Source organism: Bos indicus x Bos taurus, chromosome 1 (genome assembly GCF_003369695.1).
Source record: "Bos indicus x Bos taurus breed Angus x Brahman F1 hybrid chromosome 1, Bos_hybrid_MaternalHap_v2.0, whole genome shotgun sequence".
NCBI lineage: Eukaryota > Metazoa > Chordata > Mammalia > Artiodactyla > Bovidae > Bos > Bos indicus x Bos taurus.
In genome coordinates this window covers 142,523,836-142,665,183 of record NC_040076.1, presented here as the reverse complement: position 1 = coordinate 142,665,183, position 141,348 = coordinate 142,523,836, and the positions used below count along the sequence as shown (strand labels likewise).

Genomic DNA, 141,348 nt, shown 5'->3' with positions numbered 1-141,348 from the left:
GGAGAGGGCTGTGGCTGGGGGCTGAGGAGCATCCCCTATGAACAACTTACAGAACATGCTCAGGTGGGTTGAAGACTTTGTAGACATGAAACCGTAAGGGAAAAAGAGGCCCGAGGATTTTGTTTCCTCCTCTAAAGTAACCCAAGAGCCTGGGTTTACTGCCCCAGCCCCACTATGGCCATGTGGTGGGGGCTGCTGGGGCATCCGTGTGGGTGGGACCATCATGAAAGGGGCGTCTTGTGTCCACTTCGGGGTAAGAACCACATGACCTCTCCAGCCAACTTTAGAAGCTGAGCAGGGCTGTCCGAGTCCCTAAAAGAAAACTCTGTGACACCAAATTCGGACCCTGTGACCTGAGCAGGACGCCCCTGGTAAGATCAGAAAATCCCATCTGGGAGCTTTGGTGACAACGTGGACTCCCAATGCTCCCGTCAGTCCAGATCCTTGAGTGGCCAACTTGATATGATCTTGGGTGGCCCTGGCCTACAGCAGCTTCGAGTGGGGCTTCGTTTCCCAGCCAGAGATTAAGGCTGGATTGTGCTGGTGAAAGCTCCAAGTCCTAGCCACTAGACCCTGTGGCTCAGTGACAAGGGCCCTGGCCCTTCGGCTTTGCAGAAAAGAATTCCCACAAAGATGGAAAGTAGTGAAGCAAGTCAAGTATTAACATAAGAGGAAAAGGAGTACAGTGAGCATAGCGAGACACACCGGCAACTCAGGGAGAGAGTAGCTGAGTTGCACCCCCGTGGCGGTTTGAACTACTTTTATGGGGTATTCTTCCAGGTTTCCTTTGGCCAGTCATTTTTATTTCCCTGGTTCACAGTCCATATTTGGTGTATCTCAGGATCCTTCCACATGTGCATACACATCTCTTAGCAAAGATGGCATGTGGCTAGAGCATCTCTTGACATCACTCCCCTTTGACCTCCAAGGAGCCTCTCCGCACAGGAAGGGTTCCTGTTTTCAGGAATGAGAAGTATGTGGTCTGGGCAGGGCCCAGCCTCCTCCCTTAATTGTCCTGCTATTCTGGTCTTAAAGATTCCATCCACAGGAAATTGCTTTACCCTGGGGGCCCCAGGAGGGTAGGGGGGCTTTGGATGTCATCCACTTCCTTCCTCAAAAGGCAAGAGACCCGGCAGCTCCCAGGAGAGGCTGCCCTAGAGATACAGACAGATTCAGGACTTCCCTAGTGGTCCAGTGGTTATGAATCCAAGCTCCCACTGCAGGGGGCCCAGGTTCCAACCCAGGTCAGGCACCTAGGATCCTGCATGCAGCACGGTGCTGCCTAAAAAAAAAAAAAAAAGAAGAAGAAGAAGAAAGGCTCAGCATGTAAAGAATCTGCCTGCAATTCAGGAGACCCGGGTTTGATCCCTGGGTGGGGAAGACCCCCCTGGAGGAGGAAAGGGCAACCCGCTCCAGTATTCTTGCCTGAGAAATTCCATGGACAGAGGAGCCCCGTGGGCTACAGTCCACGGGGTCAGAAAGAGTCGGGCACAACTGAGCAACTAAACACAGATCCAGAGCCCCCAGAGTGGAGATGTCGACAGATGCTGAAGGACAACACAGGCTCCCCTGGGTTGCCAGTGGCCCTGAAATTCCCCCAACTCCACCTTACTGGAGTAAGTCCAGATCCCCGGGTCTCGGGGCCCCTTCCCGCCAGAGTAAGAGGCAGGGGTCTCCCCGGAGAAATGCCAGGAGAGCCCAGAGAGGTTGGGGACCATCCCTGAGGGTAGCCCGAGAGGCCCTGAGCCCCCAGACTCCTCTACTGATGGAACCAGGCCTCTTCTCAAGACCTCTGGCTGACGAGAAAGCTGGGCAGTGGCTGGCCTTAGCCCTCTGGTCCGTCTCTCCTGTTAGAGACCTGCAGGGTGACAGCACTGGCTTTGACAGGCTTTCAGGCTGTCAAAAGAAGGTCCCCGGAGGCCCCATGTCCCCTGGTCTGATTACACCACTCTGGTTAGTTTTCTCCTCTGCTAGAAACTGTTGGGGAGGGGAAATTTCCCCCTCTGCCCTTCTGGGGTTCTCATGGCTGGACCAACAGTAAAACTGACACTAGACAGATGAATAGGAGAAAAGGAAACTAATTTTAATTCATGTGCATGGAAGTCTCATATAGATGGAACCTAAGAAATGGGCAAAGCAGGCAGCTTTTATACTTCTAAGACCAAAAAAAAGGTAAATTAGTGAGGAATTGACAGGACAAACAACCTTGGGTTTGGGTGCCCTGTTAGTGAAGAATCTAAACAATTTGGGCTTTAGTCAATGAACGAAGTCATGAGGTCAATGAAAGTCTTCACAGGCCTCCCAGCCCCAGATAACTATCTCTGGTGAAAAGGGTAAACTTCTGCCCCCAGGTGCAGGAGTGCACCTTTCACAGGAAGAGAGGAGAGAAGAGTCAGAGTGTTCCTCTTCCATTGATTTTTTTTTTTGGCCACACCTTGAGGCTTGAAGGATCCTAGTTCCTCAACCAGGGATCGAACCCGGGCCCTCAGCAGTGAAAGCGCTGAGTCCTAACCCGTGGACCACCAGGAAAGTCCCAGAATGGGCATTTCTTAGGCAACTTTAATTCAAAATAATCAACATGCCATTGAGGCACATTTGGGGGTTGCCTGCTCTGAGCCCCCACAAAACACCCACTGGAACCTGTGCATAAGAGCTGCCTCCAGTGACGCTCCGGGTGGAATATGGTGTCCCTGCAGGCTCCCATCGCAGCCAACTCCAAGCTCCCAAACCCCCTCCTGGGGAAGAATCTTGCATCAAGTTCTCTGCATCCCTTTACCTCCAGCCCTAGCCCCAGGCTGGCCCAGCTTCCCGCTCGGGAGACCTGGCTCCCCCATGTTCCTTCAGCCAGGGGCCGGTTGGTGGTTATGATGACATTATGTGACCTCCACTTCTCAGGAGGCAGACAGTGATCTAAGGGACCCTGGAGAGGTCTTTGAGTAGCATTTGGTGTTCTCAGTCCTAGTTCCATCATAGAGAATCAGCCCAGCTATCAAAATAGATCCCCTTCATGGATCACTGCCTTGTGGAGAAGGAGCTTGCCTTGTGAAGCTATGAGCTATGCCGTGCAGGGTCACCCAAGACAGATAGGTCATAGTGCAGAGTTCTGACAAAACATGGTCCACCGGAAGAGCAAATGGCAAACCACTCCAGTATTCTTGCCCTGAGAACCCCATGAACAGTATGAAAAAAGGCAAAAAAGATACGACTCTGGAAGATGAGCCCCCAGGGTCAAAAGATTATGGTCAAAACTCTTCAAGCTAGGCTTCTGCAGTACATAAACCGAGAACTTCCAGATGGTTAGATAGCATCACTGACTTAATACACATGAATTTGAGCAAACTCTGGGAGACAGTAGAGGACAGAGGAGCCTGGTGTGTTACAGTCCATGGGGTTGCAAAGAATCAGACACAACTTAGCGACTCAGTAACATCAAAGCAGAGCTCCCATTCTGAAATAGAAAGCAGCCTAGGTTCAGAGTGAAAGCAAGCCTAAAGATGCCTCACACTTGGGCCAGCAAGGTACAATCAGGAGACAGAAACCACAGGGAGATTTTAATGGGAAGGTTTATCAGAGGAATTACAAAAGGGTATTGGAGTGACAGAGAATTGGATGTAACCGGTACAGAGAGCTACAGAACACAGGCGGAGCAGGTGCAGGGAGGAGCCCTAAGGCTGACATGGGGCTCCCAAGGGAGACCCCCACCGCTGGCCTTGCTGGAGCAGGCACGGCATGGCCCCGTGTGGCCGGCAGCCTGGGGCAGGCATGGACCTCGCTGCCTGGTGGAGACGTCTCGAAGGCCTCCCTAGTGGGGTTGTGGAGGCCTGCCCTCTGGGATGTCAGGAGGGGCCCTCCCCTGGAGCTCTCTGCCAAGCCATACCAGGGGTATGTGGGAGAAGTTGCTCAGGGGACATGCCAGGTCAGCCCTGTGCTGAGGCCCCAGGAGAGGGGATACTGTGCACTGTGGGGTCTGAACACTGAAACCGGAAGAGAAACCCTCCTCTAGTGTCCCTTGGAGGCCCTGTATTGAACAGGCTCCACGTGGCTCTGGCCGAAAAGCCCAGAGCAGGCAGAAAAGGGAGTGTCTGAAGCTGAGAGGCAATAGGCTACGAGCTGGCACAGCCCAGACCCCGGCGGAGTCTGACCCTACGGTCAGCCGTCCCACAAATGGCCGCCGCACGTGTCCCGCGGCCAGCTGAGCTAGGGGGCGTCTACAAGTCACCAGACTTAGTACATATAGTGCAGGACGAAGTTCACATACAAGACAGACACTTTGTTAGTATAAATTCCATGCAACACTTGGGATGTACCAAGAAATGATTCATCCTTTATCTGAAACTCAGATGTAGCCGGGCATCCTGTGTTCTTTTAATTGAAGCATGGTTGATTTACAATGTCACGATATCATGTCAGGTATGCAGCAGAGTGATTCAGTTAGCATTTTCCTTCAGATTCTTTTCCATTATAGGGTATTACCAAATATTGAATAGAAGTCCCTGTGCTGTACAGTAAATCCTTGTTGCTTATCTATTTTATTTAGAGTAGTCTGTTGATCCCATATTCCCAATTTACCCCTCTCCCACCCACATCTTCCTTTTGGTAACCATCAGTTTGTTTTCTCTGTCTGTGAAACTATTTCTTTTTCTTTGTAATGGCTATGCTGGGTCTTCATTGCTGCTCATGGGCTTTCTCTAGTTGCAGTGAGCGGGAGTTTCTCTAGGGTTGCAATACGTGGCCTTTTGCTGTGGCCCCGCAGTGGCTTCTCTTGCTGTGGGGCACGGGCTCTATGATGTGCAGGCTTCAGCAGTTACAGCACGTAGGTTCAGTAGTCGTAGCAGAAGCTTAGTGGCTCGGTGGCTTGCGGCATCTTCCCAGACCAGGGGTCAAACCTGTGTTCCCTGCATTGGCAGGCAGATTCTTAACCACCGGACCACCAGTCTATGTCTGTTTTGTAAATAAGTTCACTTGTACTGTTCTCTAGATTCCACAAAAAGGATGGCATATGATATTTGCCTTTGTCTATGTATGTCACTTAGTATGATCATCTCGAGGTCCGTCCATGTTGCTGCAAAGGAGAGTATTTCATTCTTTTTTATGGTTGAGTAGCATTCCACTGTATCAATATATAAATATATATACACTATATATATTCTGCATCTTCTTAAACTAATCATCTACTGATGGACACAGGTTGCGTCCATGTCTTGGCTGTTGTAGATAATGCTGCTATGAACACTGGGGTGCGTGTGTCTTTTTGAATTAGAGTTTTCATCTTTCCCGGATATATGGGCATCTGTGTTTTATCTGACACCTCGACCCCAGCACTTCCCTCAGGGACAGAGTTTGACAGACAGAGAAAAGTTCCCTTGAGGCATTTACTCCAGCATCTTCTGTTCACGAGAGCACCAGTCAAGCACAGGGCTGGCTTAAGTGGCTTAATCCCTGTTGCCCTCCCCCCTCTTCCCCAGGGGCTGGCCTGGGTTTCTTCCATCAAAGTATCTGTAATGACCCCTCCTTTGCTCACAAGCATTTCCTGGGACCCTTCTGCTGAGCTCCAGGCTGAGTCCTCTGGGCCAGCTGCGCTTTGGAGTTCAAAGCATTTGGAGCTAAAAATAATGACAATAGGACATACTACACATTACACAACCTCCATCAGGGCTGGGGGCGGGACCCCGACATCAACACACGAACACTTCTGCAGCCAAATCCATCCTGCTAAGGGGATAAATACCCCATAAATGGTATTACAGCTTGCTTCCAGCTGATTTATACAGTAATAGAGTGGTTCGTGAGATGCCAAGATAACTTGAGACAGTAAATTCTCTAGGACTTCTCACTCCCAAGGAAAATGTGATACAGTTTCAAGTTTACACCAGTTCAAGCGAAGCTCAAGGCCTGGACATGGACGTGTAATCAGTCATCTCCAGGCCCAGCAGCCATGGCTCTTGAGGAGGTCCAGACCCTTTGCATGGCTCTGGTCATCAGGCTGGAGGTGGGCATTGGTGGATGGTCATCTCAGGCCACGATGCAGCCCTGTAAAGATGGGGCCTCTCAGTATGTCTCCCCGAGAAACCCACTCAGAACTAAGCCATCTCTCTGTCTCAGTAATTGCCTGCTTGTTGATCAATGTCCTCGAAGTCAGTAATTGGCAGGTCACACCTCATGACCACACAGTCCCTGGCAGCCTCCCCAGCGTCCAACAGAGCCTTCACCACCTTCTCCCCTCCTTGTCCCCATCTATATTTAATTCAGTCCAGCAATTTCTCCATCCCTCAAGGAAGGCATAAGACCTGCTCCATTTCCCTGTCCAGCTTTTCTTCCGTGGCCCTGTCCCTGGACTTATACTTCTGGTAGATCAACTTTTGGGGTAAATAATAAAGGTTGGATCACCTTTTCCTCCTCTGGGCAGGCTTCCTCTCCAGGTAGGTTCCAAGTGTTGCATTAGAACAGAGTCCATCCGTGTGTCAAGGAGCTTGGCTGACCGTCCAACCACCAGTCGCTATGGAAATGGCAGTCTTGGGAGTGGACAATTCCAGAAGCCTGGTTTATGTCCACTTCAGGAAGCACTCACACCCCCTACCTCAAAAATGCATCTATATTCACTCTTTTTTTTTTTTTTTTGCCACAGCACTCAAATTGTGGGATCTTATCAATAGCTTCCTGACCAGGGATTGAACGCAGGTCCACAGCAGTCCATGTCTTATCCACTGGACCCCCACGGAAGTCTTGATATTCATTCTTCATGGAGTGTAAAACTCCTTTCATAAATTTGGGGAAAGTGAATGTCAGAAATATTACTTCTCAAAAGACTTTCAAGAAGGTATGGTGTGCAGGAATAAGGCAATATTTGTTTTCTCCCAGCCTGGCTTCTCTCAGTGAATTCATGCTGCTGATTGAAAAGGATTATCAAGCAGATGGAAAAACACTCACTGGGTCACCGGTACGTATTTGTTTGTGTAAGAGGGCGTGGGGACACATTTGTCATGCACACCTGTGGCTTTTTCCAGTCACAGCCAGTGCTTTCATTCTGAAACCCTGCTTGCTCCCTCCTCAACCATTCTAACGCCCTTCTAGAAATGGAGCACTGGGCCCAGCCGCCTTGTCAGATCTGAAGACTGGTACAGACAGGTTTTAACCTGAAACGATCTTAGCAAATCTATCCGTGTGATTTTCAGATGGTTCCTGAAAGGAAGTTCTTCTACCGCAGACATTCAGATTGTTTTTCACGGAGACACCTCCTAAATTTCCACAACCAACCTTCTGAATATTCATGCTCACCTTTAAAGATCAGTTCTTCCTGTGACATCCAAGCTGTTTCATGAGCAGCAAACCGCCATTTGGCATATGCTGGCATCCTCACTGCCAAACACACCGCTCACTCCTGTTAGCATCCCCACCCACCCACCCACCCCATCACCACCCACCCACCCCATCACCACCCACCCCACTCCCCCTACCCTGCCCCACCACCACCTTCCCGCCCACAGTGGCTTCCACTCCATGTTTCAGTACGTTTTGGTCATCACCGATACTGCAAAGCTTTGACAGCCTGTCCTGTGATCTCAAAAGTCATCTCATGGTGGGTCCCAACATCTCTGGCTTCCTCCTATCAGCAAAGAGACTTTCTACCACAGCAAGCAATGGGGTGTCTTTCTCTTTTTCTGCATGAACAGTGCAATTGAGCCCAAAGTCACAAAAGGGAAAATAAGCCTCAGTGACCAACAGAGATGCCTATGTCCTTGGGAGCACTGGAATACTACAGTCAAGTCAGGTCAGATTCTGCAGCAAAACAAGTCTTGGCACCAAGCTTAATGGGGAAAAAAAGTCTCAGTTTTAACTTTTTTCATTTTGGAATTGCAGGGACTGTGGGTCTGTCCTACCAGGGAATCAAGGAAAAGATAGAACCAGAGTCTTCAGTGAGCTCTCAGTCCAGCAAGAGAGAGCTGTCAGCCATCAGAGCACGGCTCGGCGGTGAAAGCAGTAGTATTCCACCATGTCGGGGAGGAACACCTCTCCCTCTGCCCTTCCAGGTTCTTCCAGCAGCTCTGAAAATTAAATTGACCTGGGACAGATTAACAGGAGAATGTCAAACAAAAGTTCAATAACATGAAAGAGGCCTGGGAAAATGAGCATCTCACCAAAATGGCCTTTTCACACTGTTCATGGGGTTCTCGAAGCAAGAATACTAAAGTGGTTTGCCATTCCCTTCCCCAGTGGACCATGTTCTGTCAGAACTCTGCACGATAACCCGTCCCTCTTGGATGGTCCTGCATGGCAAGGCTCCTAGCTTCCTTGAGTTACACAAAGCTGTGATACATGTGGTAATTTTGGTTAGCTTTCTGTGATTGCGGTTCTCCTTCTGGAGGCTGTGGGCTTTATAGTTCTTGGTTCCTGATGGGCAGAATGGCTGTGGGGAAAGCTGTGTCTTGCTCTGGTGGGCAAAGCCATGCTCAGTTCAGTCCAGTCAATCGTGTCCAACTCTTTGTGACCCCATGGACTGCAGCATGCCAGGCTTCCCTGTCCATCACTAACTTCCAGAGTTTACTAAAACTCATGGCCATCGAGTTGGAGATGCCATCCAACCATCTCATCCTCTGTCATCCCCTTCTCCTCCTGCCTTCAATCTTTCCCAGCATCAGGGTCTTTTCCAATGAGTCACTTCTTTCCATCAGGTGGCCAAAGTATTCAAGCTTCAGCTTCAGCATCAGTCCTTTCAATGAATATTTCCTAAAGGAAATCAGTTTCATCTCCTTGCAGTCCAAGGGACTATCAAGAGTCTTCTCCAACACCAGAGTTCAAAAGCATCAATTCTTTGGTGCTCAGCTTTCTTTATGGTCCAACTCTCACATCATGGCTACTGGAAAAACCATAGTTTTGACTAGACAGACTTTTGTCGGCAAAGTAATATCTCTGCTTTTTAATATGCTGTCTAGGTTGGTCATAGCTTTTCTTCCAAGGAGCAAGCATCTTTTAATTTCATGGCTGCAGTCACTATCTGCTGTGATTTTTGAGCCCAGGAAAACAAAGTCTCTCACTGTTTCCATTGTTTCCCCATCTATTTGCCATGAAGTGATGGGACCAGATGCCATGATCTTAATTTTTTTAATGCTGGGTTTTAAGCCAACTTTTTCACTCTCCTCTTTCACTTTCATCAAGAGGCTCTTCAGTTCCTCTTCGCTTTCTGCCATGAGGATGGTGTCATCTGCATATCTGAGATTATTGCTATTTCTACCAGCAATCTTGATTCCAGCTTGTGTTTCATCTAGCCCGGCATTTCTCATGACATACTCTGCATAGAAGTTAAATAAGCAGGGTGACAATATACAGCCTTGTCATACTCCTTTCCCAATTTGGAACCCGTCTGTTGTTCCATGTCCAGTTTTAACTGTTGCTTCTTGACCTGCATACAGATTTCTCAGGAGGCAGGTCAGGTGGTCTGGTATTCCCATCTCTTTCAGAATTTTCCACAGTTTGTTGTGATCCACACAGTCAAAACCTTTGGCACAGTCAATAAAGCAGGAGTAGATGCTTTTTCTGAAACTCTCATGCTTTTTCTATGATCTAATGGATGTTAGCAATTTGATCTCTGGTTCCACTGCCTTTTCCAAATCCAGCTTGAACATCTGGAAGTTCATGGTTCACATCCTGTTGAAGCCTGGCTTGGAGAATTTTGAGCATTATGTTGCTAGCATGTGAGATGAGTGTAATTGTGCAGAATGTGAACATTCTTTGGCATTGCCTTTCTTTGGAATTTGAATGAAAACTGACCTTTTCTAGTCCTGTGGCCACTGCTGAGTTTTCCAAATTTGCTGGCATATTGAGTGCAGCACTTTCACACCATCATCTTTCAGGATTTGAAATAGCTCAACTGGAATTCCATCACCTCCACTAGCTTTGTTTGTAGTGATGCTTTCTAAGGCCCACTTGACTTCGCATTCCAAAATGTCTGGCTCTAGGTGAGTGATCACACCATCTGGGTGGTTATCTGGGTCATGAAGTTCTTTTTTGTATAGCTCTTCTGTGTATTCTTGCCACCACTTCCTAATACCTTCTGCTTCTGTTAGGTCCATACTATTTCTGTCCTTTATTGTGCCCATCTTTGCATGAAATGTTCCCTTGGTATCTCTAATTTTCTTGAAGAGATCTCTAGTCTTTCCCATTCTATTGTTTTCCTTTATATCTTTGCATTGATCACTGAGGAAAGCTTTCTTATTTCTCCTTGCTATTCTTTGGAACTCTGCATTCAGATGGGTATATCTTTCCCTTTCTCCTTTGCCTTTCCCTTTTCTTCTTTTCTCAGCTATTTGTAAGGCCTCCTCAGATAACTATTTGCCTTTTTGCATTTCTTTTTCTGGGAATGGTCCTGATCACTGCCTCCTGTACAATGTTATGAACCTCAATCCATAGTACTTGAGGCACTCTATTAGATCTAATCCCTTGAATTTATTTATCACTTCCACTCTATAATCATAAGGGATTTGATTTAGGTTGTATCTGAATGGTCTAGTAGTTTTCCCTACTTTCTTCAGTTAAGTCTGAATTTTGCAATAAGGAGTTCATGATCTGAGCCACAGTCAGCACCCAGTCTTGTTTTTGCTGACTGTATAGAGCTTTTCCATCTTCAGCTGCAAAGAATATAATCAATCTGATTTCGGTATTGACCATCTGGTGATGTCCAAGTTTAGAGTTGTCTCTTGTGTTGTTGGAAGAGGGTGTTTGCTATGACCAGTGTGTTCTCTTGGCAAAACTCTGTTAGCCTTTGCCCTGCTTCATTTTGTACTCCAAGGCCAAATTTTCCTTGGAGTTACTCCAGGTATCTCTTGACTTCTACTTTTGCATTTCAGTCCCCTCTGATGAAAAGGACATCATTTTGGGTATTTGCTCTAGAAGGCCTTGTAGGTCCTCGTAGAATCTTTCAACTTCAGCTTCTTCAGCATTATTGGTTGGGGCATAGACTTGGATTACTGTGATACTGAATGGCTGGCCTTGGAAATGAAGAGAGATCATTCTGTCGTTTTTGATCAAACAGATCATTTTGCCCATTCCAATCCATTTTAGTTCACTGATTCCTAAAATCTTGATGTTCACTCTTGCCATCTCCTGTTTGATCACTTCCAATTTACCTTGATTCAGGACCTAACATTCCAGTTTCCTATGCAATATTGCTCTTTATATCATCAGACTTACTTCCATCACCAGTCACGTCCACAACTGGGCATTGTTTGTGCTCTGACTCCATCTCTTCATCCTTTCTGGAGTTATTCCTCCACTCTTCTCCAGTAGCATATTGCCCAATATGACCTACTGACCTGGGGAGTTCATCTTTCAGTGTCATTATCTTTTTGCCTTTTCATACTGTTCATGGGGTTCTCAAGGCAAGAATACTGAAGTGGTTTGCCATTCCCTTCTCCAATGGACCACGTTTTGACAGAACTTCCACCATGACCCGTCACCTGTCATCCTTCTGTGTCAGAGCACAGACAGAATGAAATCCACTATCATAGACAGCATCACTGACTCAATATACATGAGTTTGAGCAAACTCTGGGAGATAGTGAAGGAAAGGGAAATCTGGTGTGCTGCAGTTAGTTCATGCAGTCGCAAAGAGTTGGACAGGACTTAGTGACTGAACAACAACCCCACAATGGCTGAAGCCCTCACCTTAAACACCATCTTCAGCTAAAGACAAAAGAGGATTTCAGGGGTAGTGGTTTGGGGCTTCAAAGGGGCAGAAGGCAATTGACAGAGATGGAAAAGCAGATGTTTGGTGAACAAGTGTTTGTGGGCCCTGCAGTGGCAGTGGAACGCAGAGGGGACTCTGATCTGTAGATTTCCCTACCACTCTGGCCCATGTTCTTTGTAGATAGCTCTGGTGGTGGTTCTGTTCCAGGAACAGGCTCCTTATCTAAATTCTTTAGGCAGCTGAGGGAGAGGTAAAAAGACTTCCCAAGTCTTCTTTCTTAAAAAACCATCAGCCTAAATTAATCCTCAGGCCAGAAACACATCTTTGGGTGGCACATTTTACCTGTCACAGTGAGCATGAACTGTCAAGCTCGACGCAATGCTCCAAGGTAGGCATTACTGATCCCATGAACAAACAGAAACTCTTGAGTCCAAATAAGTTTATAATCAAGTGCTATAGGCTAAATACTCATGTCTCCCCACTCAATACATTTAAATTCTAACCCCCAAGAGGTGAGACTTTTGGGTCATGATCAGGCCATGATAGTAGAGTCCTGATATATGGAATTAATGCCCTAATAAAAGAGACCCCAGAGAGCTCTCCTTTCCACTATATGAGGACTGTGGGGAACCAGTATAGGCCATCTCAAAATATGCCTTAATGACATATTTTTTCTTAATATACATATTTATTAAAGTATAGTTGACTTACAATGTTTCAGGTGCACAGCAAGGTGATTCAGTTATACATACACACATAAATTATTTAATTATTTTCCAATATAGGTTATTACAAGATATTGACTATAGTTCCCTGTGCTATATAGTAAACCTTTGTTGCATATCTATTTTTTAATTGGAAATATAGCATTATACTAAGTCAAACAAGTTGAATCAAAATGTAATAAATTTTTTACTTGGGCAAAAATTGATAGCTTTTCTAAAACATACACATTACACATATTATTTATACATATGTATACAAAAGATTTTCTACCACACTTGATAAAGGCTTGAGAAAGAACATCAAAAAAAAAAAAAAAAAGATGGAGGAATTGGAAAACATAAACTAAATGAAGTGAGAGCACTGAGTATGAAATTTTAAAAGTGGAACAAACTAGATAAAATAAAAGATCCTCATATAGTCCAGTTGTTTTTAAACATGGCTGCTCATTAGAAACATATCTGGAGCTCTGGAGAAAAAAAAGCAACACCCAAGCATTTGTATTTTTCAAAAAATTCCGAGATAATTCTGATATGCATCTGGATTTTTAAAAGTGATTACAGGTTTTTCTATTAAACCATAGTTTTGGTGATATAGAGTTCTATTATTTTTATGTTGATCAGTCATGATACAATGGTATTAACTGAGTAATAGTCACATAATCACAATCGTAAAAGATGTTTATCAGTTTTCACAACAATAGCCAGACAAAAAATAAAAGATAATTACAATTGCAAGCCATAATGGGAACATGGTCAACCTAACAAGATAATTACATACAATTTCACGACCCAGATAATCACGATGGTGTGATCACTTGACCTAGAGCCAGACATCCTCAAATGTGAAGTCAAGTGGGCCTTAGAAAGCATCACTACGAACAAAGCTAGTGGAGGTGATGGAATTCCAGTTGAGCTATTCCAAATCCTGAAAGATGATGCTGTGAAAGTGCTGCACTCAATATGCCGGCAAATGTGGAAAACTCAGCAGTGGGCACAGGACTGGAAAAGGTCAGTTTTCATTCCAATCCCAAAGAAAGGCAATGCCAAAGAATGCTCAAACTACCACACAATTGCACTCATCTCACACGCTAGTAAAGTAATGCTCAAAATTCTCCAAGCCAGGCTTCAGCAATACATGAACCGTGAACTTCCAGATGTTCAAGCTGGGTTTAGAAAAGGCAGAGGAACCAGAGATCAAATTGCCAACATCTGCTGGATCATGGAAAAAGCAAGAGAGTTCCAGAAAAGCATCTATTTCTGCTTTATTGACTATGCCAAAGCCTTTGACTGTGTGGATCACAATAAACTGTGGAAAATCCTGCAAGAGATGGGAATACCAGGCCAACTGATCTGCCTCTTGAGAAATCTGTATGCAGGTCAGGAAGCAACAGTTAGAACTGGACATGGAACAACAGACTGGTTCCAAATAGGAAAAGGAGTTCGTCAAGGCTGTATATTGTCACCCTGTTTATTTAACTTATATGCAGAGTACATCATGAGAAATGCTGGACTGGAAGAAACACAAGCTGGAATCAAGATTGCTGGGAGAAATATCAATAACCTCAGATATGCAGATGACACCACCCTTACGGCAGAAAGTGAAGAGGAACTAAAAAGCCTCTTGATGAAAGTGAAAGTGGACAGTGAAAAAGTTGGCTTAAAGCTCAACATTCAGAAAACGAAGATCATGGCATCCGGTCCCACCACTTCATGGGAAATAGATGGAGAAACAGTGGAAATAGTGTCAGACTTTATTTTTCTGGGCTCCAAAATCACTACAGATGGTGACTGCAGCCATGAAATTAAAAGGCGCTTACTCCTTGGAAGGAAAGTTATGACCAACCTAGATAGCATATTCAAAAGCAGAGACATTACTTTGCCAACAAAGGTCCGTTTAGTCAAGGCTATGGTTTTTCCTGTGGTCATGTATGGATGTGAGAGTTGGACTGTGAAGAAGGCTGAGTGCCGAAGAATTGATGCTTTTGAACTGTGGTGTTGGAGAAGACTCTTGAGAGTCCCTTGGACTGCAAGGAGATCCAACCAGTCCATTCTGAAGATCGGCCCTGGGATTTCTTTGGAAGGAATGATGCTAAAGCTGAAACTCCAGTACTCTGGCCACCTCATGCGAAGAGTTGACTCATTGGAAAAGACTCTGATGCTGGGAGGGATTGGGGGCAAGAGGAGAAGGGGACGACAGAGGATGAGATGGCTGGATAGCATCACTGACTCAATGGATGTGAGTCTGGGTGAACTCCGGGAGTTGGTGATGGACAGGGAGGCCTGACGTGCTGCGATTCATGGGGTCGGAAAGAGTCGGACACGACTGAGTGACTGATCTGATCTGATCTGGGGGGTCAAACAGAGTGATGTGGCAAGTGAAGTGCATACATAAATCCACCCAGCCAGTCTGTCTTTTGGTTGGTGCATTTAACCCATTTACAGTTAAGGTAATTATTGATATGTATGATTCTATTATCATTTTAATTGGTTTGGGTTTATTTTCGGTAGGTCTTTTCCTTCTCTTGTGTTTCCTACCTAGAGAAGTTTCTTTAGCATTTGTTGTAAAGCTGGTTTGGTGGTGCTGAATTCTCTTAATGTTTGCTTGTCTGCAAATCTTCTGATTTCTCCATCAAATTTGAAGGAGAATCTTCCTGGGTAGAGAGTTCTTAGTTGTATATTCCTCCCTTTCATCACTTTAAATATATCATGCCATTCCCTTCTGGCTTGTAGAGTTTCTGTTGAGAAATCAGCTGATAGCCTGATGGGAGTTCCCTTTTATGTTGTTATTTTTCCCTTGTTGATTTTAATATTTTATCTTTGTCTTTAATTGTGATTAGTTTGATTATTATGTGTCTTGGTGTGTTCCTCCTTGGGTTTATCCTGCCTAGGACTCTCTGTGCTTCCTGGACTTGGGACTTATTTTCTTTCCCATGTTAGGTGAAGTTTTCAGCTATTATCTCTTTAAATATTTTCTCAGGTCCTTTCTCTCTTTTCTCCTTCTTCTGGGACCCGTACAATGTGAATGTTGGTGCATTTAATGTTGCCCCAGAGGTCTCTTATGCTGTCTTCATTTCTCTTCATTCTTTTTTATATATTCTGTTCCGCAGCAGTGATTTCTACCTGTCTGTCCTCCAGGTCATTCATCTGTTCTTCTGTCTTTATTATTCTGCAATTGACTCCTTCTAGTGTATTATTCATCTCTGTTCTTTAGTTCTTGCAGGTCTTTGGTAAATGTATCTTGCATCTTCTCCATTGTTTTCCCAAGATCCTGGATCATCTTCACTACCATTATTCTGAATTCTTTTTCTGGAAGGTTACCTATCTCCACTTCATTTAGTTGTTTTTCTGAGGTTTTATCTTGTCCCTTCTTCCATGACATAATTTTCTGCTTTTTCATTGTGATAAACTTTCTGTTAAAAAAAAGGGGGGGGGGTTGTTTTAGCCACTGTGGGACTGTGTTTCCTCTTGCTTCTTCTGTCTGCCCTCTGATGGATAAAGATAAGAGGCTTGTGCAAGCTTCCCAAGGACTGGCTGGGGGTAAAACTGGGTTTTGCTCTGGTGGACTGGGCCTTGCTCAGTAAAACTTTAATCCAATTATCTGCTGATGGATGGGGTTCACTCCCTCCTTGCTGGGGTCTATGATAGAGTTAATGGTGACCTCCAAGAGGGTTTATGCCAAGGGGGACCTTCTTGGCCTGCTGCTGCCAGTGTCCCTGTCCCTGTGGTGAGCCCCTGCCAACCCACACCACCACAGGAGACCCTCCAACACTAGCAGGTAGTTCTGGTTCAGTTGCCTGTGGGGTCACTGCTCCTTTTCTCTGGGTCTTCAGTTCAGTTCAGTCGCTCAGTCACGTCCAACTCTTTGAGATCCCATGGATGGCAGCACTCCAGGCTTCCCTGTCCTTCACCAACTCCCAAAGCTTGCTCAAACTCATGTCCATCAAGTCGGTGATGCCATCCAACCATCTCATCCTCTGTCTTCCCCTTCTCCTCCTGCCTTCAACCTTTCTGTGTCTTGGTGTGCACAAGATTTTGTTTGTGCCCTCCAAGACTGGAGTCTCTCTTTCCCCCAGTCCTGTAGAAGTCCTATAATCAAATTCCACTGGACTTCAAGGCCAGATTCCCAGGGGATTCCCAGTCTCTCTGTCAGATCCCCAGGCTGGAAAGCCTGACATGGGGTTCAGAACTTTCACAATAAAATGGGAATCCAAGTTCTTATTCTTGGAGCCAAAGAATGGAATCCACGAACCTGCAAATACTCACAGTAGCAAGCGAACAGGATTTATTAAGGAGGAGGAAAGTACAAAGTTCTCAGCATAGACACTGAGAGGGGGTAAACAGTCCCTTAGAAGGTGGGGATTACAGTAGTTTTTTTATCTTTACCAGTATTAGTCTGTACATTTTTGGTTGGCTCTGGCTCCTGTCCTTAAAATGCATCATTTTTAACCAATCAGTTTAAAGGTCAAGATGCTTAACATATTTATGGCTTCTCTTTATCCTTCAGTTCAGTTCAGTCGCTCAGTTGTGTCCGACTCTTTGCGACCCCATGAATTACAGCATGCCAGGCCTCCCTGTCCATCACCAAGTCCCGGAGTTCACCCAAACTCATGTGCATCGAGTCAGTGATGCCATCCAGCCATCTCATCCTCTGTCGTCCCCTTCTCCTCCTGCCCCCAATCCCTCCCAGCATCAAGGTCTTTCCCAATGAGTCAACTCTTCACATGAGGTGGCCAAAGTATTGGAGTTTCAGTCCCAGCATCAGTCCTTCCAATGAACACCCAGGACTAGTCTCCTTTAGGATGGACTGGTTGGATCTCATTGCTGTCCAAGGGACTTGCAAGAGTCTTCTCCAGCACCACAATTCAAAACCATCAATTCTTCAGTGCTCAGCTTTCTTCACAGTCTAACTCTTACATCCATACATGACCACTGGAAAAACCACAGCCTTGACTAAACGGACCTTTGTTGGCAAAGTAATGTCTCTGCTTTTGAATATGCTATCTAGGTTGGTCATAACTTTCCTTCCAAGGAATAAGCGTCTTTTAATTTCATGGCTTCAGTCACCATCAGAAGTGATTTTGGAGCCCAAAAAAATAGTCTGACACTGTTTCCACTGTTTCCCCATCTATTTCCCATGAAGTGATGGGATCAGATGCCATGATCTTAGTTTTCTGAATGTTGAGCTTTAAGCCAACTTTTTCATTCTCCTCTTTCACTTTAATCAAGAGTTTTTTTAGTTCCTTTTCACTTTCTGCCATAAGGGTGGTGTCATCTGCATATCTGAGGTTATTGATATTTCCCCCAGCAATCTTGATTCCAGCTTGTGCTTCTTCCAGCCCAGTGTTTCTCATGATGTACTCTGTATGTAAGTTAAATAAACAGGGTGACAATATACAGCCTTGACGAACTCCTTTTCCTATTTGGAACCAGTCTCTTGTTCATGCCCAGTTCTAACTGTTGCTTCCTGACCTGCATACAAACTTCTCAAGAGGCACATCAGTTGGTCTAGTATTCCCATCTCTTTCAGAATTTTCCACAGTTTATTGTGATCCACACAGTCAAAGGCTTTGGCATAGTCAGTAAAGCAGAAATAGACATTTTTCTGGAACTCTCTTGCTTTTTCGATGATTCAGCAGATGTTGGCAATTTGATCTCTGGTTCCTCTGCCTTTTCTAAACCCAGCTTGAACATCTGGAAGTTCATGGTTCACGTATTGCTGAAGCCTGGCTTGGAGAATTTTGAGCATTACTTTACTAGCGTGTGAGATGAGTGCAATTGTGTGGTAGTTTAAGCATTCTTTGGCATTGCCTTTCTTTGGGATTGGAATGAAAACTGACCTTTTCCAGTCCTGTGCCCACTGCTGAGTTTTCCACATTTGCCGGCATATTGAGTGCAGCACTTTCACACCATCATGTTTCAGGATTTGAAATAGCTCAACTGGAATTCCATCACCTCCACTAGCTTTGTTCATAGTGATGCTTTCTAAGGCCCACTTGACTTCACATTTGAGGATGTCTGGCTCTAGGTGAGTGATCACACCATCGTGATTATCTGGGTTGTGAAGATCTTTTTGTACAGTGTATTCTTGCCACCTCTACTTAATATCTTCTACTTCTGTTAGGTCCATACCCTTTCTGTCCTTTATCGAGCCCATCTTTGCATGAAATGTTCCCTTGGTATCTCTAATTTTCTTGAAGAGATCTCTAGTCTTTCCCATTCTGTTGTTTTCCTTTATTTCTTTGCACTGATCACTGAGGAAGGCTTTCTTATCTCTCCTTGCTATTCTCTGGAACTTGCATTCAAATGGGAATATCTTTCCTTTTCTTCTTTGCTTTTCGCTTCTCTTCTTTTCACAGCTCCTCAGACACCCATTTTGCTTTTTTTTATTTCTTTTCCATGGGGATGGTCTTGATCCCTGTCTCCTGTACAATGTCACGAACCTCTGTCCATAGTTCATCAGGCACTCTATCTATCAGATATCTATATCTTTATATAGATAGATATAGATATATAGATAGATAGATATATCACTCTATCAGATCTAGTCCTTTAAATCTATTTCTCACTTCCACTGTATAATCATAAGTAACTTGATTTAGGTCATACCTGAATGGTCTAGTGGTTTTCCCTACTTTCTTCAATTTAAGTCTGAATTTGGCAATAAGGAGTTCATGATCTGAGCCACAGTCAGCTCCCGGTGACTATATAGAACTTCTCCATCTTTGGCTGCAAAGAATATAATCAATCTGATTTCGGTGTTGACCATCTAGTGATGTCCATGTGTAGAGTTCTCTCTTGTGTTGTTGGAAGAGGGTGTTTGCTATGACCAGTGTGTTCTCTTGGCAAAACTCTATTAGCCTTTGCCCTGCTTCATTCCGTATTCCAAGGCCAAACTTGCCCATTACTCCAGGTGTTTCTTGACTTCCTACTTTTGCATTCCAGTGCCCTATAGTGAAAAGGACATCTTTTTTGGGTGTTAGTTCTAAAAGGTCATGTAGGTCTTCATAGAACCATTCAACTTCAGCTTCTTCAGCGTTACTGGTTGGGGCATAGGCTTGGATCACCATGATATTGAATGATTTGCCTTGGAAATGAACAGAGACCATTCTGTCGTTTTTGAGATTGCATCCAAGTACTGCATTTCGGACTCTTTTGTTGACCAAGATGGCTACTCCATTTCTTCTAAGGGATTTCTGCGCACAGTAGTAGATATAATGGTAATCTGAGTTAAATTCACCCATTCCAGTCCATTTTAGTTCGCTGATTCCTAGAATGTCGACGTTCACGCTTGCCATCTCCTATTTGACCACTTCCAATTTGCCTTGGTTCATGGACCTAACTTTCCAGGTTCCTATGCAATATTGCTCTTTACAGCATTGGACCTTGCTTCTATCACAAGTCACATTCACTAGTGATACAATCCATTGGGTATTGTTTTTGCTTTGGCTCCATCCCTTCATTCTTTCTGGAGTGACTTCTCCACTGATCTCCTGTAGCATATTGGGCACCTACCAACCTGGGGAGTTCCTCTTTCAGTATCCTATCATTTTGCCTTTTCGTACTGTTTGTGGGGTTCTCAAAGCAAGAATGCTGAAGTTGTTTGCCATTCCCTTCTCCAGTGGACCACATTCTGTTAGACCTCTCCACCATGACCCATCCATCTTGGGTGGCCCCACACGGCATGGCTTAGTTTCATTGAGTTAGACAAGGCTGTGGTCCATGTGATCAGACTGGCTAGTTTTCTGTGATTATGGTTTCAGTGTGTCTGCCCTCTGATGCCCTCTCACAACACCTACCGTCTTACTTGGACTTGGGGTATCTCTTCACAGCTACTCCAGCAAAGCGCACCCAATGCTCCTTACCTTGGACGAAGTTGCCCCTCCTGACCTTGAACATGGAATAGCTCCTCTTAGCTCTTCTGTGCCCACACAGCCACCACTCCCTGGACATGGGCTGCTCCTCTTGGCCATCACCCCTGACTTCAGACGTGGGGTAGCTCCTCTTGATCCTTAGATTACATCAACAGCCTTTTTCATGTCCCCTGGCCACTTTACAATGGACGAGATGTATGGACTTAAGATTAGTGATCACCACGTTATTTTTACCTCCAACATACAGAAGTTAATTACTGCTCTTCCCTGGATCTAAGGGGCTTCCCTCATAGCTCAGTTGGTAAAGAATCTGCCTACAATGCAGGTGACCAGGGTTCGATCCCTGGGTTGGGAAGATCCCCTGGAGAAGGGAATGGCAACCCACTCCAGTATTCTTGTCTGGAGAATTCCACGGAGAGAGAAGCCTGGTAGGTTACAGTTCATGTGGTTGCAGAATCAGACAGGACTAAGCAACTAACACTTTCACTCACTCAAGGTTACTTAAGAAACAACCAATACAAGAGACACACAGTCTCCCTGAAAGTAGGAAATAAGTCTCCCCTGTAAAAGGTGCAACCCTGCACCTGGAGGAAGAAGGATTCTTATCACCAAAGATGAGGAATTTGGGCACATGAAGCTTATATAAGCAAACCTTTCTACTTCTTTAACTGGGCACCCCAAACTTAAGTCTGTTAATTCCTCACAAAGTCATGGCTTGTCTAAAAAGAATAAAAGCTGCCTGCTTTGCCCACTTCTTGCTGTGGTTACTTGCTCAGTCATGTCTGACTCTTTTGCGACCCCATGGACTGCAGCCTGCCAGGCTCCTCTGTCCATGGAATTCTTCAGGCAAGAATACTGGAGTAGGTTGCCATTCCTTTCTCCAGGGGATCTTCCCATCCCAGGGATCAAACTCCAATCTCCTGCATTGCAAGCAGATTCTTTATCTTCTGAGTCACCAGGGAAGTCCTTGGCCCACTTCTTAGGTCCCATTTCTATGGGGCCTCCATGTGCATGAATTAGAGTTAAGTTTCTTCTTTTCCTGGTAATCTACCTTGAGTCAGTTTTACTATTAGTCCAGCCACCAGAACCCAAGAGGGTTGAGGGGTTATTTCACCTCCCCTAAAGTACAAATAGGATCAGAGCCCCTGCTATGACACCCACCAACCAAAAAAGCAGTGCTCAAACTGTATTCAGAGGGAGCCGAGTCCTCCTCGCACTTGCTTTGAGGGCTACACAAGCACCTGATTATCATTCTAACCTTCACTCTCAAATGTGCTCCACACCAAATTTTACCACAGTAGACACTGCCAAAGCATTTCTGCCAGGGTAAAACTCATTTTTGTGCAGGCTTCTTCCCAGGATAAAACTTGTTGCGTTCTCTCTTTACGAACTTCTGAGACTGCAGACCTGGGTGGACAAATAAACCAGATGTGCGTTTGCCCCAAATGCAAAACGATACCTGCAGGACACTCGCTGCAGGACTGTCAGTAGAGGCGAGACTGGTTCATCCTATGGGCCGATCAACAGGGGACTGGTTAGCCACACAACGGAGCTCTGGGGAGCCATGAAAGTAGTCAGGACTGCGACCACAGTCCTATGGAGCCATCTGTGGGATGGACCGTTAGGTGAAAAAGGGAACGAGGAGGAAACAGTGGGTAAAAAGGAGATGCCTCAAAAAAAAAAAAAAAACAGAATGAACTAGGAACACCGGAGGTGGGTAGATCTGGGGAAAAGGACCCGGCGTCCACGCAGATCTGTGACTCTGCTCGGCCCTCAGGTGGCCCCACTCCTCGCAGCGGCCCCTGCACTTTGGCTTCTTCGTGGTCTTCAGGATTTCTGTGCCGGGCATTGCTGGACGTCCCTAAACCTGTCCCAAGCCCGACACTCCTCACCCCCCTCGGTGTTGCGGGCCAGTAAGCCCGGCCCGAAGACCTGCGCTCCGCCTTCCCAGCGTCGGAGCCTCTCCAAACCCGCCGGGCTTTCCCGGGGCCAGGCCCAGGCGGCACACCTCCGGACCGGGGAGCCGGGGAGCTCCGACTCTGCTCCCCGAATACGAGGAAGCTGAAGAACGCGTCTTCCCGGAAGAACGGTTCGGTGGGGATCCCCCAGGGAAAGTGCGTGGAGGTGGGGGTCTCGCCCCGCTTAGAGCCCGCGGAACCCCCAACGCGGGACTGACGCGCTCAGGGCCCGGCCCCAGGGACTGCGTGGAAAAGCCCATCGGCCGCTGCCTCTTCTGCAGCCGCACTTTGAGTGCCTGGCTTCTCTGGGCACTGGGAAAAGCCGGTGGAGGGCGCCGGGCCCCAGCCCGGGGCGCGAGAAGCGCGGGAGCTGGCCCGGAGAACCTAACGAGAGCCGGGAGGTGGCGCTGGCGGGCGGCGCGCGGGCTTCGCGACCGCCAGGTCAGCGTCTCCCGCGCGCGCCAAGCCCCGCCCATGCGCAGACAGCGCCTCTCCTGATTGGGCAGTGCCGCCACGCCGGTGAGGCGGAACGAGCGTCGTCGCGTCCGGGTGACGTCTCCGGCGGGCGTCGGGCGGGGTCGTCGGCGTCGGCAGCAGTGTCGGCGGCGGCGGCGGCGGCGGGTGGGAAATGGCGGAGTATTTGGCCTCCATCTTCGGCACCGAGAAAGACAAGTAAGTGAGAACCGGCCGCAGGGGTTCCGGGCTGGAGAGGCGGGTGGCGCGCGGAGGAGCTCGGCGGCGGGCCCGGGCGGCGGCGGGAGGCCCGGCGGGGGGAGGGGCAGGCTGCCCTTCCGGCCTCGGAAGCCGCGCGCCGCCGCGTGCGCCCGGGCAGGCGGGCGATGGGCCGGGCAGACGCCGGGCTTCTGCTTGGGCAGAGCGGCCTCTCTTGCCGGGGGTTCCTCGGCGGCCCACCTACAGGCGACCCTTGCCCCCGGCTCTAGGAAGCCGACTCGAGTTGTGCTAAAGTTGTCAACGTTAAAGATTCTCCCAAGTTTGATCTTTTAATGTCGAGTCGGACAAGCTGTAGTATAGACTCGCTCGCGTTAAATCGTTAGATAACTGAGGTTCCTGTTAGGGTTTTAGATGCTTAACAAGCCTCTTGTGTGAGTTAAGCGATCATGGAACTGATCATAAAGACATTTGTTGTGAAACAGTATTTTGGAGATTACGAGTTAACTAACCGTGAAAGACAGTCTGCTTTTAAAATACTTTCAGGTGCAATTCCCATGTAAGAATAAGATGGGTGATTTTTTTAGGTTGCATATCTTCCGTAGTCAGTTGTTAGGTTGAGAGTAAAAACATAATTTTGGCTTTGCCAGGTGTTAATTTGGGAGGACAGTTCTTTGAAAACCTTAAGATTGAGCTGGATGTATTCTTCAAATAAATGGTTAGCATCTTGGTGTTCTTCAGAGCTGTACACGGTTTATGTGAATATGTTTTTAACAGTAAACTCATAAGTTTGCCATAGCCAATGTTTTGACTTTATCAAAAACTTTATGAAAAACTTTAAATTGTTTCTGTTTTCCAGGATGCAGTGTATCTTGTAAAATGTTTTCTTTTACACATTCTAGAATCTCCTGTGTTGTTTGGAAGAGAGGGTTATATTTTTTCCTAGCAAAACTCACAAGACAGTCATCAGTCATATTCACTCCAGAAACACTTACTGGGTGTCAGCTCAAGGCCAGTGTCTGGGGACTGAAAGATGGGTAAAATTTGGATCTTGTTCTCAAGGAGCAAGGGGGTGCTTGTCGTGCAAAGGATAACTGAATTAAAATGAACTGAAACGCATTAAGTGCTGAGGAAAAGAGGTGTGCCCTGAATGCTGTGGCCCCAGAGGCAGCAGCTTGGGAAACAAGATCTTGAATGGATCGGCCAGCTCTGCTGGACAAAGAGTCTTCTCAAGTTTGCTGAAGAGCATGCAGCGTCGATTTTACTTATGAGCTTATATCAGTGTGGGCCATGACTTATGTCTCCTGGAGTTTTTCTTTCCGTCATTCCTGTAAAAAGCTGCAGAAGGTGGTGTCCTCACTGTTACTCTGATGCTCTTACATTCCTGCCATAAACAACCCCATGTCCTCTGTTAGAGTTAGATTATCAAAGTCACAGCTGTAATTTAGGAAACTTGATTATTTAATCTAGGCTTCTCGTTTCAGGGAGATTTGTGGAGTTTTAATTTCCAGGAAACAGCTCAAAATTTTCAGCTGAAAAATGATTCCTGCTAACTTTTTTTTTATTATTTAATTTGAACTGAGCGTAAAATGTACACCTAGCAATTAAAAATATCTAGGTAATTACACATTTGAGGTTTTAGACATTTTCTAAATGTAAGAATGGATTAGCCTTTCTAATACCTTTTCTCAAATAGTACACCGCATCTTTTCTTTAACATCTTTTCATTTTATTGCCGTAGTCCAATGAGCCTACTAGACAAGTTTAGACTAATAGATTAAATTCAGTGATTAACTGGCCATTGTGAAATGGGAGTCATTTCTGATGGTACAGCAGCAAGGATTGTTTTAATTATATGGAATAGTTGGGTGTTAATGGTTGAAACAGAGGTTTTGTCCGTTCTCAGACAGTCTTAAACTATTTTCAAGTGACTTTCTGAAGATGTAACATGACATACTCGTGTATGTAGTGATCATTTTTCTCTCCTCATAAATTTAGACTTTTCCATTTTTATTGCTACCTGATAATAAATAAATGGCTGGTTGATTTCATGGGCCATCAAATTTTACTGAGGCCCTTTAATCTTAACTGTGACTGTGAAAGTCGCTCAGTCGTGTCCAAGAGTGGGTAGCCTTTCCCTTCTCCAGGTGATCTTCCCAGCCCAGGGATCGAACCCAGGTCTCCTGCGTTGGCAACTGTGAATGGCCCTTGCTAAAATAATTGAATCTACAGGGTAACTGTCCCACCTCTGCAAGTCTGAATGTTAATGGGACACATCTAGTAAGGTTGCGTAACTCATCACAGATCTGCTCAGCCACCGTGCACTGCTGTCATGCTGGCTTGATTGCTAGTTTTGATTTTATCTGCATCGTCCAAGTATTGGAGCATATTGAGAGACGACCTTGTGTAGTTCTTACAGGCAGAGTGGGCGCCCCAATAGCTTATTCTCAGTGTATTGTAACTGGGGAGGATTGTTTACTTCAGACCTCTTTTTGGAAGTATTCTGTTGGTCTGGTGTCTTGGGTGGGGGAACCTGGACTTTGTATTTATTTGGATGATAGTGACTGCGTGTGATGAGCACGTAGTATACTTGATCCTGGTTCTTGGAACAGTGCCAAGGTTGGCATTTTCCTCAGTTTACAGAGACCCGGCCAGGTGCGGGTGACTGGCCCAAACCCAAGCAACTAGTAGCAGAGTCAAGATCCTGACCCCTCACCAGACTGCTGATGTCCTCAAGAGAGGAGTTCATCATGGAAGGAAAAGGAGCAGCTAGGTTTTGAGTTAAATATAGTTTTAGACTGACTTACATTCAGTTTGAGAGAGAACAGTGGAGCAGAGAAGTATTGAATATAATTGAACCTTTGAACCACATGGAGGTTGGGGTGCCAGCCCTCTGCACAGTCAGTAATCCAATCCCAGTTTATGTAACCTCCAGTCAGCCCTTCATGTCTGCTGTTCTGAATCCTGTGATTCATCCAACCATGGGTCCTGTAGTCCTGCAGGATTTAATACCTGAAAAATCTGAATAGAAGTTGCTCAAGGATCAACCGTACTTGAAGGGAATTTGAATGAGGAGGAAATCAGGTTAGAATAGAGTGCCATGTTTGAAGAGGGGCAAATTGAAGCTAAATCAACCAGAGCTTGCCAGGGTACGGCAGTGGTAAAGAATCTGCCTGCATGCAGGAGACGAGAGGTTTGTTCCCTGGGTCAGGAAGCTCTTCTGGAGGAGGGCATGGCAGCCCTCTCCAGCATTCTTGCCTGGAGAATCCCATGGACAGGAGTGTGGTGGGCTACCATCCATGAGATCACAAAGAGGTGGACACAACTGATGAGATGGGCTGCTGCTAAGTCGCCTCAGTCGTGTCTAACTCTGTGCGACCCCATAGACTGCAGCCCACCAGGCTCCCCCATCCCTGGGATTCTCCAGGCAAGAACACTGGAGTGGGTTGCCAGTTCCTTCTCCAATGCATGAAAGTGAAAAGTGAAAGTGAAGTCGCTCTGTCGGGCCCGACTCTTAGTGACCCTCCATGGACTGCAGCCCACCAGGCTCCTCCGTCCATGGGATTTTCCAGGCAAGAGTACTGGAGTGGGGTGCCATTGCCTTCAAAGTACCTATTACCAAGAAAAACAATGTGCCTAGGTCTTTGCGAAGTAAAAGAAAAGTAGTGTGGTGGCATTTGTCGTGTTGATGACGTATTTCCATCTATTTGATGTCTTTCCAGCACAATAATCAGTTCTCGTTTTCCCTTACAGAGTCAACTGTTCATTTTATTTCAAAATTGGAGCATGTCGTCATGGAGACAGATGCTCTCGGTTGCACAATAAACCGACCTTTAGCCAGGTTTGTTTGTTTTTCCTTTTTTTTCTGTTTTCATGTAAATTATCAAGACTTCATGTACTTTACAGAAGCAGTTAGTAATTTCCATGTGTTAATAATAAGCAGGGTTTTTTTCCCCTCTAGTTTTATTTTTCTATTTGTGTTCATAAATGTGTTTTGTTTAAATGAGAGTGAGGCAGGTGAACCACCCCAGCAGAAGGCCTGAGAGCACCATTCCCTGTTTTTATCATTAGAGAAACTTGTTGGCTGTGACTGGGTTTCACTGCCTTACCACCCTCCCTGCCTCTAATTGACATGGGTCGGGAGGCGCAGCCAGGCCAGCGCTGACCTCGCCTCTTCTCCAGGCTGGTAGATGTAGAGGTGGGTGGGACCCCCTTGAAGGAGCCTGCCGTGCTCTGCCCCCAGGGGCTCTCCAGTTCTACTGGGCATGTCCCCTGAAGACCCCAGCCAAGGACACAGCCAGTTGTATCATGTTATAGAAACATGAAAAACGAAATTTAACCTTAGAATGTGGGCGCTTCCCTTCAGGTTAATGGCCAGTCTGTTCAGTTAATTGAGAGATGCCGGGTATTTGAGAGATTGGGCTTAGCTCTGTTGGAAGTTTAGTCAAAAATTGTGATTTTTGATAGTTTCTTTTCGGCTAATTGAAGAAAAGGCAGGGGTTTACACCCTTCAAGTGATCCGGTGAATTTAAGGGAGATGGCACCTCTGAGAGGAACAGAAGCCTTCTGCCCATGTTCACCTGAACATTTGGAATTTGAAAAAGATCTAGACTTGGGTCTTTCTTGAGCTCCTTCAGGTGGCCCATGAAGTCTAAATGTGCAGCCTTGGCACCGAAAGCCAGCCAGGTGGTGTAAGAAAAAGACAGTATTTTCTCATTTAATTGCTTTGAGCATGTCTCTTTTGAAATTCAGAATATTGGAGGATTTGCTTTACATTTTCTGTAATATTTTTTCTTTAAGTGCTTCCATTTGTGAACTAAGTCTCCCCCACTAGGCCAGTGGCCATGATTCCATAAAGTTTGGTGGGAGTCAGCTGTATGTGTTAACTTGAACATCTTGTTTGGATTCATTTGGTTGGTTTCAGGTAATCCTGACCTCCTCTGATTTTAATGGAACTGCATTACTCCCTTTAAGTGTCGTTTTATTAAATGGTCACTGCCAGATGAGCTGGCTGAGATCTGACAGGAATTTCCTGTTGGAGAGTTGGGTTCTGTATATCTGTCCATCAGACTTGTCACGCTCAGGTGGTTTTAGTTAAAAACCTAATGTGGTTGGCTTTGGGGAACAGCCCAGGCCTGAGATGGGCTATCAGTGACGTGAGGGAGAGGCCAGGCCAGAGGACGAGGCTGTGCTGTGTGGCTGGTGGTCATTCTCCCCATTGGGTTTCCCAGAGCAGACCTTTGACTGGGGGGCTCTCTCACAACCACTCCCCTTGAACACTCAGCTACAAGTGGAACAGGCCAGTTTTATAAAACCAGTTAAAAAACTGCTTTGGATACATGTTGAGACTGAATATTTATTTTTGTAAGTTATGCAATTTATTGGTTCAGCTTGTAAATCTCTAACATAATGTCAGTGTGGGTTTCTTTTTAAGCTTCTTACAGTGATGTGGACATTAAGATTCATGTAATGTGCTAGCCTACTAACTTAAACATGGTTTGTTTTTTCAGACAACTTGATTTTAAGAAGAACGGTACAATGTAAGGTTTCAAGTCTACCTGATCCAGTTTAAAGCACAAGGGCTAAAAGGATTTTTTTCCCTTAAAAGAAGGATCGGAAAAGAGCAAATGTTTTAAGCTATTGTATTATGTAAACAGAGATCCCACCAAGAAAACGTAAATGTGCTAGACGCCTCTGAGAGTTAGGAAACCCATTCGTGTGCCTGTTTCCTACGAGATCAAGAGAGCTTGATGGACTGCATATGCTTGAGTTACACATTTGGTTTTAAAAACAATTTCATATGGGGAATATGATTATAACATGAATTTTTTGACATTATAGTGTCTGCTAGCTTGAAGCATAAAAAATGTTAGTGTTCTATTGCATTAAAACACTTCAATAACATGGGCCTACTCAAAATAACAATTTCTTCTTGGTTGCTGGCTGACTTGACCTAAGTCACTTGATCTAAGTCACCGCTCAAACTCTGTTTTCATAATATGATGGTTTGGGTGTACTCTTCAGAAGACAAGTGTCTGATTTGCAGGAAGCAAACAAAACAGCAGGCGTTGAGCCATTTGCAAACAAGTTGTCTCTTTGCAATTGTCTAATATATGCACAGCAGCCAGTAGAATTCCCCTTTTTATTTTTTTTTCCCCGCAGACCATCTTGATTCAAAACATCTATCGTAATCCCCAAAACAGTGCACAGACGGCTGACGGCTCACACTGTAAGTCCCACAGTTGGAGAAGTTTTTTTAAGACAATGGTGTTAAAGAGCCCACTCTTAATTGAGACAAACCATGTTGGCTTCTGAGCTGCTGACATAGAGCTGTTGCAAACAGGACACGGTGCCGGAGGTCCTTGGCATTCACAGTAAGAACTTGATACTTGGCTGAGGTCAGCAGGCTGGCCGGGGAGGTCGCTGGCCAGGCCTCTCCCGCCCTGGATGTTTGTTAGCGAGAGGGGTCTGGCCCTGTGACAGCCGAACATCACCAGCCAGTTATTGGTCTTCCCAGTGGCTGAACCCCTGGCAATTATTAAGTTCTTTCTGTGAAATCAAAAACCTTAGGAATATGTAGGAATCAATAAGGTAAGTTGCCCAGTAAGTGTGGGTTTTATTTCACCATTACGATTTTTCCTCTAGGGAGTGGAGATTTCATGATATGTAATTATTGTATTTCTCTAGTCCGTTTATACAGGCACGCTTCTTTCTCAGTTGTTCATTAAGTTTCCTGTTACAAGAATGGTTTTGGTGGTAGCCTGCCGACTTGTCTGCATTCTTAACTGGATTGGAACTTTGAAATGGTGAATTCTTCTAGTCTGTGACAGAAATACAATACTAGCATATCATGGGATCTCTGTTACACTGAAGTGTTAGGGCGCTCCAGGACAGCCATCAGCTGAGAGAAAACATCACTGCTTCAAAAGAAAATAACTTGCTCTTTTTTCAGCACTGAGTCTTGACTGAAGCGATCGCCACAGGAAACCGGTTAAGTGTTTACATTTAATTTTCCATAATATAAAGTTGTTGCGTTTTGTATTTCAGACCATTGCCCTCTTGAACATTTACCGTAACCCTCAAAACTCTTCCCAGTCTGCTGACGGTTTGCGCTGTAAGTTCATACAAGTTCCTTCCCTGGTTCCCTGGGCTTGCGTGTCAGAGCTCAGTGTCGACTGCACCTGGTCTGCCGCTGTAGTGTCGAGGACCGCCTTCCACTGGAGGTGTCAGAGCCTGTGTCCCCCTGAGCCCGTGGAAACCTCTGCTGGAGGTTTAACTTCTGCCCACTTAGGGAGGAGCGAGAGCCTTAGAGAGGGGGCCCTTCCCAAGAGCACGGAGCTGCTGCTCCTCTGGGACCGTGGCCGTCATCCGGGAGGATGTGTGTCAGCTTAAATGTGGGCTTACGTTTTTCCCGCTTAAAGTGAAAGTCGCTCTAACTTTAAAAAAAATAGTTCTGAAATAATTTTTTCAGATATTATTTCTTACTAGAGTTTTTTTCCCTTAAACTCCATTTGGAGATCATGCTTTTCACTGTGAGAGCATTGTTCTGAACATGACCCCAGTAGGGCCCTCCCGGTTGCACTAAACCTTCAACATCAGTCCTGTGCGGACTCTTTTCATCAGATATTTTACATAGGTGTCTCTTGCATTGGGGAAATAAAGGATACGTGGCAGGGAATAGCTCTGGAGTGGGCATTCAGTGGACATCACTCCTTTATGTACCGGGGAGTGCTAAAGTCAAGTCACGGTTGTGGTATTGATGGGTAGTTTTTAGGGAACAGTAGAAATAATAAGTGTTGAACTCCAGAGTAAATGTAGTCATTTGAGGATAAGCTGAAACGAACATCCTGGACTTGTGTTAAAATCAGAGGGTCCAGACCAAAGCGTAGGTGCTTCGCATTCACCAGTTCATTTTAAAGCTGTTTAAAAAAAAGAACAGATCACAGAATAACACCACAAAGTACCTTTGGTGGCCACATGCCTGGATCAGACACACCCTTGGCCCAGAGCCCCTCAGTTTGTAGGGTGACCTGCGGTGGGTGCAGAAGTGCTGGCAGCCGCCACCTCCCTGAGCTGGGCCAGACTGGGAGCCTCCCGGTTCTGTGCCGTGGCGCGTGGCACCTGCGTCCAGGGGGACCGGGCTGGTGCGCTTTTCCTGCCAAGACACTAAATGTTTTTCGATGCTAATACTGACCTGAAAAGAGAATTTCTTTCCTTGAATCTGATGGTAGCAGGACTTGGTAGCCCTTGGTGTATTGTTTTTTTAAAGAAACAAGATCAATGGGTGAAAGAAAGTGTTCCTGTTTGGATGGTTAAGTCATTTTATGACAGCTCTACCCTGGGGTAGAAGTGAATGAGAAGTAGGGGACTGAGTAACGACAGTGGATCGCTCTTTGCCCTGTTTGTTTTCAGGGGGATGTGCATGCTTTATTGACAGAAGGATGTTGTATTAGTTCTCTGTGTGTATATTTGTGATTCACAGGACTCTTGTTTTGCACATGCTACAAAATAAAAGTTTAGCTGTACTAAATGCTACAGTTCTGGAGTCCAGATTGTAAGAATACAAATTAAATGCAATTCTGCTTCTACAGTTTAGCTACTAGATTCATCTCTACTGGCTCTTTTTTAATATAACCTTGTATCTGCAGAAAAATAAACTTTCTATGCTTGGATTAAACTTAAATATGAATCCCAGTTTAAGAATGTTTCTTTAAGAAAACTGGGTACTTGCAAGTTGTATTTAAAATATACTGAGTCGTGTTAATACTTTAGTTGAGTAGCTTTTTTAATCACTCACCTCTGCCTTTCAGGTCATTTTGATTGACTCAAAAATTTTTAACCAGAGTATAGGAGATAAAATATGCCCACTAGGAAGCATTTTAAAACGTGAACTTTATATAAGTTATTAAAATACAGTATTCTGTTTATGTAGTAACAGAGATATCAATCCCACGAATACAGCCAATAGTTTAATGGCCACCAAAATGTGATTCTCGGTATTGCTAAGACTTTGAGTGTGTGAATATTTTGTCTTCTCATTTTCCTAATGTGGAGAAGGATATTAATTTTAAACATTAAAATCTGCCCTTTGGAATGAGCTTCTCTTGACTGGCTTTTCTGTTGTTCAGACTTTGGTTTCTACTCAGGGAAGGGGATACACTCACTGTAACTTTTAAATCAAGACAAGCTGTCCGGAGTGGCGTCACCGCACGTGTTCACTGAGCGCTCTGTTGTAAAGTGAGCGGGGTTCCTGGAAGTTCAGAAACAACCATGATGCAGGGACACCCCCCCACCCCAAATGACTGGAAAGGGAACTTAAATCACTGCCAGAATCAAGATGGAAGCCAGTTTTTATCCTTAGAGGGAAAGTTTTCAGAGAGCTAGGGCGTTGTGGACAGAGCCCATGGCCACAGCCTGGGGCCCTTGTTGGGGCCCAGAGGAGGCCGCCAGTCCTGGAGGATTCCTTTGGAAGGTGGCTGTTAGCAACAGGCTGTCCCTGCCTCGAAGCTGCTGCCGGTCTGGCTGTTGGGAATATCAGCTTAATGACACTCCAGCTTTCTGCTTCCTCAAATTTAGATTCAGAGAGTGTCAGAGTTTGAATGGTAGAATGTAATGAGGATGGGATGTGAATTTGCTAAATCTGTCCACAGAATGGACAAGAGTTCACTTAGTGCATGTGAATTACGAAGAATAAAGATGAAAAGCTTTCTTCAACAAAAACCTGTAACTTTCCCTTTATGCAAAAGAGGGCACTCAGATTACTGTGATTGAACTTGGTCATTGTCCTTCTCAGTCTTCACTTTCCATCATTTGGGTTTTAATCGCATCAGAAAGAATTAATAACATTCTGTGTAGCTGATAATTGGTAAAAGAAGCTAGTAGGGAGCATAGATTTTAATCATCTCCCCTGCCTGATTGCCACCTTTCATTTTAACCCAAGAAAGGAAAGGGGGAAAGTCAGTGTGATTACTTGGCCTGTATCTTAAATCTAAAAAGGAAGAGAATTTTCAATTTGAAAATTTCTTTTGAGAGTCAACCTTTTCCTCATGCTTTCTGAAAATGTTGGCCCTTTGATGCTGTTGAAAACTTGTCTTGATTTTAATATTTTAATAGCCAGAACTGAGGTGGTCATAAGGGGCTTTTAAAATCTCACCACACTTCAAACTTTAGCAAGTGGCTGTGTGATGCACTGTCTTCAGTCTGCAGCAGAGTGCAGCTCTGTTTTCTCTCTAGATAAGCTGATGTGTTACATAGCAGTTGTGAGTTTAAGCGCAGAGCTCTGGCGGTCACAGTTCCCGGCTCTAACCAGCAAGCTCTCTGTTGTTCACAGGCGCTGTGAGCGATGTCGAGATGCAGGAACATTATGATGAGTTCTTTGAGGTGAGCTAGTGACTGAACCCTGTAGACCCGTTCACCCCCTGTATGGGGATTGGGACTTGACTCCATTAATAAGAATACATACTTATGAGTTCTGTTCTGTTCCTTTCTCATCTCTATTGTGATCCTCTAACCCCTGTTCTCCCCTTAGGAGGTTTTCACAGAAATGGAGGAGAAGTATGGGGAGGTGGAGGAGATGAACGTCTGTGACAACCTAGGAGACCACCTCGTGGGGAACGTGTATGTCAAGGTAGGACTGAGGCAGCAGTTGGGGCCGAGGAGTGAGGCGTGCCTGCCTCACCTTAGCGAGCAGCCCTGCTCAGACCAGGCTGGAGCCTTAATGCCCTGGCCAGCCCTCGTTGGCTGCGGCTCCAGTCCAGCAGCTGGCATGTGGGTCCTGGGAGGATGGGTGTCTTAGGCTGTTGGTTAGTGGTTGTGGGACTGTGGAAAAGAAACTGAATTATATGTTGGGTTTCTTTTTCCTTTTTTTTTTTAAACTTCTCTTGCCTGCGTAAATCACGACATTTGTGCTTTTAACCAGTTGAATTTGAAAACCAAGGCAGCATGCATGGCATGATCTTGGACTGTTGTAAAAATAAGTCATCGTTAATAAGGGATGGTCCAGTTTTTAAATTGCTCTCTCGCATTATGCCACCTGTGTGAGCACATGATACATATTTGAATCAATCATTGAAGATACTTGTTACTGAAGTGTGGGTGGTGAGCAGTTCTGCTTTGTCTTTTCAGTTTCGCCGTGAAGAAGATGCGGAAAAGGCTGTGATTGACTTGAACAACCGCTGGTTTAACGGCCAGCCGATCCATGCCGAGCTCTCCCCCGTGACCGACTTCAGAGAAGCCTGCTGCCGCCAGTACGAGATGGGGTAGGTGCAGGCCGGCCTGAGGGGGAGCGGGCGGGGGAGGAGGGGTTGTGTGCCCAGCGTGACCGTTCTGTTCTCCTGCAGGGAGTGCACGCGGGGCGGCTTCTGCAACTTCATGCACCTGAAGCCCATCTCCCGGGAGCTGCGACGGGAGCTGTATGGGCGCCGGCGCAAGAAGTGAGTACTGGGCAGGCTCAGCCCTGGGGCCTCCTCTTCAAAAAGCTCTGCTGGGAACGTAGTGACTACTCCTGGGCAGGCTCAGCCCCAGGGCCTCCTCTTCAGAAGGCTCCTCTGGGAACATAGGGAATACTCCTGGGCAGGCTTAGCCCCGGGGCCTCCTCTTCAAAAAGCTCTGTGGGAACGTAGTGAGTACTCCTGGGCAGGTTCAGCCCCGGGGCCTGCTCTTCAAAAAGCTCTGCTGGGAACGTAGTGACTACTCCGGGGCCTCCTCTTCAGAAGGCTCTGCTGGGAATGTAGTGCACACTGTAGGATATAAAAGGCACTCTGAGGGACATTCCACACATGTCTTCCTGCTTGTCAGGTAGAGATCAGACCTTGTTAACAGGGACTCATTGGCCGGGTGACCACTTAAAAGTAGATTTGTTTGCCCAGGATCTTATTCTGTCCCCTCCATGTCTGAACTTCTTTTTCCATTGGGGTTTCTTGTGTTTTCTTGGTTTGGGCAGGTCTTTGGTTGGGGGCGGCGGGGAGGGGGCACTGTCCTGTGAACCAGAGACAGTCAGGCACAGCCACATGACCGGTCCTGGTGCTTAATTGCAGGTGGGTGCTTTTCTCATAAGCAGAGAAAAGGCCAGGGTGTCAGTGTAACAGTCACTCTTCCAGCTCAGATTGTGTTCTGGCCCCCAGAGGGGTTCTCATCCCTCTCCTGTTAAACATGTGTTTGGAAATCCATCACTGATGATCATTTTATTGTCAGCAGAAAAGTATAGGAGAGAAAGAACCTTGTTCTCCCTTCCCCGCAGTGGGCTGGTGGGCCCATTGCTGAGCTGAGAACATCTGAGAGGCTTGGCTCAGGTGGGATGGTGTGTGTGCCCCTTCCATTCTGGGTTATGGCTCCCCTGGCCACGCAAGTTGGCTCCACAGAAGGGGAGAGGGTGTCATTCCTCTTTGGTCCCCAGTTGCGCATTTTTACCCCCAGGCGCTGTAATGTCTGAAATCAGGGCACGTGGTGCAGTGTCACCTGAGGCCCAGTCGGCAGCGTTTGTCCCTTTATCGGTGTCCCCAGTGCGCCGAGCTGCCGGGTTTAGGTGTCACTGCCCTGCTAGGTTGCGTGCTGTGGTTTGGGTGCCATGGTTTGTTTCTTGTCCTCTGTTGCAGGCATAGATCACGGTCCCGCTCCCGGGAGCGTCGCTCTCGGTCTCGAGACCGCGGTCGCGGCGGTGGCGGTGGCGGTGGCGGAGGACGGGAGCGCGACAGGAGGCGGTCGAGAGACCGGGAACGGTCTGGGCGATTCTGAGCCATGCCATTTTTACCGTATGTCTGCTAGAAAGTGTTGTAGTTGATTGACCAAACCAGTTCATAATGGGAATTTTTTTTAAAAAACAACAAAAAAAAACAAAGATGGGTTTCTGAATAAAATTTGTAGTGATACAGTGTTCTTGTGTGACTTATTTTTTGTGCACAGTCTTTAAGTCTCTTCCTTCACGTCATGAGTCCTTGAGGGGACTACACCAGTCACTCTGGGTATAAATGACAGATTTTTAAACTTAGGGAATGAAATAAAACACCTCCCAGTTACGGGGAAATTCTTAGGAGAAAAAGTCAGACCTGTTTCTTGTTACCTTCATGTTAACAAGTGGCCCAGCTCTTCTGAGGCTGTTAGTAGGCTGGGGTAGAAGCTGCGAACAGTGCTGGCTCTTAGAAGAGAGCCAGTCCTTGGAGAAGATGCAGTCTGTGGCCCTTGCAGGGGTCGGCTCTCATATCGTGAACTTCTAGTGTTGCTCCCAGAGCCACCTTGTGTCCCTGAGACTTGGGGGCCTGTGACACAGGTGCCTGCCCAGGCCCTTGCTTTCCTGTTTCACCCTGACAGTAGCAAGACCACCAGGGTAACCGGAGCGCAGCCCTGCCGTCACATCCGCCTCTGCAGAGCCTTCGTGTCTGGTGTCCCCTCCCCACACCTTCGTCATTGATGACGCGAGGCAGCGTAACTTGCTGCAACCATGGATTCGTTCCAAGTTCCTGCCATGGCCACACCTTGGCTAGGGGCACAGAGCTTTTAAGAGAAAGTCCTAACCCAAAGACCAACCAAAACATGGCTCTGGGTGGTCATCTCAGGGCAGCACACTGCGTCCCTGTGCTTGCCCATAGCAGTCCTCCAGACACCCACCTGCATGCCCCTCGGTGACAGGAGTTCAGGGGTGTCCCATCTGATCCCCTTAAACCCTGTTCATGGAAGGTCTGCCAGGAAACACACTACTTCAATCAGTTTGCTTCACGGACATCAATTTTTATTTGATTATAAAAAAGCAATTCTGTGGGTGATAGTTTTGTTCGTTTGTTGTCTTGAAATTACTGTATTTTTTTCACAACAGTAGAGGATTTTGGATAAATTAGTGGCACTTTGACTAGGTAAATCATCGTAATTTTCTTCTAAAAAATTAAACAGTACTTTAGATCTTCTTCCTGAGTTTGGTCAGAGTTGTAGAAATACTGCCACTCCATCTGAAAGAGGGAATGTGGTAGAGTTTAACTTGTATTAACTTTAAGTCTCCTTTTCTTGTGAAAGGAAATAAATGTAACCGAAAATTCCATCCACCGTGTCTTAAATGTCACTGAAGTGAGAAAGGACCTTACCAAGTAAAGGAAAGAGGCCTGCTGCCCGCCCTCCACACCCTAGTGCAGGTCACATGAGGGGCAGTCTGGGCCTGAAGCTGCCCCCATGTGTTGCTGCTGGTTTGGGCGTGTTCAGGACCCAGTCGAAAGAGATGCTCTGTAGAGAAGCCCAAAAGGAGGATGGGTCCCAGCTCCAAATTTAAAGAAAACAGCCATTTGAAATAACTGATTTATTAATAGCACATTAGATCTGATAGAGTGCCTGAAGAATGGACGGAGGTTTGTGACATTGTATAGAAGGCAGTGATCCAGACCATCTCCAAGAAGAAAAAATGTGAAGAGGCACAATGGTGGTCTGAGGAGGCTTTACAAATAGCTGAGAAAAGAAGAGAAGCTAAAGGCAAACAAGAAAAGGAAAGATACACCCATCTGAATGCAGAGTTCCAAAGAATAGCAAGGAGAGAGAAGAAAGCCTTCCTCAGTGATCAATGCAAAGAAATAGAGGAAAACAGAATAGAAAAGAGTAGAGATCTCTTCAAGAAAATTAGAGATACCAAGGAAATATTTCATGCAAAGATGGGGCACAATAAGACAGAAATGGTATGGACCTAACAGAAGCAGAAGATACTAAGAAGAGGTGGCAAGAATACACAGAAGAACTATGCAAAAAAGATCTTTATGACCCAGATAACCACGGTGGTATGATCACTCAGCTAGAGCCAGACATCCTGGAATGCGAAGTCAAGTGGGCCTTAGGAACCATCACTGCGAAAAAAGCTAGTGGGGGTGATGGAATTCCAGTTGAGCTATTTCAGTCCTAAAAGATGAAGGTGTTAAAGTGCTGCACTCAGTATGCCTGAAAATTTGGGAAACTTAGCAGTGGCCACAGGACTGGAAAAGGTCAGTTTTCATGCCAATCCTAAAGAAAGGCAATGCCAAAGAATGTTCAAACTACCATACAGTTGTACTCATCTCACGCTAGCAAAGTAATGCTCAAAATTCTCCAAGCTAGGTTTCAATAGTATGTAAACCATGAACTTCTAGATGTTCAAGCTGGATTTAGAAAAGGCAGAGGAACCAGAGATCAAATTGCCAACATCCAATGGATCATAGAAAAAGCAAGAGAGTTCCAGGAAAACATCTGCTTTATTGACTCAGCCAAAACCTTTGACTGTGGATCACAACAAATTGTGGAAAATTCTTCAAGAGATGGGAATACCAGACCATCTTACCTGCCTCCTGGGAAATCTGTATGCAGGTCAAGAAGCAGCAGTTAGAATGGGGCATGGAACAACAGACTGGTTCCAGATTGGGAAAGGAGTACGTCAAGGCTGTATATTGTCACCCTGCTTATTTAACTTCTATGCATAGTACATCATGCGAAATGCCAGGCTGGATGAAGCACAAGCTGGAATCAAGATTGCCGGGAGAAATATCAATAACCTCAGACAGGCAGATGACACCACCCTTATGGCAGAAAGTGAAGATGAACTGAAGAGCCTCTTGATGAAAGTGAAAGAGAGTGAAAAAATTGGCTTAAAACTCAACATTCAGAAAACTAAGATCATGGCATCCGGTCCCATCACTTCATGGCAAATAGATGGGGAAACAATGGAAACAGTGAGAGACTTTATTTTCTTGGGCTTGAAAATCACTGCACGTGGTGACTGTAGCCATGAAATTAAAAGACGCTCCTTGGAAGAAAAGCTATGACCAACCTAGACAGCATATTAAAAAGCAGAGACATTACTTTGCCAACAAAGGTCCATCTAGTCAAAGCAATGGTTTTTCCAGTAGTCATGTATGGATGTGAGAGTTGGACCATAAAGAAAGCTGAGCACCGAAGAATTGATGCTTTTGAACTGTGGTGTTGGAGAAGACTCTTGAGAGTCCCTTGGACTGCAAGGAGATGAAACTGATAAGGAAATCAGTCCTGAATATACATTGGAAGGACTGATGCTGAAGCTGAAGCTTGAATACATTGGCCATCTAATGGGAAGAACTGAGTCATTGGAAAAGACCCTGATGCTGGAAAAGATTGAAGGCAGAAGGAGAAGGGGACGACAGAGGATGAGATGGTTGGATGGATGTGAATTTGAGCAAGCTCCGGGAGTTGGTGATGGACAGGGAAGCCTGGTGTGCTGCAGTCCATGGGGTCACAAAGAGTTGGACATGACTGAGCGACTGAACTGAACTGCTCTGTTGATGAGAGAAAACTCACTTCCTTTGAATGAGACAGCACTGGGGAAAGGGTTGCTGGTGGGGTCCCTGCAGTACCACTTCCTTCTTTCTTAGTTCAGCTGTTCTTACCAAAAGGGGGTGAAACAGCAAATGCTTTCTCTTTTTAAAAAAGTCTATGCAAAACGCAGAAGACCGGTATTAGAAATGTGCTTCTGAAGCCTTTGTGATGCAAAGTCAGCGGGGTCTTGGCAGTCAGCGTCACGTGGGACTCAGTGTGGCTGACCCTGGTGAGGTTAACTCTGTGTCCAACAGTTCCCAAACTTGGGGTTTTTCACAGACCATGTAGATTTTCCTAAAGAAAGCAGGATTGTGATCAACATAGGATTCTCAATTTCTGTTTTTCTAAGTGGGACTTTTTAGATTACTCTCATTAAAGTCCACCCATCATTTCATGAAAGAACATTTCAAGTTTTTATCATAAAGATTTTTAAACATACTCAAAAGTAGAGAAATTGTGGCGAAGCCTGATACACTTAAAACTTGTGTATGTAACGTCCACATCCCTGACTTTTCCATGTTACCTTCTCAGCAAAGCACAGCCCTCCAGGAAGCTTGGCTCCATGAAGCACCCGCAGAGGTGCCCTACCTGCCTTGCCTTCCACCTCCCTGGGCCAGGGTGTGGCAGCTGCATCCATCAGGGTATCTCGGTGTGTGTGTGTGTACGTGCATGCGTGTGCACCCCTGCATGTGTGCCACAAGTGAGCAAGGTGGAATAAATGCGTTGTTGGCACCTGGCATTTCAGCATAGAATAGGCTTTACCCTGGAGAAAAGTATGGTCAACCAGAAGAGGTGGTTCAGAAGACCAGGCACTCCGAGAACTGGTAGATCCAGACAATCAAGTTGGGAAGAGACGGCTCTGTCCAGGTGCCCAAGGATTTAGACTTTCTGAGGGCTTTGGGCAGCATGAACTAGCTCTGGGGGCTGGATTCCTGTCCCTGCTAAGCCAAACACAGGCAACGCAGAGCATGTCCGGAAGAGAGGGCATCAGCTTCTTATCCCAGGTAATCCACATAACCTTTTAAGAAATAAGAGGAAACTGCTCGGAAACATAAGTAAATTGATAAGGTGCTCGCTCCCAGGCAAGTAGCAGCAGATACGGCCTTCCACCCACGACAATAAAGGTTGATGTAATGGCTGTGCTGACCCACAACAGACAGGTGCTGGTTATTTCTCCAGCAAAGATGGGCTTATTCGGGTTCTCCAGAGAAGGCAGCCTTGAGGAGCACCTGCAAGTCCCCACATGGCCAACAAGATGACGAAAGCCAGGCTCCAGCTGTATTTCGCCACCAGCTCCAGTCCCAACCCTAAAGGGTTTGTGTCACTTCAGGCCAATAACAAGCGGGCTGCAGCTTCTCCAGGCTTCATGCTGACAGAGGAAGGACACCTTCCCCCAAGACCCCCAGCATTTCAAAGCTCATTGACCCAAACTGGTGCTGCTTATTTTTCTAATCAGAAAATGAACAGTTTCCAAGTTCTTCACATGAAATGAGTATGATACTGATAAAACCTCACAGATGGAACACACACAGAAAACAATAGGGGAGTCTCAGTTCTAAATATAGATATAAAAGTCCTAAATAAAATACTGGCAAACAATCTAGCAGCAAATTAAACATGCTAAATTAAGTGGGATTTAGTCTAGGAATTAGGATGAATGATAACAAATATTTAATTTGTTCCAAGAGAAGTTTTCTTAGGAGACTCCCATTCACATTTGAGTTGTATCCCTTAGCCAGCTCAAACATTGTATTTTTCATGAGCTGCATGATGCCTACAGCACAATATTTTGGAAAGACTTATGAGGTTATGAGCCCCCAGTAGGTCCTGCCCAGTCAAGAAGAAGCTGCATGGGCCAAAGCCCAGCCCAGCCTCCTGGCCACGGAGTTCCTCCTCCCTCCTGGAGGAGATGGCCAGCTCAACATGTGGTCCTGGTCTTGTTTTATTATCTTAAAAACTCTACGTAGATATGAAGTAATTCAGACAGAGAAACACAAATAGATGACATCACTTATATGTGGAGTCTAAAAAAATGGTACAAATGAATGTATTTACAAAACAAATAGACTCAGAAAACAAACTTCTGGTTACCAAAATGGAAAAAGGTTGAAGGAGGGATAAATTGAGAGTTTGGAGTTTAGATATAAAATACTACATATAAAATAGATAACCATATGGCAGAAACCAAAACAGTATTGTAAAGCAATTATCTTCCAATTAAAATATATTGAAAGTTTTTAAATGCTGCTAAGAACAATCAGGAGAAGGCAATGGCACCCCACTCCAGCACTCTTGCCTGGAAAATCCCATGGACAGAGGAGCCTGGTAGGCTGCAGTCCATGAGGCCGCTATGAGTCGGACACGACTGAGCAACTTCACTTTGACTTTTCACTTTCATGCATTGGAGAAGGAAATGGCAACCCACTCCAGTATTCTTGCCTGGAGAATCCCACGGATGGGGGAGCCTGGTGGGCTGCCGTCTATGGGGTTGCACAGAGTTGGACACGACTGAAGTGACTTAGCAGCAGCAGCAACAACAAGAACAATCATGAAAAAAATAACCAACAAGGACCTACTGTACAGCACAGGGAACTATATTCAATATCAGTAATAACCTATGATGGAAAAGAATCTGGAAAAGTATATACATATACACACACATATAGGTGGAAGTAGTGACAGATTCCTCTTCTTGGGCTGTAAAACCACTGTGGACAGTGACTGCAGCCATGAAATCTGAAGACAATTGCTCTTGGCAGGAAAGCTATGACAAACGTAGACAGTGTGTTGAAAAGCAGAGATATTACTCTGACGGCAAAGGTCCATATAGTCAAGCCTATGGTCTTCTCATATGACACTGAAAGATGAACTCCCCGGGTCAGTAGGTGCCCAATATGCTACTGGAGAAGAGTGAAGAAATAACTCCAGAAAGAATGAAGAGATGGAGCCAAAGCGAAAACAACACCCAGGTATAGATGTGACTGGTGATGGAAGTAAAGTTTGATGCTATAAAGAAGAATATTCCATAGGAACCCGGAATGTTAGGTCCATCAATCAAGGTAAATTGGAAGTGGTCAAACAGGAGATGGTAAGAGTGAACATCAACATTTTAGGAGTCAGAGAACTAAACTGGACTGGAATGGGCAAATTTAATTCAGATGACCATTATATCTACTACTGTGGGCAAGAATCCCTTAGAAGAAATGGAGTAGCCCTCATAGTCAACAAGAGAGTCCGAAATGCAGTACTTGGCTGCAGTCTTAACAACAGAATGATCTCTGTTTGTTTCCAAGGCAAAGCATTCAATATCACAGAAATCTGAGTCTATGCCTCAACCACTAATGCCAAAGTAAGCTGAAGTTAAACGGTTCTATGAGGGCCTGCAAGAACTTCTAGAACCAACACCCAAAAAAGATATCCTTTTCATCACAGGGGACTGGAATGCAAAAGCAGGAAGTCAAGAGATATCTGGAGTAACAGGCAAATTTGGCCTTTGAGGGAAAAATGAAGCAGGGCAAAGGCTAACAGACTTTTGCCAAAGGAACACACTGGTCATAGCAAACATCCTTTTCCAACAACACAAGAGATGATTCTACACGTGGACATCACCAAATGGTCAATACCAAAATCAGATTAATTATATTCTTTGCAGTCAATGATGAAGAAGCTCTATACACTCAGCAGAAACAAGACCTGGAGCTGACTGTGGTTCAGATCATGAACACCTTATTGCCAAATTCAGACTTAAATTGAAGAAAGTAGGGAAAACCACTAGATGATTCAGGTGTGACCTAAATCAAATCCCTTACGATTATACAGTGGAAGTGAGAAATGGATTCAAGGGATTAGATCTGATAGACAGAGTGCCTGAAGAACTATGGATGGGGGTTCATGACGCTGTAAAAGAGGCAGTGATCAAGACCATCCCCAAGAAAAAGAAATGCGAAAAGCCAAAATGGTTGTCTGAGGAGGCTTTACAAATAATTGAGAAAAGAAGAGAAGCTAAAGGCAAAGGAGAAAAGGAAAGGTGTACCCATCTGAATGCAGAGTTCCAAAGAATAGCAAGGAGAGATAAGAAAGCCTTCCTCAGTGATCAATGCACAGATAGAAGAAAATAAAATGGGAAAGACTAGAAATCTTTAAGAAAATTAGAGATACCAAGAGAATATTTCATGCAAAGATGGGCACAATAAAGGACAGAAATGGTGTGGACCTAACAGAAGCAGAAGATACCAAGAAAGGGTGGCAAGAATACACAGAACTATACAAAAAATATCTTCATGACCCAAATAACCACGATTGTGTGATCACTCACCTAGAGCCAGACACCCTTGAGTCCGAAGTCAAGTGGACCTAAGGAAGCATTACTACAAACGAAGCTAATGGAGGTGATGGAATTTCAGCTGAGTTATTTCAAATCCTAAAAGATGATACTGTTAAAGTGCTGCACTCAATATGCCTGCAAATTTGGAAAACTCAGCAGTGGCCAAAGGACTGGAAAAAAATCAGTTTTCATTTCAATTCCAGGAAAAGTAATCCAAAGAATGTTCAAACTACCACACAATTTCACTCGTCTCACTTGCTAGCAAAGTAATGCTCAAAATTCTCCAAGCAAGGCTTCTACAGTACACGAACTGAGAACTTCCAGATGTTCAAGCTGGATTTAGAAAAGGCAGAGAAACCAGAGATCAAATTGCCAACATCCATTGGATCATTGAAAAAGCAAGAGAATTCCAGAAAAACATCTACTTCTGTTTCATTGACTATGTCAAAGTCCTTGACTGTGTGGATCACAATAAACTGTGGAAAATTCTTCAAGAGATGGGAATACCAGACCACCTGACCTGCCTCCTGAGAAATCTGTTTGCAGGTTTCTGGAAATCTGGACATGGAACAACAGACTGATTCCAAATCTGGAAAAGGAGTACGTCAAGGCTGTATATTGTCATCCTGCTTGTTTAACTTCTATGCATAGTACATCATGCAAAATGCCGGGCTGGATGAAGCACAAGCTGGAATCAAGATTGCCGGGAGAAATAGCAATAACCTCAGATAGGGAGATGACACCACCCTTGTGGCAGAAAGCAAAGAGGAAATAAAGAGCCTCTTGATGAAAGTGAAAGAGGAGAGTGAAAAAATTGGCTTAAAACTCAACATTGAAACATTGAAGATCATGGCATCTGGTCCCATCACTTCATGGCAAATAGATGGGGAAACAATGGAAACAGTGAGAGACTTTATTTTCTTGGGCTCGAAAACCACTGCAGATGGTGACTGCAGCCATGAAATTAAAAGACGCTTGCTCCTTGGAAGAAAAGCTATGACCAACCTAGACAGCATATTAAAAAGCAGACCCATTACTTTACCAACAAAGGTCCATCTAGTCAAAGCTATGTTTTTCCAGTAGTCACATATGCATGTAAGAGTTGGGACTATAAAGAAAGCTGAGCACCGAAGAATTGATGCTTTTGAACTGTGGTGTTGGAGAAGACTCTTGAGAGTCGCTTGGCCTGCAAGGAGATCAAACCAGTCCATCCTAAAGGAAATCAGACATGAATATTCATCGGAAGGACTGATGCTGAAGCTGAAACTCCAATCCTTTGGCCACCTGATGGAAAGAACTGATTCACTGGGAAAGACCCTGATGCTGGGAAAGATTGAAGGCAAAAGGAGAAGGGGACAACAGAGGATGAGATGGTTGGATGGCATCAGTGACTCGATGAACATGAGTTCAAGCAGTCCCTGGGATTGGTGATGGATAGGGAAACCTGGCATTCTGCAGTCCATGGGGTCGCAAAGAGTCAGACATGACTGAGCAACTGAACTGAACTGAACCGACAGTCTTCCCAGTAGTCATGTACACTTGTGAGAGCTGGATTATTAAGAAGGCAGAGCACCAAAGAATTGATGCCTTTGAAGTGGGGTGCTGGAGAAGACTCCTGAGAGTCCCTTGGACAGCAAGGAGATCAAACCATTCAATCTTAAGGGAAATCAACCCTGAATACTCATTGCAAGGACTGATGCTGAAGCCAAAGCTCCAGTATTCTGGTCACCTGATGCAAACTCATTGGTAAAGTCCCTAATGCTGAGAAAGATTGATGGCAGAAGGAGAAGAGGGCGTCAGAGGATGAGATTGCTGGATGGCATTACTGATGCAATGGACATGAACTTGGGCAAACTTCAGGAGATGGTGAAGGCCAAGGAGGCCTGGCGTGCTGCAGTCCATGGAGTAGCAAAGAGTCAGACGTGACTGGGCAACTGAAGAACAACATATATATACGCATCTATTTATCTATATAACTGAAGTACTTTGCTGTGTAACTAGGAACTTTCCAGTGGTCCAGTGGTTAAGAATCCTCCTGCCAATGCAGGGAACGTGGATTTGATCCCTGGTCCTGGAAGATCCCACACATGGCAGAGCAGCTTAGCCTGTGTGCCACAACCGCTGAGCCCTAGACTCTCCGACTCTAGAGCCAGAGAGCCTCAACAAGAGAAGCCACTGCAATGAGAAGCCTGTGCAGCGCAACCATAGGGTAGCCCTCGTGTGTCACAACTCAGAGAAAGCCCACGCAGCAACGAAGACCCAGTGCAGCCAAAAATAAATGAAATTTATAATAATAATAAAAACAGAACTAAAAAATAATCTACATAGGCTTCACCAAACATTACAGTTTTGCCTGTTCTTAAATGCTATATAAATGGAATCATTCTGTATCCCCTTGCCTTGCTTTGGCTCAGCTTGTCTGAGGCATTCGATGTGTTTTTGGACTCAGTGAACTTGAAATTTGCAGCTTGAGTGAATAGCATTGAAACACGTATATTATCATATGTGAAATAGATCGCCAGTCCAGGTTTGATGCATGAGACAGGGTGCTCAGGGCTGGTGCCCTGGGATGACCCTGAGAGATGGAATGGGAAAGGAGGTGGGAGGGGGGTTCAGGATGGGGAACACTGTGTTCAGGATGGCTGTGTTGGGTGGCAAAAACCACCACAATATTGTAAAGCAATTAGCCTCCAATTAAATAAAATTTTTTTTTAATGTGGTAAGAAAGGAACTGAGTAGTTCACATGTGTTTCTGGCACAACTGACCACCTGGAGGAACAGGAGGAGGAGGAGAGGTCAGTGGGGGCAAGTTCCCTGAAGCAGGTATGAGCTTGCACATGCATGGATCAGGACAGGCTGGCACCAGCCCATACTTGGAAACACGTGGCCCATTCCCCTCTCACCCTATGTGTCCGCTGAGAGCTGGCCGCCATGACTCCCACCGCTGTCTTCCCTCGGGACAGCTGGTGGGGCAGCCCTTGCCTGGATGGAGCCCTGCCAGTCACCAGTGCAGAGAGAGGGGAAGCCCTTGCTGGTTCTTCAACTCTAATCAAGGCAATGGATGAACTTCCACATTTCATGGGTCAAAGCAAGTCACATGGCTTCTCAGGACTGTGGTCAGGGGGCGCCAGAGGGAGGGCAGGGGGTCCTGGGATGCTGGGTGGACAGCAGCGCCCTCCAGAGTGCATTCAAGGCACAGCAGGCGGGAAAGAGGGCGACATCACACAGGGCCTCTTGAGCTTGGGTAGGTAGCACTGGAGCTCCTCTGAGTCGTGGGGAGGACAAAACGTTCTGACTTATATTTTTAAAGTGATGTCTCACTGCAGGCTGGAGAAGAGACTAAAGGGTGGACGGTGGGGATCAACATGGACGCTGCTGCTGTGGTCCAGACATAGTGGGTGGGGGCAGGCTGGAAGACAGTCTCAGGCCCTTTGTCTTCCAGCTCTTCCACTGGGACTGCAGTGACAGGTCCCCGGCATGTCCCGAAGGATGGATGAAGCTGGTGCCTTTTCACACTGGCCATTTGCATATCTCTGTGAAGCACCTGCCCAATTCTCTGCCCAGCTTAAAATCCGGTAGTTTATCTCTTTCCTGTGTATTTCTAGTAGTCCTTTACCCAGTGTGAGTCCTTTGTTGACATGTGTTGCAAACATCTATCGCAGTCTAGGTTTTCCTTTTCCCTCCCAATGGCATGTTTTGATGAACGCAACGTCCTCAAACGTAACTAGTCCTGTTCAGCAGTATTTCTTCTAAGGACAATGCTTTCTGGGTTCTGTTTAAGACATCTTTGCTCCTGAGCCCCCACTGATACTCTGGCTTTGCCATAAGCTTATTATCTTCCCTGGGCATTTAGGGCTAGAATTCTTTTCTGATCGCTTTGTGTGTAGGGTGTAAGGTTGGGTGTTTTTCTACATTGGAGAGCCCATGGCTCCAGCATCTTTCAGTGTGGAAATAGCCACAACCCTCCCCTGCCACACTGAGGGGGCCTCTGTAGATGAGGTGATCACACACATGGACGGGTGCATTTCCAGGGTCTCCTGTCCAGCCAGGGGAGGGGGACAGGAGAGCCAGTCCCCAGGGTTTGCCCCTCTTAAACTGACCAGTATCCTGCAGTCAGGAGATACAGACAAGTTACGGTCGTCCTCTGAGCAGACACGCCACTCTCCTTTCCTGAGAAAGAGGGGATTTGGGAGGAGAGGGGAGGGGCAGTGGGTGCTGCTGCTGAGCTAAAGGGTTGTCACTGCCCACCCCTGGATCCTCAGTGCTCTCTCCCGGCCCACTGCACAGAGGCCAGGGGGTCCAGAGTGGGCTGGAGGGGGAATGTCCCTCAAGACTACCCTCCCTCACGCACAGGCCATGTTCCCAATACTCCCTCCCCAACCTTCCTGTTGGATGGCTGACTCTGTCCCAAGAAAGTCTGAACAGGTAAGAACCGTGTGGTAATCAACTCAAGGGCTGCCCTGAGGTCAAGGCTGAAACCTCACTCCCCATCCATCGGTCTCCCCTGCAGCTCAGTGCTACTGTCCAGGGAGGCTCCCCAGCAGCTGGGCAGGAGACCAAATGAGTTTCAGCAGTCTGAAACTGCTGGAACAGAGAAATGTAACCCTCCTCCCACATCAAAGCCCTACGACAGGGCATGTCCAAAGCTGAATTCTCCTTCTCCTTTAAAGTTGTCTTCTTCAAAGACATTGAAGCTACAGGTCTCTTCCTCCCATGGCCTCTTACATACTGGAGGCTTATCAACCAAACAGTCCCGAGGCCACGAGGTGGCTGCCCTCTCTGCTCCTGTCACCGGTCCCAGGAGCTGCAGGACGGGCCTGGAAACACAGCCCTGCGAGTCCACGTGGCAGGCCCTGCCCAGGGACGTCAGAGCTGCGCCTGGCCCTGGTGGCAGGCTCCCGGAGGCCGAATGACTCATGCAGATGTAGAGCCTGGCTCTCAGGGGGACCTACCTACCTCAACACACCTTTGGACTTAGAGTGAGCTCACCCCCAAAACGGCACCCCCATCTGAAGGCAGACTTCAGTCTTTTGCTCAGAAGGTTCCTCCAGGTGAGCCTGCCTTTCTCAAAGCTGCTGCTTCCTCTGGGGAGCATGTTCAAACCTTACATAGCAGAGCTTTAAGCTCAGAAAATCCCCACCTGTACTACTGAACAAACATTCCAGCACCTGCCTCAAATCCCAGGTCTTCTTTTAAAAAAAAAAAAAAAACAAGTTGAATCAAATGAAATTGCTGGTTTTTGTTAGGCTAAAAATGGTGGATTCCCTGGTGGTCCAGTGGTTAAGAATCTGCCTGCCAATGCAGGGGACACAGGTTCAATCCCTGGGTCGGGGAAGATTCCAAAGGCCATGGAGAAACTAAGCCCATGAGCCACAACTACTGAGCCTGTGCTCTAGAGCCCATGCTCTGAAACAAGAGCAGCCACCGCGATGAGAAGCTGGCAAGCCGCAATGAAGAGGAGCCCCCACTCACTGCATTTAGAGAAAGCCCAAGTGCAGCAATGAAGACCAGTGCAGCCAAAAATAGATAAATTAATTATAGGTAAACTTTGATTTATATACTATTTGGCTTCACTGGGTCTTCACTGGGGCACACCAGATCTCTACTTGCAGCATATGAACTCTTCGTTACAGCATGTGGGATCCGGTTCCCTGACCACGGTTGGACCCCGGGGCCCCCTGCAGTGGGAGCATGGAGTCTTAGCCACTGGACCACAAGGGGTCAAACACCAGCTGCTTCATGGGGGTCAACCTCACACATCCCAACTGCCATTGCAAAACAGGCAAGGAAGTCGATGAAGAAAAGCAGAGATGCAGGCGTCTGACAGCCTGGCTGGAATTCTGGCTCTGCTCCCCCTTAGTTGCAGACCTTGGGCAAGTCACTGGCCTCCTCTCCTAGGATAGTTATGAAGATTCCATTAGTTACTGTAGGCCAAGTTCCTAGAACAGTGCCGGGCATGTGCTTAAGCTGGGTGAAGCTGTTGTTATTAGTGGAAACGGTATTAGTCATTGAAGGTAGGACATGGTGGTGTGGGGAAGGGAGAGCAGAGGAATAACCAGGAACCCTAATAGGCCTGCTTTACAAAGTGAGGACTTGACAGGTGCCGCAGGAAGTTACTGAGTACAGGCCGATACAGGCAAGGATCTAGAAGAGTGGACAGATGTGTATGCATAACTGACTCACTTTGCTGTACACCCGAAACTAACACAACATTGTAGATCAACTGTAATCCAATAAAACTTACATTCTGAAATTGACAAAACATCATGGGGAAAAGTAAAGTAGACTTAAATAAATAGACATCCCATGTTCATGGACCCCAAGACTTAATTTTTACCCCTGGCTGGGCCAAACTTTCCCACTTATTCTTCCAAACTGACCAATCAGATACATCGCTTCTCCTTACCTAGGACAGAGGAAGCAGTGGAGACGGGCTGGGGAAACTCCTCCACATGCTTACATGAGAGGAGAGGGAGATACCTGCCCCCAAGCCCACATGCAGCTATTAATGTCAACAGTTAAACCCACTCTGCCACTCCTTCTCTCCTCCATGGCAGCATGTTTCAGAAGACTTGATGTTGACTCCCTAAGTCCAGAAGAATAAAAGAATTAGGAATCAACTTAATCAAGGAAATGTAAGACTTGTACACTGAAAATTACCAAAAAATTGCAAAGAAACTAAAAAAAAACAAAAAACAAACAAACAACTAAATAAGTGGAAAGGTACCCTTTGTTCACAGATCTAGAAGGTTTAACATTGTTAAGATGGCAGTACTCCCCCAAACCAATCCACAGGTCCCAATCAGTCCCTCTCATCATCCTAATAACCTCTTTGCACGAATGGAAAAGCTGATCCTAAAATTCTATGGAATTTCAAGGAACCCTGGGCTTTCCTGGTGGCTCAGATGGTAAAGAATACACCTGCCATGCAGGAATCTGGGTTGGATCCCTGGGTTGGGAAGATCCCCTGGAGGAGGGCATGGCAACCCACTCCAGTATTATTTCCTGGAGAAGCCCCATGGACAGAGGAGCCTGGCAGGCTATAGTCCATGGAGTCAAAAAGAGTTGGACATGACTGAGAGACTAAGCACACAAAAGGAACCCCAAATAGCCAAGACAATCTCAAAAAAGAACAAAGTTGGAAGACTTGCACTTCCGGATTTCAAAATCTAGTACAAAGTTACAGTAATAAAAATGGTGTGGTTTTGGCATAAGGACAGATGTATGTGGTTGTTGTTCAGTCACTAAGTTGTGTATAACTCTGCAACCACGTGGACTGAAGCACACCATGCCTCCCTGTTCCTCACCATATCCTCACCAGGATAGATGTACAGATCAATGAAATAGAATTCAGTTCAGTTCAGTTCAGTCGCTCAGTCATGTCTGACTCTTTGCAAGCCCATGGACTGCAGCACATCAGGCTTTCCTGTCCATCATTAACTCCCAGAGCTTGCTCAAACTCATGTCCATCAAGTTGGTGATGCCATCCAAGCATTTCATCCTCTGTCGTCCCCTTCTCCCCCTGTCTTCAATCTTTCCCAGCATCAGGGTCTTTTCCAATGAGTCAGTTCTTCAAAACGAAATTACAGGTCCATAAGTAAACCCTAACATCTATGGTCAATTGCTTTATCAAGACCAGTCCATGGGGATAAAATGGTCTCTTTAACAAATGGTACTGGGACAACTGGTTATACACATGCAAAAGAATGAAGCTGGATTTTCACCTCACACCATAAACAAAAAAATTAACCCAAAGTAGGACTTCCCTGATGGCTCAGTGGTAAAGAATCTGCCTGCCAATGCAGGAGACACGGGTTTGATCACTGATCAGGAAGATCCCACAGGCCGCAGAGCAACCAAGCCCGGTTGACTGTGCTCTAAAGCCCGTGCTCCACAACAAGAGAAGCCGCCTCAGTGAGAAGCCCGCACAGTGCCACTAGAGAGAAGCCCCTGCTTGTGGCAACTAGAGAAAAGCCTGCGCAGCAACAAAGAACCAGCATATTTATAAATAAATAAATAATTTACAAATTAACTCAAGGTAGATAAAAATCTGAATACCGTAATTAAACCCATGAAAGTCATCAAAGACAACACAGTAGATCTTCATGACCTTGGATTAGGCAGTGGTTTCTTAGATATGACAACAGAAACACAAGGCACAAAAGAAGAAAAAGTAGGTAAACTGGAGTTCATCAAAACTGAACCCTTTCGTGCATCAAAAAACACTACCGATAAAATGAAAAGACGCCTCACAGAATGGGATAAAATATTTGCAAATTACATATCTGATAAAGGGTCCAGTATCCAGAATATAAAAAGAACTATTATAACTCAACCACAAAACATCAAGCAACCCAATTAAAAATGGGCAAACGATCTGAATAGACATTTTCCCAAAGAAGATATACAAATGACCAAGAAGCACATGAAAAATGCTTCACATCACTTGTCATCAGGCAAATGCAAATCAAAACCACAACCAGATACCACTTCACACCCCCTAGGATGGCTGTGATCAAAACAAGGAATGATGATAGGTGTTGGTAAGTGCATAAACAAATTGGAACCCTCCTACATGGCTGATGGGAATGTAATGTTGTGTAATGGGAGTGTAATGTAAGGTGCAGTTGTGTGGAAAACAGGCAGTTTCTCAAAGGTTAAACGTAGAGTTACCATATGACCAAGCAACTGTATTTTTAGCTGTCTGTCCAAGAGAAATGAAAACATATGTCCACATGAAAAAGTGTCCATGAGTATTCATAGCAACATTAATCATACTAACCCAAAAGTGGAAACAATACAAATGTCCATCAACTGACAACGGAATAAATAAAATATGAGACAGCCATACAACAGCATTTCATTGGACAATAAAAAGAAAAGTACTGATACGTACAACATGGATGTACCTTGAAAAAACGCTAAGTGAAGGAAGCCAGTCACAAGAGACCACATGCTAGCTGATTCCATTTATATGAAACATCCAGAATAGGCAAATCTAGAGAGACAGAAAGTAGATTAGAGTTTGCCAGGGGCTGGGGGGTATGGAAAGGGTATGGGAAGTTTGGTGTGGGAGTGATAGCTAAGGGGCTAGGGTTTCTATGGTGATTAGAACATTCTAAATTGACTGTGGTGATGGCTGAACTTTTCTGTGAATATACTAAAAGTCATTGAATTGTACACTTTAAATAGGTGAATTGTAGAGTATGTGAATTGTATCAATAAAACTGTTGGGATTCCCTGGTGGTCCAGTGGTGAAGACTCCAGGCTCCCAATGCAGGGGCCCTGGGTTCAACCCTGGCCAGGGAATTAGATCCCACATGCTGCAACTAAGATCTGGCACAGCCGAATCAATCAATTTAAAAAATAAAACTGTTGCAAATATAAAAAGTTGTCGGCATAAGAAAGAGCATTTTTTTTTTTTTTAAGCTGTGCTGTGTCTTCATTGCTACGTGCAGGGTTTCTCTAGTTGCAATGTGCAGGCTTCTCATTGCAGTGGGAAAGAGCATTTATTTTTATTGTTAAAATAGGTATGGTCTAAAGTTCATAAATCAAGAAAAGAAATACAGGATGTTGTCTATATAATGGCGATGAATACCATTTGAAAATGTGTAAGACTCTAAGAGATATACATACAGAGAGAAATGTAAAGCAAATGTAATACAAATTCAACATTTGGGAAATCTGAATGAAGGGCGTCTGGAAATTCTTTGCACTATTTTGCCACTTTCCTGAGACTCTAAAATTATGTTGAGGACTTCCCTGACGGTCAAGTTGTTAGGACTCGGCACTTACCCTGTTGAGGGCTCAGGTTCAATCTCTGGGTTGGGAACTAAGATCCTACAAGCCGTGCGGTGTGACCAAACAAAATAAAATGATATCCAAAAATTTTTTTTTAATTTTACCGCTTGCATTTTAAAACAACACAAACTTACTGTCTCTCACAATCCTGGGGGCCTCACTCCTTCTGAGGGCTCTGGCAGAGGGTCCCCCCGTCTCTTTCAGCTCCTGCTAGTTGCCCGTGTTCTTGTCTTGTGCCCAGATGACTCCAGCCTGTGCCTCTGTCTTCACGTGGCTGTCTCCCCTCCTTGGCTCTGTGGCCACAATTCCCTGTTATGAGGACATCAGTTTTATTGGATTTAGAACTTCCTTCTTTGTCGAGTACAACCTCATCTTGAGTTGATCACACCCTCAAAGACCCCATTTCCAGATGCCTCATACTCTCTTAGTAAAAGTTTAACATCTGGGAATCTGTGAGAATCTGGGAATTCTCACACTATTCTTGCCACTTTTGTGGTGATCTGAAATTATGCCAAGAGAAAATAATTTGAGCATAATAAAAAAACTCCCCACCAGAAACCCTCTCAAGTGCCCCAGGTCATCGAGGCTGAAGTCAGAACCCAGGTCCAGACCCAGCCACCCCTCCCACCCTCTGGGTGCTCCTGTTCCTTCTCTGGCAGCACTGACCTTCTCTGGATCCCCTGCTTCTGGCCTTTGCACTGACCTACTTCAGCCAGGGACATCCTTCCCTGGAACAAGGTGTGGTTCTTAAGCTCCCTGCTCAAGGGTCACCTGTCCAGAGAACCTGCTGACCACCTGATCTAGGGCTCCCATTCCTGTCTCTCTCCATTTATCTCTCTCACTTTGTCATTCTTCCTATCAGTCTCATTAGTGGAAGTTTCTTACAAAATGATGTCTGTCGAGCCTGCTCCCCTAGAACAGCAGCCGCTCAGGCGCAGAGGCCCTGTCTGCGCCCCACGCAGGCCTGGGTGCAGTGCGCGCACATGGCCGGACACTAAACAGTCGGATACTGGGCGCAGTAACTCCATCCTCTGCCCAAGCCTGGCGGCCCCGCCCCTGACTCAGTCACTACGGTGCAGGAGAAACTCAAGGGTCAGTGTTTCTCCACTCAGCTCAGGAACCTCAAGAGAAACACAGGCTCTTCAAAAATCGAGAGCAACCAGTTTGGAATACTATTGTTGGAGGTGGCCTTCCCAACGGCCAGGGCGATCCTGGCGGTCAGCCATTGGCTCCCGGAGCTGGGGACAGCCTGCCAGCAGCCCGGTTCACAACGCCTTTGTGGCTTATGCCGTGTCCACGAGCGCTCAGCTTCCTCCCCGATGGGAGCGGTCACCCGGCTCGGCACACAGCGGAGCGCTGTATGTGCCAGACGCTTGGACCATGAAGGGCAGGACAAACCCGCGGTGATGGATCCGAAGCCCAGGTGCAGAGGGCCTACTGTCTGCGCTCTGGGCCCCCAGCTTTCGGCCCCTTGGGGTCCCGCGACCAGAAAGAACCTTGTCGGGTGGTCGCGGGACTGGGGCCCGCGTGATACGTGCTCATCCTCAAGTCCTTGCTCTCTCCAGACCGCAGGCCTGTAACTCAACAAAAAGTATTTATTACATTCCCGCAGAGCAAGGAGTTACCCAAGTAAAACAGAATCGGGACACTGGGTACAGAGCCTTCGCGCCAGTTGGGGTCTCGGGGTAGAGAAGCAGGGGAAGGGAAGGCGTAGGCGGGGCGGGCGGGGGTCCCGGGAGCGAGGGGAAAGGAGGAGACACGGGCCACCGGCCCCTCGTGGCGTCTAACCAGAGTTCGGTGTGGGGCAGTGGGGGTGAGGCAGTTGGGGAGGGAGGGGGGCGGTGCGCTAGGGGCATGGCGAGGGGGCGGGTACGAGCGAGGTGTGGGTGGGGCCCTCGATCCGCAACTCGGGATTGGCCGGGTGCCGGCCCCCGCCCCCCTTCTCTCGGCCAATCGCCTTCCTCCCACTCTGGCCGCCGGGTGCAGGGTAGCCAACAGCCTTGGGGTTGCGTCTCCGCGTCGCAGCTTTCCCGGCCGCCGCTCGCCGCTCCCGGACGCGCCCACCCCTCCTCTCTCTTCGGGTCTCGGTCCAGGTGAGCACCTGTAGGACCGAGACTCGCCTCAACCCTAGGCGGAGGGATCTGGCTGGGTTCTCGGAAGGGGTCCCCGCCGCCCAACCGCGGGCCAGTGTTGCATCATCTGCATCTGCTCGCGGCGGAGCCGGGGCCGCGCCTGCGGCGTCCCAGACCCACTCCTAGCGCGAGTCCAGACTCTCCTGAAGCGGGGGTTTCCGCGCCCACGTGGCGTAGGGCCTCCGCTCCAGCTCCCGAGACTGAGCAGGGGTCAGCAGTGGGGACGAGCCGGGGAGCGTGGGGCCGAGACCTGGGGAGGGTACTTTCGGAAGGTGCGCTCTAATGGTGCGTGCCATCATTGATTTTTTGCTGCTTTTTGGATGAAAAATGGTCGTTTCGTAAATTGCTCTTTTCCGTCAATTCTATTAAGTGGGTTGTGTGTGTGTAAAATATTGATGTGGTTGCGCACGCCGCACGAGCCCTGGCTGCCCGCGGGCGGGGGTAGCGTGGCGAGGGAGCGCAGGGCCCCGCCCACGGCACAAACCAAGGGAATGGGGGAGGGTGCCATACTTTGAGCCCTAGACGGGGTGGGTGGCTGAGCTGGACAGTACGGAGGGGAAGTGGAGGAGGAGGAGGGGGGAGCGCAAAACGTAGCCTCCCAGGGGTTACTTGGGGGTGTTTATCCCACACGATATCCCCAAATGCCCCTCCGATAGTCTGGGTGACCCGCGGTCTCCAGGTTCACTGGAGAGGCTCGATTTTCCGCCTGGAAAGTCTCACTGGGAAACAGGAGTTTACTACTTTCCACGCCCTTGGCCCTGACTGGACCCCTGGACCGACTAGGGCGCGTATGCAGGGAGCGGGGGGTGGGGGGGGTGGGGTGAGGGTTCTGTCGAGGGTCGTGACCCCAGGAGGGTCTTGGGATTTGAGGTGCGGCAGGAGCCGGCAGGGCGGCGCTAAGTGAGCCCGCCTGCCCCGGACGCACATGCGTCGGCGCGCAGGGCGCTTTGCCTGCGTGGAACTGAGCCCACCTGGAGCCTAGCCAGGCTGGGCGGGACCTAGTTCGCGGGTTCGGGACCCAGTCGCCCAGCGAGCGTCGCACCGAGTGCCTGTGGGTTCTGTAGAGACTGTCTGCTCCAGTCTGAGTTCCCAGTAGCTCCTTACTTTTCCGGAGGTTGCTCGAGGCGAGGTAGGTCGCCACCTAGGAGGCGCGGGGCTGCCCGCGTCTGCGGGGTATTGTGGCCAGTTCCCGGGCCTGGGGCTGCCGGCCTGTGGGCCTCTGATGGGGGGAGAGGGCGCTTCTGCGTGATGGAAGAACCACATTCCCCCGCCGGCGGGCGCCCCGCGGAGCTAAAGCAGTGTCCCGCTTACCGCATGGGCTTTTTGATAAGGAGCAAGAATGACGTAGGATATCCTTGCAGCGTTTCATGAGGGAACCTAAACCCCTGAAAAAATATTTGCTGATCCTAGGGTTTGAAGGAACCACTGCTCCAGGTACGTTTCAGGCAGACGAGCTCGAAGGCTGATTTCTGCCCCGGAAAGCTGGGGGAGAATTTGAAAGGGCCTCGGGGATTTGAAATGGATGTGATTGCGAAGGGTGGGGGTCTCCGCCTCCCTAGGCTTCTGCCTGTGCATCTGGGGCGACCTGCTGGGCTCTGGTCTGCACCTGACCCCGCCCTGGGAGACGGAGCCAGCTGGGGCTACCTCTACTCTTGCTGGGTGCCTCTACTCTTGCTGATGGCAGCGGTACCCACAGGGCCTGCTCTGGAGGAGCGAGCCAGCCGGTCAGTTAGCCTCCACGTGTACTTCCAAGTGTGGGGCCCAGTTCTACCTGGACTACCCCACCTGTTCACAGCATAACTGCTTTCCTAAGCCTCCTGGGGAGCAGAGGCACAGGGTTGGGGGCTGGGGTCCCTCTAGCTTCCAGGAGGAGGGCGGGAGTGGAGATGCACTCAGAGATCACCTGGAGCCACATCCCTACCTTGAGCTCCTCTCAGGGACCTTCCAAATCCACAGGGCTCCAGATAGGTTGGGGAAGGGGAACTTTAGATTTATAAAAAAGTTGGGAATAGAACAGAGTTCTCACAACCCAACCCCCCCCCCGCCCCGCCCCCAACACAAACACATCAAGCACAGTTCCTCCTCTTATTACCATCTTAGGTTTTTTTTTGCAACCAATGAACATTACTCTTGATTTAAGTCCGTACTTACTCAGAGTGCCTTAGTTTCCCCTAGCACCCTTTTCTGTTCTGGGGTTCCCTTCTGGAGACCTCATTCCATTTAGTCTTCACTGCTCCTTATAGAGTCGGAGCCGTGATAAATTTTCAGTCGTCAGCCTGGTGAGTGATGGCTGTCCATTCCTGTTTCTTTCTTTCCTTTTTTTTTTGTCATCTGTTTTAAGTTTCCATGAATTTTAAAAATTTGATAAAATACATGTAATATGTTGTTTATTTTAACCATTCATAACTACAATTTGGTAGCAATACTTACATTCGCAGTGTTATGCAGCCATTACTATTGTCTGTACCCCAAACTTTTTCATGGTAACTCTACCTATTAAACAGTGACTCCTTTCCCCAGCTCCTGGAAACCTCTGTTCTCACTGTCTCTGATTTTGTCTGTTCTGAGTACCTCGTATAGGTGGAGTCATGCAATGTTTCTTCTTTGCCTGATTTACTTGACTTAGCAGAATGTTTCCTTTTTTTAGGGTAAAAATATATTTATTACTATCTTCATCTTCCTCTAATTATTTCCATCATTCAATGTAGTCTTTCTAACACAACATTGTTGAGATATCTTTGATGTATAAAAGTTGTGTGTATATTTAAGGTATACAACTTGATGTTTTAATTTACATATTCATTGTGAAAAGACACCACAGTCAACCTATAAGATAAATAACATTCATTACCTCTACATAGCTGCTGTGTGTGTGTGTGTGTGTGTGTGTGTGTGTGTGTTCATATGTTGAGAATTAAAACTTCATTCCATTTTTGTGACCAAATACAATTCCACTGTGTGGATAAGCCGCATTTTGTTATCCGTTCACCCACTGATTGACATTTGGTTTGTTTCCATGTTTTTGCTGTTGTGAATAGTGCTGTTATCAATGTGGTGGACAGATGCCTGTCTCCATGTTTTGGGGTAGGTGTGTAGGAGTGGGATAGCTGGGGCACACAGTAGCTGTACGTTTAACCTTTGGGGAAAGCGCCCAGTTGTTTTGCACAGCAGCTGTGCCTGCATAGGTATGCCTCTTCTTGTCCAGCTTCTTGAGTGAGAGGAGCCCCACACCCAGAGGAGGCCGGGTGAGCAGGAGTCTCCAGATGGGAGCTGTAAAGCAGGCTCTTCTGCAGGAATCTGGAAATAGGCTGAACTGACAGCTTCTCCTCCCCTTCCCTTTGGCAGGTCCCACCATGCCTTTTGAGACATCCCCCGCAGACACCCTCTGCAGGTCTGCAGGGTGCCCCCACCTCTCAGGGGCACACTTGGGGAGAGGGAGCCTGGAGAAGGAGCCTCCAGAGGACAAGGAAGCCAAGGAGCTGCTGTGGATCCGTCCCGACGCCCCAAGCAGGTGTTCCTGGCAACTCGGCAGGCCGGTCGCCGACTCCCCACATTGCCACGCTGCCCTGTGAGTCCCGCTAATGATCTTAAGATGGTCCATCTGTTACCCTGTCGGGGAGGGTCTGTTTTCTGGAAGCCAGATGGTCATGTGGACCTGGGGTATGACCTCCCGCCCCCTGCTCCATCCTTTGCAATCACTCTAGGTGCATGGTGAGTTGAGATGGGAGGTATTTCAAAGCTGAGTCCCCCAGGGCTCAGAGAGGCCACGGCTTGTTTGTGCTGTAGCCTGGCACCTAGGTGGGGCTTCTCAGGTGATAAAGAATCCACTTGCAATGCTAAGGATGTCTCTGGGCTTCCCTGATGGCTCAGTGGTTAAAAAAAAAACAAAAAACTGCCTGCCAGTGCAGGAGACTCGGGTTCGACCCCTGGGTTAGGAAGATCCCCTGGAGGAGGAAATGGCAACCCACTCCAGTATTCTTGCCTGGGAAATTCCATGAGCAGAGGAGCCTGGCAGGCTACAGTCCATGGGATTGCAAGGAGTCGGACACGGCTGAGTGGCTGAGTATGCACACATGCTAGCCCTTAGGTGGGTGCCCTCCCTGCCAGCCCAGGACTGCGCATTCTTGTAATTAGAACCATGTCTGCCTTCTCTACTTAACTCCAGGTCATGAAATATTTTTCTATAGTGGGGTTTTTGTGGTTGGACTGAGACTGTTGGATGAACAAGCCATGATTTTAAGCGCTCTCAGGCATTCACTGTCTGCAGTGATCTCAGTTTGAAGAACTGTGGTGGAAAATAGAGTTCATATAGTGCATGCGTCTTTATCAGGCACCTCCTGTGTCTGTGCCCTGTTCTAGGTACAGGAGATAATCAGTGGGAAAGACAAAAAGACAAAAATCCCTGACCTACCGTGAAACTGAAATCAAGTCCACTACATCTTAGGATTATCTTTATTTCCCTGGTGTAACCTCCCAACAGTAGAACATAAGTGTCATAAGAATGTACCTTTTAGGTGCTTGATTCTTACTTCTTATACACTGCTATGCCGACGCCGATGCTTACTGATTTTAGATTCAGAACTGGGGATGTGCAGGGGGTGTGCTCCAAAGTGGGGTCAATGGACAGAAATGACATTTACAAACCCAGAAACTCCCGACATTAAACACATCTCAATGCTGGGAGCTCAGGAGGCCAAGATGGCTACTGGCCAGACGTCACGAGCCCTCACTGCCAAAGCAAACCAGGGCAGGGGGTGAAGGGCCTGTGTGAGAGTGGGGTTGGGGAGGCCCGGACTCCTGACGGCTCCATGAGCGTCTCACCTGGGCCTGGACACCGTTGTACCCAGGCTGTAACCTGGCACCACACCTGTGCTCCACGCGGTGGCCTGACCCTCCTCCAGCGCCCTGGCAGGCTTGCTGTCCCCCCCAAACCGCTTGACACAGCTCAGGTTCACTGTTTGTGAGGAGCTGGGCTCAGGCCCGAGGCACTAGGGCTCACCTACTGTGGGACTCTAGACCTGGGTCCCTGAAGGAGACAGCCTGGGGGTCCCAGCGGGGAGACCAGAAGGGTGATGAGATGGTGGCGTGGCCACGTGACTCGGGGAGACTTCAGAGGTGGTACCTGGATTGGCAGGAGATGCTAGGCATGTGGGTATCTGGGGAAGGGGATTCCAGATGGTTCCCAGGTGGGGTGGACTTAGAGGAACAGAGCGGGAGCACCGGGCCGGGGGAAGAGCTGCGGAGGGAAAGGGGAAAGCAGGCCCCTCCGTGGTGAGGGGTTTCAGGTTTGTTCCAGGGTGCTGTGGGCTCTCCCAAAGGAAAAAGGGAAAGCAACTGAGATGAGGTGTTAAAAGTCTACCCCCAGGCTCCTGCCCTGGTCACCTCAGGCCAACTTCTCCCGTGACTTTCTGGCCCCAGGGCCTTGTACTGAGTCGGGAACCCTGAGTTCTCCGCTTGCCCATTAGCCCCTGCTGGGGGCAGGGGTGGGGGTGGGGTTACAGGCAGGCCAGGCCTCCCTCTCCTTCTAGTCCATAAGCCTCTGCTAGGGGTGGATGACTCAGCCACCCCTCCTGCCCTCCCCAGGTGTTTAGTTCTCCTGCCTTGGCTTTGATTAGTTAATGAGTCAACCCCAGGGTTGCCCCTAGGACTTGGTCTCCCTCCAAGGCTGGGGTCAGGAGCCCTTTGTCCCTGCCCAGGCTCTCTCCCCTCACTCTGATGCCCACACCTCTATTGGCTGAGCCTGCTTCCGGGGCGGCCCAGGGCATCTGTTTTAGCTCCTCACCACCTTGGAAGGTGCAAGGGTTCCAGATGGGCCATGTCGCCGCCTGTCTGGGCTAGGGGCGGAAGGCAGCATTCCTGGGGAGCTGGCTCACCACCTTGGGGGTGGGTGAAGAATCCACATTTATAACAGGCTCTTGCTGTGGGGGCCGGGGTGCCTTCAGCTGTGGGAGCCATGGTACAGGAGAGATCCAGAGCGTAGGTAGCCTTTGTGTTTCTTCGGCTCAGTTTTGCATATTCCAGCAAGAATTGGTGGAACCTCCTTGGCGTGGATGGGGCAAGAGTGTGGGATCGGAATCTCTCCTCGAGGGTGAAGGTGGAGGGTGCGTTGTGGGGGCCACTTGGGAGACACAGGTTCAAGGTGTGTACACAGCTGAGCAGCTGCTGGGCTGTCCTACACCCCCTGTCAACTGTCACCAGCTTCTCAGCTGGAAGAACTGCTGCGGGGGGTGGTCACTCAACTTGAATGGGGACCGTTGACCCATGAGAAGCGAATCCGACTCTGAGCCTGGAAGCCCACCTGGGAGTCGTCTGACCCTGGCCCCAAGCACAGGGGTGACCAGCCTTTGTTCTTTGGCCTGCGAGTCGAGCTTCCCACACCTGTGACAGACACCTGAGTGACGCCTGGGTGGGCTCTGAAGCCACTGTCCTTGTCTGGTGGCCAGACCCTCTGAGGGGTCCCTGCCCTCAGGTCCCTACCAGTTTTTTCATCAAAGAGAAGGAAAGGAGGTATTCCAGGAGGCAGGGGCCATGAGAGGAGATGAATATCAAAAACCCTAAAAAGACTGGGGCTTCCCCAGTGGTCCAGTGTGAGACCCCCACTCCCGGTACAGGCACACAGGTTCCAGCCCTGGTTGAAGAACTAAGATCCCACATACCATGTGGTGCAGCCAGAAAAATGAACACAGAACCCCGAGAAAGATAGACCAGGACATGCTGTTGTTTTGAGAAGTGAAAGTGTTAGTTACTCAGTCGTGTCACCCTCTGCGACCCCTTGGACTGCAGCCTGCCAGGCTCCTCTGTCCATTGAATTCTCCAGGCAAGGATACTGGAGTGGGTTGCCATTCCCTCCTCCAGGGGATCTTCCTGACCCAGTGATCCAACCCGGGTCTCCCACTTGGCAGACAGATTTAACACTCAAAAGAAGTTGCAGAAGTAGCACAGAGAGATCGTGGGGACATCACCCAGCTGCCCACTGACACCGTCTGTTACCACCGTGCGTTTGCAAACCCTGGAGACACCGGTGCAGCTGTTACTAAATCACATTCGTTTTCATGGGTTTTGAGGTGCACTTGCCCGTGTGTGTGTGTGTGTGTGTGTGTGTGTGTGTGTGCGTGTGCCTTTTACCAAGCGTGGATTTGTATAATCGCCATCCTGATGCTTGTGAAAGCCAATTCTTTGATTTATTTAAAAGAGTGTGCTGGGCTGCCAAAGCCGGTTTTGTTTTTTTCTGAGTAATCACGGACTCCTCCTCTGTTTAAGGGTAAAATCTCCAAAAATCTTGCCGGATATCCTGAAGAAAATCGGGGATACCCCGATGGTGAGGATCAACAAGATCGGGAGGAACTTTGGCCTCAAGTGTGAGCTCTGTGAGTGCCGGCTTCCTCGCCCTATGCGAGTCTTGTGGGCCTGGGGGGGCGGATGTCCCTCCACATCGGGTAAAGTCAGAAGCATACACGACAGGGAGGGGCGCTGGGGGGTGACCGAGGCCGCTCCGGAGTCGTCGGTGTCAGAGAGCCGAGACCTGAGTGTGGACAGCAGCGTGTCCAGGCAGACATCGGGGGTGGTACCCAAGCGGGGACTGCGGGTGATGTAACCTTGCAGCTGCAGGAGGAGGGGGCCGGAGCCCAGGAGCAGAGCGGGACCCTTCTGTCCTGGACCATCCCAGGGAGGAGCAGACACGCCTTGGCTTGGACGGGCTGACGGGACAGTGGGGGCGACTATTGTGAGGAGGGTCTCAGCCATCAGCCAGGCAGGAAGTGACTCCCTGGGGGCTTAGACAGACACTTGTCATTCATGAGACGCAGTGGGAATTTGGGTGCTGTGTTTGCCTGGGCCCCCTACACAAGGGGATCGCCCTTGAGTCTCTTCCAAGTCCTGTGGGGAGGGGGCATCTTTGCAGGAGGCTATCTCCAGGAACACGGGAGGGTGAGGGGCTTTCTTCACCTCCACTCTTCTGGGCATGGAGCCCAGGTAGACATCAGCCTTGACCCAGAGGAAGTGGCAGGTGCAGAGGTCCTGGTTGGGGGGCAAGGGGACCAGGCCCAGTGCTGGAGCAGAGAGCCGGGGAGGGGAGAGTGTGGGGGTCTAGGGGCTTGGTGCCTCCTAGAGGGACTGAGGCCCTGTGGTCGATTCACCCCAGAGGCATCATCATTAGAGCCTTCCTGCCCCCACCCCTCCCCGGGCAGTGAAGAGTTTTCTCCAGAGCAGTGAGCAGAACACACCACTGGGTGGGGGAGGGGTTCGCTGCCGGGGCTGTGCCATAGTGGGCTCCATGCTCTCACGTCAGATAATAGAAGCCATTACCTAGTACCCTGTAGGCATGGGCCTGCTGCTGCTGCTGCTAAGTCACTTCAGTCGTGTCCGACTCTGTGCGACCCCATAGACGCAGCCCACCAGGCTTCCCTGTCCCTGGGATTCTCCAGGCAAGAACACTGGAGTGGGTTGCCATTTCCTTCTCCAGTGCATGAAAGTGATAAGTGAAAGTGAAGTCACTGAGTCATGTCCGACTTTTCACAACCCCATGGATTGCAGCCTGCCAGGCTTCTCTGTCCATGGGATTTTCTAGGCAAGAGTACTGGCTTGCTGCACCTCAACTCGGCAAGAGCCCTTGAAACACTTTAGTGTGTCCATTTTACAGGTGGAAAAACCGAGGCTCAGATTGGTTATGTGGCTTACCCACGGCTGATCAGCTGGAATCCCTGCCTTCGTGCCAGCCTTTCCATGGGCTCGTTAGAATTTTCTAACTAATTCAAGTGTGTGGCCGGCAAGAGTCCAGGGCGCAGGCCTCCTCAGCGGTCAGACACTTGAGAGCCCCCTTCACTGTCCCAGCAGGGCCTCTGTGAGTCCCGGGAGAGAAAACCTGTCTCTGGTTGTGGGATTTCAGAAGCCAGCACAGACCAGGATGGAACGCAAACTATGGGCCCTCCAGGCTGGCCAGGGCCCTGCCAATCACATTTGGAGCCACATCGCTCCCTTTTACTGACACGGCATAGTTTTAAGAGGTGGGAGGGAGTGCCCCTATGGAAAGACAAGCAGAGGCTTGGGCACAGCAAGGGCGATCCTGCCTGCAGGATGGGGAGGATGGCCAGGAGGCCCAGGGGATTGGGGTGTGGAGGGTCTGCTGGTTGTGGTCTGGCCGTGTGATGGGGGGGCTGTTACTTCAGGATATGAGGTCATTTGGCAGGGCCACTGGGCCCGATTTAAGCCTGGGGCTCCAGTCACCACCCACCCCCAGCACATGCCCAGCATGTCTCTTTGGGCCTGTGCTGCCTCATGGGGGTGGCTCTGCTCCGTCCATCCAGTGGGGGCCCCCTTGGCTCCTCTGTCTCATTCACCTGGAGTCGTCGCATGGTGCATGGCAGGTAGGATGGACAGGTGAGAGAAGCCACAGTGGGCATGCACCTTCGTCCAGGTCAGGTGTGGGAGGCACAGTGGAAAGTGACGATTTTCAGAACCCCTGAAGCCTGCCGCTGCATCCCAGCGTATCGGGTGATGGGAAGGGACAGCAGGCATCAGTTAGGGCTCAGGGCCTCTTCCTCTCGTGATGCCTCTCTGGCTCCCAGTGGCCAAGTGCGAGTTCTTCAACGCGGGCGGGAGCGTGAAGGACCGTATCAGCCTGCGGATGATTGAAGATGCCGAGCGTGAGGGGACCATAAAGCCTGGGGACACGATCATTGAGCCGACGTCGGGGAACACAGGTGGGCGCTGCCTCCTCCTCCAGGCCCGCGGTGGGGGTGGGAGCGGCAGTGCCCCCCCGGCTGCATTCAGGGTCACTCTCCCCTCCGGTGCAGCAGCCCCTGGGTCCACAGTGAGCCCCACAGTGTCTGCTGCTGTTGCTTTTGAAATATTTACGTGCTCATTTGGCTGTGCTGGGTCTTAATTGTGGCATGTGGGTCTTACTTGCGGCATGTGGGATCTAGTTTCCTGAACGGAAATCAAACCCAGGCACCCTGCGTTGGGAGCTTGGAGTCTTAGCCACTGTTATTATCACCTCCCCGGCTCCCAGTGTGAGCTGGAGGAATTGGGGTTCACGACATGCACCCCCTTTTCTCCCCTCATTCGAGGGCAGAAGGGGGTGACGGAGGGCCTTTTTCCAGTGCTCTCTCCCCTGGGCCTCTGGGGCTGGCGGTGGGGCCTGGAGGGTGCCATGGCCCCTCTCACCCCATGTCCTGTCCCCAGGGATTGGGCTGGCCCTGGCTGCCGCTGTGAAGGGCTATCGCTGCATCATCGTGATGCCGGAGAAGATGAGCACAGAGAAGGTAGGCAGGTGGGCGGGGGATGGGGCGGCTCCCGGGCCTCTGTCCCCGCGCTGCAGGCCTGGCAGGGAGTTGAAGGCTGCCACGTGCCTCTGCAGGTGGATGTCTTGCGGGCACTGGGGGCTGAGATTGTGAGGACGCCCACCAACGCCAGATTTGACTCCCCCGAGTCGCACGTAGGGGTCGCCTGGAGGCTAAGGAATGAGATCCCCAATTCTCACATCCTGGACCAGGTGAGGTCAGGGCTGAGGGGTGAACACGCTCCCAGAGGTTTGGACCGAGTGGGGCCTTCCCTGGGGGATCTCTGTTGGGGGCTTGCGGGTGGTGTTGCCTCTGCAGGAGGAGGGGCGGAGTGCAGAGTGACCGATGTGCTGGCATGCAGTTGCTGCCCTCTCCCGGCCCAGTGTGTGGCTGATGGGGTCGGCAAGCCTTTGGCTCTGCTGCTCGTGTGCCCACTTCAAGGGCTCAGCTCAGCACGCTGGGTTGGAATGTCCCTTGCAGAGGACCCTGGGAGCTCTCTAAGACATAAAATGCATGCATGCAGACCTTTTAACTGGATGCTCTTCTTTGTCATTCATTCCACGTCTGGGTTAATTCAGAAATCTCATCTTCTGGAGAGCTGGTTTTGATGCTTGGTGTCTGTTGAGCCACAGGAGCCCCTCTGACTTGCACTGAGTCATTTGCCTGGCACCCTGTGGCTGCTGCCAGTTCTGTGTGTTGACCTCATCATGGCTCCTTTGCTCTTTCCTGGCAGTACCGCAACGCCAGCAACCCCCTCGCTCACTATGACATCACGGCCGAGGAGATCCTGCAGCAGTGTGACGGTGGGTACCTCTAACTCTGCTGTCCATCTTGACTGGGAGTGTACACTTACCCACTCCTTGATAAACTCCTATTCATGCTTCAAAACCCAGTTCAAATATCCCTTCTCTGTGAAATGCTACCCTGAATATTTCCCAGGAGCATTTTCCGCCCTCCGTTCTGCCCTCTTGGACTCTGCCCATGCCTCGCCTGCAACACCCAACTTATCATATCTGTTTACCTAGTAGTCTTTTCCTCCAAACTTGTAGGCGCTCCTAAGTGCAGGGAATAAGCATGTCCCAGGCTGGTGCTGGGCTCACAGTGGGGGCTTCACATTGCTGAACGGCACTGACCCCAAACGCCAGTGTGGGCACTGAATTCAGCGTTCGGGTTTTCTCATGTGCAGACCTGGGGTGGTGGCTTGCAGCTTGGCTTCTTGGAAGCTCTCTGCACATTTGGTGCCAAACCACACGGGGGTTGCGATATTCTCTAAGGGCTGTTTCCTGAGAGAGTCCTGGGAGTGGCTGCCAGGGGCTTGGCACCTTTGGCTTCCTGTTTGGAGCCTGGTGTTGGCTTAAGTGCCCTCATTCTGTGCCCAGGAGCCAGGCAGCATGGTCCAGGCATTTGCTCACCCAGGTTTTACATGTGAGAATCCTCTCATTTGGCAAAAACAGTGCATCTGCCTCAGCATGGGTGCCTGCGCTGACTTGCCTGCTGGGTGCCTGAGCTGGCCACCAGGTGCCGAGAGAGCCCAGACAATGTCAGAGCTGAGCTGAGTGGTTAATTCTAGTTCCTTTGGTAGTTCAGTTCACTTACCCACGTCATCTGAAACCAGACAGCCCCCTGTGCCCCACCTCCTGCAGGAAGGTCCCCTGTTCACAGATTCACAACTCTCATGGGGGTTTTATGACTGGCTGCCATTTAGATTAAATGGGGCTTCCTGGGTCCCCATTACGGTGAATGCTTCTTCAAGGTGGAGGATGTGATGAAAGGTTTCAGCATGAGAACAGTTCTGCTTTTGCCCTTTGGATGACCTGCCTTTGTCGTGTATGAGAGCATTCTTGATTCCTATGAAGAGTTGGTGGGGCATGGCCGCTCCTTCCTGGGGATGTCCTCCCTGACACACTTCTCCATCCCTAGGGAGGCTGGACATGCTGGTGGCGTCAGCGGGCACGGGTGGGACCATCACAGGCGTGGCCAGGAAGCTGAAGGAGAAGTGCCCTGGGTGCAAGGTGAGGGACTGCGAGGGGCATGGGCACCACCCCGCCCTGCCCTGCCCGGAGATGGGGGCCTGAACGCAGGTATGTTTCCCACCTGTGGCCTGAACTACAGCCAGAGGCTTAGCCATCAGTCTGCTTGGCCTTGGGCGCCCAGAGCGCCTGTGCTTTAGAGCTGAAAGTTCTAGCTCCCGACACTTCTGCCCCGACAGCCTTGCATCTTGTAGGGTGTGTGGACCTGCCCTGCCAGGTGATAAAGGACAGCAGTGCATGACCCGGGTGCCTAGATGGATTGGGATGGGAGAGTCCAGCTGGGGGGCCTCCCAGGATCGTCCCAGAGCTGTAAGCGCTCAGGCCCTGGGCTCTGAGATCTGGGGGGGGGGAACTTGGGCCTGGGGAGGGGCTCAGAAAGACCCCACTGGTGGTACCCGCGTATCCTCTCTTGCTGCCTGTTTCTCTGATGTCCAGGAGAGGTCATCCCAGCGCTGCCCCTCGCCCCAGGCTCCCACTGTCCACTGGCATCTCTCCAGGGCTGTCCTAGGTGCCCTGCACGGGAGGAGCTTGCCGGAAATCCACTTCCCCCAGCCTCCCACTGCCCCACCCCGAGTGCCCCGAGCTGGACATTTAACATGTGATCTCCCAGCACCTGGGCCTGGGCTTCTGGGTTTTGAGTCTTGAGGCCTGGGAGCGGGGCTGCACCCTGATGCCAGCCGGGCGTGTCCAGGTGAGACTGGAGCCCTAAGGACGCCCACTCCACAGATTGTTGGCGTGGATCCCGAAGGCTCCATCCTCGCAGAGCCTGAGGAGCTGAACCAGACGGAGCAGACGGCCTATGAGGTGGAAGGGATCGGCTATGACTTCATCCCCACGGTGCTGGACCGCACGGTAGGCGGGGCAGCAGTGGCAGGGCCAGCCTCAGCCTTGTCCAGCAGGGCACGGGTGACCGGCCCAGCAGGAGCAGAGAAATGAGTTCCGAGCTGTGTAGCTGGTGGTAGACGAGGTGCTGTCCCAGGGGTCCTCACGTGGTGACTCACGGTACTGTGGTCAGTGAGCTCCTGCCACGGACACAGAGGCCATGGGTAGGGGTGTGGCACGTCCTGTCTGTGTACAAACCTTCCTGCAGAGCGAGGGAGCTGGGCGGCTGGGGCAGGTGAGCAGGCCAAGGAGGGAGATGTGAGGACCACAGAGAAGGCTGCTTTTAAGGACCATAAAGGAAGCTTCAGGCAGAGAGACCTAGGCTACAGTGTGGCCACGCTGCAGGGCTGGCAGGCAGTTTAGGCGCCATGGGCACACTGTGGACCCTTGGGCAGGGGGAGTGGGGACGATCTAGGTCTGCAGAGTGAGTGTTGGATCCCAGCAGAGGCTGGGCTGCATCCCCGGAGGTCATGGCCACCTGGACCACCGTCGTCTGCGAGATTGCAAACTGGGCCGTGGGCCCCACGCCCACCCCCACCCCCCCACCTGACTGCTGAGTGCTGGGCGCTGCCCGGGCTGACTGTGTCCTTGGCTTCCCGCAGGTGGTGGACAAGTGGTTCAAGAGCAACGATGAGGAGGCCTTTGCCTTCGCCCGCATGCTGATCGCTCAGGAGGGGCTGTTGTGTGGTGAGTGGATGCCGCACTCTGCCCTGCCAGCTTTCGTCCAGCATGTGAGGGACACCCTCGCTCTGGCCGCCCGGCCACCTGCCCCGGGGCTCTGAGTTCCGTGGGAGGCTTTGGTGGTGCAGTGCTGAGCAGATGGGAGACGGAGCAGGGTGTGGACGGATAGTGAAAAGTGGGGTCCCCCAGTACCCCACACCCAGCTCATCCACCAAGGATCTCTCCAGAGCAGGTGTGGGCGTGCCCACACTTGGGTGCACATGCAGCCCCCCGCCCCCCTGGTGTGTCTGACCCCTCCTGCCCTCTCGGCAGGTGGCAGCTCTGGCAGTGCCATGTCCGTGGCCGTGAAGGCCGCCCAGGAGCTGCAGGAAGGCCAGCGCTGTGTGGTGATCCTGCCGGACTCGGTGCGGAATTACATGTGAGGCCTCCGTCCTCCCCGTCCTCCAGTGCCTGCGCTGTCTCTGCTCCCGGCCATTCCCCCAGATCCTACAGCAGGGCCCAGGGAGCCTGGGGTCTGCGGCCCCGTTCCGCGTCCCTGGAGTTCACGCGTTCTCGGCCGGCTTGTCCCCAGCTTGGGTCTCCCAGATGCCTTTGGAAGTCTGTGCACGTTCATCGTGGCAGCACTTGGGGGCCTGGCGGGACTCCCCAGGGAAGGGACCCCGTGTGTCCCCTCACTCCTTTGAGCTCTCAGGGCCTCCTGTTCAGCCATGGAGGGTGAGGACGAGGACGTGGCCACCCTGAGAGCAGCTCCCCACCCCCGCCCACTGGATCCTTTGCTCACTCACAGTCTGGCCCTGAACTGGGGGGACCCAGGCTGGGGTCAGTGGCCCCCGAGGCCCCTTCGAGTCCAGTGGTTCTGAGTGTCTGTGCACCTGGAGCTCTCTGGCTCCTCTGGGCTCATGGCCCTGCCTGGGGTCACTGGCCGAAAGAGCCAAGGTTGGAGTGTGGGCCGGAGGTCACAGGGGGCTAATGCCCTCCTCCATGGATGCGTGTACCCTCTGGTGTCCTCCCTGACCCAAGAGTGACCCAAGAGTTACACACCTCGAGTGAGCTCAGCTTCCCCCAGGGGGGCCATTCCGTAACCGGGACTCCAGCTGCGGGTGAGTCACCTCTGGGCGTCCACTGCCAAGTTGCCCTGAGCCTGGCTACCCACCCACACTACACAGTGCATGAGAATGGCCATCTCCCCATGTGCTTGGCTGGCCTGCTGTGTGGGCACGCACGTGTGCCTATGTGTGCGTGAGAGAGGGTGGAGTGAGTGAGTGATTGTGTCCTCAGCATGGACGTCTGGGCTAGGGGCTGGGGGGCCTCGGCCCCCACTTTTTTGGCCCTCATCTGCCTTTTGGGGCAGGTCCCTGGCAGCCCCTGAAGCCTGGCCTGGTGTCCTCTGACCCCTGGTGGGACAGGCTCCCCCTGCCAGAAGCCCTGAGGGGCTGTGACTACACGAGATTCGGGACAGAACTGTTACTGACCGGGGTCTTGGACCCTTTGATCAGTAGAAATGGATCCGAGGCCAAACAGGAAGTTCAGGCAGGGCTTTACCGGGACTTGTGCTGCAGCAGTGGGAGCAAAAACAAATATTAATAACGGGTTCCCTGGCTTGTTCCCTGAGCGTGGGGGGTGGTGAGCTGGGTCCTTACATGGGGTGGGTCCAGGGGTCGGGCCAGAGGGTGGTCTGCCCACCGCTGGGTGGTGGTGTGTGCAGGGGGCATGAGCAAGACCCTGCCTCTGCTCCTGACACCTCGGAAGCGGTGCTCGGGTTTGGGTCCTTTAGCATCTTATCCACAGTTTGTCGCATCCGCATGTGGTTACTTCTAGTCCCTTCTCGTTTCCTGGTATCTGTTGCTGGAGGAGATGTTTGTCCAGGTGCAGGCATTGCAGCGAAGGGTCCCGAGTCCCAGGGTCCCAGCCCATCACAGAACCTTCTGCTATGCTCTGGGCATATTCAGTTCTGGTTGGCCAGATACCCATACTGACCACCATTCCCTAGGAGGTCTTTCTGGCATCCAGCCCTCAGATCTCTTCGTGGAGTCTCCAGCCAGCCCCTTGGGGTCCCTGCTGGACTGTGGGGTCTGGGGAAGGTGGGGTCTGGGCTTACTCTGAGGCCCTCTGCCCTCTTTGGGGACAGGGGTGGTGTTGAGACCCTCCGCCCAGCCCTGTGGCTTCTGATGCTGTAGGTCCAAGTTCCTGAGCGACAAGTGGATGCTGCAGAAGGGCTTCATGAAGGAGGAGGAGATCTCGGTGAAGAGGCCATGGTGAGGACACCTCTGGGCAGAGACCACATGTGCGGGGCTCAGGACTCACGTGCCAGGTCCCCAGCGGCACATGTGCAGTCCCTCACCTGGCTGGACGCCCCCCGCGGGCTCCCTGTTCTCACTCGTCTCTCGGTTCACGGACTCCCTGGCCTGCCCTCTTCCCTCAGGTGGTGGCACCTCCAGGTTCAGGAGCTGAGCCTCTCGGCCCCGCTGACCGTGCTGCCCACTGTCACCTGTGAGCACACCATCGAGATCCTCCGGGAGAAGGGCTTCGACCAGGCGCCCGTGGTGGACGAGTCGGGGTCAGTCTCAGCCTCCGTCCAGTGCTCTGCCCTACCGGCCCTGCCTGTGTGCCCCTCTGCTCCGTGCCTGCACTGCTGGGCAGGGTGGCCCAGCCGACCCCACAGCTGGCCAGCTGACCTCGGTCACTTTTCATCCAGATGCTCAGAGCGTTGGACGGCTGGTCCCTGAGCCCTGGCCGGGGTGGGGCCTGGTCGTATTAACCCTTCCCACCCCCCGCACCCAGTGTGTGCACAGGAGCACGTGCCTCCCTGGAAGACCATGGCAGACGTGCGGTGGTGACGGGCCTCCATCAGGACTATTCCAGGTCTAGCACCAAAAGGCCCACATCCCAGGACCCTGGCCAGTTGGTGACCCTTGACACTTGTCAGAATGGAAATGCCCAAAGGACTCACCCACTGGTTTGCTCTCTGCCCCCACCGGACAGTCAGCTCCCAGGGTGGGGCGTCGGGTCACTGCTGTGCCACACAGAGACCCCGGGCAGACAGTGTTAGTGTGTTAGACGCTCAGCGTGTCCAGCTCTTTGCATCCCCATGGACTGCAGCCCGCCAGGCTTCTCTGTCCATGGGATTCTCCAGGCAAGAACACTGGAGTGGGTTGTCATTTCCTTCTCCAGGGGATCTTCCTGACCCAAGGATCGAACCCGGGTCTCTCACATTGCAGGCGGATTCTTTATCCTCTGAGCCACCAGGCCAGATAGTGGTTGATTCCAAGAGGAGTTTGGGTTTGGCCGTGAGGGCGGCTGTGCTGAATTCTGCCATATGGTAGGAGAGGCGCCAGTGCTGACCACTGCCCTGTGTCCACTTCCCCAGGGTGATCCTAGGGATGGTGACCCTGGGGAACATGCTGTCGTCCCTGCTCGCAGGGAAGGTTCAGCCATCGGACCAGGTTTGCAAAGTCATCTACAAGCAGTTCAAACAGGTACGTGCCCCACATGACCCAAGCAGGCAGTGCCGAGACCAGCTCTGTTCTGGAAGGCGGGGTGGGGAGTCCCTCTCTCTAGGGTGCCGGGTCCCTAATGCTCAGCTCATCAGATCCATAAATCGGAGGCTTTGCCCTGGCTTCACAAAGTGAGAAGCCCCGGGTGGGGAGAGGCCAGCATCGGCGAGGTCTCACCCACGTTTCACCGACACCCGAAGGCTTCCTCACCCCTCCCCTCTCGGCCCGCTGGTGTGCACCCTGTCCCACAGACGGTGCACGCTCCCCAGGCTCGTGTGTGCACACAGCCCCACCGAGTGTGCCCTTCCCGGGCTCGTGTGCACACGCAGCCCCAATGTGTGTGCCCTTGTCTGGCTGCTTTGACACAGTAGTGTTTCAGGGTCCCTCCGAGGTGTGCGTGCACACTGTCCACCCTTCCGTGCCTGAGTCCAGTTCCGTTGTGTCTCTGGCCTTTCCTGTGGATTCTTTGGTGTGTGTATGGCCCTCCCATCCCTCAGGGAAGAGCCGAGCCTCTAAGTCCCCCTCCCTTAGTGTCCCAGGCTGGCCTGCAGCCACACCCTTCCTCCAGGGGGTAGCTGAGTCCTGGTCCCTTGGGCTTGAGTGCCACCCAGATCCTCGGGGGTCTCAATGCCTTGCCACTGAGGTGCTGGGGGGTGCAGGCAGACTCAGGAGGTCCTTCAGTGTGGCCCCACGCATCCCCGTCCCTGTCCAGAGAATGTCCCAAGAAGAATGCAGCACTGTGGAAACCCAGGCGGGTTCCATCTCCTGGGCACACCTTCCCTGCCCAGGGCTGCCCCTTCTCACCGCCACCACCTCGGCGGGCTGGCTTCTGTCACTGAGCAGCATGAAGAGGTCCCCGTGGAGCTCTGGCTCTCCCAGAGGGGAGGAGGAATCCTGACCCCTATGGTCTGACTACGTCCAGCATCTGACCTCATGAAGACAAACACTGGGGAAGTTGCTCCTGCAGCCCAGCACGGCTGTGTTGGGTACCCCTCAGCATGCACGCGCACCCACGGGCAGGTGGGCCCGACCCTCCTCACACAGCTGAAGGCACTGCTGATGTATTTCCTCCCGCCCTGGAGCTCGCATCTTCTCCCAGGGAGCCTGCCTCCATTACTGGAGTTGAACTAGAAAGCATACCCAGTGGGGTTTCCCCGGGGCTCACTGCTTTGGAGATCACCCTGGGGGTTGAGAAATGGACCCTAAGTGTGCCTCCTTCTTTCTCTTGGAAGCTCTCACCATGTGTCTGTCGAGCAGATGGAACGGAGGGCCCCATGCTCCCTTGCCCTCCCTGTGCCCTGCAGTACTATGTCTTGTCCTCACGTGGGATTCGTTCCAATGGATGTGAATACTGCGTTGTTCATAACCGAAGGGCCTAGTTCACCGAGGGTCCAGTCGTTGAGTTCTGCAGTTATGTTGCTCAGTTGCTCAGTCATGTCCGACTCTGCGACGCCATGGACTGCAGCACACCAGGCTCCCTGTCCATCACCAGCTCCCGGAGCTTGCTCAGACTCACGTCCATCGATGCCATCCAGCCGTCTCATCCTGTCGTCCCCTTCGCCTCCTGCCTTCAGTCTTTCCCAGGGGTCTTTTCTGATGAGTCAGTTCTTCGCATCAGGTGGCCAAAGTATTAGAGCTTCAGTTTCAGCATCAGTGCTTCCAATGAATATTCAGGCTTGATTTTCTCTAGGATTGACTGGTTTGATCTGGATTGGTGGGTTTGATCTCCTTGTTGTCCAAGGGACTCTCAAGGGTATCCTCCAGCACCACAGTTCGAAAGCATCAATTCTTCCAGTTCTCTCAGGTGTTCTTTTATGAGTGTCGAGTCCCATTCAGTCTCTTGGGTCAGCAGGAGGCTCCAGAAAAGCCCCTTGGGGATGCCAGCCTCTCTGCCGCTCCTTTCCTTGGGCTCCGGCCAGCGAGCACTGACTACAGCTTCTCTTCCAGATCTATCTGACGGACCCGCTGGGCAAGCTCTCGCACATCCTGGAGATGGACCACTTCGCCCTGGTGGTCCACGAGCAGATCCAGTGTAAGCTGGGTCCCCTGGGGCCTGGGGGAGGGGTGCCGGAGCAGGAGCTCTGTGGGATGCTGGCTGCCCAGCCCCCGACCCCTGAGCTTTCCTGCTTTGAGCTCCAGGGCATCTGGGAGCCAGAGGTACTGATCCCCGGCCTTGGATGCAGATCCCAGAGGGACCCCGCTGTGGGCCAGGCCTGGGTGCTGGCTACCAGTGAGCTAGGGCGCTTTATAATCCAGGCCTCCTTGCTGCGTCTCCAGAGGCCAGTGGTGTCCTTCAGGTTCTAGGCTACAACAAGGTTGTAGAAATCCCAAGAATTGGTGGTGGGCTCCAAGGCCCCCACCCACTTTCCCGCTGAGGGTTGGTCCAGGAGCCTGGGCGCCAACTCTAACCCCTCTCCCGTCCTTGGCTCCACAGCACGGGACCTGGCCTTGTCGGGAGAGGTGGGGGGGCCGGCAGGTATGTACGCCCTGCCCACCCCTGGAGCTCGGAAGTGGCGCTGCAGTCAGTACCGCAGCCTCCGAGTGCAGGGGAGGGCGTCCAGCCCTGGACCCTGAGCCCGGCTGGGGGGGCCCTCCTCTGTGTTGACCATATTCTCATGTTTGAACACCCGCACACCCTGACCAGGGATCCAGCTTCAGGGTCTGTGAGTAGTTTCCGTGGATGCAGCCCTACCTGGAAGCACTGCCATAGATGCTTTTGTGCTGTGTTGGCAGAGCTGAGTGGCCGCAACAGACACCCAACAGCCCTTTACAGGAACTTGAAAGACCTGGTGTTGGACGGTGTCTCCAGGGGGCCTGAGGCCACCCCGACTGCCCTCCCCTGAGGGCTCAGTGCTCCTCCAAAGCTGCCCCTTTGCCTAAAGCCCCCAGTCTCTTCTGGGTCCCTGTGCTTTTTTCTGAGATGCTCCAAGCTGGCACCTCCATGCCTCCCCACCCCCACCCTGTCGACCTCTGCCCTCAAGGTTGTCAGGGACAGACGGAGGTGGGAGCTGGTGGAATGGGATGCACCCTGGTCATTTCCCACCCACTGCTCAGCTCTGCCCCACCCTCCGTGGGCTTCTCCACAGCTGTCAGTCAGCATTCTCCCGAGAAAGAACTAGCAGGACATGTGCATATAGAGATTCCCTGTAAGGTATAATCGGCTTACAGGCTGGCATGCCCCAAGAAGACCTGCAGGGCGAGCGGGCAGGCCTGAGACCCCATATCCAATGTTCCCAAATCCAAAGGCAGGACTCTTTCCTCTTGCTCGTGGAGGGTCAGCTCTTCTGTTCTATTTGGGGCCTTCAACTGGTTGGACAAGGCCCACCCACACTGGGCAGGGCGATCTGTTTTACTAGGTCCATCCAGTCAAGAGTTGTTCACATCCAAAGACACCCGGAATGACGTTCGACCCAGCGTAGGGGCACTCCATGGCCCAGTTGGGTTGAAATGTCGAATTAACCATCTCAGCCACCCTTTCTACCCTTGGGCTGCAGGGCAGGGGGCCCGAGTTCATTCTAAACCTAAGAGAAAGGCATGGGTTTGAGCACAGAATTGTAAGCCAGAGATGCGAGCTGGTGGTGGTGGGTGTGAGTGGGACTGGGATTTCAGGCCAAGACTCAGACCTTGGGCACCAGCTGCTCCAATGACTTTGACCCTCGGGCATCTCCCCATGGGTGTGGCTCAGAGGGGTCAGGCCCTGCTCTCTGCAGCCTCACCTGTGTGGATACTCTTGGGAGAAGAGGGCACTTGTGGTCAGACACACAGGTGCCCGTGGACATGGGGCAGCCTCAGGGCTGGCCCACCTGCCCGTGCCTGGGGATGAGCTCAGTGGCCTCAGCTCTGCGATGGGCAGAGGCCCCTCTGAACCTTTGGCCTTGTCCCTCCTCAGACCGCTGCCACGGGGAGTCCAGTAAGAGGCAGATGGTGTTCGGGGTCGTCACTGCCATCGACTTGCTGAACTTCGTGGCCACCCGGGAGCGGAACCAGAGGACGAAACCAGAAAGTGCTTTGAAGCTGGGAGGCGCGGGGGCTGAGGCCCAGCTCTGACTTCTCACTGCGAGGCTGCTTGGTTTTTCTCTTTTGCTTTTGTAAATACCAAGCAAACGGGTGATTTTTAGCCTCCTGGTGCTTGGTGTCACTCTGTCCAGACCAGTAGCAAGACTGCTTATAGCTTAGCCCGGGGCCGGCAGAGATCTTGTCGTTTCCTCGTCTTTAACACTTGTCTCCCTAAATGAATCTATTTATGGTTTATTCCATTAGACGTGTTTTTCTTTAACTTTCTTTTAAAATGTTTCAGCAAGCAAATCTATCAAAAGAGAACCCAGCCAGGCAGATAGACCCCTGAATGACCAGGGTAGGGAGACTGAAGGCGGAGGCGAGAGGGCCTCGCCAAGGAGTCCAGAGCAGGGAGCAGCAGAATGGGGCCCAGGAAGTGTGGGTCCGGGCAACAGTCCACTTGGAGCTGGGCCAGTTGGAGTGGCTGGAGTGCTTGGGGTTTTTTAATTGAGGTGAAATTCCCGTAACCTAAAATGATTGATTTTTAGATGTGTAATTCAGTAGTGTTTACCAGAGGTTGTCCAGCCACCACCTCTGTCAAATTCCAAAACCTTTCATCCGCCTCTCAAACTGTCACTCCTGTCTCCCCACTTCGCCTGGCAGTTACCACTCTGCTTTCTGTCCATGGATTTACCTGCTCTGGATATTTCATATAAAGAGAATCATACTGTGACCTCTCATGTCTGGCTTATTTTATTTTACATTATGTTTTGGGGGTTCATTCACACTGTAGCGGGAATCAGTACTTCATTCCTTTTTGTGCGTTGGTCAGTCCTATCCGACTCTTTGTGACCCCAGGGGCTGTAACCCGCCAGCCTCCTCTGTCCATGGGATTCTGCAGGCAAGAATACTGGGGTGGGTTGCCATTTCCTTCTCCAGAGGATCTTCCTGACCTTGGCATTGAACCTGGGTCTCCTGCATTGCAGGCAGACTCTTTACCATCTGAGCCACCAGGGAAAATTTCTTTTGTGTGGCTGAATGGTATTCCTGACATGGATAGACCAGTTGGTGGGTATTTGAGTTGCTTCCAGTCTCGGGCTATTGTGACTAGCAGTGCGATGAACGTCCGTGGATAGGTTATTTGAACACCTCCTTTCAGTTCTTTTGGTTGGTTGTATGCCCAGGACTGGAATTGCTGGGCGTGTGATCATTGTATGTTTCAGCTTTTTTTTTTTGAGGGACCACCAGATTGTGTTCCGCAGCCACACCGTTTTACATCCCACCAGCAGCGCAAAAAGACTCCAGTTGCTCCATGTCTTTGCCAACACTTTTATTTTCTGGCTTATATATATATCTATCTATTTGGCTGCACCAGGTCTCAGTTGCGGCATGTGGGATCTTTTCATTGTGGCATGCACGATCTCCAGCCTGTGGGATCCAGTTCCCCAACCAGGGATCAAACCCATGCCCCCTGTATGGGGAACATGGAATTCCAGCCACGGGACTACCAGGGAAGTCCCTGGCTTTTGGTTTTTACAGCCATGGTAGTGAGTGTGATGTGTATGTTAGTCGCCCAGTCGTGTCCAACTCTTTGCGACACTATGGACTGTAGCCATAGTCTACAGAGGACTCTATAGGCTCCTCGGTCTGTGGAATTCTCCAGGCAAGAATCCTGGAGTGGGTTGCCATTCCCTGCTCGTGGTAACTCACCCTGGTTTTGATTTGCATTTCCTTAATGACTAACAGCGGAGAAGGCAATGGCACCCACTCCAGTACTCTTGCCTGGAAAATCCCATGGACAGAGGAGCCTGGTGGGCTGCAGTCCATGCGATCGCTAAGAGTCAGACACGACTGAGTGGCTTCACTTTCACTTTTCACTTTCATGCATTGGAGAAGGAAATGGCAACCCACTCCAGTGTTCTTGTCTGGAAAACCCCAGGGATGGGGGAGCCTGGTGGGCTACCATCTATGGGGTCGTGAAGAGTCGGACACGACTGAAGTGACTTAGCATAGAATAGCATAGCAATGACTAACAGATGTTGAGCATCTTTTCACGTGCTTTTTTGGTCATTTGTGTATCGTCTTTGGAGGAGTGTCTGTTCAAGTCCCTTGTCCACTTCCAAGTTGGGTTGTCTTCTGTTCGGTTGTAAAAGTTCTTCACCTGTTCTGTATACCAGGCCCTTCTCAGACCTGTGATTTGCAAACACTGCCTCCCATTCTACGATGTGTCTTTTCCCCTTTCTTGATAGTGACCTTTGGTGCACAACAGGATTTTCTTGTTCTGTTTGTTTTTGGTTTATTTGGCCTCCCCCTGCGGCATGCGGGATTTCAGTTCCCTGACCAGGGATTGAACCCATGACCCCTGCATTGGAAGCCTGGAGTCTTAACCACTGGACTCCCAGGGAAGTTCCAACAGTGTTTTGTGATGAAGTCCGATTTATCTTTTTGGCTTTGGTATTATATCTGAGAACCCGCTGCCAAATCTGAGGTCGTATTTTCTTCTAAGAGTTTACCACTGTAGCTTGTACCTTTAGTTCGTTGGTCCACCTTGAATTAATTGTTGTACCTCGAGGGAGTCTGGGATCCAGCTTCCTTCTTTTGTGTGGCTTTTCTTTTGGTGAAGAAACACTCTTCCTCACTGAGGGCACAGCCTGGTGGGTGATGCCATTGTCCCTCAGGAGCTTTGTGGTGGGGGCTCACAGGTGCCCCGCTCCCCGCCCCACGCCAGCTGCCTCGCTTCCTCCCCGCATCCTGGGGGGCTGCCTCTTGGATCAGCATGGTTTCTGGGAAAGGCTTCCTGTTGTGGACATGGCTTTGCTCCTCATGGAGGATCCCGGGTACAGCGGGGTGTGCCTTGTGGGAATGGCTGGTCCCTTGGTCGTCAACTACTCGTCTCCAAGACTAGAGGACCAGGTGTCCTGCGGCCTGGGGTCCCCTGGAGCCACAAGAAGGTCACACCACCATTCTCCCCAAGGCTGTTCGGGCCCAGAGACAAGCCGGCAGGTGGAGGTTTTCCCAACCAGGCCCTGGGACCACACACAGCTGGCTGGAAATGAATTCCAACCTTGGGGGTGGCTCATGGATGATTTGACTGAGAACAGCAAAATATTTTTAAAAAGTGTTTTTCAACAGAACGGGTAGGACAAATAATGTGCCCCAGAGATGCAAGGTCCCAATCCTGGAACCCGAGGATGTTCCCAGGTGGAAGTGTTTGCAGATGCGAAGTGATTGAGGCTCGAGGTGCATGACAATCCCAGATCACCCAGACAGGCCTAAACGCCCTCACATATGGAGAAACAAGGGTCCAGCTACGGGAGAAGCAAGGGGAGGTCTGAGACATGGACAGGAGGAGGACGCGGCCACATGCCAAGGAACACCGCCAGGGACCTGGGAAGCTGGGAGAGGCAGGAGGCCCCACCCCCAGTGTCTTTCCAGGGAGCACAGCCCTGTGACATCCTGACTGCTGGCTTCCTGGCTTCGGGGGGATGACAGTCCGTTGCTTTATGTCCCCATCAGTGACCCTTCGTTTCAGCAGTCCCAAGACGAGTGCAGGTTCCTGTCAGTGGAATCATCAGATGATACTCTTGTGTTTCACTTCTTTCTCTCAGCACAATATTCTGCTGATTTTTAAGATTTATTTATGTATTTGGCTGCGTTAAGTCTTCGTTATGGCATGTAGGATCTAGGTTCCATCATGCAGGATTATTCATTGCCGCACTCAGACTCTCTACTTGCGGCGTGCAGGCTCAGCAGCTGTGGACCTAGCTGCTTAATTGCCACTAAGTTGTGGACTTAGTAGCCCAGACTTAGTTGCTTCTCAGCATGAGAGCTTGTTAGCTCTCCCACCAGGGATCAAACCTGTGTCCCCTTCATTGCAAGGCATGTTCTTAACCACTGGACCCTCAAGAAAGTCCCTTTTTTAACAAATCAGTTCAGTTCAGTCGCTCAGTCGTATCTGACTCTTTGCAGCCCCATGGACTGCAGCATGCCAGGCCTCCCTGTCCGTCACCAACTCCCAGAGTTTATTCAAACTTATGTCCATCGAGTCAGTGATGCCATCCATCTCATCCTCTGTCGTCCCCTTCTCCTCCCGCCTTCAGTCTTTCCCAGCATCAGGGTCTTTTCCAAGAAGTCAGTTCTTCACATCAGGTGGCCAAAGTATTGGAGCTTCAGCTTCAGCTTCAGCATCAGTCCTTCCAATGTATATTCAGGACTGATTTCCTTTAGGACTGACTGGTTTGATATTCTTGCAGTCCAAGGGACTCTCAAGAGTCTTCTCCAGCACCACAGTTCAAAAGCATCAATTCTTTGGTGCTCAGCTTTCTTTATAGTCCAACTCTCACATCCATACATGACTACTGGAAAAACCATAACCTTAACTAGATGGACCTTTGTTGGCAAAGTAATATCTCTGCTTTTTAATATGCTGTCTAGGTTGGTCATAACTTTCCTTCCAAGGAGTAAGCGTCTTTTAATTTCATGGCTATAGTCACATCTGCAGTGATTTTGGAGCCTCCCAAAATAAAGTCTCTCACTGTTTCATTGTTCCCCTATCTATTTGCCATGAAGTGATGGGACCAGATGCCATGATCTTCTTTTTCTGAATGTTGAGTTTTTTTAAAAATAGTTAAAAAAAAATTTTTTTTTTTGGCTGTACCAGGCCTTAGTCAAAGCATGTGGGATCTAGTTTCCTGACCAGGGATTGAACCCGGGCACCCTGCATTGGGAGTGGGGAGTCTTAGCCACTGGACCACCAGGAAGGTCCCCAATATTCTGCTGATTTTAATAAAATATATCAGACATACAAAAAGGTGGAAAGAATACCTACCCCACTGAAGAGAGAAACCCTCACAGAGGGAGTTGGAGCCTGCCTGTGTCCTCTCATGGCACACGTGTGTGTCCCTAGAGCGTCACGTGTATCTTGGTACAGCCATCCTTCCCCGCTCAGCTCTGCACTTCCGAGATCGGCTGTGTGGACAGGGGCTGCACCGGCTCATCCGCATCCCTGTTGTTTTCCATCAGGCGGCTTTGCGCGCCCGCAATGATGGACTTTTGTCTCCAGTACTTCGTTGTGACCCTTGGTGCTGCCACAAACTTTAAAAAAAAACAAATGTATTTATTTTTGGCTGTGCTGGGTCTTCGCTGCTGTCAGGGTTCCTCTCTAGTTGTGGTGTGCAGGCCTCTCACTGTGCCGGCTCCTCCTGGTGCAGAGCACAGCCTCTAGGCCTCTAGGTCACGGGCTTCAGCAGTTTGCGGCTCCTGGGCTCTAGGGCTCACGCTCAGTAGTCGCAACATGTGGACTGAGTTGCTCCATGGCATGTGGGATCTTCCCGGATCAGGATCAAATTCGTGTCTCCCACGTTGGCAGGCGGATTCTTTACCACCTGAGCCTCCAGGGAAGCCCAGACACGAACATTTCTGAACACAGAGGCTGATCCTTACAGATCACTGTTGTGAACTGGCCACTGTTCTCGGCATTTCATCTGTATTCATTCAGTTTAGGTCTCGTGACTTAACCTCTGTGCTTCTACGAGACAGAAAGAAACTCACCCCTCTGTTGTGTGAGCCGCTGGTACTCTGGGTGTGGGCTGCTCACAGGGGTACTTAGGCAGGAAGAGGGGGCAGCTCTGGAGGAAGGGGGCCAAGGCTGGGGTGGGGACAGCAGGTTCCTTCTCGAGGCTGGGGGGAGGGTCTGTCCCAGGCTGTCCTAGCTTCTGGAGGTCTGCTGGCAATTCTTGAGGTTTCTTGGGGTGTAGAAGCATCACTTTGACCTCTGCCTCCATCTTCACAGTGTCCTCTCTATGTGTCTCTTTCCATGTCACCGTATTTTATAAGGAGCCAGGTCATTGTGTTAGGGCTAATCCAATGACCTCATCTTAATTAACTGCATCTAGAACAGCCTTCGGAGAAGGCAATGGCACCCCATTCCAGTACTCTTGCCTGGAAAATCCCATGGACGGAGGAGCCTGGTAGGCCGCAGTCCATGGGGTCGCTAAGGGTCGGACACGACTGAGCGACTTCACTTTCACTTTTCACTTTCATGCATTGGAGAAGGAAATGGCAACCCACTCCAGTGTTCTTGCCTGGAGAATCCCAGGGACGGGGGAGCCTGGTGGGCTGCTGCCTATGGGGTCACACAGAGTTGGACACGACTGAAGCGACTTAGCAGCAGCAGCAGAACAACCTTATTCCAGATAAGGTTACATTCCGAGGTGCTGGGTTAGGACTTCAGTGTGGATTTGGAGGGGACTCAGTCAGCCCCTGACACAGCCTCCCAGTGTTGGGACAGCTCCACCCTGACGAGCACTGCATCCTACAGAAAGCAGAGTCAGGACCCAGTTCAGGCTGGGTTGGAATTCTGACTGCAGGGTCCTTGGGCAGGTTGCCCTGATTTCCAGTCTACAAGGAGATGAGATCAACACTCCAGGTATGGAATCAAGTCAAATGCGATCAGGCCCACCCACTGTCTGGTAAGTCTCAGCATGGTATTAGCACCACCTCTCTCTCTTGACCGTCTTCCCTGTCTCCCCCTCCTCTGGGCTCTGCCTCATGGGACACGGCTCCGTGCTCACATGCACTTATTTCCCAGGACTTGCACACTCTTGAGACTTACATCAACCTGTTGGTGTGTGATGGGGCTGAATCCAGACTCTTCTGGGAGCAGTTCCAGAAGCTAGTTATTTGAGAACAGATTTTTAAAACTCAGTTGAGAGCCTGATCCTCCCTGTATCTATTCCTGAGACTATCTATTTCCCTCTTCCACCCATTATTGACAAATGGGACCCCAGGAACCCAGAAGGTCTCCAACCAATCAGCATGGATTAAGTTCTTTAGAAAGCATGCTTTGACATGATTACTAAGAGCAATCATTTGTGTGGAGTGTCACCTCCTACCACTGTTCCTCTGAGTGAAGGGACTCCTCAGGGGTGAAGAGCTGGCTGATGAGAGAGCTCTGTGGCTGACTGTTTGCTAGCACTGGGGAAATAGTTAAGTTTCTTTCTGCAGGACTTCTCAGAGCCTTTAGTATGCTAATGAGCATCAAGACTCTCTGTGAAAGTGAAAAAGTTAGTTGCTCATTTATGTCCAACTCTATCCATGGACAGAGGAGCCTGGCAGGCTACAATCCATGGGATTCTCCAGGCAAGAATACTGGAGTGGGTTGCATTCCCTTCTCCAGGGGATCTTTCCGACCCAGGGATCAAACCCAGGTCTCCCACATTGTAGGCAGATTCTTTACTGTCTGAGCCACAAGGAAGCTGGTTCAAGACTCTGTATCAGTTATAATTCAGTTCTCCTGCAAGTGATAGAAACCCCAGATGACAATGGTTCCATTCAAGTTAGAGTTTATTTCTCTCTCACTGAATCACAGTGCAGAGGCCAGCAGTTCCATCATCAGCCGAAACCGAACACCTTTCTAACTTGCCGCTCTTGCCTTCTCAACACAGGCTTCTACCTCGTAATCCCAGAGGGCTGCTGATGCACCAGCCATTATGTGTAGGTTCCAGTGAGCAGGGAGAAGGGGATAAAGAAGGGTGCCCTTTTCCCTTTGTCACACTTCCACTTGGGGCCTATTGGTTGATCCATCTGCCAACACAACAGTGCAACTTTGGGGGAATTTGAAAAAGGCAATTCCTCTACAGACACAGGACACACAGCTTGACAAGGCCACACTGCCTTTGTGCAAACTGGAAAAATGGTGAATTAGCCCATCACTATCCTTTCTCAAGGCAGACCTGGGACACAGCCTGGTGCTGGAGACCTTCTAGGTTAAGCAGAGGGTATGTTCTCTAGGCCCACCATCTCTGCTCCAAACTCTCACACTGGGCACAGCTGGCATTAGTCAGCACGGGAGGCTGCCCTGCCCCCTGACCTGAATATGGGAACACGGCCAATCTTAGCTGCAAGGGAGGCTGGGAAGTGCAATCTTTATTCAGTGGCCACAGGCTCAGCTTAAAATAGGGGTGTTGTTCCAAAGAAGTCCTAAGGAAGAAAAAAGTAGGGTGCTGGTTTGAGTCTCTGCCACACCCTCACCCAAGGAACCCTTTAAAATGAAACCCCAAATGACAGACAGCTGGCTCAGGACACTGGGGTCCCAAAGGGCAAGCTGGTGGAGTACCTTGGGTCCAAATTCATGGTTGTTCCACACAGCTGATGGACCTTCCCTGCTGGGGCGGTGGACATGGGTTATGCTTGGCGGTACCCAGCAGGAAGGGGTCTTCCTGGGCTGTGGTTGCCTCATCTCATGACTCACATCCTGGGGGAATCCAAGCCCACCTCCCAACCTCTAGACCAGAGCAGCAGTCACTCCCCCATCAACCCAGGCAGCTGGGATGCAGGCCCCAAGACACTTGGAGGAAGAGACCAGGACCAGGGCCTGGGCCACCAGGAGGGAGGGGGATGTGGAGCTTCTCCACAGGGTCTGGCTGGCAGGCAGAGGACAGTGCTGCCCCACCCGCTGGTGGCAGCAGCATGGCTGCCTCCCCATCCCCGGTGTGACCAGCTGTGGGTGGGGGGCCAGTCTGAGCCTGCCTCCAGCTTCCTGTCTGTCAGTCAGGCCCCCAGGTGGTCCCCCTTCTGAACAAGGCCCGGGCTGTGTGGGTCACGGCAGGAGCCCTGAGGTGGCGCGTCCCCTCCACCACCACTACCAAGGATGGCTGGGTTTCCATCCTGCCCACGTTCTGCGTCACAGCTGAGTGCAAGGTGAGTTCCAGGAGAACGCACACTTCCTGGAGCCAAGCCAGTCAGAGAAGGAAGCAGCTGTCCTCCATGTCAGTCTGGGAGGGGCTGGGAGGACTCCTGCCCCTATTAACACAGAAATACCATCTTCAGCAGAAATACCTTCGCAAATATTCATCGGAAGGACTGATGCTGAAGCTGAAGTGCCAGTACTTGGGCCACCTGATGCAAAGAGCCAACCCATTGGAAGAGACCCTGATGGGAAAGATTGAAGGCAGGAAGAAAAGGGGATGACAGAGGATGAGATGGTTGGATGCCATCATCAATTCAGTGGACATGAGTTTGAGCAAACTCTGGGACATAGTGATGGACAGGGAAGCCTGGTGTGCTGCTGTCCATGGCGTCGCAAGGAGTCGGACATGACTGAGCAACTGAACAACTGTCTGCGTACTTCATTCATTAGAATACTGGTGTGGCACACGCCTCCACATGGACGCAGAGGCATGCAGGCTAACATGGTTTATCCTCCAAATTGGTCAGCATCAACAGAAGAAGAAGCAGTGAGGGGTGCTGGGCATCCTTGCCCCCTTCCCGGGAAGTGGGCCTGTGCCAGCTCCAGACCGGGGGAAACCAAACTTGGACAATCCTGGGGAAGGTGGCCTGACAGCAAGGGCCTTAAGATGCTCCCTCCCTCCCTCCCTCACCAGGTAGCACTGAGCTCCCACCAGGGATCAGGTACTGGGGCTTCCTTGCTCGGGGGAGGAGTCATACAGGAAATAAACACCTGGAGAGGGCTAGAGACCAACAGAGGACAGATAAAAAGTACAGTGTGTACCCACGGATGAGAATTCAGACTTGAACATCCTGACACGCGGATGAACCTACAGGACGTGATGCCGAGGGAAGTAAGCTGGTCATAGAAGGATAAACATCGAATGGTCCCACTCACAGAGGCCCCTGGAGGAGTCAGCTTCCCAGAGACAGGAAGTGAGAATGGTGGGGGCCAGGGGCAGAGTCGGGGTGATGGGAAATGAAATAAACTGTGCACTCATGGTAAATGTTATGATATATGTACTTTACCACAATTTCACAAAGAAAGGAAAATCAAGGAAAGGGTTGAAGAGCCCCAGGGGCAGAATGGCCACATATCCCAACAGACAGGCGGGACTGCCCAGCAGGTGGCAAGGGAAGAGCCCAGCAGGCCGAAGGCACAGCCGGTGCAAAGGCCCTGGGGTGGGAGAAGCTCTCCGAGTCAGGGGAGGGGCCAGGGGACCAGGTTCAGAGCTGAGTCCGAGGGTGGTCCCTCCGTGGAGGTGCCCAGCACAGTGTCTCCTGCAGGAGCATACTTGCCCAGCTCTGTGTAGCACACCCAGCCTCCATCACCATGCTGTCCAGATGGCCGGGGTGGAAGTCCCCTGCCCATCTGCCGCCTCCGTCAGATCACCAGCATCTCAGGCAGGGCAGGGCCTCCTGCGGCCTCAGCAAAGGCAGTGTTTGGCCGGGTGCGCTCTTAACAGGCTGGGGGTGAGTTACCTAGTCTGGAGGGAGAGGGGGCGGGAGGCAGAGCCACCTTGTGGCATGTCCCTCGTGGCACGTCCCTCGTGGCCTAGTCAGGCTCAAGACGGCACCGCAGGGTCAAAGGTAAGCTTCACACCCTGGATGAGGCAGGTGTCTGCTGGAGGAGCGAGGTCCCTGGCAAGACAGGTCATGGGCACCTCAGCCCTTTCGGTGCTTTTCTGGGGCCCAACACCAACATGGGGGAAGGCTAGTGGCTGGATCCAGAACCAGCATTAAAATTAATGTGACTCACTCTTCTCCTGGGTCCATGGTGCCTGCGACGGTGGAGGAGAGGAGGCCCCGTGAGGGCACAGCACGGCGGAGCACAGGGGGAGGCCACTCAGGGGGTCCCCCCGGCAGCACCAGGCAATGGGGGTGTCCATCTGCTCACACTGCCCACGTGCAGCAGCGACCCTGCCTCAGGGTGCAGCTCCCAGCGTCTGCAGTGTCACCCGCCCATGTGTGCTGGGAGGCGGATGCTGTGCCTGGAACCACTGCAGGTGGCCTGGGCTTCCTTACACATGGTGGCTGGGACCCAAGGGCGCATGTCCTGAGAGGCAGATTTCCAGGACGACGAAGACCACGTTTGTTCTGACCTCGGACCCCAGCGACACAACCGTTGCCTCCTGTCCTGACGTCAAGACGGCACCAGACCTCACCCGGTTCCCAGAGAGGGCGACCTGCTTGGAGGACGAAGTTCTAGAAGAGCATCAGGACCTGGAAATACCATTGTGTCCACTGGGAAACTCACCCGCTGAGACCCCCCAGCGGGTGCAAAGAGCCAGGATCTAACGGCTTTCAGTCACTCGACAGTAAGGGGGAGATCATCAGATAGCCCCTTCAACACTGAATAAAAATGATTTCTAGCACAGTTTTTCCCCTTCTCGATTCTCACATTTAATTCCTGGCCTCTGGTGCAAAGAGCTCGCTGTGCGTGCCGCCCACCACCCTCAATTTGGACAAGGCCCCACCTCATCTGAGACTGGCTGGTCCTCGGGACCTACTCACTCCTAATGCCCTCCCTCCTGGGCATCCTTCCTGGGTGTGTGCCTTTGGAAAGGCACAATCCTTGAAAAATAGCGTTTTCTACATTCCTCATTTACCTAAATGGGATGGTGAAATGGGTCTGGTTCTACTTCCTTTTTCTCCACTCAAACTGATCTTAAAATCTTGTTTTCAGTACATGTTTTGAGGCTCACTTCCATTTTGGATGTAGAAGCCATGAGAACACTACTCACAGCCTATCAACAAGGAAAAGTGGAGGATCTACAAGATCTTTAACTATTCTTGAACTCAGAGAGCTGAGGCTGCGAGGCGACCAGGTGACTGAATTCTGAAGAGGGACAAGCCCCTCCAAGTCAGGTGGGGGTAGGGCACAGACTCAGGAGGGGGCAGATACAAAGGAGGTAGCCCGGCCTTTGAGGACCACCCCCCGCATCATCTCACAGGCGTGCAGGATGGGACTGGAGAGACCCCTCAACCCCCAGGGTGAGCCGGCATGAAACCCCACCCACCACCCCCACCCTTCCCTCCTTTGAAGCAAAAACCTTAATTTAATGGGGGAGGAAACTGGCCCCCCACCCCAGGCAACCTGGGTGAAGACTGCTGCTTCTGGGTAGAAGTGTGTAACCTTTCGGCTCCAGGCCCCCACCCCGATACACGACAGGGGCTGCGGCAGACGCATGAGAGACCAGACCGCTGGCTAGGCTGACCCTGGAGGCCCAGGACACAGGACTTGCTCAAGATCAGAACATCTTCCTCCACCCAGGGTCAGGGGACGAGAGCAGAGACACTGCCCACCCCAGGGTGGGGACAGGTGCACTGGGCCAACTGAAAGCTGGAAGCGGGGCAGGAACACGGAGGGAGACCTTCTGGCAGGAGGAATCTGAAGGCCATGAAAGCCACTAAACCCCACACCCAGCTTGCCAGCTCAGCAGACGGACTCAGCCCCACACTGCGGGCCAACTGGACGGTGCGTCCACTTCCGGGGCCCAGGACTCTTGGCTTTGGTCTCTGTTGTTCTATAGAAAGCATCCGGCATTTGGTCAGGAGTCAGGAGATACAGTGAAGAGAAAACCACCCATCCTCAGAACCAGACCTGAGAGTATCTGCCTGCCACCCATTCTCCATCAACTGCACGGCTGCTCCACTCGGCAGGGACCCCAGGGTGCTTCTGTGACTCTCGCTGCCACAGATAGCACCCACGTGCATCGCCGTAGGTCCCGTGTGACCCTGTAGGAGCCTTCTGGTGAAGCCTGTAGGACCACAGAGTCCAGCTTCATCTCCTTGGGGACCGCTAGGTTCCATGACAACCGCCCCAGCAATGCTCCCACCCGCAGCAACCAGCAGTAGGGCCACCCACTAACAGCAGGGCCAGATAAACTGCCATCTCACGGGTCTCCAAGCATGTGTCTCTGATGAGGCCGAGGCCCAGAACATCTTCATGCACTTGTTGGCCGCGTGGCTTTTCTTTTCAGGGAGCTATTAAGATCCTCTGCCATTTTCTCCTGATTTCCAACAATTCTCCCTTAACCCTAAATGTGAATTCCTTGCCAGCTTTAGCATTAAAAAAGAGAGAGAGGGAGAAGGCTTCCTCCCCGATGGTCGCCTGTTCATAGTCAAGGCTCTCCTCCTGATGTGGCTGCATCTCCCAGGGCCTCCACCGATGACTCACACGTGTCTCATAGGTCTTCTTCACCCTGAGTAGCTATGATCAGGAGAAGGCAATGGCACCCCACTCCAGTACTCTTGCCTGGAAAATCCCATGGGAGGAGCTTGTTAGGCTACAGTCCATGGGGTCGCTAAGAGTCGGACACGACTGAGTGGCTTCACTTTCACTTTTCACTTTCATGCACTGGAGAAGGAAATGGCAACCCACTCCAGTGTTCTTGCGTGGAGAATCCCAGGGACGGCAGAGCCTGGTGGGCTGCTGTCTGCGGGGTTGCACAGAGTTGGACACGACTGAAGTGACTTAGCAGCAGCAGCTATGATCAGCTCCCACGTTACCTTCTGCTGGCTTCACACCCCCACTCCAGGACCCCTGCATCTGGCTTGGCCCTGGCCCCAGGGCCGTGACGCTGCTCTGATCAAAGCCGCCCTGGTTCCCATCCAGTGTCCTCCACACTCAGCTCCTCCTCTAAACTTTCCCCTCTGGCTTCACTTCCTGCAACATTTCCTCCAGCTCTATGGCTGTCCTCCTGCCAACAGAACTCTCTGGCTGGAAAACTCAGGTCCACACTCACAGAGCATACACTACTGAGGGCTTCACCTCTCATCTCTGACACGGACTGATCGTGGTGTTAATATTGGAAGGAAACTGAGTGAACGTGAAGCAAAATATGTTTAAAATATACCCGATTTTTTTCTACCAATCATTTTCTAAAGATGTGTAAGCAACTAAAGCCACTAATTTCATTAAAATGTTCCTTTTCAGAAATACTGCAATCAAAGAATTCCTGCTTTATCCCTATATATTAAACCCATCATTGGCTTTTACAGATTGCATTTTTTAAAAAATGTCTCTTTTCTCCTCCATTTATTTAATTTTTTGGCTTCACCTGGTGTGGCCTGTGCGATTTTGGTTCCCTGACCAGGGATGGAGTCTGGACCCCGGGCAGTGAAAGCACTGAATCCTAACCACCGGACCCCCAGGGGTTCCGCCCAGGGCCCAGTTCTGGGTTGTTTCAACAGAGACATAAAAAGTGGGAGCACTTGTATGAGACAATGCCTCAATACCATTTGTATGTAAATTTTTCACCAAATCATTTAGTTAAGAAACACTAACTAGTTATTTTTAGACCAATTAGAGATGAGACAGACCTGGGCCCTGCTTTGCTGAGGCCGGCCCTGGGCCTGGGGGTCAGTGTGATGCTCAGAGTGGTCACTGGAGGCTGGCCGTAGGTTGAGACGCCTGTCCCCTAAGCCGGCATTCATTGTCATTAAGCAACAGCTCTACTGTTTAACGAATTTTAGTTTAAAAATGGTACAGAGATCTTAGGTCTTAGTGAAAATAAGAGGGTCTGTCCGTAAAATGGCAAAAATAATTTGTGCAAAGAATTTCTTCTTAGAGGGTATAGAGCACAGCATGTGGGCTAAACATAATGTACATTATTTAGGACATCTGCATAATGCAACAGAATGCAAAACACTGAATATTTGGCCCAAGTACAGTTATTTTCAGGATTTGCCAGGTCATTGCTTTTTAAAAATGTTGTTTATTTTTGGCCATGCTGGGTCTTTGTTGCTGCGCTCGGGCTTTCTCTAGTAACAGCTGTGGTGCACAGGTTTCTCATTATAGTGGGTCCTGTTGCAGCATGGGCCCTGGGCACACGGGCTTAGCTGCTCCTCGCTATGCGCAATCTTCCTGAACCAGGGATCCATCCCAGATCCCCTGCATTGGCAGCCGGATCCTTAACCACTGGACCACTGGGGCAACCCCCAGATTGTTATTTACTCATTTTTCTTTTTAGAGAATATTATTAGTCAAGTATTACTTTGAGCTACACTAAATCTTGTAAACCAACTTCTTCTTGATATGAAGAAAGCACTTAGGGGCTGAAGGCTGGGCCAAGGTCTCACTGGGTAAAATTTCACGCCCACCCTCTCGCCTCTGACCTGAAGGAGTTGGAGACAGAACAGGGTGACTGTCTTCTGCCAAACCCATGAGAAGCGTGTCTTAAAACAACACACTTCACCACGGTCATTCCTCACTCCAGCCAAGTCCACAATTTTACATGCACTTAAAAACAATACTTTAGTCTGCAGACTTAAGCCTCTACGTACAAACATTAGCCTCTACGTATAAACAGTTTGGCAGCTAAAACTCTCTGACAGTGGTTTAATGGACTCTTCAGCGCAACTGGAAATTTTCTGGCAGGAAATTTCACATTATGAACTACAAAAGGTAATACCTTACTGATGAATTATTTTCTTCTCATTACTATCAGAATAACTAGATTTACGGTGAACTACAATAAAAAACAAACTGAAGCTTTCCATTTTTTTTTTTCCTGGAAAACCAGTGACTACCTCAAGAAACTTAGAAAACATTCTTGAAGATGCAAATGGGCCTGAGTGCTCCAGGGTGGTGCAATCCTGATTTTTTAGAATCTGTGGGGGTCACGACAAACCCCAAGTGTCACCAGCAAACATGTCAACATCTGAATGTTGAATGTCCTTAAAATGGAAAAGCATCTGTGGTGACATGAGTTTTAGAAAATAAAACGTCCATGAAGCATGTTTCTGTTTTTAATTTTTTTGCTTTGATAAATCAGTTGCTTCACAAAAATCCCTTTCAAAGACAACAATCCAAGAAAACATTGTTACAGCATTCACATTTAAAGATTGTCAGTTCACAGACCAGACAGAACTAAATTAGGGGAGGGTGGCGGGGTTTTTTTTCTGTCCCTAACTACCAGAGGCGGGCCGTTCTCACTTTCCCGGGATGTCTGAGCTTGTCTAAAAGAAAAGGTGCTCCCCCACTTTATCGCCCCAGTCAGAGTCAGGTCAGGTCGTGGGCAGGTTATGTGGAGAAGACTCTGGGACTCGGGCCATGGTGGCTCCAGCATCAGGGCCCTGTGGTCTTTGAGCGAGCTGGGGCTGTGGCCCACCATACATTGCACGCTGGACAAACACTTACACTGTTTTATTTCTGGAATCAAAACACGAAAGCTGCATTACTGCAGCAGCTGGAGTGTGGCTGGACATGGCCCAGCCATCTGCTACCCACTCAAGAGCTGAACAGCAGGTAACTTGACATGTTCAACCTGGGTTGCAAGACACAGTCAAAACCATCCTTCAGGGAAAAGAATTTAACAAGAGCAAATTCCTTTAAGATGAGAGCTCAGCAGGGTTGTGCTCTCACAGATGCTCTTAAAATCCCAGGGGCTGGAAAATGGGTCTTTATTAGGTGCCAGCTAACTACCAATGCCCCAGACAGTGGCTTATGAACCAAAACAGTCTGCCTGTTGGGTTAAGATCCCATTAGTTACTCATGGGAAGAGCTTGAAATGCCCCCTCTCGAATGATCTTTATCCTAGTCCTCTGAATGTAGCGACCAGGATGCAGACTCCAGCTGCAGGGAGCAGGGACTGCGACCCCAGGCACCGACTGCCAGACCCCAACATGGCCCTGATGTGGCCCCATGTCCACGCTGCTGCAGCCTGTGCAGCCCGAGCCCTGTACCCTGGCTCCAGGGAACAGGATTTCTGCTTGGGGAAACTGACCAGGAGTGACCACCAACCTGAACCTGAGGTCAGAGGGACAGAGGGAGGCGAGGGAGGGAGAAGCTGGCTGGCCAGCTTCCACAGGGTCTAGTCTTAAATCCTAACTTTGTTGGACTTAAAACAATTTTTCAAACTGCTGTAGTTTAAAAGATGTGACTTAAAATATATAAAATTGTTTAAAAGGAACACAATAGCTGCTTAAAAATGTTATTCTCTCCCCCAAAAGAGAGTCAAGTTTTTCTTTTAAATCTCCTGAAATATTTTAAAAGAAATTCCTCTGTATTTCTTGCTTCCTTCTAAGTTATCCAGGAAGTACTCTCCTATGACTAACTTTAATTATTAATAATTTGGGAAGAAAAAGTCAGTTCCAGAAAAAAAATCTGCACTTGCTCAGAGCACTTCTGGATAGCCTTGGTCCACAGCCAACTACTGTCGCTGCTTTTCAGGAGCTGATGACCATTAGACTGTCCTTCAGGGCTTCCGGTGTCCCACTGATGGTGACGCAGAGACGTCTTCTGTGAAACCAGGTCCTGCTTCCTCTCTGAGAAAAAGCCTCACTTGAAAGTAAACTGGCAGATGCAAATCCAAACCCAGAGAAACAAACCCAGTCTGCTCTGTGGTCCATCTGGTCACCAGGAGCCGAAGTCCCACTGTTATCCAGATGTGATGTGATCAAGTCAGAGGAAGAACCACCGACCGAGTGATGACGAGCCGCCGGCACCCCACCCCCAGGCCCTGCCGGTTCCTGTCCATCCTGCAGTAGACATGCACTAATCGTGTAACAAAGCCAAGGGTCTGCTCTTTGCCTGCTCTGAGCCAACAGGATGGACACTTTATAGTAGTTTATGACACACGTTCTATGCATAACATACGCTGACCGAAAGCTCCTAAGACAACGCCCAGCTAACACGGCACATCACCACTCAACCGTGGTCAGACTTAAATCAGACGGAAACAGTCAGCAAAAGCTTTTAACTGACCACCGGCTACCACTTAACTTAGCTAAGCCCTACTTAGCAAATACCTTGAGACGCACGTTTAGATAAAGTGTAAATTGCAATCTGAGCAACATATTGACTAAAATTTGAAGATATCAAAATTTCATTAAATAGATGTTTCTTTTATAGTAGAAAATGTGAATTAATACCCTGGGAGAGCAGAGAACCAGAATACTAGCTAACTGGGGGCAGGTTCATCAAATTTGGCCAATTCAGAACATTCCAAATTGAGACAGTCAATAAGTGTGTACTGTTTCTCTTTTAGAATTTACCCTTGACATAGTCATAATCCAATTCATACGGAATTTATAAAAATAGCTTTTTATCCAATAATTCCAGCAAGGTAAAAATAGGAGTTTCTTTTCATATATAGCAAATGACACAGGCTCACGGAACATGAGAACGGAACCACATCTGAGTCGCCAAACATCCACCACAGGTCACACGCGGTTTATTGTGCTGTCACCCGCCTCGCACGGGCGGTCTCCAGGTGCAGAGGCTTCTTCCTAATCCCGGGGCTGACAAGTGAACCAGCCCCCTGAGGCCTGCCTTACCCACAGAACAAAATTAAAACTGCGTAATCGCTCAGAAAATGGAAGCACTAGTCCTTAACCTAATCAGGGGCTCGTGGGGGGGCGGAGGTGTTTGTCATTCATCACATTTTTAGCGTTAAACCTTTAAAGAATTTCCTTAAAAACTCACGCACACACGCACACACACACACGTGCACACACACGCACACACACCTGGAAAGAAGTCGCTGCACCGGCAAAGACGCCCTGGAAGCTTACTATGAAATACAAAAGTGCACTCTTCTATGCCTACATATAAAACATATTAGAAATAAAACTGTGTAAAATGTTTGCTGTGCAAACTATAAAAAGGGGCGCCGGCGGCCGGGCCCTACTGCAGGGAGTCGCTGTTCTCCAGGACCAGCCCGCCCAGGTGGCCGGGCGCCAGCGCCGCCCCGCCGTCCCCCGTGCTGTCCACGGAGTCGTCCTCGCTCTGCTCGGCCATCATCACCTGCTGCACCGCCAGCGTGGCCCCGTCCGATGACAGGGACTGCAGGCTGTCCACGTTCATGCTCACGGGCGCGGTGATGGTCACGACGGCCCCTGTGGCACAAAGCGGCGTCACCGTGCCATCGGGGTTCAGCCCGCTGGGCTGCGCAGCCTGGCTTCCCCTGGCTGTGTTTCTGGGACCATCCACAGGGATTTAAGGAATGTCTCTACTAGGATCGTCCCAGACCCTGCAAAGCTAAGCTCTCTGTTTAGAGAGGGTCTGAGGGTCAGGATGGTAAAGGGGACAGACGCCTGGGGTGGAAAGCAAGCGTCACACAGAGGAGAAGGGACCCAGGACACAGGGGAGAGGCCTCAGAGGACAGGCAGGGGTGGGGGGACTGAGGTCAGAGGACGGCAGGCCAGTCTGCGAGGGAAAGTGGACACCCGAGACACATGCTCCTGTGCTCCAGCCCAACAGCGGGGAGTGGGAACCACCAGGTACCCGTGAGCGGGACGCGGACTAGAGATGCTAGGCCGTGAAGGCTCTGCGCCAGGAAATCGCACAGCTGGATGAAGCCTGGGGGGACACAGGGTGAAATACCAGGCAGTGGGCGCATGACACACACACACACCCTGCACTGAAGCAGGAGGGGCAGAGAGAGACAGGAGCGGCCTTGGGCGTCTGGCCGCGCACTCCGCTCTCCTGGGCACACCTGCACTGCTGACGGGCACCTGGACCAGCACTGTCCCCACGGTCAGACGCAGCAAGACTGCTGCTTGCCCCTGGTTTACCGCCTCACCCGCACCTGCAGGACAGGGTCGCCCAGCCCGGTGCCCACCTTCAGACACAGTCAGCTCACTGGCAGCTGGCTGTGCCGCTCCCGAGGCAATGGAGTCAGGCCAAAACCTCTGGACGGGTCTGTTCTGAGCAGTCTTTTTCTTTGTTTTTGGAGTTTCTGAGCAACTAGAATCCAACATCGGCTGTAGGATTCGTCTTCTTGCGTTGATGAACCTGCGTGAAGGAAATACTCATGTCAAAATGGCCTTTCCAAGGCCCTGTGGCCTCAATGACAGGCCAGGTGCTTCACAAACCACATGAATGTGACCACGTATTCCCTGCTGTAAGAAGTGCTTAAGAGTAACGCCAAGCATCTCATCTAAACTTCCAGAGAGTAGGGCTGTTTTTAGAGTAATTCACTTGAATAAAGACAGACTGCCCCACAGCGTCTTTTCTCCACTCTGACTTATCCACCTCTGTGAACTGGGTATTCACGATGACACAGAGGATGCTGTTCAAACTGTGGATGTGACATGCCCTTCTCTAAGGAAGTGGCAGGGTAGAGCAGCAGAACCAGGCACCCTGCAGCCTCCGACCCGAGGCCCGCAGGCGGTGCATCTCTGAGCGCCCACCCAGTTAGGCCCTGAGTGTGGACAGATGTCCGGCTCTGAGGCTGTCTAATTGTGAAATACTAAGATTCAAAAAATCTCCAATTGCCCAAGGACATATTCTAATAATAGATATGAACAGGCTGACACTACAGAGCTCCGTTCAGAGACTGTCGCTGGTCCCTGCGGCTGAGTGTGAGCCGGACTGAAGGGTCACAACAGCCCCTCAGCACACCACAGACCCCAGCATGACCTGGGAGAGGAGCCTGCTGCCATCTCTACGTCTGTCCGTCCTTCTCCGTCAAAGCTTCTACAAGGCACAGGCGTGAGCTAATGATGGGTGTGTCCAAATTCACTCCAAAATACAATTTTTGCAAATATAAAAGGAAAGTCATAAAAGGTAAAAAATAGCCACTAGAAGACTTTAGAAATTTTAGAATTTATAAAAGACATGTATCAAATTGTTATTAATTTTAAAATGAAAAGCTGAGGTCAAACCTTCTAGAAAAGACAATTCTGTTAATAGCACAGAGGAGCAAGTTAGGAACAGCAGGGGCCCACAGGTGAAGAGGCTGACAAGCCGCCAACCATCAGCACATCCAGAGACATCGCTCTGTCCTCTGTCCGTCACCCATCCGTCAGTCACTGAACCAAAACACAGTTTCTAAATGGGATGCCATGAAGACAGTGGAGACTATGACAGAGAAAGACTCAAAACTCACAGCAACGAAACACTCAAAGCCTTTCAACTCTTGTTAACGCTCTGTTTAAAAGATCCAACAGGAAATAATCCAACACCATGGCTTATAGTTGCCACTTAAGTCAAAAATAATAGCTCAAAGGCAAGATAGGAGAAGTACTTAATACAGTGCCAAAGCATACCTCCCGCATGTATAACTGCGCAAAATGGAACATTTTTATTGTTTACACTGGAATCTACCTGATCTTCAAATTTAAATTTTAACAGTTAAAATGAAAATACAGCAATGTTAATAAGTGGTAGAAGCTGTGTCTTCTTTTACGCATGCCAATGCTATTAAGCTGAAATCATTTCCTACGTCTGACTGATGAGTAAAATAGTAAAAAAAGAGGCCAACGACTAAAAGCGCAATGCAAGTGCACGTTCAGAGCCCACCACCACTTAGTGACGTCAGCGCCTCTAATTTAAGGGGAAGCGGTCAGGATCCAAGTGTCCACAGTGACGCGTGACGCCAGAGCCACAACAGGGTGCTTCCTGTAGAAAGTACACGTTTCCTTCTCAGGACCCCTTAGGCCTGCTGGGACAGGGCCACTGTGGCCAGCCAGCTCGGGGGCTGCCTCCCCACATCACTGCTGAACAAAGGATACAGGGTCTCAAAAGCGGGGGGTGGGGGCTACCAGTGATCAGGTGAACTCACCTCGGCTGTTCATGGCCCATGGAAACTCGTCCACAAAACATCATGGTTTAAGGGGGGTGGGGGGAGGCCCTGGAGAAACGCGTTTCTAATTGAGCGAATACATCATAGTGAAAAGTCCTTGGGCATCGGTCACAAAACTTAGGTGAAAGTGTGTGCGATTTATGCTTAAGTGTCCTGCCGCCAATCCCAGACTCTGATAACAGAGGAATGCTTGTGTAATTCACCCAGACTGTACTATTCACTGGTGTCAGGATTTCCAGGTGTGCTGTTGACAGCAGAGTCTCAGAAAGTGGGCGCGTCTTACCAGTTGTTAACTTGGAGTAGTGTCAAGTTTGTCTGAGCAGCAATCTGTTTTTTCTCATCTTCTGTCGGGTATGGATGCTGAAAATAAAAAGGAGTGTCACCGTGAACTTTAGTTTTTAAAAAGGAATTCAAGACCATCCTGGTGAAACAGAAGCACACAAATAATTGTTAGTAAAAACTGGTATGAACAGTGCTTTTAGCTAAAACTTAACTTTAGTCTTATATTTGTTTCCAGAAATGCCTAAAACAGAATGAAGCCTTTTTCCCAGCTGCCCAAGAACACAGGGGCTGCACAGCTGGTAGAAGCCCAGGCAGAGCTGTCGTCCAGACGGGAGTCTGGCTCAAAGGCCGCGGGGAAGGTAAGAGATGAAGGTAAGAGCACTGGAAGTGGAGGGACTCCGGGGGCTCTGCCAGGTGCTGTTCTAAGCCCCCGATACAACCTACGGTTCTTCTATCAGCTTCACAGCTGTCATTTCAGAACCATAAACTGTATCCATTTAAAGCAGATAAATGGCTGTGTTTTGACCCACAGCACAACAGATAATGTGCTCACCTGTGTACATCCTACATAGGAATCCACTGATTCTGCACACTCACAGACGAGGAACCCAAGCAGGGCAGGGCACACCCTCCCCATCCTGGGCTGGTGGAACAGGAGGCGGCAGAAGAGGCCCGGACAGATTGCCCCAGGCCATCACGTCCAGGTGACACGTTCTGTCACGGGAACTGTGAGCATGAAGTGGACCGGGATAAACTGCAGTCACCTAACAGCGTCTGCTAGGCTAACGAGCGCTGTCGGCAGAGAGCTCAGCTCGGGGCTGGGGAAGGGGTGTCTGCTATTTCCTCTTTCTTTCATGGATGACTGAGATACGTCACTTAGAAAAAACAGAATTAAACCAGAAGTAAATACAGACACACCTAGGAAATACTGCAGGTTCAGTTCCACACTACCTCATTAAATCGAGCATTGCAATACAGTGGGCCACAAATTGTTCTGCTTCCAAAAATGTATATAAGTTGTGTTTACACTATACTGTAGTCCAGTAAGTGTGTAATAAGCATTTTTGTCCAAAAAAAAGTACACACCTTAATTAGAAGAAACTTTATTGCTAAAAATCACTAACCATCATCTGATTCGTCAGCGAGTCATGATCTTTTCACAACTGCTAAGTCACTTCAGTCATGTCCGACTCTGTGCGACCCCATAGACATCAGCCCACCAGGCTCCCTTGTCCCTGGGATTCTCCAGGCAAGAACACTGGAGTGGGTTGCCATTTCCTTCTCCAATGCATGAAAGTGAAAAAGTGAAAGTGAAGTCGCTCAGTTGTGTCCGACTCTTAGCGACCCCATGGACTGCAGCCTACCAGGCTCCTCCATCCATGGGATTTTCCAGGCAAGAGTATTGGAGTGGGGTGCCATTGCCTTTTCACAACAGTCACATCAAAAATGATTGAGCACAGACCATCATAACAAATATAATAATGATGAAAGAGTTTGAAGTAAATATTGCGAGAATGACCAAAACATGATCCAGAGACACAGAGTGACCACATGCTGTCAGGAACAGCACCAACAGATCTGATTCACACTGAGCTGCCACAAACCTTCAACTCGCAAAAATCATGACATCTGAGAAGTGTGATATGCTTGTATCAAAATTCACAGAAGCACCAAAGGAAGGTAATTTCTATCTACAGGAATAACATGTCCAGAGGTGACTATTGCCCGCATGGGGGACCACAGAGACACCTACTCTAAAACCTACATGCACTCAAGTCCCTCATTTTCCACCAACCAGGACCTCAGAGAGTGGACGGCGCCAACAAAGAAGGAGGTGGGAGTGTGTTTCAGTTCTTAAGTGAGCATCCTGTGTTGGAAAAGTAACTGTGTATCCTGGGGACAACAGAACAGCAGCAGATTCATCTCAGCAGCGCTCCATGCCTCACACTGACTGATAGTAACTCACTTTCATTCCACAGGAGCACACACGGAGCCAACTGAGAGCTTCTGGGAACAGAAATATCATTCTTGTCCTCTAAAAAGCTCATAAAATAAAAAGGTGACAGGAAGCAAGTACACAAACCAGGAAAAAAAAAAGTAACAACTTCTGCCTAGAGTGTGAGGAAAAACCACAAAGGGAGGATAATATTTACAGGCAATGAGGGAAAGAAGACATAGAAAATGTTTACACGGGAAAAAAATTGGCGTTTTAAAATGAACCTATGAGCAAGGTCTATTTTAGAAATGATTAATACATTAAAGGAAACAATAGGAAAAAACCCAATTCCATTCTGTGTGTAATAGTCCAATCACTACATTACAGACGTACTCACCAGCTCTAATAACCACAGTGTATTAGAAACACGTTCGATCTGCTTTCTCACCAGGTACCTAAGCTTCTGGTGCTTTGGGCCCTCATTCACCGTGTTAACTAGCTGCACAACCTTCCATCAAATCTATGGGTCCTGATTCACACACCACCTCATTCCCCATTATTATAATGAACATCACTGTGACACTCAGCCATGAAATCTCCATTTCCTTCAGACTCTTTCTAAGACCAACTTCCCCATGAGGCTGTACTGCAGCAAACAGCAGTGTTCTCCTTCCACACGAGTGCGTGAGCTGCGCCCTCCCACCGGGGCCCAGGGCGCAGAGCCTGACCCAGGCAGAGGAAAGAGGCTTAGCAGGGACCAGGGCCAAGCCCCAGGGGGACACAAGGCGACAATCCGGCGCTGGCCTTGGGGCTCTCAGTCAAGGGAGGACAAAGAAGACACCGAGGAACAACCTTGGCCTTAGCCCAGGCGGCGGGCACCTCTGGGGGGTGAGGCGGACTGTAGAGACCTGAGGGCACCAAGGCGCACTGGGCAGAGGCAAGGAGGCGGGGGCAGTGAGGATGCGGCTGCAGGGGTGATGACTGTCGTGATGCCGAGGGGCAGGTCTGGGCCCACCGGCTCAGCTCAGGAGCAGCCCCGGGCAGGACCGTGGAAGGAAAACCTCGTGGACGGAAATGCCTGGTGGAGAGGGGCTTCCTGCCAGCCTTCCTGGCCTCCCGCCCCTCTGGATGCCAGAGGCAGCCTCCGCATCTGCCCACAAGCCCCTCTGCCCCATTCCTCCACCTGGACAGGCTGTAACTTAGTGGGTGAGCACTTTCCTACCCCCACCCCCTTCCACCTACCCCCACCCCCAAAGGTCAGCCTGTCCTTCCCGACCCAGCAGCTAGACCACTGTCATCCCTGAAAACTACTCGGGGTCACCCCCTCTCCTGAGTCAGGGGTGTGAGGACTGCAGCTTGGGTGGGTCATGAGCGAGTCTTCCTGTGAAATCAACAGACCAAGCTCTGCTTCACAGTCAATAGCCCATCTGCCAATCACTCTGCCCACAAGCTCAACTCCCCACCTCCCTTTCAAATCCAACATACATAAAGTGTTGAAAGTGTTAATTGCTCAGTCGTGTCTGACTCTTTGTGACCCCCATGGACTGTAACTCTGCCCATGGAATTCTCCAGTCAGGAATACTGGAGTGGGTTGCCATTTTCTTCTCCAGCGGATCTTCCTAATCCAGGGATCGAACCTGGGTCTCCCACATTGCAGGCATTCTTTACAGTCTGAGCCACCAGGGAAGCCCATAACATACATAAAACATAACTATTTTGCAAGGTTTTGCCTGAGAGCACCATTTCTCTGCCCGCTTCTCTAATCAGCCTCCCCTCCCCCAGGTACGTTCCCCAGGCAGTTCTCTCAGGTTCAGGCACTGTTAATGTCGGCTGAACTCAGGGATTCCCTCTCACTAGTGGTATCCCTGGTTGATTTCCGTTTCCTGAAGCCTTTCCTCCAATTCTGGGTAGTCCCACTTCTGTCTCATGGTCTATGCACTATGGGCAGTCAGTAAAACACCGATTCTTACAACCTGGCCTACCAGCCCATGTAAGTCAATGTTTCCTAGACAATAAGCAGAAAGAAAGCATCTCGAAGCTGTGCTAACGGGGCAGTCACGTCTGTTCTCACCCCAATGTGCTGAAAGAGCCAGGACCGCATCACGTTGGTGGCGTGCTTTGGCAGGACCCCCCTCTTGTTCTTAGATGAGCCGTCATCTTGATGCAAGATGCTGAGATCTTGGTTTAACTGTAACTGAAGCTTTTAAACAATTAAAAATAACGTTAGACAGCATAGTTAATCCCAGCACACCCCACCAGGGCCCCCGTCAACTCTATTTACTCTTCTGTGAGAAACCCCACGGGGCTTATTTCTCTGCTCCTAGCCCTGATGCCCTGGAAGTGGCAGACACCTGGGACATGGCAGGGAGGGGACAAGGGCGGGGGAGGGCCTGTGGGGCTGGCCAGGACTAGGGCAGAGGGGGTTCGCTCGTCAGCCATGCTGCATGTTAGAAGGGGCTCCACTGACCCAACCCACACTCTGCACGTCTGCTCTGTAAACCAGAGGAAAATTCATATTCTCCCTTAATTGACAGCACGAATGAACCTCTACAAAACAAATAAGCACGTGATTTAAGAGTGCGCTTCCTCTAATTCTTCGCTATGATGCTAGGAAATGCTCTGCAAGCCAGCTCTATGTTCAGAGCCGCTGTAAATGGAAAGCTTCAGGGAAAGCAGGCTCGTGGCGGGGCGGTGGAGGAAGGGCTCTAGGGGCCTAGCCCCACCCTCCCCACTGCTGGGCCTGGGCAGCCACTCGTGTCGTGGGCCCGTGGGCCCAGCAGACCCCTTGCCCAGGCCTTCTCATAACTGCTTCTGAGTTAGGAAAACGTTGACATGCCTAGGGCTGGGCCTCAAAGTGGCCAATAAGGATGTAGAAGACATCCGTGCAGGCCAAAGAGAACTAATGTAAACAATGGTCTGAAATAAGTACTGATAACAGAAACACTGCTTCTGATGTAAACCCAGCAAAGTGGAGGGCGGGGGGGGGGGGGTGGCGGGAAACAACTGCGTGTGTGTCTAGAATAGAAAGGAGACTGGCCTTATTTCACCACAAAGGCACAGAGAGGGCGGGAGGACTTCAAGGTGGGCACACCACAGCATTTTAGCACCGTCACTACTGCAAGCCCAGCCCCACACCCTTAGCTAGAAGCCTGCAGTCTGCCGTGAACCTCCAGGGGTCTGGGGAGGATGCGTCTACACAGCCTCCAATCTCCAGCAGTGGAGACAGCTGCACAGCCCACGTGGTGGGGAGGGGTCCTGGGCGACCTTTTCCTCCTTAGGCTTCTCTGAACTTTGCAACAATAAGGCAGATGAAAAGTGAAAAAGACAGGCAACATGGACATTCAGATTAACTGGGAAGTACCTGAGGAAGCAGGTCTGGGACAGTGACCTTCACGCAGAGGGCAGAGCTTGAGCCCAGCTCCACCTGTGCCCCCACACTGGGAACACGCGCCCCACCCACCCCCTGCACTGTGAACACGCACTCACCCGCACCCCGCCCAGCCCTTTCCACGCACCTGGGAGTTCTGGATCCGGATGGTGCCAGGCGACAATGCCTGTGTCACCACTTGGCCTTGGGGAGTGACAACTGTGACAGGCTGATAGACTGTACCCCCTGGAAAGGACAAGAGAAGTTAAATCACCCCAAGCCTCAACAGTGAACACCATGCCTCAACGTACTCATGGAAGAATAAAGTCGTAGCTTACGGGCTTTGAAAATCATTTCAGACGGTCACCAGCACCTTGCTAGCGGACCTGTCACTTCCAGGGTGGGGCGGAGGGCAGCCAGGGCTCCTCATGAGACAGTGTGGGGGGTGGCTGGGGGAGGTGGGGAGTCCGTGAGCCCCTTCCTTGGCTTGCCTCTATTTCCTGGCACGTCTTAAAGGACTCAAGCAAAGGTCCGAGATCACATTTCTTTTTACTCTAGTTGTTTCTTTCATCCAGTGTGCTTTCATCTTCCTGGGGAGGTTTCCTTTTGTGCGATTATGTGGGGGGTTCAGCATCAATTTCACTCCCTCCTTCAGCGCGCTTGCCCTTTTCATGATGGTTCTGATATGCAACGTCTACTAAAAACCATCACAGGAAGGAGGACAGAGTCTACAGTTCCTTGGTGTATCAAGAACAGGTAATCCCAACATTAAGACTGCATTTTCACTCCTTGTCATCAATTAATAATACGACTTACGGAATTCCAGCTGAGATATTTCCTAAAAGATAAATCCTAAAAGATGATGCCATGAAAGTGTTGCACTCAATATGCCAGCAAATTTGGAAAACTCAGCAACTTAAGATTTTCCAGGTGCTGCTAGGAGGACAACTGAAAACTGTGCTATTTAAAAATTTCAGGTGGTTTTGCTATGTATTTTCAACTTCTACATAAAACCTTTCCTTCCCATATTTTTTGACAGGGAAACACAGTTTGCATAATATATTTGTTACTGAGAATTAACAAGAACCAGACATTCAAAGAGATAGAGATGCTGGTGGTCCTGTACTGGGAACTGGCATTAATTAGAAACCTTGGTTATGTGCTACTTCATTCTAATATGAAGGACTTTTTTCTGCAAAAGCTCAAGGAAAGTGTCTCTTTCTCTATCATCGTACCTGCCACTGTTGCCATGGTGACATTCCCCTGCTGCAAAGCGGATGCTGGCACCACGATTCCTTGGGGGCTAAGAGTGCCTGTGATGGCACTTTGAATCTGCTGCAAGTCAGAAACACACAGTGAAGAGGTTATCAGAAATCAGAAAACCCATGGTTAACACTTCACAGCAAGTGGCATAAAGGCATCATTAATAAGGGAAAGATGCTCGAGCAAAGAGCATCATCAGATGACAAGTCTTCACAAGGCAAGTGCTACATCCGTATCTGGAAACCAAGAGATGCAAAACTGACTGTTAAATATGATGATCAATACTGAGACAGGACTTTCAATTTAGCTTCCAAAGATTATCTTTCACCTCATCAGCATACTAAATACATCCTATGGCCCTGGAGATATAATTAGGAAGACAAAAATTACCTGATCTCATGACACACCTTTTCCATTCAACTTAGCTCAGAGTTTTCCAAGAATCAAAGCCTCCTGGACAAGATGAACTATTCAGAAGACGATGCCACAGGCTGGGGCTGTGGCAGGGGGTGGAGGGTGGGGGCGCACCCTGGGGCAGCAGAGTCTGTACCTGCCCTTCCCACTGCGCAGAACACATCAGAGCCCCCAGGGTTCAGGTGTGTGGGGTGCTGGGTCTGCACCTGGCCGACTGCAAGAGCCATGCAAATATCTGTAACACCACACTGGAGGATCTACTCATCTGAAGTCAGATCCAAATGGGCTAATTTATCCATTTTCTGTGATGGCTTCCCTGGGAGTTGACAGAGGACAGGCTCTTTGCACCTGGCTTCCAGCACTGGTTTGGCACAGAGAAGGCACCCAGACATTTGAGGGGTTGAACAGCCTATGTGGATATCCTTCAGAGATAATTCCTCTGTGTGCCATCGCATCGATTTGAACATAAAAGCTCTGGTCAGTCTACATCAAGTTTGCTACATAAATATAAAGCCATCTAAGTCAGTCATCTAAGCTCCCACATCAGGAACATAGAAAAAGAGGAGCCAAATGAGACCAAAGCAAGCAGAAGGAAGGAAACAATAAAGATGAAAACAGAAACAATGAAATTGAAAATAGAAAAACAGACAAAGCAGAGATAAGAGCTGGTTCTTTGCAAAGATCAATACACTGACAAATCCCTAGTAAGACTGACAGAAAAAAAAAGAGAGAGACAGAAAAAACAAATTACCAATATTGGGAATGAAACAGGGCCTAAAAAGACCCTAAAGACATCAAAAGATGAAAAAGGAATACTACTGTAAACAACTCAACACACATAAATTTGACATCTGCAAAGTGCAAAGTGCAGCATGAAACAGATAATCTGAATAGCCCTATAACTAATGAAACTGAATTAGTAATTTTAAAACTCCCCAAAAAGAAATCTCCAGGTCTAGGTAGTGTCACTGGAGAATTCTGTCAAGCATTTAAAGAAGAATTAACACCAGTTCTACATCTCTTCCAGAAAACAGAAGAGGAGGGAATACTCTCCAATTCATTTGATACCAAAGTTAGCCAGACTGTACCAAAAAAGATAACTAAAACTAAGATCATGGCTTCCTGTCCCATCACTTAATGGCAAATAGAAGGGGGAAAAATGGAAGCAGTGACAGACTTTTCCTGGGCTCCAAAATCACTGCAGATGGTGACCACAGCCACAAAATTAAAAGACACTTGCTCTGTCTAGTCAAAGCTATGGTTTTTCCAGTAGTCATGTATGGATGTGAGAGTTGGACCATAAAGAAACCTGAACACTGAAGAATTGAAGCTTTTGAACTGTGGTGTTGGAGAGGACTCTTGAGAGTCCCTTGGACGGCAAGGAGATCAAACCAGTCAATCTTAAAGGAAATCAACGCTGAACACTCACTGGAAGGTCTGATACTAAAGCTGAAGCTTCAACACTTTGGCCACCTGATGGGAAGAGTCAACTAACTAGAAAGGACCCTGATGTTGGGAAATACTGAGGGTAGGAGGAGAAGGGGGCGACAGAGGCTGGGGTGGTTGGATGGCATCATCGATTCAATGGACATGAGTCTGAGCAAACCCCAGGAGATAGTGAAGAACAGGGAAGCCTGGAATACTGCAGTCCATGGGGTTGAAAAGAGTCAGACACGACTTAACAATTGAACAACAACAATTATAAAATTTATAAGGAAAGGCAAAGGAACTAGAATACCAAAAATAATTTTGAGAAAGAATAAACTAGGAGAAATCGACCTACCCAGTTTTGAGACACATATAGCAGCAGGAATCAAGACTAGACAGTCTAGATACACACAACAGAGAACACAGAAATGGGCCCTACTAATATACCCGACTAAGTTTTGACAATAATGCACAGGTAATTCCATGGAGTAAGTACAGCCTTTTCAACAAATGGCGCTGGAGTGAATGGACAAACATCGGCATAAAAACAGACCTCAAAATGGGTCACAGGTTTAAATGTAAAATATAAAATTTTTAGTAAAAAAAAAGTAAGAGAAAAAAATCTTTGGAATCTAGGGTTAGACAAAGAGTTTTTAGACTTGGCACTGAAAGTGTGACTCATAAAAGGAGATTCAATAAATAGGACTTTATCAAAATTTAAAAGGCTTGCTCTGCAAAAGACCCTATTAAAAGGATGCAAGATAAGCTACAGACTTGGAGAAAATATTGGCAAACAATATATCTAATGAAGGACTTGGATCTAGAACGTTCAAAGGTGAACAATTTTTAAAAAATCCAGTTGGAAAATAGGCAAAAGACGTGAGTAGACATTCTACCAAAGAGGATACACAGATGGAAATCAGCATATGAAAAGATGGCTGTTGTCTCCCTGATGGTTAATGCGAAAGACAACCACAATGAAATGTTAGCACACCCTTTCAGTGGCTAAATACAACAGTGCCTCAACGTGGATGAACTCTAGAGGACATTATGGTAAGTAAAATACACAGAAGGAAACACGCGTCATGACTGCCCCCACACAAGGCACCTAGATCATTCAAGTTCCTGGAGACATAAAGCAGGATGGAGGGGCCAGGGGCTGCAGGCGGGGAGGGCGAGGGGTCAGCTTCATGGGGACGGGGCTTCAGGCTGGGCAGGGACGGCGAGGAGTCAGTTTCACGGGGACGGGGCTTCAGGCTGGGAGGGGACGGGGCTTCAGGCTGGGAGGGGAGGGTGAGGGGTCAGTTTCACGGGGACGGGGCTTCAGGCTGGGAAGATGGCACGTTCTGGAGATGATGGTGAGGATGGCTGCAGAACCCTGTGAGGCTGCTTAACGCCCGAGCTGTGCACTCTAAAATGGTCAAGGTGGTCAATTCTGTGTTGTGTGCTTTACCACAATTTAATACATTCATTTACAAAAAGAGAAACAAAGAAATGACTGGTGCTCCACCTTGGGCTCTGGGGTAGGACGCAGTCAGGCCCACTTGGTTCACGGCGTGGAGCCCAGGCGGGAGGTCTCTCTGGCCTGAGGGGCCGTGTGTGTTCCCAGCACAGGCCATGTTTGGAGACCTGGGGGCTCCTCAGAGCAGGACAGCCAAGTACAGCCCCCACCCACCCCGATCCTGACAGGGCTAGTGGCCTTGGATACGCTTCACCCCTGCCAACACCGCAGTGCCCCAACAGGCGTGCAGCCCTGACGTAAATACCTGGGACTGGACGGGGGAGTATGGGCTGCCGGGTTCCCCACTCAGGAGAGTCTCGCTGTTCATCTTCGTTTTTAGACAAGCAATATAGCGACTGCAGAAATCTTTGCAGAGTTCATTAACCTTTTCCAGCTCAAGAAGATGAATACGCAGAACCTGGATGGCTTTTACCATCTAGAGGCAAGAAAATCGAAACTTTCAGACAAGAACCAGGGAGCACGAGGGTAAGCGGCCATCATCACCACACAAGTCTCCTGTACAGACACGGCCGCCTGGGCTGCCAGGACCAGGAAGAGGAAGACATCAGAGCTGCCCCGCGGCTTGGTGTCAGGCTCAGCGTGGTGGGGGAGACAGCAGGCGCAGGCTGGGAGCTGCCGGGCTCAACCTCGGTCCCCTTGGTGACTCACCCTCAGTCTGCTCCTGTTCCTTCATCTGTAAACGAGGAGGAACCTGTGCCCACCTCCCAGGCGCTTCTTAATTTTGAAGAAGTTCAACTTACCAACTCTGCTTGCAATGGATTCTGCTTTTGGTGTCAAGTCTAAGAACTCTCTGCCTGGCCCTAGATTAGCCCCAGATCCTAAAGATTCTCTCTTACAGTTTTCCTAAAAAAATCTTCAGTATTATACAAAGGCACTAAATTTGGGAGTAATTCACCTCCCAGTAGTACATAACGTGGACACTAGTGATGAAGCAGTACCACAAACACCACTTCCTGTGAACCCACAACCTAAAACTCAGCTCCATCCCCGTGACCTTGGTGGCAGCGGTTCAGGCATCTCCGAGGAACGAGCCAGCCAGCCAGCTGATGCCAAGAGTGACCATGTGCCAGCCCTGCTGGACCTGTGTGGGGCATCCAGCAGGAGGGCCCCGGTCCCTGCCAGCCTGGCCCACACTGGCACTCCTGCTCCCTCCTCACTGATGGCAGCACATGGAGGGCCAGAGGCAGGGAGCGCACATGGCCTTCATCCCCAGAGGGCGGGTGCTGTTGGTTCCAAGATGAGGACTCAGACTCAAAGTCAGACACCTCATCTAGAAAATCTATCTAGCTGTAAGGGTGAATACATACTGAGAAGTTAAAAACAACACCTAAGACCAGTGCAGTTTATCCAGCGAAGTTTTCCAAAAGCCCTTCCCTGCTGATGAGGGCCTTCGGGCTGTGGTCTGAGAGCTGGCTGACTCCAGGGAGGATCTAGTGGAGGAACACGTCCCAGACACAGGCTGCCAGAGCTGCCAGCGCTGGAGGGCACCGCTCCCCTGGGGCACCGCAGAGATGTCACCCCAAGGAACTCTCCGCGGCCTTCAGAAAGCACAGAGAACCCAGAGCTTGGGAGCACTGCACCTGGGAGGAAGGCGCCCTCATGAGCCAGGCTGGCTCGGACAGAAAGGCCAAGGAGGCCATGAGGGGCGCCAGAGGCTCTGTTAAGCCGGCCCCTGCTCTGTGCTCATGCCCTGGCCCGCTCAGCCCCAGGTCTTCACACAGTCTCACCCACCACCAGTGCTGGCCTCCAGAGCAAAGCCAGGCTCCACAATGAGGGAAGAGCTGAGAGCTGAAGCTGGGCTCAGACACACTGCCTGGGAAGCAAGGCAGGGGGCATGACGATCCCAGAGGACCTTCCCAAACACTCGGGAGGGACTGAACTCCTGGCCCACTCAAGTCACAGGCTCAAGCCATCTGGCTGCATTACTACAGAAGGGGTCACCGGAGAATGCTCAAGACCTGGCTGATCTCAAGAAATAGAAAATTCCCCTCTTCAGCAAAACCAAAAACAATCCAAAGTTCTAATTAGAAATGTACATTTTATTGAACAGGTTAAATTTAGAAGAAATAAAAATGAAAACCGCAAATTTCACTTACTAAATTGTCAGTTTCTGGATCTTCACAGAAGAAGGGCTTTCCCTCCTTCTCCTGCTTCCTCACAAAGTTCTCAATGTCCACATCGAAACTGGCAGAAGTCGTGCCTTCTGAGCCCTGTGTAGACTGTTCACATTTTTCAAACAACAAAGCTAATAATGGAAACAGTGGATGCCTGGGGGAAAAATGTTAAAATATGTGTTCTACATTATCATGAAAACACTTTAGTATGTATATACGCACTGTTTTATATAAGAGCTCTGCTGAGATATAACTCACATGCCACACAATTCACCCACTTACAGTTTATAACTCAGTGGATTTTCATATATTCACAGAGTTGTGCAACCACCACCATAGGCAATTTTATAATATGTTCACCCCCGCAAGGAAACCCTGTAGCTGTTTGTAGTCACTCTCCCTTCTCCACCAAACCCCAGCCCCAGGTCAGCACTAATCCGCTGTCTTACAGATTTGCCAGTTCTAGACACTTTATACAAATGGAGTCATATATTATGCAACCTTCAGTGTCTGACTTCTTTCACTTAGCATGATGTTCTCAAGGCTTGTCAGTGTTGGAATATTATCGGTCAGTACCTCGTTGTTTTTTCTGGCCACATAATATTCCACTGTATGGTTAACACCAGTTGCTAACTCCAGAGTTTACATTAGATCTATATTCCATTTTGAGTAGATTTTTGTGTCGGATGTGAGCTTAGGGCAAGAGTCTTCTCTCTGCTCGTCGCGTCCAGCTGCTCCAGCGCCATTTGTTGGAGAGTCTACCTCTCCTCCACTGAGAAAATCAAGTAGACAAATTCTTCCAACTTCATTCTTCTTTCTCAAAATTGTTTCAGCAGGTCTAGTTCTTTGACTTCCATATAAAATTTACAATCAACATGTCTATATGTATAAATACATCTTGCTAAGATTTTCATTGGAACTGCTGCAGAGCTAAAGATCAATTTTAGGACATCTTTACTATGTTGAATCTTCCAATCCATGAACACGGCATGCCCTTTTATTAAGGATTTCTCTGATTGCTTGCATGGGCGTTTACAGTTTTCAGCACAAAGTTTCTGCATGTGTTTTGTCAGATTTACACCAAAAATTTTTTGGAGCTCTCGTAACGGTATTATCTTTTAAACTTCAGTTTTCAATTGTACACTATTGGTATAAAAATAGGACTGGTTTCTATGTGTTGCTGTTGCAACCTGTGACCTTATTAAACTCAATTGTTTCATTCTGGAAGTTCTTTGGTAAATTTGGGGATTTTTTTTTTGGGGGGGGGGATTTTCTATACATAGACAATCACGTCATTTGTGCATAAAGCCAATTTAATTTCTGCCTTTCTAACTGGATATGTCTTTTCTTTGTCTTGCCTCACTGAACTGGCTAAACTTCTGTCACAGAGATGAACAGGAGTCAGGGTGGACACCTCTGCCTTGTCCCCAGACTTGGGGAAAACATTCCATCTTCCACCATTAAGTATGATGTGAGCTATAGGTTTTTTTGTAGTTTCCCTACATCAGGTTAAGAAAGCTCCCCTCTGTGACTGCTGCACTGATGGGTTTTAGTTATAACTGGCTGTTGACTTCCATCAAATGCTTCTGGGCATCACTTGATACGATCATGTCATATGGCTCACTGGTTGATCTCTGAATGATGAACCAGTCTTGCTTCCTGGGATAAACTCCACCTGGTCACTAATATTCTTCTCTTTCCATGCTGCTTGATTTTGTTAATATTTTACTAATGATTTTTATGCCAAAGTTCATGAAGCATACTGACTGGTCTTCACTTTTCTTTTTCTGTATTGTCTTTGTCTGGCTTTGGTAGCAGAGTTGATTCTCCATTCATAAGGTGAGCTCAGAAGCACCCCGTCTTCTGTTTACTGGGAGAAACTGGGTAGATTTGCTGTTTTTCCTTCTTTGTGGCAGAAATCTCTAGTACAACCAGCTGGGCTTAAAGACTGCTTTTTGTAAGGTTGACTAAAATGTAGACTTATATTCCAAAACTTTTTTTTAAAAAGTATATTAGCAATAACATGGTAACCTGAGAAAACTTTCACCCCAGCATTATTACATTCCAGCCCACTGCTCTGCCCATCCAACAGCTCACTTTCGGTTTAACAGGCCTCCATCCTCATCACTCCTCTGAATGAACACCCACACACTTCACATCTCACCGCTACCTATAAATGGCCTGCTTGTCTGCATCCATCGGCGTCTGGGACCCCACTGGGGGAGGGCTCACTCCTTCCACATCTGGTTCAGAGCAGTTGGGGTCTTGCTCCGTTTTTAACTCTGTGACTACCTGCATCTGTGAGAGGAGGGAGAGTATTTTTGTTACTAAAAACAAAGGAACTTGCTGCTAAGTATTCTATTCTCAAAGCAGTGGAATGGCAAACTGCCAGGTGGTTATATAACTGGCAGCAGTAGGTAAGCAATATCACCAGCAAAGCTCCTTCGAATGTACTAATAATATGCTTTTAAATGGCTAAAAAAAAATAAAAGGTCAGATTTCCAAACCATTTATAAATTGAGAGGACTGATGTGTGAAACACTTATTATTTTCAAAACCTCTGAAGGGAACCAGTGCACATGAGATCTGACCCGTCCACCTCTCCTTGCTGTAACATCCTCACAGTGGGTAATGCTGTGGGTGGAGAAGGATAAACAAACAGTCCACGCTCTCTTATCTTGTCACAAAAACAACTCAAGCCCAAGACACTCCATATGTGTGACAGGGCTGGAATTCTCCCTTACCAGGCCTTAAACTCAGGAATACACAAGGTATAAAACTTTAAGGAAAGTCACTGCATCTAGAAAGCAAAGACTAGCTGTGTTTAAAGAAACAGTTTTAAACATAAGAGGAAGTCTTAAAGCTATTATCATTGAAATTGCTTTGGCTGGCTGTGCTATTTGGAACTTAGATGAAGAATATTTAAATCCCTAAACATAAAAGAAATCAATTTACAAATAAAACAAAATCACTCCATTAACTTCTCTTATCCCAGAGCAGATCGGTGCCCTGGCTTCTTCAGGGCAGGGGTGTCTGGGATCTACCTGCCCCGCCCCCAGCTGCTACCCCTTGCCCCTCAAGGAGGTAGACTCTTGGTGGAGCCTGGGTGGGGGGCTCATCCTCAGTCGATAGAAGAACCTGAGTCCTGCCAGGAGGGCAGCCTGGCGCTCGGGGCCACAGCCCTGCAGCCTGGCTTGGGCTTTGTTCTCGTCTCTCCGACAGAACAGAGCCAGCAGGTCACTCCATGATGCCTCTGGATGAAACGGCATACTTGGGAATAGTTTCTCTCTTAAAAAATAAACCAAAACCGAAAGCAACTGACTAAAAAAGCCCAATCAAACACAGTATTTCTGGAGAGAAGTCTGACAGGATTATTTTTTAAAAAGCTTAAGATTTATTTCAGGATTTTTAAAAATGATTCTGAAAAAAGAGCAATCTAACTGCTCGCCCTCAGAGGGCTGTCTAAGTATTCGTGGTCGGTCTATATTGTAGAAAATCAAATGCTTACTGGAAGGAACACTCACAACGGTTTTCCACATCCTGGGAGGTGCGGAGCTATTACAAGCACGGGCCCAGCCCTCCCTGGACTCACTGCCTCAGGGCGGGGGTCAGCTGCAGGGCAGCAGAGGTGAGAACACGTGAGGGTCCAGGGTCCCCAGGGCACAGAGCCCCAAGAAGCCGCCACAGGGACACCATTAGATGTGCCTCTGAGAAACAAGATCGCTTGGAAACAGCAGAGGACTTCTGGTGAAGACAGCAGCCTGAAACAGAATTCCCTACCTCTGAGAAGTAAAAACACTTAATTTAAAAAGTCAACAAAGTTGCTGCAACGGGCAACATCCCAAGAATGGCACAAAACTGTCCGTCAAGGAAAGACCTAACTTGGAAAGGGAGGGGCACAGCCTCCAAATCTCACCACATGGGGAGTGACAGGTGGGTGAGGTGCCCCAGGCTTGGGTGCTCCCTAAACCCTCAAGCAGGGAGCCGGGTATCGTGACTGCCTCCTGCAGGGATAGGAAAAGTACAGACAGAACCCGTGTGTCATCAGACGAGTCCCCTCCACCGCCCACGTCCGGGGACAGAAATCAAGCAGGTGGTCCAGCTCCACTCGGACCAGCAAGCGGGCAACACAGGAGTCTGCGATCCTCACCACAACCAGCTTTTCTGTAAAACCGACACTTACTAACATTAAAAAGGTAAATTCCCAAGAAACTCTGATTTAGGGGACTCACAATTACTGAATCTTGGTGTTATTTAGGAAACAACTTGAACAATTCTACAGCTAATCCTTCAGGGCACCAAGATGAATAAATGCATCGAGCGTTTAACATTGAACCTGCCCGCAGGGAGACGTGTGTGAACACACAGGCACTGCTGGTGCTCCAGCGCCAGGTCGGTGGGCTGCTCAGGGTGTGGGGCAGGGTGCAGCACTCACTTGTTGCCCATCTGGATAGCTGTCTATGCTCAGTGTCTGTGTCGCCATCATGGTGAATGAATTCCTTATAAAACATCAGATCGTCTTGAGTCAAACGCAAATGGTGTCTGGGAAAACAAAAGCAGAGAAGCATCAGCCACTAAGTCAGAGTGTTGCTGTCCCCTTACTCCATAGCGCCCATATACCTTTTAAAATACGTTATTTCCACACGGAAAGTAAAAACCGCCCTTCACTATGGTCTAAGACAAACACTACGCAGCACTCCGCACCTGCCTGGTATCACACCTTAGCACCTGCCTGGCAGGCTGCGTCAGCTCGTTGGCAGGCATTTGGGTCTCTTCCTCACTCACCGAGCAACAGCTAGTAAAGTCTACACGTGCAGGACACTGTCCTGGGCCCTGGGGCTTTCCCAGGACCACAAACAGGAGGGACACCAGGCAGCACACGGAGACTTGGGCAGGGTAACATGACAGAGGGCGAGCGTACAGCTGGCGGGTCCCCGGGCCGTGTGACACAGCCTGCCAGGAGGCCAGTCTTAGGCAGGTAAAACACAGGAGAGCTTGGAGGGGCGGCGCCAGGCACCGGCTCACATCCACATGCAGTGCAGAGGTGGACACTGTCATCCACCTGTCAGTGCACACTCAGGTAAAGGAGATGAGGGAACCAGGTGGGGACAGAGGATGACGGGGGCAGGGGCAGCTGCCCATGCCACCCACAGGTAGTAGGACAGTGGTGCTGTGTGCAGAGGGACAGCAGGGCGGGGGGGTGTGGCAGTGCGCCGTGGGGCACAGAGCAGGTCACACTGGCTCACGGTCCAGGTGAACACGGTGGTCTTCCTGGGGGGCAGGAAGTCCTGGGAAGGTGAGCAGGAGGGCACAGGCTTCAGCTCAGGACAGGCCCTCTGATGGTGTGCAGGGCAGACTGAATGACTGTGGTGCCAAGGAGGGCGGGGGTGTATGCACAAGAGCCTCGGGAGCACAGGCTGTGCAGAGGGTCTGGCTGGGTGTGGGAAGGGTCAGGACAGTTGACGGTTCTCACCTGAGCAACCGGCCAAGCAGAGCCGCATGTCCCGAGGTGGAGCCGACCGTGGGGAGCAGGTTCTATGACCTGGGGGGAGAGAGCAAGAGACAAGACATTGCAAGCTTGAGACACTTCTCAACATCCACAGGGGAACCTGAACAAGTGAGGCTGGGCCACAGGGACAAGCCCGGTAGCCATCATGGCGTGGCCAGCACATGCAGAGGTCGGACGTGTCCTCTAGGAGGGCCCAGGTCCTACCCCAGGCCTGCACACAAGGCCTTACTTAGACACAGGGTCTTCACAGATGTCATCGTGTTAGGGGTCTCGAGAGGGGTGTTCTGAAAATGGGGGAGTGGAGAGGCTCTAAGGGGCAGCCAGGTGAACCCCTGTGAATTGGAGGCAGAGACTGGGGTGACTGCGACAAGCCAAGGACTCCTGGAGCCAGCCGGTCCTCAGGGGATGGAGCCGGGAGGGGCCTGAGCCACTCACTGACTGGTGTCCCCCTGACACAGCTTCTGGGCAGGTCTGCCATGCTCCCTACAGCAGACCCGGACGAAACACAGCAGAGGCCCCAGAGAGTTCCAGGCAGACTACCGAGGCCACAGCCACGTCGGTCTCGGCGGGAAGCCAATTCTCCAAGGTCTCTTTCAATGACCCACCAGCGGGGTGGAACACACTGCAGCCAAGCCCACTGCTGCCTGATCCAGGTCGTGGGGGTCACGCTTCCACTCTTTCAACTTTGGGGGCTTTCAGAATGCCCGCAATGAATACCAGGGACAAGTCAAAATTTTATCAACAGAATATATAGATGTGTAGTCCTTCTCACTACCAAATCTGGTTAAACCTTCAATATGGGACCTAATTGGGTACAACTGTTCTAAAAGAGAATTTTGAAATTTGTGTCAAGAGTTTTGAAAATACGTGCACTGTCTACAATGGAAGAAACTGGAAGAAGTGGGGGGTGGGGGTGGGCGAAGCAACTCCATGTGACCAACATTTCATTGAGTAAAGATGGGGAAAGACACAGATGTATAGAACAGTCTTTTGGACTCTGTGGGAGAAGGCGAGGGTGGGATGATCTGAGAGAATAGCATTGAAACATGTATATTATCATATGTGAAACAGATCGCCAGTCCAGGTTCGATTCATGAGCCAGGGTGCTCAGGGTTAGTACACTGGGATGACCCAGAGGGATGGGATGCGGAGGGAAGTGGGAGGGGGGTTCAGGATGGAGAACACATGTACACCCATGGCTGATTCATGTCAATGTATGGCAAAAACCACCACAACATTGTAAAGTAATTAGCCTCCAATTAAAAAAAAAAAAATAGGGGTAAAGAGTGCCAAGGTGACCGACACTGCCACAGGACACCCAGAAAGCCAGGAAGACCAGCCAGCAGGTGGCGCTGTCCACGCGAAAGGGCAGTCCAGGTCCAGGCCAGCCCGCGGCACTGAGGCGGCAGCAGCAGAACGATCCTCCACCTGGGCAGTAACACTGACTGGCACCTGCGGGCGGGCAGCGGAATTCACAGGGTTCACGCCAGCAGAGCTGCTTGGGCATGGGAGGAAGGGCCTGCTCTGGTCAAGGCCTCTGCCAAGCTGCTCAGCTACAGGCCCTCCCAGATCACAGATAGGCCCTCCCCTATTGCACAGAAAAGTAAGTTACTATTATGTTCAAACTCAAACAACAGTGTCTTCACTTCTTTTTGGAAAATATCATACTCCATTTATAGTTACTTAAAAATATTGGCTATATTCCCTGTGCTGTGCAAGATATCCTTGAATCTTACTTTATTTAAAAAAAATATTCATCTATTGCTTATTTGGCTGTGCCAGGCCTCAGTTGCAGGATTCGGGATCTTTAGTAGTGGCACACGAACTCTTAGTTGCAGCACGTGGGATCTTGTTCCCAGGCCAGGGATTAAACCTGGGCTCCCTGCATCAGGAGAGCAGAGTCTTAGCGAAGACAGGGAAGTCCCTATCTTGCCCATTTTACACCTAGCAGTTTGTGTCTCTTAATCCCCTACCTCTGTTTGCCTTTCCCCTCTCCCTGCTGGTAACTACTAGTTTGATCTCTGTATCTGTGAATCTGCTTCTCTTTTGTTATAGTCACTAGTTTATTTCTTAGATTCCACATATAAGGGAACCATGCAGTATTTGCCTCTTATTTCACTAAGCATAATATCCCCCATGTCCACCCATATTGTCTCAAAAGGCAAGTTTTCAATCTTTATGGCTGAGTAATATTCCATTGTATACATGTACCACTTCTTTACCTACTCATCTGCTGAAGGATGCTTAGACTGCTTCCACATCTTCGCTACTGTAAATAGTGCTGCTATGAACATCTGAATCGGTGTTTTCGTTTTCTTCAGATACATGCCCAGGAGTGGGATCGCTGGATCACACGGTAGCTCTATTTCAGTTTTCTAAGGAACCTCCATACTGCTCTCCACTGTGGCTGCACCAATCTATATTCCTACCAATAGTGCCCACAGGTCCCCTTTCTTCCGAGTGTCCTCACTACTTACTGTCATGTGAGGCTCCAACTCATTTGAAAAGGCCCTGATGCTGGGAAAGATTGAGGGCAGGAGGAGAAGGGGATGACAGAGGATGAGATGGTTGGATGGCATCACCGACTCAATGGACATGGGTTTGGGTGGACTCCGGGAGTTGGTGATGGACAGGGAGGCCTGGCGTGCTGCGGTTCATGGAGTCGCAAAGAGTCGGACACGACTGAGCGACTGAACTGAACTGAACTGAGGCTCCAACATACAAGTTGGAGAACCACCAGCCCAACAGACATACAACACCCTGGTGTTCAAGGGCAATATGACATGGGCTTTGTTTATTTTATTCTACAAGTTCCATCCAGTTAAAAAAGGACACGTTAATGAAAACTGTCACTTTGATACCTTTTCAAGAGTCCAGCCAGACTAATACAAATGAAGAAAATGCAACTTTCCAAACTTCATGTACAGAAATCTTAAAACTAATTTAAAAAATACAAAATTTAAAACAATACATCCTTTTTCAGCTGGCAATTATTAAATCTAAAAGAGTGGTGCGTTACTTTGCTAGCAAAGATGAAGTGAAACCTGCTGCTCTGAAGGAGTCCCAGGTCCCACTAACAGCAATTTGTCAGAAAGCAATTTGACCATATGTATTTGAAGGGCATGCTCAATCACTAACTCATGACCGACTCTTTGTGACCCAATGGACTGTAGCCCACTAGGCTCTTCTGTCCATGAAATTTCCCAGTAAGACTACTGGATGGGCTGCATGGGTTGCCATTTCCTTCTCCAGGGGATCTTCCAGAACCAGGGATTGAACCCATGTCTCCTGTACTGGCAGGCAGATTCTTTACCACTGAGCCACCAGGGAAGCCCCAACCACATGTATGCATACTAAATCACTTTAGTCATGTCCGACTGTTTGCAACACTATAGACTGTAGCCCGCTATGGTCACCTATCAAAAAAAGTTACAATCTTCTCAAAGTCAGCTAAGAAGACAGCATTAGTGTTGTGACCTTGAAGGCAGACAAAAATATGAAATGTGAGCCAAATCTGACAGGCATTTTAACATTTCTGAGCATTCTAGTCCAGGACAACTGACAAATCAGGGAAGAACCAGAGGTAGACAGCCTGGCCGAGTCCCAACAGGTGGACAAGACCTTCCTGCTCGGAGCAGATGGGAAGGTCTGAGCTGGCTCAATCCACAGGGACTGGAAGAAGAGGTGCAGCATGTGGGTCAAAGGAGGCCCTGGCTTGGCAGCACCCCAGCTCCCCACATTCCAGCCCACATGATAACCCCCAGATGACAACCCCGACACACCTGAGATGACCTCCCTATTGCCTCAGTGGTGTCTCTAAGCCCTCAGGGAGATTTAGATTTTGATATTATTGTGTTTAGCTTCACAGAATAATCTGTGTATTTGCCACTTAAGTTGTTGGCAGTATTTAAGAAAACTTGGCAACTTTATCTTAGACATCAGCTTTGGTTCCAATTTAAAAGGTGTACTGAGTTCCTGAGTTTACACATTTCTTTTTTAGGGAAAAGGTATGAGAAAGTTACTAAGATTGCAAACATTTCTTCCCTTATGCAAGTTTACTGACTGCCAGGGACGATTCTAGGTCCCAAGGGTACAGCAGTAAACAAAATCAAGTTCCCCATCCCATGGAAGCCACTTCCTGGCAGAAGGCTTGGGAAGTGTGGTAACTTGAGACTTGCCACATGTGTGATTTTGGGTGACTACATCTACTAGAGAAAGTTTGATTTAGTCAGATAGTTAAGATGCTTAAAATGAAAAAGGTCTCTACTAAAAACTAGGTTTTCAAGCTGCATAAGGAGATTAAAGTTGTATATGCGCGCATGGTACATGTGAAAATGGTACATGCAGTCTGACCATCTTGATTTGACCAAAGGCTGTCTTGTAGGTGAAAGATCAAAACTGACTAAACTGATAAGAGAATAATAAAAATTGTACATAAAAGCATAGAGAAAAAAACAGGCCTGTAGCCTCAATAAACACTGATTTTATTTTTTTATTTTTAAAAATAATTTTGTTTATTGGCTGTGACGTGTCTTCACTGCTGTGCAGGCTTTTCTCTAGTTGGAGCGAGTGGGGGCTACTCTCCAGCTGCGGTGTGCAGGCTTCGTGTTGCGGTGGCTCCTCCTGTTGCAGAGCATGGGCTCTGCAGTGCTTGGGCTTCAGCAGCTGCCATCCTAGAGCACAGGCCCAGCAGCTGCAGCACACGGCTTAGCTGTTCCAAGGTATGTGGGTATCTTCCCGGATCAGGCATTGAATCTGTGTCTCCTGCATTGGCAGGTGGATTCTTTACCACTGAGCCCCCAGGGAAGTCCATAAATGCTGATTTTAAAATACCGTCAAATAAACTCTTCTATGCTCTAAACTTCATTTCAAAGGGTATTAAAAACTCTTGGAAATGTATCCCATTGTTCATTGCAGCACTATTTACAATAGCTAGAACATGGAAGCAACCTAGATATCCATTGACAGAGGAATGGATAAAGAAGTTGTGGTACATATACACAATGGAATATTACTCAGCCATAAAAAGGAACACAAATGTCAGTTCTAATGAGGTGGATGAACCTAGAGCCTATTATACAGAGTGAAGTAAGTCAGAAAGAGAAAGATAAATACTGTATTCTAACACAGGCATACGGAATCTAGAAAAACGGTAGTGAAGAATTTATTTACAGGGCAGCAGTGGAGAAACAGACATAGAGAATAGACTTATGGACATGGGGAGAGGGGAGGAGAGGGCGAGATGTATGGAAAGCGTAACATGGAAACTTACATTACCATGTGCAAAATAGATAGCCAACGGGAATTTGCTGTATGGCTCAGGAAATTCAAACAGGGGCTCTGTATCAATCTAGAGGGGAGGGAGATGGGAGGGAGGTTAAAGAGGAAGGGATCATATGTATACCTATGGCTCATTCATGTTGAGGTTTGACAGGAAACAACAAAATTCTGTAAAAGCAATTATCCTTCAATTTAAAAATAAATAAATTAAAAAAAAAACAACTCATGGCAAAAAAGCCAGATGGAAATGATGTGTTTTATCCACATTAATAAAAAATGGAAACAGAACCTACACACCAGCCACAGGGCAGTGGGAGAATCCACAGTGGTCCCGACCATCAATCATGGACACGAAGGTTAATCATGGCAATAGGCTCATGGTGCTGTCAGGAGGAAAGGCAGGGCACCGAGTCTGCTGGGCACATGGCTGGGCCTGATGCAGCCCACAAACACCTACTGAAAGTCTTCTCTGAGCCAAGCTCTGTTTTCAACCCTGGGGATGGGGCAGCAAACCAGACACGGTCCCTGCTGTCAAGAGACAACTTCACAACCATGTTGAAAAAGTGTCCAGGATTAATTTGGGAAGAAGAGACATCTGTGAGCACCGTGAGCATGTGGTTCTCTCCCACATCCTTTATTAACTGATGTTCTTCTCTGTGGAGGTCTTCTGTACTCCTGGTTAATTAATCCTGAAACATTTTACCGTTTTTCTTGCTACTATCAAAAGTATCTCGTTGTCACTATACTTTCTGGTGGACTGCTGGGTAAGAAATGCCCCCAGTCTGCAGGCTAACCTCATGCCTACCAACATTTCTAATGGTTTACGAAAAGTCTACTGGTTTTTCTCAGCACATGCAGATAAAATCCCAATAAACATTTCTGTTTTTTTCTTCTTTAGAGAAACTAAAAAAATGTCAAGCTATCCTGCAAGGCCATAGTAACAACAAAGAAGAGGTGATGGCCCAAGAGCAGGTAAACAGGCCGGCGGGGCAGCAGAAACGAGACATCAGACCTGCCAGGGCCGGAAGGAGAAGTACCAAAGATGCAAAGAGCTTTGGAATCTTGATGTGTTTACGAAAATCTCTCTGAACTCAATCACTGCCTGCAAAGTGCAAGTGAACCCGGGGTTCTGGTGCTGCTCCCCAAAGGCACTGTGGTGGTCAACCACGTGCTCCCACTCAGCCTCGGGCATGTGGACTCTAGGGGACCTGGGCTGGCAGAGCAGAAGCCCCTCAAGGTCAGAGCTCCGTGTCGCCCTCCTGTTTACGTAACCCACACAACACAGAGACTCACTGAGCACTGGCCCCAGGAGGGAGCGTCTCCATTGTACCGCCAGCACCACAATGGGGCCTGGTGAGGGTGGGAGGGAAGACAAGGCAGGCAGCCCCTTCCTAGGGTCTACTTGTGTCCAGACCCACACAAGCACTTTAGAACACATCCCCAAACTCTGACATGCCTTCCTCCTAAGAAGAGGGTCTTTGTCCCCGCCTCTTAAAGCTGACCCTAGTGACTCACTGGGAACCAGGCATGAGACAGCATCCAAAGAGAGGCTGCGTGAGTCCAGGCCTGCAGCAGCTCTCACCATTCTCACTGGGTCACTCAATCCTAGAGCCCTGAGCGTCCCCCCAACCCCTGCCAAGTAAGAAGTATGACTAACCAGAACCCCACATCCCCCGCCATGAGGAAGCCCAGGCCACAGGGAATGTCCACACAGAGGTCCACAGCCCAGCTCATGCCCCTACTGACAGCCAGCACCAAGTTTCTGATTTGAGAAAATCCCTCCCCAAGACTCCAGCCCTCAGACACCAAGCCACTCCCGGGCCTCCTGGTCCTCCCAGCTGAGGACCCCAACCTGTAGGGCAGAGACAGGTCACTCCCACCACACCCTTTCCAAACTCCTGGCCACAGACCCAGGAGCAGAACGAACAGGTCATCCTGTGCCCGCACCAGTAGGGACCAGGACACTTGGCATTCTCTGCAGCCCTGCCTGGCCTCCTCCTGCTCATGAGGCTGAGTGCCTCTGAAAGAGTCTGGCTGCCAGGCCCGGCCTTTCCCTCTACATGCTATTTCTAAGAGCACAATAGACTTTGTTTTGTGAAAATCAGTAAACAGAAACCTCAATGAAACAGAGTCAGGAGGCCAGCAGTGGTAGTCTCATGTCCTGACAGTAGGGACAGCCAGACAAGAAAGGGACAGACTCTTCTCCCCACTTCCCCAGAGTTCAGCCAATGAGGCAGTGTCCCAACCCAGCAATGCGAAGCCACTAGAGGAACCCTGGATTCCTCCAGTGGACTCTCTCAACTCCAGCTCGCCCAACCTCCCCTTCTCCTTTTAAAATGAGTTCTCCTCTCCTGGCCAGCCAGGGACTTGCCCGGGCTCCATGTGGTTGCAGACCTGAAATTGCAATTCTTTGTTGATCCAGAATAAACCCAGTTTTGCTGGCAAGATAACTGGCAGTCTATCTGTGTTAGAGCAAGTGTTTCTAAGATAACTATAGAACTCCCAAGGAAATCAAGAGAGTATTTGACAATCTGACAATTTTGATGCCTACAAATATCAATTTCATCAATTCAATCTATGAATTACTGTGTCATTCAAAATGGGAAATGCTAAGAGAATGGATGAAGAAGGTACACAGCACGACCTTCAGTTATGTGATGCTCAATGCTGCACAAATGTAACTCTGCACACACTAGTGAGTCTGAAGAAAGTGTGACCTGGTTCCAAGTGGCATCTCTCAGCAGCAGTCAAGGTGTGCAGTCATACACTTCCAGAATAACCCACCACACATTCCTGAAGAGGAAAGAGACTCTTCCTGCTCATCAACACCTATAGGAAATACATACTGGAGCCATGTTAACAGCACATGAAGGACTCTTGACACTACCTGTGAGCATCTAAGTTAAAACACTGGGCCACAAAGACCCTGGGGCTTCCCAGATGGCTCCTAGGTGGTGAAGAATTTGCTTGCCAATGCCAGAGATATGGGTTCGATCCCTGAGTTGGGAGGACCCCCTGGAGGAGGAAATGGCAACCCACTCCAGTATTCTTGCTTGGGAAATCCCATGAACAGAGGAGCCTTGTGGGCTCTAGTCCAGGGGATCACAAAGAGTCAGACACGACTGAGGGACTAAACAACAACATGCCCCACCGCCATCACAATGTCTGGTACACAGGAGGTGCACAATAAGTTTGTGTAGTGAATGGTTGCTCCATTTAACACAGGAATTATCTGTTTCATGAAAGTTTGCTGTAATTCACCCCAGTGCCTCTTTAAAAAAACTTTTGTATTTAAATTTTATTTATGCACTGGCTGGCTCTTTGTTGCTATGCATGCACTTTGGTTGTGGTGAGCAGGGGCTACTTTCCAGTTATGGTGGGCAGGCTTCTTCTTGTGGAGCACAGGGTCTAGGGTGCAGACTTAGTAGCTATGGCGCATGGGCTCAGTGGTTTTGCCACGTGTGGGACCTTCCCAGACCAGGGACGATCCTGAGTCCCCTGCATTGGCAAGCAGATTCTTAACCACTGGACCACCAAAGAGTCCAAAAAGATAAATCTTGACTTCCTTCTCCATCTCATCTAAAGTTACTGGTCTGTGCAAGTTTTCTACCTCCAAGGCCAATTCTGGTCATTTATGCCTTCTTCATAAACGACTCACATCAGATACTTGGTCTTTTTATCATCTGCTCTGGAGAAGGAAATGGCACCCCACTCCAGTACTCTTGCTTGGAAAATCCCTACCAGGAACCTGGTAGGCTACAGTCCAAGGGGTCGCAAAAGAGTTGGACACAACTGAGCAACTTCACTTCAAATTTACCACCATCAAATTGTACATGCATGTTATTATTTGCAAAATTTTCATATCCATAGCCACATCCCTTTTAAAATACTGTGTTCTCATTTCCTCATAATCAGATTCGCAAAAAGCAAAAACAGATTTGCCTTAACTTTATTTTCCTGGTTTCTTGAGTTGAAAGCTGAATTTATTTCTTTTTCTTGTTCTCTAATAAATGGGTAAGTCTACACACTTTGTTCCTCCTGAGAGCTGGTTTCACTTCATCCCGTGGGTAGTGTTCGGCAGTCTTCTTTCATTCACAGAATGAACGCTGAGCTCTTCAACCAGCATTATAAAGAACGGGGCCCTAGCGTTTTCCGGTGGATATTTTAGCTGTCTTTTCACTCTTAGGTTCTGTCCAGGTTGCACTGTGGTCTGAGAATCTGGTCTATAGAATTGACTTTTCGAAACTTGGGATTTTTCTTTGTGGCCTAATATGTGGCTGGTTTTTGTTCAATGTTCTGTGTAACTGAGAATCTATACTTTAGGTTTGTTGGGCACAAATTTCTGCACATCCATCAGTTCTAGCGTTTGAATCCTTTCTATCAGCGGTTCTCTACTGGGGGTGATTCTGGCCCCCAAGAGACGTTTGGCAACTTCAATTAACATTCTGCTTATCACAGTGGGTAGCGGCTGGGGACGCTGCTCACCCTACCACAGTGCATGGGACAGCGCCCACAAAGGTGCCAGTGGCACTGAGTTAAGAAGCCCTCCACACCTTCTCTTCTCTCTGGTCTAACCTGCTTTGTGGCTTGCTCAATGGCACCCCACTCCAGTACTCTTGCCTGGAAAATCCCATGGATGGAGGAGCCTGGTAGGCTGCAGTCCATGGGGTCGCTAAGAGTCGGACATGACTGAGGGACTTCACTTTCACTTTTTCACTTTCATGCATTGGAGAAGGAAATGGCAACCCACTCCAGTGTTCTTGCCTGGAGAATCCCAGGGGCAGGAGAGCCTGGTGGGTTGACGTCTATGGGGTCACACAGAGTCGGACACGACTGAAGGGACTTAGCAGCAGCAGAGGGCCCCTCTGTCAACTTCTCCCACTTGGATCAACCTTCCAATTTTTCTACATTTTGATACATTGTTGATACATTGCTACATTACTGATACATTAGCTTATGATAGAAAGAACTGCTCTTCTCATGCTTTTGCCCTGAGTTCAGTTGACACTGGTATTGCTAAACCTTTCTTTCTGTAGGGCTGACAACAGTTTTCTATCCCTTGTTTCCCACCTTCTTGTTTTAGCTTTAGATAAAACAAGGTCGCTTGTTTAGGTCGCTCACATACCGCATCAGCTAGATTTCATTTTTCTACTAAATCTGGAGTTTTTATCACTTGGGAGAGCTAACCCTTTTACATTATTTGGTGTCTCTGGGCTTGTTCATGCCATCTTACATTGTTTGCTTTTTAACACACCAAGCAAACCTCATTCTCCTCTTTTTTCTGAATTCCTTTTTTTGAGATGACGAAACTCTTCTTTGCTCCACTCTCCCCTCAGGTACCTGGGAGTCACATATTCTACCTTCAGTCTCCTACTGGTTACCTCACACCACCTCAACACTAACACCTACATCCCAATCTGCTTCTAGAACAAGCCTTGCTCCATCGACAAAACGTCAACCTGCATTATCATTTCACACTTGAATCTGTGCTCCTTAGCAGCAGGGACTCAGCGCTGGCAGTGAGCACACAGCAATCTGCGAAGGCAAATGTGTCTAGGACCATTTCAGGATATTTTTTTAAACCTTTAAAATGAATTTCAGGGCATTTAAAGGTTACACTTATAATCTGGGGTTTATCTGACTATAATGCTAGTAAAGTAATGCTCAAAATTCTCCAAGCCAGGCTTCAGCAATACGTGAAACGTGAACTTCCAAATGTTCAAGCTGGTTTTAGAAAAGGCAGAGGAACCAGAGATCAACTTGCCAACATCTGCTGAATCATGGAAAAAGCAAGAGAGTTCCAGAAAAACATCTATTTCTGCTTTATTGACTATGCCAAAGCCTTTGACTGTGTGGATCACAATAAACTGTGGAAAATTCTGAAAGAGATGGGAATACCAGACCACCTGATCTGCCTCTTGAGAAACCTATATGCAGGTCAGGAAGTAACAGTTAGAACTGGACATGGAACAACAGACTGGTTCCAAATAGGAAAAGGAGTACGTCAAGGCTGTATATTGTTACCCTGCTTATTTAACTTATATGCAGAGTACATCATGAGAAACACTGGGCTGGAAGAAGCACAAGCTGGAATCAAGATTGCCAGGAGAAATATCAATAACCTCAGATACGCAGATGACACCACCCTTATGGCAGAAAGTGAAGAGGAACTAAAAAGCCTCTTGATGAAAGTGAAAGTGGAGAGTGAAAAAGTTGGCTTAAAGCTCAACATTCAGAAAACGAAGATCATGGCATCTGGTCCCATCACTTCATGGGAAACAGATGGGGAAACAGTGTCAGACTTTATTTTTTTGGGCTCCAAAATCACTGCAGATGGTGACTGCAGCCATGAAATTAAAAGACACTTACTCCTTGGAAGAAAAGTTATGACCAACCTAGATAGCATATTGAAAAGCAGAGACAGTACTTTGCCAATAAAGGTCTGTGTAGTCAAAGCTATGGTTTTTCCAGTGGTCATGTATGGATGTGAGAGTTGGACTGTGAAGAAGGCTGAGCACCAAAGAATTGATGCTTTTGAACTGTGGTGTTGGAGAAGACTCTTGAGAGTCCCTTGGACTGCAAGGAGATCCACCCAGTCCATTCTGAAGGAGATCAGCCCTGGGATTTCTTTGGAAGGAATGATGCTAAAGCTGAAACTCCAGTACTTTGGCCACCTCATGCGAAGAGTTGACTCATTGGAAAAGACTCTGATGCTGGGAGGGATTGGGGGCAGGAGGAGAAGGGGACGACAGAGGATGAGATGGCTGGATGGCATCACTGACTCGATGGACGTGAGTCTGAGTGAACTCCGGGAGTTGGTGATGGACAGGGAGGCCTGGCGTGCTGCGATTCATGGGGTCGCAAAGAGTCGGACACAACTGAGCAACTGAACTGAACTGAGAGAAAATACCCTACCCTTCCCCTTTTATTAGTCGTATTTCCCCAGCAGTTACACTGTTTGATCCAGCTAGATCCAGACCTACTGGTTTCAGGGGAGCTGCTGAGTCGGCCAGCACTCCTCCTGAAGAGGGCCCTCTGGTTACCGTGTGCGGCTTTGCGGCCCCACACAGCGTGTACCACGTCTTCTTTTCCTCTGCAGTATACCAAGGATGGTTCCAGGACTACACAAAAAGGGCCACAAACCCCAGCTACAACGTGCTCTAACTCAGCCTCAGTGACGCAGTCTCTTGCATTTTTCATTTAATCCACACACATGCTGAGGTGTCCAGCAGCTCCCTCCCTTCCTGGTTGCCAGGCCCACCCAACAGAGGCTCAGGTCTTCCAGCAGGGAAGGTCCTCAAGCCACTCTCGGAAATTGCTCTATGAGCAGGATCAATTCCATCCACACAGAAATGCAGGAAATTCTGGGGTAATTTCAGTTTTAGTGGCTGTGAGAACTGGTAATGAAGCCAGAAGACGATGGAAAGACAGTACAAACTACACCTTTAGACTGGGGGTGGGGGGATGCGGAATTGATGATCCTCCTCTAAACCAAACTGGTGCATTAATAAAGCTGAGACAGCTGTTAAGGACCCCAAGAAAACTGTCAAAATTCTATATTCAAAACAAGAGACCTTTTCCAATGCCCTTGGAGGATAGCAGCTGTAGGTCACTACAGCGCCATCAGTCTTCATTCCTGTATGGGAAGGGCTGTGACTGTGGCCAGAGAACCAGCCACCTGACCCCCTCCCACCCCGCCGGGCGCCCCCTCCTCCCTCGCCTTCCATCTGCCTTCATGTCCCTCTCCGTGAGATGGTCAGTCAAGAACTCATTCTGAGGAGAAATGTTTGTCAAGAGATCACTTTATTTTTCAAGCAAGGTTTTGAGAGGCACCACTTGAAGTTTAACATAATATTCGAATAAAATCACAGATGTTAAATCCTGTCAAAACAAAATCTAGCCCCCAAAAGCCAACCACATATGTTCAAGAGAGACACAGCAAAATTCCAACAACAAAGGAGTTTAATGGTTTCAGAATCCGTTTCAGTAAATTCTGAGCTGGAAGGCCTATCACAGGTGGTACAATTTAAACTCAAATCACAGCTTTGTTTTTAAAACCATGACTACCACTCTCATCATTAAAAACTGACATTTAAAACTTTCATGATATACTTGCTATTAATGGTCAATGAGTATGTTTTAGGTTCAATAGGAACCCCAACCCTTCAAGGCAAGGGTTATATCATGGTACCATCTTTCTCCCAAGGGCACCATCTGAGCTCAGCGACAGAACACTGTGGACCTGGGCCTGGCAGCCTCGTCCCTGCCCTGATCCGGCTGGCGTTCAGCCTGGCAGGCCAGAGGATGATCAAATAAACACAGGAAACAACAAGACCCACGTGCTTGAAAGGCTCCATCTACACCAGCAGGGACAGCCACACACACGAAACCAGAATCACAGAACTGTATTAAGACCATAGATAAATGCTGAAAATGTGAAACACGTCAATTATGTAAAACATGAAACTACACATAACACTGACTAAAAATACAACTTAAAATAGCTGCACTGATGAATATGTAAAAACTTACGCCTATCCCATTAAACTTGGGTTCCACACAAGGTGGTTTGGAAAATGCTGTTCCAGGGCATTACTTCTCAACCAGGGGGAATTTTTGTCCCCCAGCAAATGCTTGGCACTATCTGAAGACATTTTTGGTTGTTACACTTGTTGGTGGGGGTCCCGCTGGCATCTGCTAAAATCCTACAATGCACAAGACAAGAAGTACCCAGCCCCAAAAGTCAACAGGGGCCCAGCTTTGAACCCCTGCCCCAGAGGATCACAGGGGTGTTTCATTTATACAGCAATAAACTGTTATCTTGTTTTTAAAAAGATACTTCGTATAAACACATAACTGAATTTATAATAACACAAAATTAAATTCCTGATTTTTTAAAGCAAAAAAAAATTAAAAACCTTGATAAAATGCCTCAGCTATAGTATAGCATATACTGAGGGCTTGCCAAGCTCTCATGAAGGTACTTTCTGCAAATCCAACAAGACTGTTGAGGAAACTGCAATCACAGTTCCTACCACCTACAGTCCCTTCCAAGTGACCCACCCCACTGCAGTGGCTGTGAGCTGGCAAAAGCCCACCCCTCCTTGGGGAGAGCTTGGGGACCAGGTGGGCACCTGGGGGACATGGTGGAGGCCGAGACAATCGTCACCCTGTCTCTGGGGTGGGCAGGGTGTGTGAGGAGAACAGAAGAGGATAAAGCAGGCAGAGTTGAGGAGCAGAGTGTGCAGGAGCAGCAGACGGTCGAGATCAACAAGGGAAGAGCAAGCCGGGAAGGTCAAGGCCGGGGTGGCAGCCAGATCCCGCCAGGCCCCAAGGTGCAACTCCATCCACCCCCAGGCCCAGCACTACCTGGGTCACTGGACTCCACTAGGTTCCTTTCTCCCTTATTCCTGCGTGACCTGCCGGTGAAGTCAGCCTGCGGCCTGCCACCCCAGGGCCTGAGTAAGGCAGCCGGGCGTTAAAGATGCAAACACCAGAGGCATTTCCCACCACATGCCCTGCGACCTCTCCCCAACAAGGCTGGAGGCTGCGCCAAATGACAGACACCTGTGGGGTGGCAGGGTCACCCTGAGTAGAATAATCCCCAGACAGGAGTGCATGACCCCACACTGGGCAGACCACGTGAGGGGAAGGGAGGGCTGGGGGGCTGCTGGCTGGACCTGTCCTGATGAGTGCATCCTAACACTGAAGAGAAGGCTCAAGACAATGGGAACTGAAAACGTTCACCAATGCACAGGCCCTCAGTCCCAAAACCTGACTGATCAGCGCTTTTCAAGATTCTAAAAGAGCTGGAGGACTTTCCCCCAAGGAAGCTGAGATGGAATGAAGCAGCCACTCTGTCCCTTCCGCAGGTCCCCAGAAGTGACCTCAGAGCCACAGAGCTTCCACATCCAGAGTCTGAAACCACCTCGTCACACAAAGAGTTGGCTGGGCCAGCATCCGGCACAGTCTGCAAACCTCCCAGAAACAGTGAGTAGACCAGTGAGGCTGACACACCAAGACGAGGACAGTTGCCAGCCAAGGGCACCCAGCAGCAGGGTACTCTGACCATTCGCTGGCCAGGTGTGCAATAGAGCCAGAGGGGCCTTATTTGACAGTCTCTACAGCCAGGTCTTTCCAACCAAATGCCCCTGCCTCCCAGTCCCTGAATGTTGATTCCAACAATTTCTCAACTGAACCCTTTCAACACTATACTCCACCTTCCTAAACAACTTTTACAAGACAGAACTGTAACCCATCCCACGTGTGAGTCATCACTACTGGTGTCAGACAGTTACTCCAATGACTCACCCTTCTGTGACCCCAGACAGTTCAGCTCTGGTTCCCTGAGTTGTGCTGTTTCTACTTCCTCATCGCCCTTGCCCTCAGCGCCCTTGCCCTCAGCACAAGCACTGTGAGGAAGAAAAAGGGGGGTACATACATATTCCTAGTAAAGGATGCACTGGGAGCAAATTGACTGCTAGTGCAGAGGCTCTTAGTCTCTGTGAACCTGAATGAGAAAAAAATCACATCTTTATAACGTCTGGCTGAAATTTAGCACTCATTCAATTCCACAGGTAGTCACAAAATCCTGGAATTTGCACAGCACCTGTGACTTCTTCACCAACAGAAACCACAGATATTTTCACAAAACATTAGCACTGTACAAAAATCCCAAACTGACGCTTATACTCATCAATACTCAAAAAGAATTAGATTTGGTGTTCCATCTGTTACTACGTGAGCTAATAAAAAGCAGGTCAGGAAATTCATCACAAGTTTAGTTCAATGTTTTTGATAACTGTATTTCAGTATAATAGGTTCTCTTCCTGATCCTATTTTATTTTTTTAAAAACGTTTGTGCCAGGAGGAGGAGGAGACCAGAGATCTGGGGAGGGCAGGAAAGGCCCCCTGGGGCGCATGATGAGCGACTGAACTGAACTGAGAGGTTTCAAAGTGTTCTTCTGAACAGTTTCAATTAGTTGCAACAAAAGTGGAAGAGTTACGCTAGAATGTTACTATTTGCCCAGTACCTTTCATTGATCCTAAGTGGTACTTTCCTAAAGTTACCACACTGAAACAGACATGTAAATATCTGTGCCCTAGAGGACAGCGTTAACACCCAGTATCGCTAGTGTCCGCACTTAGATTGTTAGCACGGGATGTTCACCTTTCCAGTCTTAACCTCATACGATATTTCACCAACTCTAATCCCCACTTGTAAATCTCTGAAGTAGGAAGGGTCCTTCGGAAAGCCCTATGTCCTACAACTCTATTCCACAACCGTGCTGAACGAAACGCACGACTCTGTCCACGCTGGGAAAGTGAAGGAAAAAACCGATGAAAGGCAAATTGGAGTCAGTGGGCCACCTTCCAAATCCACGAACACCTAGATTTGAGAGCATCACCAGCAACTGTACTGGCAGAATTTTCACATTTCACTTTTTTCCACACAGTATTCAGAAAACACTGCATAAAACATTATGCAAGTACATAAGCCCTTTCTTAATATGTCAGGAGAAATCATCCAAGTATATGCAACGAAAGCTGAGGGTTTCATTTAGCATAAAGCGGGAAGTATCCCTACCAGTAGCTTCTACTGAAAACTAAGTCTTAGGATCAAAATTGTTAATCACAACCTCCTTACAAACGGCAAATCTACCCTGGATGGTGCAGGTCTGCGATCAAAGTTACCGAATGCACATTCGCGTCAGTACAGGTACTCCCCTCCCCCTCCCCAGCATCCGCCTTCCGCCCTCACCCCGGGACTCCGACCCGGGCAGCACGCACTAAGACGGATTCAGGAGTCATGCATCACAAAGGAAAGCCTAACGGGCCCAGCCTCTGAACCACTAAGGACGCCGCGTCCCAGCAGCCTCTGCGCTGAAATAAAGCAGACTCCTCTTTCCCTGCCTCTCCTGAGGTGACTCACGACCTCTCCCTCAAGGAATGTGGGAGCCAGCGGGCGGCCGGGCCGGGCCCCACACCACCGTCCTCTAGTTCTAGTCGGCTGTTTACCACCCGCGACGCCTGTGTCACTCGTTCCAGACACCGCGCACCCCGGGCTCCCTAACAACCCGGGACCCGCCGGCCACCGCCCGGCCTCTGGGACCCCGGAAGCCCGAAGAGCGCGACGCCCCCGCCTCACGGCCGCCGAGCACCCCCGCCGCCGCCTCGCGAACGTCCGCCCCGCGCGCCCCCGCGCGGCCCCGCCCCCGCGCCCCGGACGCCGGCCCCGCCCCCGCCCCGCCCCCGCGCGCCCCCTCAGCCCGGCCCCCGCCCCCGCCGCGCGCCCCCGCGCCCCCCGCCCCGCCCGCGCAGGGGCGCGCGCCGCGCTCCGAGAGGGACGGTTAGGAGCGCGCGCTTCGCCGCGGGCCCCGCGCGGCAGCGGCGGCGGAGCCTTCCAGAAATTTCCGCGTCCCTAAGCCCACACCGAAAAACAAGCAGGGCGCGCCCCCGCGCCGGCCCGGCCCTCAGCGCCCCTCCCCGCGGCCGCTGCTCCCCTCCCCCACCCGCGCCCCCTCCCCGCCCCCTGCCCCGGGCGGCAGGTCCGGCGCGGCCCTCCCGGGCGGCGGCGGCCCGCGGAGACCCGGCTGGCGGCGGCGGGGCGGCGGCCGCGGCGCCGGCGGGCCGGCGTGATTGATAGGGACGGGGCGGCGGAGCGGCGGCGGCGGCGGAGCGGTTGAGTGACAGCTTACCTGGGTGCCAATCTTCATCACACTGACAAGCGGCTGCAGCAATCGGGACCCGCAGTGCCGCGCCCGCGTCCAACCGTCACGCCGACGCTGGGCCACGCGACACAGTCTCGCTCAATGGGAGGAGGGCGACGCCGACGCGCGCTGCATCAATATTCACAGTGGGGGCGGGGCCTGAGGGTCCCGGGCCCCGCCCCGTCTTTGCGCTGCGGCGGCTGGAGGCGGGGCCTGGGCGCCGGGGGCGGAGAGTGAGCCGGGGGCGGGCGGCGGCCGGCCCCGCCCCCGCCTAGCAGTCGGGACCCGCCCCCAGACGCTGCGCCGCGGCGCGAAGAGCGTCCCGCCCCGCAGGCCGCGAGCCCCGCCTCACTAGTATGCAGCTGAGGGCGTGGCCTACTACCGTCACGCCCCCTCCGCTCTTTCCTCAGAGACCGGGGGAAGTGTGTGGAGCGGGCTTGGATGGGCGAAACCACCCGCGACGGTCAGGCGGGGAGGGCGGGCTGTACCATCCGCGGGAGGAGTCCTGAAGGCGCGCCCGGGAGATGCAGGGCAGGCCAGCCCCGGGCTGTCCTCGGAGGCCGGGCCGTGCGGGCGTCTGGCGCCCAGGCCCCTACTCTGCGCGGCGCCCCCTTGGTGTGCAGGTCCGAGGCAGTCCCCTGATTTCTTCCCGGAGGTTGCACACGTGCGCCCCGAGAGCGGCGGCAGTGGCCAGCCACCAGCCTGACCCCCGGCGCTCTCAGCCGCGGTCTGGGCTCTAGCCACCGCTGCAGGCTCGCCTCTGGTACCGCGCTCTGCCGTCAGGCACCTGTCCCCCGGTGGCCCACGCAGGCCCCATCTGCCAGTGAAGTGGCACCCCTTAGGAAGACGCGGAAAGTATGGTGTATCTCAAGGTGGACTTTCAGACACGGTGCTGCAGCAGGCCCGCGGGTCCCAGCAAGGCCTTTCCTACCGCAGAGGCATGGGGCCCGAACGGCTGTCCATTTCTACAGAAACGTTCCTCGGTGGGATCTCTGTCTGGAGAAGGGCTCGCGTACTGCCCCGGGACCCAGGACTGGAACTCGTGGAGGATGCCTGGTGATTCAGGAGGGAGTCAGTCAGGAGCCACCAGGAAGGACCTCCCTGCTAAGTCTTCAGGACTCCACCACTCTTCGTGGTCCTGCAGAAATGCTCCGTTTTCCAGAGAGAAGGCTGTGATAGCAGCACCTGGGCTAGGGTGCAGTGAGCCACTGACCAGTGGAGAGTTGGAGGGAAGGGACCCCCACAATTCAGTGGTGCAGACCAGCTACCTGTGTTTGCAGGGCCCAGTGCAAAGTCGGAATGAACGGTTCCTTGTTCAAGAGTCGCTAAGAATTTTAAGGCAGGGACAGGAGGTTATACCCGGCTGGGGCCCCAACTGATGGCACTGCTCACAGGCACCATGAAGCAGCCCTGGCCTGGCTGGCCTCACCCCCTCCCCACCTGGGACTAAAGCTTTCACCCGGTTCCCATCAAGTGTGTGAGGTGGCAGAGGTCTCTGTCCAGGAGAACCCGGGAGTGTGCTGTCCCCTGATGACCTGAAACAAGTCCCAAGGCAGTTGAGACCCAGGCCCTGCACCCCTGTCTGGCCTCTGCACCTGGCCTCCTCTACCCCGGCCCCCCATGATCTGCCTGCCCTTCCTTTCCTTCTCTTCACGGGGCCAGCTCCAGAGGAGAAAGGGCTGGAAGCATCGTCAGTGACACTGGCCCAGAGGCTCACACATCTGGGAGCCCTCTTTAGGAAAAGTAAATGAAAATGAGGTAGAAGTGGGGCCTTTGCTTTCCTCTGCCTCCACCCATGGCCTCCCCCCAGTGGTGGCACGAGGGTGGTTTATGAACAATAAAGAAAGGTTTGTGTACAACGGGTGCGTCTGCCTACTTTCTTCCCAATTTCTTTGTTAAAGACTTGCTGCTATTTCCCCAAGGACCACATTTAGGTGTATGAAGTAAAAAGCCACGTATAATTGTTCATAGAACTACCTGGATGACAGCAGGTGCTGTGAAGCCAGGAGGGGAGGAGGGAAGGTAGGAGCAGGCAGGCAAGTGAAGGAGCTTTGCAAGACCAGTGGGGAAGGGTAGAAAGAACTCTGCTGAGGTGCCAGTGGGACAGACAGAGCCCCGCTCCGTGCAGCCCTATCTCAAGCTGGAGAAGGTGGGGAAGAATGTAGAGGAAAGGTGAGCCTTGAACCTTGCCTGGCAGAGTGTGTGAGACAGTGCGCAAAGCCTGTGGCAGCCAGGATGGGGTGCAAGATGCTGTACTCGCAGGGGAGATTGCAAGGTGAAAGCTGGAGGAGGTGCGGGGAGGCAGGATTGGGGCCATCTTTAGAGGATGGCTGGGATCTGGGGTTTTGGTAAGAAAAATGAGTGAGAAAAAAAAACCTACAAATAGGGGTGAATCTCTCGGCTTGTCAAGGCAGCCAGCATGGCAGAGAATAAGCCACTTCGGTTTGCACAGGTGAACAGGAGGTCACCAGCAATGAGTCAGACCACATTACTGCTATGCTCAACCCCTGCAAGAGTTCCCCATCTCATTTAGAGCAAAAGCAAAGTCCATGCAGTGCCTGTGAGGTCTCTACCATCCCTCTCCCCTCCACCCTCTGACCTCAGCTCCTGCCACCCTTCCCCTCACCTGCTCTGTTCCAGCCAGCCTCCTAGCTACTCCTAGCTCACTCCAAGTGTGATTCAGCCTCAGGGCCTTTGCACTGCTGATTTCCTGTGCTTAAAGTCCTCTTCTCAAAGGTATCTCCATGGCTCTCTCTCACTCCATGAAGTCTTTCTCAACTTCACTTTCTCAAAAGAGGTTTAAAATTGTAAACTCCCAACCCATTCCCTACCCTGCTTCCTCCTCCTATGGTACTTCTGTAGATGCGTGTAGCTTGCAATGTAGCTGTATAACCACGTAACTTATTTACATGTAACATATGATACAACTGTATAACCATGTAGCTTACTTACATGTAATGTACAATGCAACCACTTAACCATGGAACTTTTACTGTGTCCATCCTCCAATACCCCTGCCCCCTGTACACACACATAAATAATAGAATCTAAACTCCAGAAGACCAAGAATTTTACTCTGTTTTGTTCACTGATGTATGCCAAGCACCCATGCTAGTACCTGGCAAATAATTGTTGAATGCACGAACCAGTGCTTCTAACACATGGTGTATTGGCTATCTATTGCTTTGTAACAAATTATCCCAAACTCAGTGTCTGAAAACAACATACATTATCTCACAGTCTCTGTGGGTTGGAAATCTGAGCATAACTTGGCTGGGTTCTCTGCCTCAGGGTGGGTCATGAGGGGCCTCCAGGGCTGTGGTCTCACTTGATGGCTTGACTGGGGAAGGATCCATTTCCAACCTCACATGTTTGTGGGCAGATGGACTGAGGGCCTCAGGTCCTTGCTGGTTCTTGGCTGGAGGCCTGTTCAGTTTCTTTGCCACATGGACCTCTCCAGAGAGGAGATGGAGAGAAAAACCAGCAGCTTGCTTCATCAAAGCCAGCAAGGAACAGAGTCAGCGTGGAAGACAGAAGTTGCAGTGTTGTATAAAGTAATCCCAGAAGCATCTTCCAATCACCCTTGTCTATTCTGTTGGTTAGAAGCATGTCTCAGGTCCTGCCCAAATACAAGGGGAGGGGGAACCAGGAAGACACAAACAGCAGGGAGAGAGAAACCCCCAGGACCATCTTAGAGCCTGCCCACATGACATTTGTTTTTCTGTGTAAAAGAGACACTGGTGTCTCTTTTACAAGAGACCTGGGCTTGCAGTCTACAGTCCTGAGTGTGGACAAGTGGCTTTGCCACTTGTCACGTGAATGTGGATGAGATCCAGTTCCCTACTTTCTATGGGGATGGTCATGAATCTCTCAGGGATTTCTGCAGAGGAGGCAGTGAGCTGTGTAGGAAGGCCTCCAGCATATATGCGGATGTCCATGGTTCTTCAGGCTTGAGCCCCCGTTTTCTCCAGAAGACAGTTCAACAATGAAGTCCCTAAAAGATGAGGGCAGGAGACACTGCCCTCACCTGTGACACAGCCTCCTTGAGGACCCCAGCCCAATGCAGCAGGAAAATGGCAGCCATGGCAGTGTTAAAGCATGATGTTGGCCCAAGACAGAATCATGACTCTCAGGCAGACATGCAATCAATGGGTGGCAAACAGCTTCCTGAGCTCATTGATTGATTGAGGGAACAGTAAGATGTCACAGCCTGTTCAAAGGAAAATGCGAAGAACAAACACTTCAATAGGCTGGAATATTGGCATGAACTCACAATTTGTGCAAAACTGGCTTTGAGGGGAAGGATTTGAGAGCCATGGGGTGAGGGTTGTCCCTTCATCACATAGTCGGCAACGGAGGGACATCTGCATCGTCACCCATTCCTGACAACTTAGACTATAGAGTAGCTCAAAGACAATGAAAAACTAGAATCAGAAAACCCAGAAGGTTGAGCTCTAAAGAGAGCAGTTTCCCACTGGAGATGCCCAGCAAATGTTTCACTTGTTCCAGGTCTCCTTATACTAGTAATACCCTAGTGTATTACTTTCCTGAGGCCGCTGTAACAAAGTGCCACAGACTGCGTGTGAGTGCCTGTGCTTAAATAATTTCATATATGTTTGTATTTACTGGCTGTGCGGGGTCTCTGTTGCTGCTTGGGCTTTTCTCTAGTTGGGGTGAGCAGGGACTACTCTCTGGTTGTGGTACACGGGCTTCTCATTGGGGTGGCTTCTTTCATTGCTGAGCACGGGCACATGGGCTTCAGTAGTTGCAACACATGGGCTTAGTTGCCCCACAGCACATGGAATCTTCCCAGACCAGATGGAGCCAGTGTTTCCTGCGTTGGCAGGTGGTTTCTTTACCACCCAGCCACCAGGGAAGCTCCAGACTGCATGCTTAAACAACAGAGTTATTCTCTCAAGTCTGGAGGCCAGGGGTCCAAGATCAAGGTGTGGACAGAGCTGGTTCCTTCTGAGGCTGGAAGGGAAAACGTGTCCCAGACTCTCCCTGAGTTTCTGCTGGTTTACTGGCCACCTTCAGTGTTCCTTGGCTTGTAGAAGTATCACCCAGATTCCTGCCTTTGTGATGTTTTCACTGTGCACCTCTATAGGCCCAGTCTTCCCCTTTTGTAATGATCCGGCTTACTTGGGTAACTCTCTGTCAATAACTTAAAATCTGATCATCAGGAAAATGCTTACTGAGGAAGCATTCTGGGGGTGGGGGTGGGGGTGGGGGAGCGGTGGGAACACCGTGGTGGACCTTGTCTCCCAGGCTTGCATGCTGGCCAGGCATGCTCCCCTGAGATGAAGCTGAGACTATGAAACATGAGTCAAAATATTTTTGGTTGTTGTTCAGTCACTAAATCATTGCCAACTCTGTGTGACCCCATACGCTGCAGCACACCAGGCTTCCCTGTCCTTCACTATGTCATGGAGTTTGCTCAAATTAGTGTACATTGAATCAGTGATGCTACCTAACCTTTTCATCCTCTGCCACCCTCTTCTCCTTTTGCCTTCAATCTTTCCCAGCATCAGGGTCTTTTCCAATGTCTCAGCTCTTTGCGTCAGGTGGCCAAAGTATTGGAGCTTCAGCATCAATCCTTCCAATGAATATTCAGGGTTGATTTCCTTTAGGACTGACTGGTTTGATCTCCTTGCTGCCTAAGAGACTCTCAAGAGTCTTCTCTAGTACCATGATTCAAAAGTATCAATTCAGTGCTCAGCTTTCTTTATAAGCCAACTCTCACATCTGTACATGACTACTGGAGAAAACATAGCTTTGACTATACGAACTTTTATCAACAAAGCAATATCTCTCCTTTTTAATATGCTATCTAGGTTTGTCATAGCTTTCCTTCCAAGGAGCAAGTGTCTTTTAATTTCATGGCTGCACTCACTGTCCATAGTGATTTTAAAGCCTAAGAAAATAAAATCTGTCATATATATATATATACACACACACACACACACACACACACACACACACATATATCAGCTGCTACTACAAAAAGCCGACTTTCTCCCAGTTTTATCCTGACCTTTTATTAACCAAGTTTTTACATTAAGTCTTCTTTATATAAATAAGTTCCCTGATACAAACTCATGTTTTTAGGCTGTGAAACCAATTTTCTTCTTACATTTTCAGGCACCCAGAGTCTTAACTGTAATGCTGGATCTTCACCTAGATTTTTGCTATGTAAACTATATTGTTCAGTTAAAAAAGAAAGAAAGAAAGAAAGAACACGAGGACGGCAGTAGCGGTTCCCAGCTTTTCCCTGTGTGCACAGCCTTTGACAACTTTGCCAGTGAAAGAGCTTTGTCCCGGCCATGCCCCAGAACAGCTGTGCCCGTGGCACAAAGCTTTGCCTGCGGCTCCTATTTCACAGCAATCATGTCTCCCTGGTCTCGTCGCGGTCACACCACGACGACTGCCCACCTCTCAGACCGACCACAAGTTTCGGAAACTGGCTGCTCCCGATGAAACCTGGCTGGTGACCTTTACAGCGGGACCCCATCAGACCTCCTTGGGCCACTCGGCTGCCAGTGACACAGTGACCTGGCCGCTTGTTGGCAACCAGCAACTTTCCAAACCCAGCTGCTGCCTCAGCTTCCTTTGCGATCGGGCCAGTTTCTAAATTAGGTTCACAGTCAAGAGGCATGGTCTGTGATGTCATGCATGTGAAAATCTGTTTCTCCTTGAAGTACAAAAGTAATACCAACAAAAGCTTTTGCAGGGCTGAGCTCACTTTGTTCTAGTCTTGGCCACCAGTGTCGGGGGTCCAGGGAGGTGGATGGACAAAACCCACCTCTGCCCAAAGCATCCAGCCAGGCTGTGCACCCATTTCTTGGTCTGAGAAATGGAACCAATAAGCAAAATTCAACCTCTTTTTGTTGTTTGCTATAAAGAGTGACCCAATTTAAACATTACTCAAAGGTCCCTGGCTTATCCACTGAGCTCAGTATCTTCAGCATTCCTCCATGTTGTAGATCGTAACAGGAGTTCCTTCTTTTTTTAAGGTGGACTAGTATTTCATAGTCAGAATAGAGCACATCTTGTTTACCCACTCACCTGTCAATGACACTTGGACTGTGTCCACCCTGTGGCTACTGTGAATAGTGCTGGTGTGAACACAGTGTACAGATACTTGTTTCACAAGTGGAATTGCTGGATCATATAGTAATTTTACTTTTAATTGCTTGAGGTATCGCCGTACCATTTTCTACAGTGGCCATGTAATTTGACATTCCCATTAACAAGGCCCAACGACTGCAATTTCTCTACATCTTTGCCAAAAGTTATTATTTTCTGGTTTTTGATAGTGGCCATTCTCATCGGTGTGAGGTGCTAGCAATGATTTTTAAGACTCCTTTGCTTTCAAATTTCTTTTGCTGTCTTTCCCTCCCCTCCTACCTTCTGAAATACAGTGGCATGCTTCATATTTCTGCAAATCTTTTTAACG

At 49.5% G+C, this 141,348-nt stretch overlaps 3 protein-coding genes and 1 long non-coding RNA gene across 12 annotated transcripts; 2 read left to right on the top strand and 2 right to left on the bottom strand.

Moving 5' to 3' along the window:
• Window positions 1-22,786: 22,786 nt before the first annotated feature.
• U2AF1 (U2 small nuclear RNA auxiliary factor 1) lies at window positions 22,787-35,774 on the top strand. 2 transcript variants are annotated; one of them, XM_027547082.1, is made up of 8 exons: window positions 22,787-22,906; window positions 26,657-26,744; window positions 29,066-29,132; window positions 33,234-33,283; window positions 33,432-33,530; window positions 34,028-34,161; window positions 34,243-34,335; window positions 35,497-35,774. In XM_027547082.1, the coding sequence occupies exons 1-8, from the start codon at window positions 22,863-22,865 to the stop codon at window positions 35,633-35,635; spliced, it is 714 nt and encodes a 237-aa protein (XP_027402883.1). In that variant the 5' UTR covers window positions 22,787-22,862; the 3' UTR covers window positions 35,636-35,774. The 2 variants fall into 2 exon arrangements, with proteins under 2 accessions (XP_027402883.1, XP_027402875.1); XM_027547074.1 differs by lacking the exon at window positions 29,066-29,132 and adding an exon at window positions 29,951-30,017 and having other exon boundaries at window positions 22,790-22,906.
• A 92-nt stretch (window positions 35,775-35,866) lies between these two features.
• LOC113895650 lies at window positions 35,867-55,111 on the bottom strand. Of its 4 annotated transcripts, none has more exons than XR_003511907.1 (5): window positions 53,450-55,111; window positions 52,424-52,512; window positions 49,921-50,100; window positions 39,262-39,484; window positions 35,867-36,840 (listed from the first exon to the last, which is right to left on the bottom strand). It is a non-coding gene; the product is annotated as an uncharacterized LOC113895650 (long non-coding RNA). The 4 variants fall into 4 exon arrangements; XR_003511904.1 differs by lacking the exon at window positions 39,262-39,484 and having other exon boundaries at window positions 53,450-53,624; window positions 54,812-55,111; XR_003511906.1 differs by lacking the exon at window positions 39,262-39,484 and having other exon boundaries at window positions 52,411-52,512.
• Window positions 55,112-55,288: 177 nt separating this feature from the next.
• CBS (cystathionine-beta-synthase) lies at window positions 55,289-77,540 on the top strand. Of its 3 annotated transcripts, none has more exons than XM_027547043.1 (17): window positions 55,289-55,408; window positions 58,793-59,015; window positions 62,708-62,814; window positions 65,011-65,145; window positions 65,627-65,706; window positions 65,802-65,936; window positions 66,458-66,527; window positions 67,645-67,736; window positions 68,481-68,606; window positions 69,239-69,323; window positions 69,630-69,735; window positions 71,495-71,572; window positions 71,740-71,874; window positions 72,685-72,793; window positions 74,759-74,843; window positions 75,246-75,287; window positions 76,701-77,540. In XM_027547043.1, the coding sequence occupies exons 2-17, from the start codon at window positions 58,801-58,803 to the stop codon at window positions 76,856-76,858; spliced, it is 1,758 nt and encodes a 585-aa protein (XP_027402844.1). In that variant the 5' UTR covers window positions 55,289-55,408; window positions 58,793-58,800; the 3' UTR covers window positions 76,859-77,540. The 3 variants fall into 3 exon arrangements, with proteins under 3 accessions (XP_027402844.1, XP_027402853.1, XP_027402864.1); XM_027547063.1 differs by lacking the exon at window positions 55,289-55,408 and adding an exon at window positions 56,454-56,576; XM_027547052.1 differs by lacking the exon at window positions 75,246-75,287 and having other exon boundaries at window positions 55,292-55,408.
• A 14,733-nt stretch (window positions 77,541-92,273) lies between these two features.
• PKNOX1 (PBX/knotted 1 homeobox 1) lies at window positions 92,274-134,014 on the bottom strand. 3 transcript variants are annotated; one of them, XM_027547015.1, is made up of 12 exons: window positions 133,881-134,014; window positions 115,867-115,935; window positions 114,829-114,935; window positions 112,564-112,691; window positions 110,376-110,547; window positions 108,524-108,694; window positions 104,888-104,987; window positions 103,801-103,898; window positions 102,357-102,485; window positions 98,351-98,427; window positions 96,103-96,275; window positions 92,274-95,377 (listed from the first exon to the last, which is right to left on the bottom strand). In XM_027547015.1, exons 3-12 carry the CDS (start codon window positions 114,877-114,879, stop codon window positions 95,166-95,168), a joined length of 1,311 nt encoding a protein of 436 aa, XP_027402816.1. In that variant the 5' UTR covers window positions 114,880-114,935; window positions 115,867-115,935; window positions 133,881-134,014; the 3' UTR covers window positions 92,274-95,165. The 3 variants fall into 3 exon arrangements, with proteins under 3 accessions (XP_027402816.1, XP_027402835.1, XP_027402826.1); XM_027547034.1 differs by having other exon boundaries at window positions 104,888-104,984; window positions 133,881-134,009; XM_027547025.1 differs by lacking the exon at window positions 133,881-134,014 and adding an exon at window positions 121,175-121,197.
• Window positions 134,015-141,348: the final 7,334 nt, after the last annotated feature.

Coding starts and splice junctions, on each gene's coding strand:
- PKNOX1 (XM_027547015.1), bottom strand. CDS start 114,879: ATGATGGCGACACAGACACTGAGCATAGACAGCTATCCAGATGGGCAA. Junction 103,899..104,887: donor CACCATGGCAACAGTGGCAG/GTACGATGATAG, acceptor TGTCCTTTCCAG/GGGGTACAGTCTATCAGCCT. Junction 102,486..103,800: donor TCCGGATCCAGAACTCCCAG/GTGCGTGGAAAG, acceptor ATTGTTTAAAAG/CTTCAGTTACAGTTAAACCA.
- CBS (XM_027547043.1), top strand. CDS start 58,801: ATGCCTTTTGAGACATCCCCCGCAGACACCCTCTGCAGGTCTGCAGGG. Junction 69,324..69,629: donor TCAGGAGGGGCTGTTGTGTG/GTGAGTGGATGC, acceptor CCCTCTCGGCAG/GTGGCAGCTCTGGCAGTGCC. Junction 71,875..72,684: donor CCCGTGGTGGACGAGTCGGG/GTCAGTCTCAGC, acceptor CCACTTCCCCAG/GGTGATCCTAGGGATGGTGA.
- U2AF1 (XM_027547082.1), top strand. CDS start 22,863: ATGGCGGAGTATTTGGCCTCCATCTTCGGCACCGAGAAAGACAA. Junction 22,907..26,656: donor TTCGGCACCGAGAAAGACAA/GTAAGTGAGAAC, acceptor TTTCCCTTACAG/AGTCAACTGTTCATTTTATT. Junction 34,336..35,496: donor TATGGGCGCCGGCGCAAGAA/GTGAGTACTGGG, acceptor CCTCTGTTGCAG/GCATAGATCACGGTCCCGCT.